This window comes from Melospiza melodia, chromosome 1 (genome assembly GCF_035770615.1).
Source record: "Melospiza melodia melodia isolate bMelMel2 chromosome 1, bMelMel2.pri, whole genome shotgun sequence".
Classification (NCBI taxonomy): Eukaryota; Metazoa; Chordata; class Aves; order Passeriformes; family Passerellidae; genus Melospiza; species Melospiza melodia.
In genome coordinates, this window is record NC_086194.1 from 4086889 (window position 1) to 4231067 (window position 144179).

A 144179-nucleotide genomic window follows, 5' to 3' on the forward strand; every position below is an offset into this window, starting at 1 on the left:
AAGTTTTCTTCAATTTGCTTGAACATCTGCAGCGATTTTCCAAAAAGAAATCAAGTGTTGCTTGTAGCTACAGAGCTTGAGTTCATGTCCCATCTGATTTTTCCTGAAATTCCTCAAGATGCTCCTGGACTTTTTTATGTTTTATCTTATTTCCCCCACTCCTTCCTTCATGTATAGCAAAGAGCCATGGGGATTCATTTCAGAGGGAATGGGGGCATCACTTTCTTTTTCCCTTGAACAAAGAGAGTGTTCCCAGTATCCCAGATGTGCATGGGGATGGCAGACCCAGGCCTCCCCCTAAAACATTGAGTTCCTCTTGCCTGAGTGTCCTTTTTGGATGGAGACAAATAGAATTTTTGGTTTAGGTTGATATCAGGAAAAAGTTCTTCCCCCAGAGCGTGTTGGGGCACTGAATGGATCCCCAGGGAAGGGGCACGGCTCCAAGTCTGCCTGGTTTCAGGAAGCATTTAGAAAACACTCTCAACCCCAGGGTAGAATTTTTTGGGTGTCCTGTGCAAGGCCAGGAGCTGGATTCCATGATCCTGGTGGGTCCCTTCCAACACAGAATATTTTATATTTCTATAAATAATGTATTTTTGCAACCAGCTCCAAATGCACCTGTATTTACTTAACTTCAAAACAAAGTCTGTGCTGGACATTGCTGGATAAAGTGTCATCCTCTATAACCTGGTTAAATTCTTTACTCTTCTCAGAAAAAAACCCTCTGAAATTGTTGAAGACAAGTGCTAAATTCATTTCAGGGCATGCAGAAGGTGATCTAAGTGGGTGGTTTACAGTTCAGTGAACTATCACACATCCACTGCTTAGCCTGGAAATATTTCCAAGATACGCAGACCAGCGAGGCAGGATGGAGCAAGGAGGCATCAAAGAGCCCAGAGGAGCTGGTCAGGGCCCAGAAAAGAGAGTGACCTGAGAGAGGAGCTCACATTGAAGTCAACAAGCTCCCATCAGAGACCAGCTATGAACAGCAGCTTCCAATCCCTGCTAGGAATGATGCCAATGTTTGGTGATGCCATTGGGAATCCAAAGACAGCCCTCAACTTCATCTTTCCCATGTAGATAACAACAGGACCTGTCTGTGAGTTGTCTTGAAGCTCAATGTCACAACGTTCATCCTGTTCAATTAGTCAGTAGAGGGCCATGACTCAAAAGAGACCAGAATTCAACAGGAAATCAGGGATATTAGGGATATTAAGGAAAAAGTTTTATCTGTTGGTCTGTTCCTGAAAGGAAAAGGTTACGGAAACTGTATTCTAAGCAAAGTGTGAGAAGAGGGAAAACTTATATTTTGCCTTTTTGTTTGTTTCCAAATATTAAAGGAAGAGAATTCTTCATTACCTTACACAGGGCTGCACAATTCTGAGCAGCAAAATCAAATTACATAAAATTTCAGTGGTCAGGAAGGAAAATGTTTCAAAATCTGGGAAAACTTTCCTTTAAAAATTCCTAAACAGTCTTAACATTTACCATGCACAATGTCAAGATCATCAGAATAAGAACCACAAACAACTCTCCCATGTAAAATCTATGAGGCAGAAGGAACATTTATATATGACTTGTACTCCCACCAGATATGGGAAGGACAAGCAGAATTCTTTTAAGGTAGATGAAATTTCCTTTTGGATAGAAGTCCACCTTCTATTAGTCACCACAATGGAAATCTGGTGGAATTTAGCCATAGACAGTTGAGTTCTGCATTTCTTTACTCTTTATGGTTTTCTTTTTTATGTTCATCCCCCTGTTTGTTTTACATCAAGACAACAATTTGCTGTCCTTTATTTCTTCATTATTCTTTTACTCAGGCATGGCTTTCTATTTGTTTATCTTTATCATATTTCATCCATCTTCTGAAATGCTAAATACGCAAAACTGATTTTTAAGTTTAAAAAATCTTTAGAAATGAAAGAATTATTAAAAAAATTAAATCAGGAAATATTTTCCTGGTGGTGTACATATGCATGACTTCTTAGCTCTGATATTTATTCATTTTTATAAAATCTTTGATTTGAAAACACCATTCATTATTATAGTTCTGACAGGTGATACTTGCTTGTTTTGTCTTTGGGATATTTTTTTTGAAAACGAATTTATAGATTATTTTAAAATGTAAATTTAAAAGATGTCTATTAAAACAGAAGATGAAAATGTAATATGAAATGTCCTGGTTCTGTGCACTGCTCTATTCTGGATGAAATATCAGACCTACCATTGAGTTTGTGTTTTTTTCCTCTGTGATAAGCGTGTCCACGCCATAAAACCACAAACTCCTAACAGATCAATAAAACATCCAGCTGAAGAAAGGCTTTCTGTTTGGTGGGGCAGCAAACACACAACCATTTCCACCACGAGCTGTAAATTTCCAGTGTCACAGGGATGGGCGCTTGCTTAGGAACAGTCCCCCCATTTATGCAGCCTCTCAAAGCCGTGTCCTGTTCCCAGCCTGTGTTTGCTGTGAGCAGTGAATGCCATCCCTGCGGGGTCAGTGTCTGATGGGCCAGACCCAAACACCCCTTGGCAGAACAATTCCTCCACGCTGAGACCTGTGCTGCCCTGGCTGCAGAGCTGGGCACCTCCACAACAAGAGCTGGCTTGGCTGAAGGTACCCGCTGAAAATAGGTGATAAATTCATGCCATGATACCAGATGTGTCTCATTTACACAGCAGGGAAAAACTTGGGAAAATTCCCATTTACTCATTGAAAACAAGGTTTTATAAATATAAGGAAGCTTTAAGTCATCAGTGTTTTGAGGCAAGCACTGAAGATCTACAGAACTGCAGCGTTAGAAAGGTGAGGTTTGGAATTTCTAGAACCTGAGGTTTGACCTACATGTAGAGAAAAGCAAAAGAATGGGAAAGAAGTTCATCATCCAAGCTGCCCAGGAACCATTTAAATATCAAATAAAGCCCTCTCCCTCTGTCCTCAAAGCTGTCAGGAGCTGCTATAAACCTTCCACCCAGCAGAGCCCCCGAAGCAGGTTTTTAGCATTTGTCATCCTCCCTCTCCTGCAAAACAAACCCTCCATCCATGTGTTCCACTGCAGAGCAACAAAACAGATAACGGATATGCCAAAAAAGGTCATTTTGTGTATTTCTTCTCCTTCCCGTTTCATGCAGCTTCTGTGGAAGATCCTGACAGGTGGTTTGAATAAAACATCCCACGTGCTTTCTTTTTTTCATCAAAGGCTGGCAAAGGATAATTTGTTTTGCTGCATCCCTCCTGCAATGCCTTTATTGGGAAAAGCTGCAGCAGAGGCATTTTTGGGTTCAACAGTGATCCTAAGCATTTCTGGGTGGCTGAAATGAGCAGCAGGTGTGGGCAGACAGATAGATCAGACTGCTTTGCTGCACTGCAGGCCAACAACACCTTCTCTCCAAGCCAACCAGGGCTACCAGGGATTCATTACAGCTGAGCCTTGGCCAGTGGGTGTCACTAAAATTAAGCTGCAAGGGAAATTAGGAATAAGAAAAAAAAAAAAAAAAAAGGCATGGGGGCAAGATAACCTGAATTTTAAAAGCATTCCAGACCTTACTTTTGGCCCCAAGCCTTGTTTTGAATCCTTCCTTTGGTCAAACAATGGCAATGAGATCAGAGCCAGGCATCCAGTGCCCGCTAATTACCGCGCGCGCTGACGCTCGCGGAGAATTGCTGGTAGGATGCCCGGATGGGATGGGAAATGGCTTTACTGAGGCATCCCTGGTGGTGGTGGCATGTTTCTTTATGGGTTTCCTACTGGCCTGTCCCTCCTGCAGTCAGCCAGGTGACTCACTGAGGTTCTGCCCCATGTTTACTGCAGCAAACCTCCCCGTAGGGAGTTGCTCACTGTGCGCAGCCTGATTTTCCCAAGAACACCTCAAAGGGCTAATTTTAAATGAACAAAAGCTTTGGAAGGCAGGGAGAAGGGAAGGGGGAGGAGGGTTTCTTGAGGGAGGAAAGAGATGGCAGAAATAGCCTCCTTCCTTTTTCCTCTCTCTTGTCCAAGATAAGGAAACATCACACGCTAAGGGCAATTTAAAAACAACTTAAAAGGCAGATAAATTTAGTCACAAGTATTTCACTGGGTGGACGGTCAAGATACAGAACAACTCTTCAGCCAGAAAGTTTTTAGGGAAAATTACCAGTGGTTAAGGCAAAGGGGCAAAAATCAAGGAAATGTGATCAGCATTAAAACTACTGTAGGATGGGGTAATAAACCCCCAGTTCATCCACTCACAGCAAAGGGAAACTGAGCTGGGATGTTTCAGTATGCTTTGATTAGAGGTGTCCTTCTGTTAAAAGGGTGGAATGGCCCATGATGAGCATAAATAGCCAATTTTCACATTAAAGAGTTCATGTTGCTGTTCTATCAGGATTCAGACTCTTTCAGAACTCTAAAAGGGTGAAAAAACTTACAATTCCAGGAGACAAAAAAGGAAGGTGCTGAATGGACATCACAGGCACTACTGTGGTCTGATGATCCTTCCATGAAAAGCTGAAGGGACTTGCAGCTCTGAGGCAGAGAAATGCCACCAGAAAACGACACTGGCAACTGCTCAGCAGTTGAGGTTTTGCATGGAACCAAACATGCTGGATTCACACTCCACAGATGAAATACAAGGATTACAATAAAGTCTCTTCCTTTTGTGTCTCCTTTCAACTGTCTTTGCTACTTTATTGACTGTCTTCTCAGTGGTCTTTGGTTTATATGGAATTTGAGCCGACTTCTGAAGTTGGACAGGCCAGCAAAGATATTCTATTCATCATTGTGGTGAGCATGTCTCAACCGCAGGTCAGCACTAGCTCGAGGACATCTGCACAATGCTCCATTGCACAAGGCAAACATGTCTTTAATCTCTTTGTACCATCTGGAAAATAATATTTCTTTTATTTTTCCCTTTTGATTTTCTTTTCTGTTGAGATTGCAAGTATTAAAAGGCAAGCCCTTTATCTGATTACAAAAGGATACACCAACACAAGCAGGACAAACAGTTCAGGACCTGTTCCTTGGCCCTGAAGGCAAGTGGTGTGATTCATCTTATGGACATATGGCTAAATTTTTGTCCATGTGAAAAAAAAAAGAGTGGCCTCACCCACACCTCTTCCTGGGAACAGACTCTGACCCATGGTAATATTTGAACCATCTCTGAGCATTTTCTGGGAAAGAGAAAAATGGCATGGAGTGAAAATGTTTCAGGGAGGAGATCACTATGGAAGATAGCAGGCCCAGCCCTGGTCATCTTTAACAGCATAAACCCAGCTTAAGTGTACAATGCCCAAGATAAAAAGACACAAGATTGTCTTGTCAAATCAATTAGGTTGATTTGGACCTGTAGGCATTACTAGAAAAGAAAGAAAGAAAAAATAGGATTTTTCCAATTTTGTTTTTGGTTTGGCTTCTGTTAACTCAAATCCCTGATCATGAGCACCTCCCAGCAGGAAAATACCAACTCGAAGGCAGCCCCTACACAATCCAGCACATGCTCTGGTGCACTCCCAGCCATTCTTTACTTGGTTTTCCAGCCCTGGAAATATGTGTTTCCAGCAGAATATTTTACAGCAGTTCATGAGGTGGAATTGCCATTAAAGAGTGTGACTCTCTTGACAGAGCAGTGCTGGTGTGCGTTGCTCGGCTTGGCTGTGGTGCACTTCCAAACACACAGCAAGGAAAGAATCACCTCTCAGATAATCCTTCCCAAGTGCAGCGAAAAGGAACCGCTGGTGCCACAGAGCAGAAAAGATTTCCAAAGCCTGGATTCTAATTTCCTGATCTTTAAAAAGAAATTGTTCATCTGCAGCTAATCATGCTTGCGCCTTTCGCCGTGTCCAAGAGCAACATTTTCCAAGGTGCCTTTAATGAACTCAACAGCCTCCTAAAGACTCAGGAGAGACAGAGAGGCTGTCAGAGACAAATCCCTTTATTTGATTAGGCTTCACAGGATCTTGGTACATTCCTAACAGAAAAAAACACAACAAAGATTGATCCTCCTCCCACCCAAATCAGTTAGGCTTTCTCTCCAAGGCGGGACCAAATCCAGCACATATTAATTAGAAATGGGTTTTGATGAAATGTTGTTCTGTTGTGTGAGGAGTGGAACCAGGAAAGCAGATGGGGTTGCAGCAGAGATATTGCTGAAGGTGACTTCCAAAGGGAAAAGGACAAGCAGAGGCCAAGGTGGAAGGTTTGACCACGAAAGACAACAGGGAACAAGAAGGGGCAACCACACAACAAACCTCACCTCTTGTGGGACTTGGCCCCTTCTGTGGGACACAGTGGTGTAACCCCACCTACATTCCCAACTCTGGGCCAATAGATAAAGGCATTTCTTCCTAATGAACTGCTTCATGTGCCTTGGCAGAGAAGCACATAGCTGGGAGCAGTTGGGAAAGCGTTTTGTCAGAGGCAGTCTGGCTGAAGGTTTGCTTGTAGCACTCTTTGCTGCAGTTCTGTTGGGATACATTTCTCATTTTCAATCTGTTCTGCTTTTGCTGCTTCGTTTTTCTTTAAGTATTATTTCTACTCTATCTAAAAGAGCATTTTTCCCCAAACCCAGATGGAATGCTCAGAATTGTTAATTTAGTCATTTTGTGAATTTAGTGGCAGATTCTTGCAATTACCTGCACATAACACGGTCTCATAAACACCTTTGACAGAAATCACAAGGCACATTCTGCACTTCTAGGCAGAGTCTGTGGTTTGTCTGTCAATTTATCTCCCACTTTTATGCTCTCTCTTTTTCTGGAAGCCAAATATTGCATAAAATTTGAGCACATAATTTGAACCAGCTCAACATAAACTGAAATGTTGTCAAAGGTTTATTCACAAGTTATACATTCAGCTCTAGAGAAAAACAGACTTTTCTTTCTGCTCTGTTCTTTTGATGATAATCTACCTTTGAACAAATGAAAACCCACTTCAGTTTTCATCTGTAGCTTTCCTGACATGTGAAAAAGTGACTAATTCCGTGAAATAACATTTTCTTACATGTTTTCCTTCTTTGGTACAACTGAGATTTGGCCAGGACAGAACACCAACCTGCCAGGATTATGCGGAAGGCGTAGGATTCGTGGTATTTCAGACCCAGTCAACACAATTAAGCCAGCTTTGTTCTATTTTAAATTCACAGAACGCGGCAATCACCTCAGAAGTAACTTCCAGAAAGTTTTGATTTGTTTTGTTTTGTCCTTAAATGCAAGTTCTGGGCTGATTTCCAGGACATTTAAGTTTCAAACCTGAATAATCAACTTCTGAGGGATCACCTGAGCTGAACCTGCAGGTCCTTGACAAGTAGTACCTGTTGGAAACAGAGAGATCTTCTCTGCACACAGAGTTCTGTTCAGCTTCAGGCCTCCCTGTAATATCTTCTGTAACTACCAAACCATATCTTTCCAGAAGTATCTAGTAAAATCTCTGACCAAACCTGTCAGGTAAATGAAAAATTAAATAATCTATAAAACCCTCCACTGTTCCAACAGTGCTGGTCTATATGCCGAAAAAAAACTCCAAAACTCTCAGATGCCTACATTAAAAAATATGATCCATATTCTAATTTTGTTTTTCTATTTGATTGCAAACTGATTTAAATACCAGGTTAAATCTAGCTCAGTCTTTTCAGAGCTATGATAACCCCAAAGCAAATTGCATTCTCAGCTTGCTGACAGGAGTATTAAGGGTCAGAACTCTAAATTCCACCACTTAGGTTGAGTGCCAAGTATTTTGGAAAGAGAAAAAAAGAATCAAGTAATCTTCATATGCATCTTAACAGATGCAAATAATTTTAATAAAACTAAAGTGTTGCCTGGGACTCTGCACTCTGGAGCCTCATTCAAGTTTTATTCTGACACGTAAAATAAAACCTAATGAGAAGTTACCATTGATTTATGGGAAGAGAAAGCGAAATATATTTTTTTCCTTTCCAAACTGTTGTGGAGCCAGTAAGGGATAAGAATGATTTGTGCTGGATAGCCTGGTATAGTTTAGATTGTGGTTACTGAGTTTTGGTTATGACATAAAATCAGCAGAGAGACATGGAAAAGAATGAATTTTAAGGCTTCTTCTGGGCTTGCTATACCCTTAGTTGCCAGAACATTTTTTTTGTATTTGGCATGAATTTCAACATTATTTACCAACTCCCTACTAAGTTGTTAGAAAAGAAAAATCTGGGAGATTGGGATTCAAAACATGGAAGACAAACACTCAGACCCCGCTATCTGTGAACAAGCTCTCGCTGTTTTTACATAATCACAGAAGAGTTTGGGTCAGAAGCAATCTGAAAGATGAACTTCTTTCAATCCTTCTTCCATGGGCAGGGACAACTTCCACTGTCCCAGGGTGCTCCAAGCTCCATCCAACCTGGCCTTGGACCCTTCCAGGGATCCAGCCTCTCTAGGTAATGTATTCCAGGGCCTCATCACCTTCACAAGGAAGAATTTATTTCTAATATCTCATTTAAACCTGCTCTCTGTCAGTTTGAAGCCATTTCCCCTTGTCTTGTCACTGCAGGCTCTTTCCATCTTTCCCGTAGCTCCCTTCAGGCACTGCAAGGCCACACTGAGGTCACATCTTCTCTTTTTCCGGCGGAACAATCCCAATTTTCCCAATCTTTCCTCCCAGGAGAGCTGCACCATCCCTCTGATCATCTTGGTGCCTCTTTCCAACACCTCCACATCCTCCCTGTGCTGGTCCCAGGGCTGGAGCAGCTCTGCAGGTGGGGTCTCACCTGAGGGGACAAAAGGGGAGAATCATACCCAGGGTTTGATTGGCTCAGCCTAATGATTCAGTCATTAGAGGGGAATGTGAATTCTGCATTGGTTTTTTGGAAATAAAATAGCTCTGGACATTATTGAAAGCTTAAGGCAGCTGTATCACAACTGAGATATCTCAAATAGAGATTAAAATGGAAATGGGTTCAACCTGCTCTGCTGTTTCCAAGCACAAAGTCAGAAAGCAAAGAAGTTCTGCCATTATATCAACAGTCCCTAAAGCTCCCCTCACCTTGACAGCTCTGAAATTGTGAAAACCAATTAAAAATGGGATTAAGTTTTCAGAAATATCTTTTAAAAGCAGGAAGCTGGGATGTCTTGGAGGTTCCAGTATTGAAGTATTCCACGTGCAATATGAATTCCTGCCTCTTCTCAGTCCTTTCTCTTACGGAATAAGCCTAAGGAGGCTGATTAAATACAGAAAATTATTCTTTTGGCTCCTTGGCAAGAGAAGGCTCTGGGATCATCCACTCCACACCGCTTCCCTAAAAAGGAGACGAGGAGCATGCAGTGTAAAAAGTGCTTCCCAGGGAATGTTGAGGGAGTGATTAGGCACTAATGATCCTCCTGGGCAGGGAAAGGTCCCATTTCCCCTGGCCCAGGCTGGTTTTTCAGCTCATTTGCCTTGCTAGCAGCTCTACTTTTTCACATCCCACTTTTTGTTGAATCAGTGATTTGGTTGTTTCAGTTCCAAGATTTCTTAATTTTTTTTTTTTTTTGCTGCTAACCTTGGTAAACAGTCCTTCAGTTGTCAGGTCCTGACTGATTATCTTCACCTGGCTAAAGACTCTGCATTTTTCCTTCTTTGGTAAAAACTTCATGGGTGTAGACATTTATTCCCTGATAGGGAACCCAAATTAACAGATAATAAACAAGATTTTGTGTAGTCAAATGGTTGTACTTTTTTTTTTTATATTAAGTGAACAGAATATTTCTGTTTAAGTCAAGGCTACATTTTGTCTGGGACTAATTGCACACCCAGTTAATTAATCTGAAAAAGGTCATATGATTACTTTTGTAAGGAACCATCCATCACAGACTTAGCACTGAAAGTGCACCATGGCCACAAAACTCCAGCTGAAATAGGCCAGCCCAATGGAATAACACACAGTCGGTTGGTTTAAGACTATTATATTTATTTATTTTGTGCTTTGGGAGCTACCAAACCAAGAACTTTTTCTCAATTATGGATTTTTATTTGATTCCAGATACCTCAAAGCCAATTTTTAGTGAAATCCTCTTCATTTTGAAATCAAATCATATTGATTTAAGTAGGAGTGGAGTTTCACTATTAAATTCTTTTAATCGGATGCATTATCTTTCACACTGAGTTTCCTTCAATCCAATGCTAAAACTTTTCTCCTCAAAGAAGTGATGGGTGGAGATCAGCCAGACTCATTAGCTGGGAATTAGGAATTAGGAGGGCAACGGGGCTGGAGAGGGGCTGGGAACACAAACCCTGTGAGGAGCCCCCGAGGGAGCTGGGGGTGCTCAGCCTGGAGAGAAAGAGACTCAGGGCTGCCCCCATCACTCTGTGCAGCTCCTGAAAGGTGCCTGTGCTCAGCTGGGGCTGGGCTCTGTCTGCAGCAGCACTGACACACCCAGAGCACACAGCCTCAAGCTGCACCAAGGGAAATACAGGTTGGATAGCAGGGAAAAGTTTTTTTACAGAAAGAGTGATAAAGTTCTGGAATGGCTGCCCGGGGAGGTGGTGCAGTCCCCATCCCTGGGTGTGTTTAACAAAGCCTGGATGTGGCACTGGGTGCCAGGGTTTGGTTGAGCTGTTGGGGCTGGGTTGGACTCCATGATCTTGAAGGCCTCTTCCAACCTGGCCATTCTTGGAATTCTGTGAATATCTAGGCCTGTAAGGGCCTGCTATGAATTACTCTAAACATCTTGTGCCAGTAGGGACAGAAGGCCCTTTAGACATGATACTGATGGATACTGAAAAGTATTAAAGGCAAGACAGAAGTTCCCTGATTAATTCTGAGAGAATCCCAAAATGTTTTGGGTTGGGAGAGATCTCAAAGATCATGCAGTTGCAATCCCCTGCCATGGCAGGGACACCTTCCACTATCCCAGGTTGCTTCAAGACCCACTCAGCCTGGCCTTGAAATGTTTAATTTCTAATTTTACAGCATCCACTCAAAATCACAGGGAAATTTTGTTTATTATTTTGCAATGGGATCCTGCATGAGTACAAAGATGCCAGTTTCATTCTCAAATGTTAAAAAATAAAAAAAATTGAAATAATTCAGATGATAAACTCAGTCAAGAAAGACTTCCCTGAATATCCTTAAGCATATTAGGACAGAAGTAAACAAAAGACAACTGGATAAGGGCACTTTATTTGAATTTATTTGAAGTTATTTTTTTTCTTCTCCCAATTTCCCTTCCCGTTACTGCAATCATGTATTGCTGTTGTCATTATAGCCTTTATTTCAATTTCAAATTAGAGAAGAGAGGACATTTTCAGTAGTCAATTTTAATTTAATAATAACTTGATGTCACTTACAACATGGGTGCTTTCAGAAGAATGTGCAGGCTAAGTTGATGCTGCCAAATGCTGCTAATTTTGGATAAAGCAGCACTTTTACACTCCAGCTCTGGAGGATGTTGGAGCATTCACCCTTCTCACTCCTAATTTACACAAAGGGCAACTTCACCATGGCTGAGTTTATTTGTTATAGCAGCAAACATCTTGGCACAGGTTGGCACCGGCGCAAAAAGCAGAGAAATGTCACCAGAGGCCGTTTCCTACACACAGCACTGGGATTGCTCAAAAATCCCCCCTGGAAAAGGGAATGCTGAGCCCTGAGTTCATAAAGGGCTCCTCGTGCGTAAATGACACCGACCCTGATGCTGAACCAAGCAGTGAAAGACTCTGCAAACTCAGAAAGAGCGCACAGAAAATGCCTCTGAAGTTATGATTCATCATGTGTGCTGGGCTCTGCTTTTGTGTATTCCCAAGGCAACTCCAAAAGCTGGGTCAGGATGGGTCATCCGTTCATCTGGCCCTAAAAGTTGTGTCTGGTGATGAGCTCCAATAAACCTCTCAAGGATAAAACTAAAATGGACAGGTTTTACTCAAAAGGAAAGCAGCATTTCACAAAATTCTGATATTCAGGTATCAATCAGTGTCTGATATTCAGGTATCAATTCAGGTGCTCAGACTCCTGACACAGATTGTCAGAGCAGCTCTTCAAACACATCCTCACAGCCCAAGAGAACTTGATGTTTGTCAGAGGGAATGGGAAGTAAAGCTCTTCCCCTCATTTTGCCCTGTTTTTGGTGTAAATTGGAAAGCAGACCCATGCTGCAGCAAACGAAATGCAACTTTGCTTCAGCTGGAAGGGACACCTGGTTTTGAACATAGAAGTGATTACAAGAAATAGGTAAGCTATGATTTTGACTGAAATCCAGATAAAATCTCCTGGCTAATCATCACTTCCCTGAGCTGAATAGTTTTTTTCTCCAGTTCTCTGTTTTCACACTTAAAATTTGTATATGATTTGCAGACTTCAATAGGATAATAGGCAGAATTAGCCATGAGTTTTCCCAGGAAACCCTCATTGAGATAAGTTAATCATCTTGTTCATTAAAAAAAGTCCTTTATTTTTTTAAATCCTTAGCAATAAACTGAAAAGCACAAACCACAGGTCATGCATGAAGAGCAGGTAAGCACATCTAAGCATAAAATATTTCTGAAGATAAAGAACAGAAGAAGAGAGTGGATCTGATTTTCTGTAAGGCTCTGGCAGTGGTTTGCCTTTGGATTTTCATCACAGATCAAAGTTATCCATAATATAAATTCTCTTTGCTTCTGTCTAGATGTTGGATATTTTTTGATAATGAGAATATTTTTACACTAATTGCCATTAAAACTCACAGCAAAGCAGAAGCTGGTGTTAAGGTTTCACTGGGGTACCGTGGAGTTAAAAATCAGTAACAAAATTCTGGTTCAGACACCTGGCATTTAATCTTGGATTTGTGATTGGATGTGATGTGATTGGGTTGGATGTGAGGCACAACACACTGGTTTGGCATTTCATAACTGTTCTCCATTATAATGGAAAAGACGAGAGGAAATATTAAATCAGAAACCCGCTGGCCATGGAATTACATAATCCCAGAACAGCTGGGTTGGAAGGGACCTTAAAGCCCATCCAGTTCCAACTTCTGCCATGGCAGGGACACCTTCCACCAGACCGGGTTGGTCCAAGCCCTGTCCAGCCTGGCCTGAAACATTTCCAGATCTGCAGAAACATGGGAGAAAAAAATAATCTGAATTGTTTGGCAAGCAAAAAGACAGAGATGATCTCATGGAAGAGGAAATCTGAAGCTTGCCCAGACCAAGAGTGGTAGTGATGTGACTTTGATATGTGTCTGCAGTGGAAATAAGGAGCAAAGGAGATTTCCCTGAGTTGCTGAAGTCAGCACACAATGTCCTACAAGTCCTTTCAGGAAGAGAATCAGAGAATCATGAGGTTGGAAGAGACCTCTGAAATCATCAAGTCCAACCTGTGCCCTAACACCTCAACTAGGCCATAGCACCCAGTGCCATGTCCAGTCTTTTTTTAAACACATCCAGAGATGGTGATTGTACCACCTCCCTGGGAAGAGCATTCCAGTACTTTATTATTTCATTTATTATTTATTTTTAATTTATTTTTGTTTATTTTATTTATTATATATTTATTAATGTTTGTTGATGGAGCAACAGGTTCTCATCCCAGAGATTCAGAGTACAGGGAGCCCCCAGGGGATTGCAGCTGTCCATTAGTGCTGTTAAAACCTCACAAAAGCATTAACATGAAATTTATTTCCCTTTTTTAAAATAGTAAGCTTGAAATAGGTACCCAAAAGCTTGGTCTCTCCCTTGGGGCTCACAGCATGACTGAAAGCAAATCACCACAAGCACCAAGGCTCCGTGAGGATGATGAGGGAGGACCATGGGTCAGGATGATGGATGTCCGAGGCATTTGGGATCCCAGTGGATGTGAGATGGCCACAGCTCACATCCCTCAGCCCTGCTTGCTGAGAGGCCCAGTGTGTGTCCCCACAGCTGTGCAAGCACCCCACAACCTCCCCAGAAGCTGATTGAGACCTTCAGACCCTCCAACAGCCACTTTGCCACCCTCTGGCCCCTCCAGTATCTGTCCCAGGGCCATAATCTCTGCCAGGCCCGGCTCAGAGAGCTCTCCTCTTGTCCCCAGCTGGGCTGAAGTTCTCTCAACAAACCAGGAACATCCATGTGTGCAGGAGAGCGGCTCTTCAGGTGTAGGAGTGAAGGGGCTAGGACAGTGGGGATGGATGGAGATGAGAGATCTCTGAAGCCAGGGCTTGGAACTTGGGGTTTATTTCCACGGGCCTGGGTGCAGGGCCCTGCTGGGAGCTGCCAGCCACAGCTCAGAGCAGATCTGAGAGAGGGAGAGAGAGGTAAAGTGTGCGGTAAAGATGATGAGAGAGCGAGGTTCTCATTGTGATACAATAAATCTTCTTCGGGTGGTGGAACTTGGGGTTTATTTCCAAGGGCCTGGATGCAGGGCCCTGCTTGGAGCTGCCAGCTGCAGCATAGAACAGGCCTGAGAGAAGTAAAGAGAGTGGTAAAGAGAGAGAAGGCAAGAGCATAGTAAAGAGGATGAGAGAGTAAAAGAGAGGATAAGAGAGAGAGTAAAAGAGGATAAGAGGGCTAGGTTCCCATTACAATACCATAAATCTTCTTCTGTGCTGAATATTCTAATTTTCACTAACCAATCTAGTACAAGATACAAATCCTATAGCATTTACATACAGCCTATAAGAATCATTACATTACCATACTGTGTTACATTTTAAACCCTAAAAACTCCCCTTTTGGCCCCTTCTGCCAAGCTGGCAGGGTCTGCTCTGACCCTTGGGCCTGTCTGCAAGCAGAGGGTGTTGTTTCATCAAAAGGGGATCACCTTCAGCTGGCCACACCATTGTTTTCCAGTTGTTCAGTAACTGAGGTATCTCAAAGCTTGCTTCCATTTCAATCTCGCTTATAGTTTCTATATTCTCAAAATATTTTGCCAGACAATCATATTTATAAAGCTTTCCTGTTTCATCTTCCCCAGCACTCAGGGAACACTCACATCCTGCTCTCTCCAGTTCCTGGGTCACACCAGCCCTGTGAGCCACGGCCCCTTCTCCAGCTGCTGGCCCTGAGACCCCACACAAACCTGTGGGGGCCCCTTGCCCAGGAAAATACCTGGAAATGGAGTTTAATAAGGAGACAGGGCAGATTGAGCAAGAGCAGAGTGTGGCCAGCCCAGGTTTTTTGCATGTTCTACAGCTTTTATCCCCTTATCTCTGTGTTTTCCCACACTTGCTCCTCCCCAAGCCACATTGATTGGTCCTTCTCTAAATATCCTACAATAACTTTCACACACTCTCACAGCTCCTGTAAAATCATCTCACTGTGAGTTTTATGTAATCTTCAAATGCTCCTCCCTTGCATCCCTGTTCCTGTGAGGGCAGTAAACCCCACAGCTCTCAAGCTAAGACATTCTTTGCCCAAGCCAAGACACCTCAGTGGGGACTCAGCTGCTCACCAGCCCGTGTGACTGAGACAGAAAATCCCATTGGCACCAATCACAATATTGGGGTTTCCTCCACCTAATTGTAGTTCCTCAGCTCCTTGATGAGCCTTTGGGTTTATGGTGATTAGCTGCTAATCACCAATGCTAATGGCTTAGGGAAATATTCTTCCTGGTTTATTGCTCTTTCTGGCCAACCCTTCAATGGCACCAAGCATGACTTGCACAACTGCTAATCAAAAAAGAAAAAAAAAGAAATTAAAAATTTCCCAAGGTCTGGGGAGCCCTCCCTGGTGAACATCTTGTGCTCTCTTCCTTTCAGCCACTCTATATCAATCAGCAGCTTCTCCTTGCCCACATCTGTGAAGATTTGAGATCCTATAAACCTCTTCCTGATAAACAGCTTCTGTGCCATTTGTTGGTGTGTGCTTTTCCCTGCAGCTCCCTCCCTCCAATTAAGCCACGAGTTTTATTTCTGAGTTTCCTTCTCATTCACTATGAGCCAAAGATGTGTGATGCTGACAGCTGTGCCCCATTCACATCCCTACTCAAAGCTGTGCCCCATTCACATCCCTACTCAAAGCTCCTTTTCCTGGGAAGGCTCACCAACAATTCACCTCTGCTGGTGAAACGTTTTCTCCACCCCACTGTGAGATAGAAGGGCAGGAACGGGGAGATTGGTGAAAAACAGAAGCAACTGCTTTATCAGAGAAATATTCTGGATCATTCAGACTGGTTTTAAAGCAAACAAATCAATTTTGAAGCAGGGTCCACATGAAATATTTTGCTTTTCCATAGCGAAGGGTATCCCTTCCAGACTCACCCCAGCTGCCACAGAACCACAGAAGGCAAAGAAGCTCCACCTGCCTGAGCTGCATATCAGAAAATTTAGCAGCACCCCAAAATGCAGCCTTGAGAACCCCAACAAGAACAGATTTTCTATTTTCCTTTACTTCACCAGCCACTCCAGGACACATTTTTTCCATCCTCTTTGATGCTTTACTGGATCAGGGACTCCGCTCTGAAGGTGTGGCCATGGCACAGCTCAGAGGATTTACGCAGCCTCAAGACCTGGCCCTGCATTTCACCTTGGCCTTTCCAAGGTTTAATTTAACCCAAGGCCAAGAATTAAAATATTAAAACAAACCAAAAAAAAACAACAAATAAACCCCAACAATTCATGCCTGGTTACATTTGTGCTTGTGACCTACGCCTGTCCGAACAGGAGTTGGACAGGACAAAGCACAATGCACTTCCTTGCTTTTATTGCTCTCATTCACTTCATGTCATGCCAAAGAAGGTTGATTTAGGAAGTTCTAGTAATTAACTGCTGATGTTTTTGACTGCTGTTCCCAAGGGACTCACAATGACTTGTAATTGTTGTTCTGTAGGAAATGCTTTCTGGAACGATTGTAGATAACATATATTCTCTCTATGGCTTTACTTTTACTTGATTATTTTTTTAAGCTATGAACATGATTTTTTTTTTTCCTTTAAGCAAAAGTCACCTGTTCCCTGCATCCTGGAAATCTCATAAATCAGCCTTCTCCTCGCAGACCGTGCTTACATTTCGCTGTCCACAAAATAAAGAAGCTTTTTATTCCAGTTACACATTAAACATAGAATATGTGACGTGGAAAAAAACAAGGACAGAGTAAAAATTAATGCTGTTTTTAAACTTCAAGTTACAAGGTGCCTTTCTTTGCTCTCAGCAGCTGAGAGAACTTGAAAGGAGGAGACACAGGGGCAATGTATATTTAGAGAGCACCAGTTGTTACAAGAATTTAAACCCAGGCTGGTGCTATTAGAGGTGGCTCTAACAGAATCATGGAATGGTTTGGATTTGAAAGGACCTTCAAAATTATTCAGTTCCACTCCACTGACATGGGCAGGGACACCTTCCACTGTCCCAGGCTGCTCCAAGCCCTGTCCAGCCTGGCCTTGGACACTTCCAGGGATCCAGGGACAGCCACAGCTTCTCTGGGCACCCTGTGCCAGGGTCTCCCCACCCTCACAGGAACAATTTCTTCCCAATATTCAGTTGAAACCTGCCCTCTTTCAGAGTGAAACCATTCTTCCTTGTCCTGTCACTCTACACCCTTGTAAATCCTTTCTCTCCATCTTTCTTGCAGGCTCCCTTCAGGTACTGGAAGGCTGCAATTAAGCCACTTCTCCAGGCTGAATAATCCCAATTCTTTTAGCCTTTCCTCATAGCTCTCAATATAGCCTCTCACTCACCATGACATTTCCCTGTGTTTTCACTCACTATTCTGTTAAAAATTAATTTGTGGGTGCCTAAGCACCATTGCTTTATTGAAAGCTTTTATAGATTCTACTCAAAATTTAAAATATATAAAAATTATAGTTTTAATTCCTCTTTTTGTGGCCCCTGCTACTCATGCACACAGGCATGTGGTGTGATTTTTGGGGCGTCCTGTTCAGGGCCAGGAGCTGGACTTGATCCTTGTGGGTCCCTTTTAGCTCAGGATATTCTGTGATTCTGTGATTCTGTGATTCTGTGATTTTATGCATTTCTCAAATGCATCTATTAAAAACCTACTTTCTCTCTCAGATGCCTCAACAGTTGGGTATCCAGAGCTATATTTCATAGTGAAAAAAAAATTCCAAAACCCTAATTTTCAGATTTTCACTTGTGCTACTGACCGAGAACCAACCCCAACAAACCCAGAGCAGATTCTACTGCTCATGCTGTGTTTGCCAGGTTTACAAACTGGAATAACAATCTGAGAAATGCTGGATTGTTTCACAGGAGTGACCTGAGCAAGGGAGACTCAGGAAGGATATGGTGATAGGAATTCAGCCCTGAGAAGGATGTCAGTCATAATAAAAGTGCTCTGCATTGAAGTGCTCGTAAAAGACCGACTTTCTTCACACGCCATGGCAGAGCACTCATTACTCATTTGTCACCCTGCCTGGGAGTGACATTTACCAGCTGCAATCTGCCATTGTGATAGTTTTCCCCTTTTGCTTCCATTGACCAAATGTAAACAATGCTTGACAGCAGGTCTCAGATGGCATCAACAGCGTGCTGCAGCCACTTCAAAACAGGAATGCGGCCATGTGCCACTGACAATACAACACAAAGGCATGGACCACGGAGGTTTTCCTCAGCCAAGATGTCACAGCATGCAAGGGAGTGATCTTCTTCCATCAGACAGAGAAAAATGTGGAGCCCACTGAAAAGGATGGGCCATCCGTTCATCTGGCCCTAAAAGTTGTGTCTGGTGATGAGCTCCAATAAACCTCTCAAGGATAAGACTAAAATGGACAGGTTTTGCCTCAAAAGGAAAGCAGCATTTCACAAAATTCTGATATTCAGGTATCAATCAGTGTCTGATATTCAGGTACCAATCAGTGTCTGATATTCAGGTATCAATTCAGATGCTCAGACTCCTGACACAGATTGTCAGAGCAGCTCTTCAAACACATCCTCACAGCCCAAGAGAACTTTATGTTTGTCAGAGGGGATGGAAAGTAAAGCTCTTCCCCTCATTTTGCCCTGTTTTTGGTGTAAAATGGAAAGCAGACCCATGCTGCAGCAAACAAAATGCAACTTTGCTTCAGCTGGAAGGGACACCTGGTTTTGAACATAGAAGTGATTACAAGAAATAGGTAAGCTATGATTTTGACTGAAATCCAGATAAAATCTCCTGGCTAATCATCACTTCCCTGAGCTGAATAGTTTTTTCCTCCAGTTCTCTGTTTTCACACTTAAAATTTGTGTATGATTTGCAGAGTTTAATAGGATAATAGGCAGAATTAGCCATGAGTTTTTCCAGGAAACCACTGAAGAGAGTATTTGGCTGATTTCAACAGAAGTGGGTCAGATTGGAAGGGAGCACAGTGAATCCAGCCTCCTGCTGCAGCACAGGATTGTGTCCCAGCAGTTCTGGAATATCTCCAGATCCACACTTGGAATGAGCTTGGTCCTCAGTAGGTTTTTCTCCTGACTTTAATGGTCAATAAGGCAAATGAAGCACAGGCCTAAAACTGCATCACAAATGAAAAATAATCTGAGTAACACAGAAGTCAGTGATTAGTGATGTCTTGTAGAGTAAAACAATTTGTTTTATCTTCCATGCTCAATGTTTAAGGTGGATTTTTATTTCTTACTTGAGATACTAAAATTAATTTACTGTTACACCTTCCACCCTCCACCCCATGACAATACTTTTATAATGTTTGGGATTTAATACCAACCAAAACTCCACTAGTGTGACCCATGACATGTTCACAGCTCATCCACAACCTATGGCTGCTCTTTTCCTGTGATATTCAGCTTGGATTTGTACATCTCTGGGGAAACAGCTTTGCAGAAACCCATCCATCCTCAGGGGACCTGCCCCCACAGCCCTGCACAGGTGGAGACCCTGCTCTGCTCCCTTTCCCCAGCCACAAGGGACATTTTTCCACTCTCCCTGCAGCAATGATTCAGCTCAGGGTCTGGAGACCTTGGCTGCCATCCACACCACTCACCAAACCAAGTACAGCTCAGCAAAAGGTATGTGAGTGGAATGTAACTTTTAACCTCCTATTCTTTGTGTATTTTACAGAGAGGAGCTGAACACTTTTATTCTTTTTTTGGTTCCACATTCTTCACCGGTGTTCTGTCAATTAATAAATATTTGCTGAATTCCAGTGCACGGAGTATTTTCACAAATGCCCAGAATATTTCTTGGATTAATTCAGAAGGCCTTGCCAAAAGATAAGATGATGATAAGGAAGCAAGCAGAACACCCACACAAGGTACAGTTATCTTGAGTGTTTTATCAGGATTTAGGGTTGTGACACAGCCCCAGTGCTGTTCTACACAGAATCTGTGCTTACAAATTCTCACGTCCAGGACACCTTCCAGGTCCCGCCTCTGACACGGCTCCTTTGTGCCCATGTGGGTAACCTGATTTATCAGCAACTCCTTTTCCAAAAGCTGCCAAATCCTGCTGCTCAGCCCTGTGCTTTCTTCCACAGAGGTGATTCTCTCTCACAGGTGAAAGCTGTGAGGTGGAAGCCAGAGGTGCAGGAGGAGTCTCTGACCCATCAGCTCCTTCCCTTTTTCTGCCAAGCTCCATAAACACAACTTCCTTCTTTTCAGGCTTTATCATTCACACACAGCGGGATTCACTTGAATCAGTCATCCTGGACTCCTCTAATAATCAATATAACCTGTGGAGATCCAGAGAGCAGCATGCAGGGAAGAGAAAAATGCGATTCCTTCTGTAGCACCTAAACCTGACCAGGTGGCTGAACTCCACCAGTGCCTGTTTCTCACCAGTGGCTTTCAAGATATTCCTGGGTCACTGGTGTAGATGGAGATATCCACCCTGTAAACACCTGTGAGGAGATATTTGGATGATGATGATGACATTTCCAGGGATGGGACAGCCACAGCTTCTCTGGATAACCTGTGCCAGGGCCTCACCACTCTCACAGGGAAGAATTTCTTCCCAATATCCCATCCATCCCTGCCCTCTGGCAGTGGGAAGCCATTCCCTGTGTCTTGTCATTCCATGCCTTGTCCCAAGTCCCTCTCCAGCTCTCTTGGAGCCCCTTAAGGCACTGGAAGGGGCTTTGAGGTCTCCCCTTCTCTTCTCCAGGCTGAACAACCCCAAATCTTTCAGCTTTTTCCTCAAAGGAGAAGTGTTTTATTCCTCTAACCATCCTCATGGACCTGCTCTGGACTCACTCCTGCTCAGCTGGAATCAGTTTCAGAGCCATATTAAAGTCACCCTGCAGATTTATCACCTCTGAGTATCTCTGCAAGACTCCATCTCAGCTCAGGCTGTCCACAGCCAACTCTTTGTGCTCTATTTTTTCACAAATTCCCTTGAAAAATCGAGGGACCCAGATCTAGGTGTTGCTATAGGACATTTTTAATCAGTGTTGAGCCAAAGATGTAGAATGCATGGGAGGTGCACAGTGCCATGGAAAACACAGAAACACCACCTGAAACTCACTGTGGGGCCAAGAGGCAGAGATCAGAGAAAGTGTTTTAATCTGAAGGTTTGGAAGAGTCTCGGGGCTATCATTGTATGGATATTTGAGTTGTGCCTTTAAAGTGGAACTACCCATAATTCCTTCAGGGAAAAAAAAAAAAAAGAAATTTGAGAAAAAAAAATTCACAGCAGATGAAACAAAAAATGTTGAATGATTTATCTTGGGAAAAAAAAAAAAAAAAAAAAAAACCAACTTTCTCCTTGTAAAACCTGTGCTTGATTCCTTGCTGATATAGTCAGCAACTGTTAGTGGGGGATGTCACAGAATCTGGTTGTTTTCCATTGTACCAACAATCCCTCCCCATCCTGTCTGAAATGACAAATACCTGATTAAGCCCTTTTTCCTTTTCTAGTTTTATAAACAAGGCTGCTAAGGAGGAACTGCTTCCTTATTTCAGAGCTGGTGTTGAATTTATTATTTGATAGCCAAAGAAAACAAATCAATGAAGAGTGTGAGTGTACACAAAGTGTCCTTCATGGAGTGACTTTTCCTCAGGAGGTGCAGCAGATGGGATCATGCAGAGATGCAGGAGCAACCATTCCATTAAAAAAAAATCTCTGTTTCCAACATGATCTTTTTGATGAAAAAATAAAATAAAACTATGCACATTAAGGCGTTGATGCTTGATTCTTAATTTTGTCATTTCTGAAAACACAAACTGAAGAGATAAATTATCACAGGACAAAGTTTGGTGAGGATTAAGTTTTTGTCATCTAAAACATAATTGTGCATACCCCACAAATTGACAATGTGAAATTCAGGGCAGTTCCCTTCATAGTAAAGGGACAGGAAAATAAAGCAGAGTTACCAAAAGAACTGAAATTCATATTTTTTAGTGAATTATGTTATTGCAATCATACCCCAAATCATTAAGGCCTTCTGAAAAATTACTATTTTATGGCTTCAAAAGATTGGTGCAAGTATTTTCAGGACAAAACCAGTGGTCTGATGTCTTTGGTTTTTTAATGCAGCTCCCATCCAGCACCAGAAAAAATCCTGTCTTCTCCCAGTACTTCACTTTCAGCAACTGAATCCTCAGAGCCCCTAAATCACTTTTCCCTAATGGAAAACTTGGCTTATGGTGGTGTCATTCTTCCAAGCTCTTCAGCTTTCCTTGATTACTGAAGTGACCATTTCCTGCCATTTCAAATTAGCCCATTAGATACACTGCAGACACAAACAAATCCAAATCTGCCCCAGGAAAGTGAAAACTTGAAAGCAAGAGACTCGAATTGTCATTTTTAGTTTACCTGGGAGCCAAACCCACAGTGACTGCAGGGATTCATTCATGGGATCAGCCATCATATCTTAAACTTCTCCCAGATTTAACCAGAATAAGGACAGGCAAGTAAAAAACAAACATCAGAAGCTCTATAAAATTGTGAATTTTTTACCTATAACCATCACTGTTTGCTTTCGCCATTATTTTTCCACTGAGCTGATGAGGCCCATGAAACATTCACAACTCAATGTCCCAGATTAATTTCCACTAGCAAATCAATTATTAAAAAATGAGGAGGAAATCTGGGCTTTAGCCTGACCATTGCTTTAAATGTTTAATTTGTGGGAGACACTCTGTACAAGACAAAGCTAAATAAACATTTTGTAAAAAGGTGGTAGATGTGACACTCTGCCAAAATAGTAACTCTGCTTCCATATTCATCTCCATAATCCATGTTTGTTATTAGTTAAGGGGTCGATTTTCAGCACAGGGTGAACTTGTTTATTCCACAGACGAAAAGGGAATGAAATGAAGACACCATGCAGACCTAAGTGCCAACACCACTGGTGCCTTTTAAAGCTCAATTATCAAATGATCGCTGCTTTGTTCAGCTCAGGAAGTCACATTATTTGGGAAATGAAAAAAAAAAGAAAAAAGAGAGAAACAAGGAAGAGGAAAATATAATTTAAAAAAATGGATGCATGCTGTGCACAGGATGTGTTTTTATACAGATCTGTACAAATGTTTTTGCACTGCCACACAACATTTTGCATTGCCTCATGTGATTGACACAAAAAGCCCCAAAAGTAATGAATTAGGGAAATAATTTCTGATGCTTTACATTGAATAAAAACATGCAAGTCTTGATGCAGGCAGCAACCAGGCAATGCTCTGGCACCTCAGCTTGAGCTTCAGTGTTTCTGGCAAGTCTCAAACAGCCAAAGGTCCAGATGTAAAACCACTTTCCCCTCTTTGAAATTTCTTTATTCTATAATGCACACTTTGTTTAATGAAAAAAGTAGTTTGATTTTTCCACTTGCCTAACAGGACATCCATAATATAAAATTTTGAGGGGTGCATTTGGACCCCTCATGGTGGAGATGAAAAATGTTGGACGATTTTTGGAACCAAAAAAATTCCTTTCTGGTTTTTCCAGCCTAGTAAACCCACACCATTTATTTCAAAGCCTTAAACTGTGTCAGGTTGGAGATAAGGCAGAGATAAGGGCAGGTCTGGGACAGGAGGAGCTGCTGTGGGACAGGTAGATCTGATCTGACTGAAATCTGGATGTCTGCAGTGCAGAGGTGTTCAGGGCATCTGTTCTCTGTCCAGAGGAGGGGAGATACCAGGGTGTGGTGGAGCGTTGTTTTAGGATGAGAGAGTTGTTCCTACACAGGGATCCCCACAGGATTGTCTCCAGTGCATCACACCCATGAAGATGTAAAGATGTTTAGGGTATGAGAAAGAAAATGTGTTTGGAAAATGTGGTTTTTGTGTTCTTGTGGAGGGTAAACAAAGATGAAGAGAGGCCCTGAACTGTTCTGGTTGCAGATTCCTTCCAAGGAGCCATTCCTCTTTGCCTGGTAAGGACACTGAGGTGCCCTGCCCAGCTGGGGCTTGGGGAGGTGGCTCAGGTTCATTTTTTCTCATTTGTGAGTGAGGGCCTGGGTGAATCTGGAGTTAATTCACTGTCAGGTGGGCAGTGGACTTTGCAAACAAATATACAAGGGTACAACGACAGATAACAGGTAAGAAAAATCTGTTTTAACAAAAAATATTCTCCATAACCAGTGATGAAGGAGGCTCAAAGCTCTTTGGAGTCTGCTTTAGACAGAGGGACAGAGTTCAGGGCCTCTCCTCATCTTTGTTTTCCCTCCACAAGAACACAAAAACCACATTTTCCAAACAGTCTATCCTCTTTCTCATACCTTAAAAATCTTTACATCTTCATGGGTGTGATGCACTGGAGACAATCCTCTGGGGATCCCTGTGTAGGAACAACTCTCTCATCCTAAAACAAAGCTCCACCACACCCTGGTATCTCCCCTCCTCTGGACAGAGAACAGATGCCCTGAACACCTCTGCACTGCAGACATCCAGATTTCAGTCAGATCAGATCTGCCTGTCCCACAGCAGCTCCTCCTGTCCCAGACCAGCCCTTATCTCTGCCTTATCTCCAACCTGACACAGTTTAAAGCTTTGAAATAAATGGTGTGGGTTTACTAGGCTGGAAAAACCAGAAAGGAATTTTTTTTTTTGTTCCAAAAATCTCCCAACATTTGGCATCTCAACAGTATCTTCTGTCCAAATGCACCTCTCAAAATTTTATATTATGGACGTCCTGTGAGGCAGGTGGGAAAATCAAACTCTATGTGTTTCATGAAGCAAAGTGTGGATTATAGAACATAGAAATTTCCAAGAAGGGAAAAAGGTTTTACATCTGGGATCTTTGGCTGTTTGGGACTTGCCAGAAACACTGAAGCTCAAGCTGAGGTATCTTAAAGGCATTATTGAATCCAGCTACAGCTGACAGCACAAACATCCCTAAGTACACAGGGATGGCAGAGGCAGCAGCCAGGAATGAGCATGGATCTGGTGCTGATGATGTCTCAGAGGCTGAATCTCTTTGGGAGATCTGGATCTCTCAAAGTTTTAAGTTTATATCTGTCTGATATAAACCAAACAGATTTTATTAGACTGAAATAAATAAAATTAAAATAACTGCAACCCTGAGATGCTTCACTGCATATAATGGCTTTAAACTGAAAGAGGGCAGGTTTAGATTGGATATTAGGAAAAAATTCTTCCCTGGCACAGGTTCCCAGAGAAGCTGTGGCTGCCCCTGGATCCCTGGCAGTGCCCAAGGCCAGGCTGGACAGGGCTTGGAGCAACCTGGGACAGTGGAAGGTGTCCCTGCCATGGTAGGGGGGTGGAACAAGATGATTTCTAATTTCCTTTCCCACCCAAACTATTCTGGGACAGTTTGATGTGAATGGGAAGCAAAGGGAGAGGCAGATCTTCATCCAAAGGCCATCTCAACCTTTCCTTTTCCTTATATTCAGGTTGATTTTCAAATCTAACTCCAGTGCTAATTCCCTGAGATCTCCATTTTCACAGTCAGTTTGCACCTACACCCAGAACAACAATGAATTTTTGCTGGAAATTGATTTTCCACCCATTTTTCAGGACCCAGAGGAGTTTCCACACTGACTAGGAAGAAGGTGCTACAATAAACATCAGGAAGTAAAAGTCCTTTATTGAACTTTCATGAAATATTCACTCTCAGGAGAGGAATACCTCCAGAAACACCATTTATCTGCCTTTTTCCCTGAGGCATTTTTTCCAACCTTCTGTACAGTTAACTTGCCCCAATTTTGGTAAAGTGTTGCTAAAGCAGAATTAGTCAGATTACACACTGTGGCTTGAGTACCTCAGTATCCATCTCCACAGCCCCTCATTCCAGCACATGCATTTTATTTAACCATGGAAACTGGTACCTATCACAGATAGGCACCATTTGAATTTCAAAACTAACAAATCTTCTGTTTTCTTGTAGTTATGACGAAGCAAATCCCAGCTCTGATCTGTCACCTGGGTGTGAATAAACCCTCATGTAGAAATAAGGGCATCAAGGTAAAGACACTGATACAGCTGCCTCTTAGCAGAAAGAAAAATGAGCTACATCAGCATGAGGCACTGTTACACACCAGCTGCACCTACGAACTATCAATGGGATTATTTTGGTAACACACAACCACAATCCTTACTGCAAATTGATGACACAACAAGAACTTGGTATAGGCCAGGCTTTCCCCAAAAAAGCCCAGAGGGTCACCAGCCTATTTAGGCTTGCCAACACCAGGTAACTAGCTGAATATATGTTCCTTGGATGATGTTTTCTAGTGGCACTGCAGCTTTTTCAAGGAAGAACAAGGCAGGACAGAGAAGGCTGTAAAGTCAGAGAAATCTGGGTTCAGCATCCCCCATCAGATGCTTCCAAACAATTGCAGGATACAGAGTGGATCCAGCAGGAGACCTCAAGGGGACGTTGATGACTTCAGAGCTTCATCTGTAACCTTGATTTGGTGGTGGGAACCCAGCCTGCCCTCAGGAGCTTTATGCTGAGGGCAGAGACAAGGAATTTACGTCAGTGTTGTTTATATTAAAAGCAAAATATCTGAAGCACGAGGTGACTGAGGTGAAACTCTGCCAGCCTGCAAACCTTGTCATTCTTCCTCATCTCCAACTGCCCTATTTCCTGCATTGGTGGGAATAGGAATGTGCTCATTCAGTCATTTCCTTTTGGTCTTCCCAAATAAAGTGCAGCTCAGATCAGTCACAAGATGGGTTCTGTGCCATTCCAGTCGATGACAGCTCCTTGCCACCTAGAAATGAAATCATTTACATCCATCAGTTTATCACCTGAAAGGCAAACCCACAGCCCTGAACCACCCAGGGAAGCTCAGAGAGATTAGGATGGGCTTGTTTGGGGTGACTGATCCTATCCCAAAGGGAATGGAGCAGAAATTAGGGAATTGTACCCTGATTTTAGGTGCCAAGGTTGGAGTTCTCTGTCTTGACTCTTTCTTCAGCCTCTCTGGGCAACAGAGCAGATTCACAACAGAGACTTTCACGTTGGACAGAATAATTAAGTAACAAATCCCATCCCAAAGGGAATGGAGCAGAAGTGAGGGAATTGTACCCCAATTTTAGGAGCCAAGGTTGGAGATCTCTGTCCTGACTCTTCCTCCAGCCTCTCTGGGAAACAGAGCAGCAGCTGATTCACAACAAAGACCTTCATGTTGGACACAATAATTAGGGAATGCCCAAGGTGGGTACAAGAATTAACCCTAAATAAATATTAACCCAAAATTCTCACTCTCAGCTGTCAGTAGGCAATTTGCTTATTTTGTTATTTTTTTGTTTAGCTCTGATTAGGAACTCTGTGACTGAGATCCTGTGGCTGGATGCCTTCACTGAGCTCCTTTCTTTGCTCCTGACCTTGGCTCCTCCAAGCACTCCATGGCTCACTTTAATGGTGATGTTTTGCTTTTCCTGTGCTGAGGTTCTGCTTTTCTCTGCCCTTTTTCCTCCTTCAGCATGACCCTGAATATGCACACTGAGAACAGAATGATTCTGGAACCTTCCAGGTTTCTCATTCCTGGCTCTGCACTGGCTGCCACAGCTCAGCTGCCCACCTCAGCATTGTGATGAATGCAAAGGAGGCATCAGTCCTGAATCTGCCACAAAATGTGTCTGCAACCCATGGCAAAAGACAGAGATCTGCCCCAAAACCTGGTGAAAGCAGGATGGTCACCTCCCTGAAGTGAGCCAGCTCACCCCTCATGGCATGGATCCACCCTTGGCTGTGGCTTTTCTCATCTGCAAGGTCATGCTCCACTTTTTCTAGGAACTAAACTGTTGCATTCTCAGTGCTGAGTATTTATATCTGTTCTGAAAATCTGTCTCAGGGTAGTAAGGCACTGGTGAGGGGGTGGAGGGAGCAGGGAGCTGCCAGTGCCACATTCCTTCTGTCACTGAGGACAGGATGTGTCAGCGAGGGTATGGCAGCTCAGTCCTTGAGCTGAGCAGGCCAATTAAGTGTAAAACAAAACCAAAAGCTGAATTCTTGCAGTCTTCAGGGCAATGTCTCAAAGGAAGTGACCATCTGAGGGCTGTCGTGAAATTTTTTCCTTCTGTTTTTTTACTTTGCTGAGAAAATTGTAATTGAGAATTGCAGAAAGATTGTCTCCATCCCAGGAATACAGAGCAGAGATGTTCCACATCTTAAATTAAAAGCAGAATTTGTTTCATCTGGGGTTATTCAACCTAAATCTGGCATTTGCCAGAGGTGAGAGCTGTCCCTGTCAGACAGTTCAGAATGTCACCCTTAAACCACCAAATGGAAAAAAACAACTGCCACCTTCTGTCCCCATTGGGTTTGTCAGGTTATGCCATCAAATCATCCCTTATCTTTGAGGACAATCTTCCCAAAGTGCAACTTTCTGTTTCACCAGGGTGATTACAGCTTTGAGAGGGATCCACAGAGTCCAAAAAATGAGTCTGCACTGTGCCCTGTGGGATTGCTCACCTTGCTGACACCATTTCTGCTGTTGGTAAAGTTGTTAATCACTGTGCAGTGATAACCTGGCTTTTATTAAAACTGGCTTTCCATAAAGAGCTTAAACAGAGCATAATTTCTGAAGTAGGACTGAAAGTTATTTTCAGAACAAGCCTTATCTCCTGGGTTTATTTCCAAACCATTTTTTAGACCAAAAAGAAGCTTTTGGCTGTTTGCTTCTATAAGACAGGTCTAAAACATTTTTCCCCCTCTTGCATCTGCACAAGAAAAGGTATCAAAGAGCGAGAAATCTCACTCACAGATGCTGAAATAGTATTATATTTACAAACAGATACAAAACTTCCTGGACAATGCAGCTGATCACTTCCCCAAACTATCCTGCCACAGTGTAATTGCAATGTGAGGCCTCTTCTAGCTGCTGATTCAATTACAATTTATCAGATCAGCAAAAGGAAAACTACATTTGACCCACCTGCCTCAAGCACAACCTCACCCAAGGTCATGCAGTTAACGGGAACTGGAGAGGAACAGGTCAGGCCCTGAACAATGCTCAGTCTGGAATAGCACTCAGTGAGCATCTCCCGGGCTGACAATTTGGTATTGTTCTGGAGCACATCAATAATTCAGGCTGAAATGCCCAGGCTCTCCTCTTCTCTCATCCACCAAATCCCATTTGGGTGTTTCACAGGTGAACTTATGTTCTGGAGCACATCAATAATTCAGGCTGAAATGCCCAGGCTCTCCTCTTCTCTCATCCACCAAATCCCATTTGGGTGTTTCACAGGTGAACTTATGTTCTGGAGCACATCAATAATTCAGGCTGAAATGCCCAGGCTCTCCTCTTCTCTCACCCACCAAATCCCATTTGGGTGTTTCACAGGTGAACTCACGGATCCCACAGCCACACCACCACAGAGGGTTAACAAAAAAATCCTGCTAAATTCAGGTTCTAAAAGCAGATGAGAGTTTGGTTCCCCTCGGGCTGAGCTAACAGATGTTATTTCCTCCAGTGCTGAGGATCAGCACTGTGATATAAGAGTATTCCTCAGGGAAGAACGGGATGAGTTGTCTGCACGGCATCTCCAAAACAAGCCAGGGATGCACATTCCAGACATCCCTGGGCAGAATCCTCTGCTGCCACAGATGTCTGGGGCTCAGAGCCACAAGAAAAGCACTTTTACTTGTCTTTTTTCTGGGGGCCTGCAGGTTACACTGGTACCTGGTGGTGACTGGTCATGCCAGAGGCAGCTGAAGGGTTCCCTGCTCTAAACTCAGAACTGAACTCTTCTGGTGTTTTATACAACAGGGATTTAAAACAAGGACCCCTCCTGTAGAAGCAAAACAACCCTTCTCTGACAATAATAATAATAATAATAATAATAATAATAATAATAATAATAATAATAATAATAATAATAATAATAATAATAATAATAGCAGAAGTATTATTATTATTAAAAACTAAATGTTATTATAATTAAAAACTAAATGCCACAAGCAAAGCACTTTTACTTGTCCTTTTTTTGGGGACCACCAGGTTACACTGGTACCTGGTGGTGACTGGTTATTCCAGAGCCAGCTGAAGAGTTCCCTGCTCTAAACTCAGAACTGAATTCTTCTGATGTTTTATAAAACAGGGACTGAAAACAGGAGCTTGCTCCTCCTGCTGCAAAGGCAAAATTACTCTTCTCTTCTGATAATAATAATAATAATAATAATAATAGTAGTTATTAATAATAATGATGATGAGTATCATTATTATAACTAAATGCAAAATAATAATAATAATAATAATAATAATAATAATAATAATTGTTGTTGTTGTTGTTGTTGTTGTTATCTAAATGCCACAAAAAACCACTTTTACTTGTCCTTTTTTTGGAGACGTGCAGGTTACACAGGTACCTGGTGGTGACTGTCATTTCAGAGGCAGCTGAAGGGTTCCCTGCTCTAAACTCAGAATTGAAGTATTATTATTATTATTAACTAAAAGCCAAACCTGTCTATTACCAGTGGAGTTTTCCCTTTAGGAGAAGGTAAGAGAACAAAGAGCAGGCAGATGTAATGCTCAGGTACTGGGGTAAGCAATGGGCTTAATTTAATTAATTTAATTAATCAATTTAATTTAATCCATTGTATGGATTAAACCCAAACTGAGGCATGTGAACAGAAGCAAAACTCTCAATTAACAATAAAACCGATTAATGATAGTTTATTGTCTCAGCTCTGATTGTCCAGACTGTGGAATTCTCCACTCTGCCTGAGAAATGATCCTGCATTTTTTGAAGAGAGAAGTCTTCATCATGAATTCTTCATCAAAAATAAATAACAGCTTTTTGCTTTATTAAAAATTAGTTTAGGGGAATTTTAAACATTTGTATAATAAAAAACATTCATTTTTTATGGCATAAATTGCTAAAAATGTGGTTATTTGGGTTCATTCTTACTTTTCTTTATATGGTGTTCTGTAGTAGGAAGAAAAAGTTCTTTAAACAAAAAGGAAAAAATTTAACATGAAAAACTTCTTGCAGCAAGGCCACGCTTAAATAAATACCCTCAAAGCAAAGGGAAAACACTGAAAACAAGGAGCCAGCCTGCCCAGGGTAAATCAGACTGAGAATGCTACAAACAAAATAAATTGACACTGGAATTTGCTGGTAATTTACCTCTCAAGCAGATGAAAGCAGGGAACTTAAAATAAACAAACAGCAGCAGCACCACCACTGTATAACTCTGACACAATGCCAGGAATGGAAGATATTCTAAGACTTTAAGTAGTTGCATGCATTATTCTCCCTGTGGGGCTTTCTGAGGTTATACATAATTTACTTTAGCTTGCAGTCATGCTGATGTGTCACTGGAAATGAGGAATCAATAAAATCTGTATGTGCAGGAAGGCTGGACTGATGTCACTACTGTCACCTTGCAGGATGCCTCTTCTACCTTTCAGTGATTTTCTGATCAACACACTGGCAGCCACTGTCCTTATTTATTTATTTTCTGCTGGGTTTTTTTTGGTTTTTGGGTTTTTTTTTTTTTTCAGAGCAAATTGTAGCAAGGACAGGAGGGAAACTGCAAGAGAAACCTGAAGCTGCCTGGCTGGCTAATTTAACAAATGTTATGGTCTTTGACAATGAGGCTTTTACTTCTTGCTCCAGAGATATTCAGATAGTAACTTCCAAAGCCTTGCTGGAATTGATATAAAGCTGAATTTTCTGCCCAGTTAAATTTCTCCATTTGGCTTCTTTCATGTCTCACTGAGCTGAAAATGTTCCCATTAACTTCAGTATGATTTGGATGAATTGCTTATATAGGCCTCAAAATGGCCATGAAAATCCCAACATGAGAGGAATTAGCCTTGTCTGTAAGGAGAGAATAGGAGCTAAGGGCTGTCAGGAATGACTGCACAAAACCTGACAAACTCTGTGCTCTCCACAGAAAACTGAGACTCTTCAAGGGGCTTTCATGCATTGAAAATAACACCCAGGTCCTCCCTTTTGTTCTTTAGAAAAGTCTGATGAAAATGGAATAAATTTATTATTAAACTTATCATACCCAAATTATACCTCTGCAATCAAGCACTTTTAGGAATTAGATTTAGATTTAAATTTAGATTAGATTTAGACTCTTTAGATTTAGATTTAGATTAGATTTAGATTAGATTTAGACTTTTTAGATTTAGATTTAGACTTTGACTTTTTAGATTTAGATTTAGACTTAGACTCTAAATTTAGGTTTAGATTGAGATTTAGACTTAAACTCTTTGATTTAATTTTAGATTTAGATTTAGACTTAGACTCTTTAGATTTAGATTTAGACTGAGACTTAGATTTAGATTTAGATTTAGTTGCAACCAAGCAGTGCTCTCAGACTGAATTTGGCTCAGTCAGTTCTTTGTGATGGAAGTGAAGGTTCCTCTAAGAATGAACACCTTGGACAGTTCAGTGTTAATTACAATAGCACACAATTAAATGTGTAAAATATATTAATACAGCCTGGCCCATTCAGATCCTTTCTGATTTTTAAGCATTAATTTTTCAGCTTTACTTGCTGAATTTTTTTTTGAGATTCCTCACACATTTTACTTGTGTCAACCACGGAACACATCTGTATGAAAAAATGGAATTTCACTTACTTTGTCCTAATACAGTGTTCAAGTGGAGGAGTAAGATCATTTTCTTTATTTTCAGGGCACACCTGAGTTGTATCTGCAGAGACAAAACAGACATTGTTAGTGCCTGGGGAACCTTTTCTTCCTACAGAACACCATAGTTTGAGTCCAACCACTGCCAATCCACCACTGACCACTGAGCCAGGTTAGATTGCTCATACAAAGATGTTTCAAAAAAAACCACAGATCAGAAAATGAAATCATGTGCTGCAGGGCTGTCACGAGGCCTTTATTTTGCAATTGATGTTGTAATTACTGAGTGATTTTAGTTACTCAAACGTGACAGTGGTGGTGCTACACTTGAACAGGAAACCCAGAATCCAGTTTGAACTGGGTTAGGACCATTCCACCCTGGAAAAGAAGATTTTACCTTTACTGCTCATCAAGCAGTGCACAGAAAGAAAAAGATGCTGTGTGGAACACTGCTGGGAAGATGAAACAGGAAAGCCCTATAAATATCATTGCCTGGCAAAAGATTTTGAGAATATAGAAACTATAAGTGAGATTGAGATGAAAGCAAGCTTTGAGATACCTCAGTTACTGAACAATGGGAAAACAATCGTGTGGCCATCTGAAGGTGATCCCCTTTTGATGAAACAACACCCTCTGCTTGCAGACAGGCCCAAGGGTCAGAGCAGACCCTGCAGCTTGGCAGAAGGGGCCCAAAGAGGAGTTTTTAGGGTTTAAAATGTAACACAGTATGGTAATGTAATGATTCTTATAGGATGTATGTAAATGCTATAGGATTTGTATCTTGTACTAGATTGGCTAGTGAGAATCAGAATATTCAACACAGAAGAAGATTTATGGTATTGCAACGGGAACCTAGCCCTCTTATCCTCTTATCCTCTCTCTCTTATCCTCTCTTTTACTCTCTCATCCTCTTTACCACACTCTTGCCTTCTCTCTCTTTACCACTCTCTTTACTTCTCTTGGGCCTGCTCTGAGCTGTGCCTGGCAGCTCCCAGCAGGGCCCTGCACCCAGGCCCTTGGAAATAAATCCCAAGTTCCATGGCCAGAAGAAGATTTATTGTATTGTAATGGGAACCTCACTCTCTCATCCTCTTTACCACTCTCTTTATCTCTCTCTCCCTCTCTCAGTCCTGCTCTGAGCTGTGGCTGGCAGCTCCCAGCAGGGCCCTGCACCCAGGCCCTTGGCAATAAACCCTAAATTCCAAGCCCTGGCTTCAGAGATCTCTCATCTCCATCCATCCCCACCATCCTAACCCGCCGTGGCTCCTACAGAACCCCAGGGAGCCTCCCCAGGCTGGGAGCATTCCCTGGGGAAGGAGAGGCCATCACAGTGCTCTGGGGAAAACAGAGAGGTCACTGTCTGAGCCACGGCATCTGTCAACAGTGAAAGTAGAGCTGAACTTCCCAGGGACAAAACATCCTGCCACCAGCTTGGATGTCAGTCTGCTCAGCTGTTTCCTGTTTTGGAATCAGACATTTAAACTGCAGCAGACCAAGGGGTTTGGTGGTGTTTTTTTCTCTTTCTCCTTTTCTCTCTGTCACCCAGCCAATGGAGCACGATGCCAAGGCAGGGTGCAGGATTTGGGTCTGCTTCAGTGAGACTGATGGAGACAGGATGGGAGGGGATTGTCCTGACCATTCACAGCTGCCAGTCTCAGATCTAGCTGGCTCTCTCGTGTCACAGACAGGACCTGGCTCTCCCTTGTGTGTTGATCTGATGGGTACAAACACATGCAGAAAACTCTGGAGGGAGACGGACAATATTTAAAAGTACATGAAGTACTGGTGGTTTTCCTTTAGATCTTCAGGAACTTAGAGGCACACAGGGATCTTTTAAGTTTAAAAGAGCTTTTTTTATCATAATTTTGAAGAGTCTGTAACAAAGAATTTTAGAATAATAGAAGCTGAACCCTCTAAGATCATCAAAACTAACCATACATCCAGCACCACCACCATGTTCACTATTAAACCATGTCCTCAAGTGCCACAACTACAGGTTTTTGAGCACTTCCAGGAATGGTGACTCCACCACTCCCCTGGGCAACCTGTTCCAGTGCTTGACAACCCCTTCTGTGAAGAAATTTTTCTCTAAACCTCTCCAGGTGCAACCTAAGCCACTGTCCTGACCATAGCCCTGATAGCAGGACAGGCACTTGGTGTGGCTGCTTTTCCCACTCATGGCCAACTCTGATGCAATTTTGTCATTTTTAGACTTGAATTCTTCCAATCAAACGGTTTGAATGGAGTGTTTCCATCCAAAGAAACGGGAAAAAAAGTATAAAGGTGTACCTAAGGGTCAAAGAAAAGGAATATATACATTCTACCCTTAATTAGTGAGAAACTGGGTGCCAGCACTGTTACAGCTCTTCCTTGCCTATCCAAAATTTCTACTCCAATGGAAAGAATTATTATTATTATTGCTATTATTATTATTATTATTATTATTATTATTATTATCATTATCATTATCATTATCATTATCATTATCATTATCATTATCATTATTATTATTTTCGTCTCTTTATAATCGTATGTTGATGTCATTAACCTGATTTTATGAAGCAACTTTATGTTTCTTGTCTACATTTTGGCAAATGGTTAAATATGAGAAGCAGAGCAAATTCTCAATATAAAGTAGCAACTGCTGGTACTCCCAAAATATAATTCTACTCTTCTGTCTTTTTTGCCTTTCTTGCTCAGTGCAATTTCTTTAATATTTCCTGAAATGTGGCCTTGATGGTAATTTTACCTAATTATAATCAAGATTCCCACTTTAGGAATTCAGCTTTTTGTCAAATAAAGCAAACAACTTTGCTAGCCAGCAGCAGGCAGGTGTGGCTGGGGCAGCACCCAGCTCCTCATGCTGCATCTCCAGGTGATGCTGCCTGAACATCACCTCTTGCTGGGATTTCCACAAGGGAAATACCAGCAATATTTAGCATTCTGATATTTCCATCTGCTCCTGTGTGCTGGGTTTAGATATTTGGCCAGTGTTACCTTTTTGAATGTAAAGTAATTACAGTTCTCTCCAGACCTAGCAAGGGATTACTGCACAGCCAGAACCAGGGCAGCGTTTTTGTGGAATGATGAAAGTATTTGCATTTTTACTGCCTTTTGCAGAATTTCATAGATAACAAAGGATTTACTGGGACACAACAAAGAGATAGCTACAACTCCATGCACATTTTGGCTTTGAGGAGAAACACAAAGGAATGCCATGACAGGTTGGACAGCAAAGGAAAAAAATTATATGAGCTCTGGGGAATTTCTCATCCAGGGATCTTTGGCAGCTCTTGATTTTGAGAACATTCCTGGTGATGGAAAGACACATTAGGGTACCTGTTTTGGACCAGATGTTATGTGGTACAACACAATAGAAAAAATGTCTCTAGTCCCGTGCTGAGCTGTGTCATCCATGTCACTTTTGTCTGAGATGTGGGAACCAGCTGGCAACCACAGTCCTGTGAAAATTGATGATTTTTGGAGCTAATATATCATGTTACCCCTGGAATAGAATTACAGGGATTTTCTTTAAAGTAAGAGGATAAATAACAGGCAGAAAGATGATTGAACTCACTAGCAAATCTTGTGAGGGGCTCAAACTCCCAGCACTCACAGCACAAAAACAACTTTGCCACATGGACTCAAGCAGAACATACAACGTCCAGCCTATGCAAAATGTGGATGTTGGTGCAAATAAGGAACAGAGACAACTTATTTCTAAAGAGCAGACTGCAGTAGAGTGGCTCCTTAAGATTGAGAAGGAATTTGGTTATCAAAGAATCACGGGCAAGATTGTATAAATGTACCAAAGGAAAGAAAACAAAAGGTGAGCAGGATATTATTAGCAAACAGTGGTGGGGAATGTATTGAAGTAGGTGCTTTCTAAGGATCAGAATACTCATCCAAATGCCTTCCAGTTGAAGAAGTATTTACTGTAAAAGCAGCTGTGTAATTTGGCATGGCTTCCTGAAAGAAGGAGTGTAACGAGTTGGAAGATCTTTTGCAGGCTTGCACTTCCAGGCAGGTAAGAGACTAAACGTTTTTAGCAGAGTTCTGGCATCTTCTTGCCCTGGAGGCAAGGATTTCATGTTTCCTCCTCTCTGCTCATTTTCCTACAGGCATTTAGGGTGAGGAACTGGACACCTGCACTTTCTGCTACAGTGAGATGATGTGAAGGAGAATGGGAGTAGAGAAATATATTTTGTAGTCCTGGGAGTATGAAAAGCCAGAGATCACAACCTGTTCCTTGGGAATCAGTGCCACTGGAATTTTTGCCAGTGTGTATAAAGTGACACATGCTCAGTGTTAACCCCTCCAAGAGCTTATCCTCAAAACTTCCTTGTGAAATGCAATTAATCACCAAAACTAATTATGGAAATTAGGCAACAGCACACAAATTCACGTTCACTGCCTGCACCCATCACTGTTTGTATTATTGGATCCTCCTTTCTGCCCCCCTAGAGGTGAAATACAGATTCAGGGAGCTGCTCATACCCACTGTCAGGCGAATCTCTTCATCCTGGTTGGCCAAGCCATCATAGTAATAGAGGTCAAACCTCCGTCCCGTTTTCCAGTCACTGAGCAAGTCCTTCTCCAAACAGAAAAGCACACTGAAGTGGCTTTCACTGCAGACCAGCCAAATTGGGTACTTGGGGGTCTTCAAGTAACAGCCGACCTGGAAGGAAAATACAAAATAGCAGAACGTCACTGGGGCTGGGGGGAGAAACAATTCATTGTGGAAAACATAAAATTTGGGAGATCATTTATTTATTCTAGGCTACAAACACCAATGAAGGCTCATTGGAGACTGTTGATGAAGCAGATTAGTACAGCTCTGGTAAATCATAGAGCATATAAAGGAAATATTAGGCCTGGAGTTGTGGCAGGTAATGAAATGCAGTTGTAGTGCTCTTACAGCTCCAAGATCAGATCCAAGAAGAGCTGAACCAACAGGAAATATGTCATTTGCAACAGCTGTAAAATTACAGGAATACAACATGGGATCAATGGGAGGCTGTGCTGTCATTCAGCACTGACTGGAAACCAGGTAAGAGACTCACAGCATCTCAAGTGCCCCGAGACATCCCTGCCTGGGCAACTCAACTGAGCCCAAAATCTTGTGTTGAGCAAAGAAAGCAATGTATTCTCTTCACTTTATCACCTCCTAGTTCATAGGAGGTAATACACAATACAAAACATGTATTTTCAGCCACAGAAGAAAGCAATAACAGAAGCATTTGTTTTGCTTCGTTATTCTTAAGAATGAAATATGCTCATGGGAAAATAAAACTTTAACCACAGCATTTTTTAGGCCTTTATCCTTCTTTTAAAAGTCTATTTATAAATAATCTGAATATTCTCTAAGAAAGTGCATAAAAACTTTCATATCTATACACAGATGTTTTAAACTAGAATACTCAAGAGATTTAATCTATAAGGGATGGAGGAAGGGGATACCAGCAGCACTGCAGCTGGGTTTTGTACCTTTGAGAAATTGCTTAGGGAAACTGAAATCTGAAATTAAACATTTTGCTTTCAGTGAGATCGTTTTGTTTTCAGTCATTTTGCTTTTCACTGAAAAAGCCCTAGTGGAAACTGAGGAAATTTACCAGGAAAAAAATCTCATACATGATTTCTAGATATAGATTTGTGGATGCAGCTCCTACAGTGCAGCCCTCAATTCTTCACCCTGGGCACAGGGGCAAATGGCAAAAGCCAAAAGACAGAAGCCAACATTATTTCTGTTGTAATAAAAACTGAGTGATGAGCAGTTTGTGTTTTCATCTTGATGGGCATTTAGAATTTATATCTGAAGTGTTACAAGTGCAAATTCAGCTGCCTTCCACAACGAGAATTTCTTCTGATGTTAGATAACAAGTCTCCAGCTAATTAAGTAACTGTTCCCTGACTCAGTACTTTGCTAATATCTATTTAAAACATCCTTTTATACAACAGTTTTGCTTTTTATGTGAATTCTTGGCTTAGAAGTAAAGAATTTTTTACAAGCTTCCAATAACACTCGTAACAGGAGTTATCATAAAAGAAAATACGCAGTTTCAACAAAAGATGGCAAATTAGAGGGACACAGATGAAAAGATTCAGTCTCACAAACATGCATATTTTAATATGCAGATAAGTCAAAGCCAAAAAGAACAGCCAGTCTCCTCCTAAAAATGTGTTCTTCCTACGTTTGTCTGCAAAAGCAACTTCCCAGCTTCATCAAACAACATTTGACAAAGATTAGAGAGATGCAGAACTTTCAAAGCCACATCCACTCCAGCTCTCACTCACATGAACCATCCCCCTGAAGCCAGGACAAACTGTTCAGCTGATTGAGGGCTGCAGGAACATTCTCCAAAAATGTGCAGTTTTCAATTACAATCTTTGCAGAAAGCAGCGAGGGCATGAACTTTGAGACAACTCAGAGAGTCTAAAAATATTTGTAGCTCAAATCCTCCTCTCCCAGAAGAAGGCAGAAGTCTTTGTTTTGGTCACATCAATTTAACCAGCTAGGATTAAATGCTGCCTTTGACACCAAGATGGCAGAACATATTTTGTAGAAAATACAATGTGGAACCGTGCTGATGACAAGGTGAGGACAACCCTCACTGTGAGGATTCCCTTGGCTGCTTCTTCAAGCATTAGTTGTGGTGTGGAACACAATCACTGAGTCATTTGGGTTGGAAAAGACCTCCAGGACCATCAAGCCCAGCCTCAGACTGAACATCACCTCAACAACCAGAGCAAAGCACTGAGAGCCACATCCAGTGGTTTCTTCAATACTCCAAGGAATGAGGACTCCACCACCTCCCTGGGCAGCCCATCCCAACATCTGACCACACTTCCAGTGAAGGAATTCCTGCTGATGTCCTGCCTCACCCTCCCCTGGTGCAGCCTGAGGCCATTTCCTCTTGTCCTTGTCCCACTTGTTGCCTGGGAGAAGAGGCTGACCCTCACCTCCCCATACCTCCTATCCAAACCAAGGGGTTTGGATAGCAATAAGGTCATCCCTGAGCCTCCTTTTCTCCAGGCTCACCATCCCCAGCCCCCTCAGCTGACTCTCTAGACCCTTCCCATACACAGAATTATGGCCTCAATTCACTGCTCGAGCCGGTGAGGCCTGAGTGCTTCCTCAGCTGCGTGACCAGCGTGCTTGGTGGCAGTAACACTGGATAAAACCTGGAATAAAACCTGGAATACAACCTGGAAACAGGACAGGGAAGAACACCCAGGGTTCTGACTCCTCAAAAACCCCTCAAACTCAGCAGTGTCTGTGCCATCCAACAAGGGCCTGGCAGAGAACGGAGCTGATTGAGATCCCTTCTTTCCAGAGTCTTCCCTACATATGTAGGGCTGAATTCCAAAGGCAAATAAGGCACATGTGACTTGCATCCTTTTTATGATTTTCTTTTAATAAGAGTTCAATGGCTGTGTTTTTATCACTGTTCAAGTATTGGTTTTCCAGCAGCCTCATTACTCATTTTCAGGCAAAAGGAAAATAAAAGGGGAACGACTGAGGTGTCCTTTCATGCTGCATTTCTTCAATTCTGATCTTCTACTTTACAAAGCCCTCAAGAATGCTCATAAATTTCAGGAACACCCTTCTGATCTTTGGGAAGCATCAACTTTTCAAAAGCAAGCAGCTTCAAAGGGCTCATTCTCCATCTGATATCTCTGTGTATTCACACAATGGTGAAATTCAACCTACAGACAAGTACTTATTGCTGGAGAATTATCCAAACAGATCAGCCAGAGTGAGTGGATGTTACCTCAACATTCTGCCCTAATTTGTCCCTTGAACAAGGCCAACTTTTGCCATGCTTATTCCAAAAAAAATCCCAAAAAACCAACAAAACAAAAAAGCAAATGTGATACTCAAACCAAGCAGGATAACTGGATATGGCAAATTTTTCTCCAGGAGTTTTATCACTTAATATAATTTCCACACCTTGCTTGTGGGACTTTACTGTTCATTTTCCAGTATAATCAGTCATTCCTTGCTTTATGTTTCTTTCCCTGAATACAGCTGCTAGAGATGTTTATTTGAGAAGTAATCACAGCGTGTCATGGTTCCACAGAGGGCTGGGTTCGGCCAAACTGAGGAATTTCTGGTAGGATTGACAGGCAAGAAGATAATTACACCAAGCTTTCAGAGTTACAGGCAACAGCCCATTGTTCTGTCAGGGTTTTATTCCCCACAGCTGCAGTGACCTTTTCTGAATGAATATTGAACAATGTTCCAGGGTGTTCAGAGTGAAGCGTCAGGGGTGTAAAATCTAAAATCAAACACCTTTTCAGCAGCCCTTGGGGGAGCAGTGACCCCATTGATGCAGGGCACCCCTGAAACACCAGCTCAGCCACATAAATGCAGACAATTAAGGGACACTGCGAGGGTGAATTATTGCCATTGCCAAATACTTGATTTCAATCAGACTGAGAAAAATAAAATTAACGCTTATGAGATCTGACAGGGTATGCATTATGCCAGGTGAGACAGAAATTTAAGAGTTTTTAGCCATATAAAATAATAGCAAACACTACTGCTACACTGGATAATTTCTCTGCAGCTTTGGATCCTTTTTTTTTTTTTTTTTTTTTTTTTTTTTTTTCTGTAGAAAAGGAAATCTTTCTGATAATGAACCAGAGGGGAAAAAAGGGACACGTCTGAAGAAGCACTGGCTTCTGATTAAATTTCCCTTATGCTGCCACGGTGTAAAAAGCAGCAGATGTAAAAAGGAAAAGAGACCTCAGAGTGCCAGGCAGATTCAAGATCTTTTCTTTATCCCTGTCCCACTCAGCTGCTCTTCTGCAATGCCTCAAAAAATGAAGAAATTTTTGAGGGAGATTCAGACCCTCCCTCAGATTTCAGCATTTTGCCATTTCCTCACTACACACAAAGTCTGTAACCCACTTCAGGGAGTTACATCACTGCAATGACAAGGACAGGGCAGGATTCAGCCCACAGAACACTTCTGCATTTATTTCTAGGCTCTCTAATGCAAGTTAGCCCTTGGGCTTTGGCTGTAAAATCAAATAAGCAAGAGATGGGTATTGTCAGAAATTCAGACTCTCCCATTCATCAGCGATGCAGGGAGTTGGCTGAACTCCTACCTAAAGAGTTTTCATCCTAAAAAGCACCTAAAATATGATGGGATAAATCCAGATCCAAATGCAGGTGTTTATAATCTAGAGAGACATGTGGGAAATATCTGCCTTACCATTATCTGCTTTACCTGTTTGCAAAGCACACAGAGCTCTTCTGAACATGTGGGCTTTGTTATCCTTATTGTCTTAAATAAAACCTCTGTGATTCTGTTTCATTTGGAAGGATGTTGGCAGGGAAGCAATGCCAATACCCCAGCAACAACAGTGACTGGCCTCTGGGAAAATAACTGGCCACAACTCAGAGGACAATAGGGCTTCATTAAAGAAAATTTCAGTTCCAGGCTAGAAAGGGAGATGTAAAAACAAGGAATGAAGAACAGATTTTCTCAAAGACTTTTTCAGCCTTGTTTCAGTCAAATTTGAATGTACTCCATGTTTTTGCCCACAGTGATGCTCACTGAAGTCTTATTACAGAAACAGCAGCTTCCTCTGCTGCACCTACAGGGCACAACATTTACCCCTATTCCTGACAAATAACTGGAAAATTGGAGCCAACCATCAGTTTCCATTTTGCACTTGTGTGTTTTTGTGGTTGGTTTCTCAGAGGAGGTGGTTAAAACCCTCTTTCCAAACTTTCCCCTCCACAACCCCACCAATGGCCTGGCTTGAATCCAGCCCATTTGATGGGGAAAAGGGATTTTTTAGGGGACACATTTCCCTGGGAAGGAGGTTATAGGAGGGCAAAAACACAGGTGAGGTGCCAGGAGACAGAGCATGTGTGCTGAATTTCATCATTCAGGCCTTGTCATAGCACAGAGTGGTTTCTTCAAAAGGACCAAAGATAATATTTCCCATCTGTGGAATTTTAATGAATAAATTCTGTTGCTTTGCTCTGTCTTTTTGAAAAGAAATAGGAAAAATGTGTGCAGCTTTTTTGTCTATGCCCTCCCCGTTTTCAGAGAAGCAAAAACTAAAAAGCACCAGGCCCCAAAAGTGCTGGGACAGCCAGGAATCAGAATGGGTGAATTTGGGAGGTCAGACAACAGGAGATTTAACTGACAGGACAGGACAGCTTAAAACAGGAGAGAATTGGTGAAAACAAATATAAATCAGAGAGAAGGCTCAAAAGTGATAAATAACTTGGAATATTTCAATTTCTTCACATACAACAGCACATACCTAAAGCAGTTTCAAAAGTCATTTCAGAAGGATGGTGAAATTCATCAGCCAGCACCACACTGCCTTTAAAATGAGAGATTCAGACCTGTACTCATCCCAGTTCAGCCAGGAGCTTACTTTGACTTTTATTCACCCATTACCCCTCTGTGTAAAGTGGAAATGACACTTGCCACTCTTGCAAAGCACAGATGTGCTAACAGGAAATGGCATATAAATGCTATTTATTATTGTTATTATTATCATTATTCATGTTAATTAGCACTGTGGTGTTTGTTAATTGGTTGCTAATATTATTAAAGAACTAGCAAGTTATGAATTAAAATAATGATAATAATCTGTTTAAATTTATTACCTGAGAATGCAAATTATTTTTACATTTTCCCTGTTATTTAATGACCTGGCATCAACACAAGGAGCCTCTTCTTCCATCTCTTCCTACTTTTAACATCTTAAAACATTTTGAAAGGAAGAATTTCATCATTCTTAGTCTTTTCACCTTCAATTTTAATGTGGCATTTAGGCCAAAGGCTCTGACTCAAACACAGGGATTTTCTCACCCAGGAGTGCTAAAATTGCTGCTGTGCCTCATCCCCTTCTCCAAGGTCTTCTCCCTGCTGAGAAACCACTCAGCTTCCCTGAGACTGAACTGCTGCAGCTCAGCAGTCAGAGCAAACCCTCAGCAATTTCATGTGGAAAAGTTCCTATTGCTTGACATGCTCTAAATAAATCCCAGGAAGCCTAAAAAAAAAAAAATCTCAATTTTCTAAGTTAAACGTGTAAGATAATGTGGAATTGATATTCCTTAGCACAAAGAAAAGAAACCCCAAGATGTGCAACTTGCCTACTGAAAAGCAGCAGAATTGCACTTTTAGCTTTTTTTTCCCCCCGTTAGAATCCAGAATCTCGCTGTGAAACTAAACATTTGCACATGGAACAGATGGAATGGATCCATCTGTCACTGTGAAACAATTTGCAGCAAGTAATTACACTGCAGAAACTCCACAGAGTTTGGTGATATGTCAGGACTGAGAGTGATGACTGAGCATGAACAATTGCAGACAAATTACTCGGGCCACACGTTTTTCTCATCAGCAAAGATAACACAGGATCCACTGGAGGAGGTGAATGGATGGGGAACAGAGGGATTCTCCAGGCTGGAAAAGAAGGGATGGATTATTTTCTTTGGATTTGCCACTGTTGGAGTTTGAGGATTAATTCAAGTGCCCTCACAATGTCTGCAAGTCAGAAGCCATGCCAAGGGAGGTGTGGATTACACACAAATGCTCCAAATATTAGAAAAATTAGATAAAATAGTAGAAAAGTCTTCTTCCATGTGGATTCACTGCATCTAGCCTGGAGTCTTGAATATCCTAAATGTGTTGGTAAGTTGGAACAAGTCTAGAGCAGGGGAATACAAACAAGCCTTGGACAGGATGTGCTGATAAAAAAGGGAGGCACTCTTACATCAGCTGCAAATGCCCAGCGGATGGGGATGAATTGTTCAGGGGGCAGCTTGGATTATGAGTGAAATTATAATTAGAGGAAACTAAGTAAATGAAGAGTCTGATTTATTAATAGTATTTCCAAACACTCCAAACACTGAAAAACTCCAAATTCAAAAGGACTTGCAAATCTTTATTTGCATTTATTCATGTTTTAGAGATGGATGAGAAGAACTGTAAGATCACAGTTATATGCGCTAAAATTAATGAAAAAATGGCCATCTAAACAAAAAGGCAGGAACTTTATGGATGAAGGTTTTTAAACAAACCCTGCTACATAACAGGACAAAAAAATATCCTGAGTTATCCCCTGAGAGATTGGCTGGATGTGACCTAAAGGGAGTTTTCTGACTCCGAGTGTCTATGATTCACCATATAGCACGCTCAGGATTTTCTTACTCCTGGAAACAAAAAATAAACCCAACCAAAACTGACAGTCCTTTTCCATGGCTGGCTTCAGCTACCAGCCCCAGAGCCACACTGTAATTGGATGCTGAGAGGAATAAGAGAGTCACTTTGAAAGACAAATTCTATTCTCAGTTCCACCCCTGCAAACTGCCACTGACATTTCTTTTTCCTGAACTGCTCTAAAGTTTACAACAGGAAGCAGAATCTGGCCCCTCCAGTGGAGACTCCCCAGTTTCGGGCCAAAATCCACCAGAATCTGACTTTTGTCCCAGTCCTAAGCAGACATTGCCTCTGAACTGAAATGCAGAGAACACCCAGATGTTCTTAATAAAAACCAGGACAATTTGCAGCAGATGCCCAGCTAGTGTAGACTTAAAAATAAAAAAAAGGAAACTATGTCTACTGGAGTTTCTGTAACTGATTAAGTCACTGGCTTGGAAAAACAGATCCCTGCTCATGAGTCCAGCTCCCATGCAAGAGCCCAGCAGTGGAAAGAGATCCCCTCTACCATATAATTTGCAGAATAGGTGGACAATGGTGTTGGAATCTCTGGGTAACTTATTTTATTTTTAGAGGCAGGTGGGTAAGAAATAGCTCTTACCTGCCCTGACCTCATTTACCATTTTGCTCCTCCAGAGTCATTTTCCTCACTGGAGAATGGAAAAAATGCTGGAGTGATGCATAACCATTTTTTGAGGGTTTAAATGTCACATTGTTTATAGAAAGAAAAAGAAGCGTGAACTAGACACAGAAGCTTATTTATTTTTAGTCTACTCTGTTCTGAATTAATCTGATTTGGGCACACTGATAAGATGCCTTGACTGAATTCAAGCCTTTTGTAATCCTGTGAATAATGTAAATGATTGTTTTAATTAAAAATAACAAAACTTGTAGTTTGCCAGTAGCAGGAGGATGCAGCTGATTTCAGCCACATGGGAAGGAGTTAAAATCAAGCTTTGTTTTGTCACACATTTATATCAGATCAGTAAAAACACATCCTTTGGTAGTCACTTTCTAACTTCTATAGGGATGCTGCTGCTGCAAATGCAGGTGGGACTGCTACAAGTATCCAACAAAAGCAAGAGAATTTCAAATAATATTCCTGGATCAAACACAAGATCGGTTGCTTAGGACAGAACTTGTCTTAGGAAAGTGTCCATCTTGCCATCCTGCATCTCCTGTTGATGGAGAACTAGAGAAATCATTACACAAGCTTTTCCTGAGGTAAATTAATACCTTCACTCCTTTGAAAGGTTTTATCAATCTTCTAATTTTCATGATGACTACAATTAAAATATGACTATCAAAAGCAATTAAATGGAACAATCCCATTGCATTAACAGCCATTTTATTTGTCTTTAATTTTTTTACTGTTAAAAGAACCACCACTACAGCACAGAAAAGATAAACTGAACCAAGCCAGTAATTTTTTGGCTGCTTTACCTACACAAAGCTGATTTTAAAAGAAACTATTTTCTTTTTAATGAAATTTTTATTGGAAAGCATACCTGACAGACATCATAGTGCTCAAACAGGGACAGCAAACCAATATCACTGCGACTCGTGATGCCTTTCAAAATGGTGATATTGCCATTCCCAGAGTCCAGCTCGATCACGTTGTTGAAAACATTGGACACAGCTCTGCCAGTCAAAAGCAAATTCACCAATTCCTGTTTGGGACATGTTTGAAATAAAGGAAAAAAAAAAAGAAAACAAAAATCAAACAGAGATTGATTAGCATAAGACTGATTCAGGATTGATGTGAAGTTACATATGTACATGACCCAAATTTATGGATTTGCTTTAGGTTTATTGTTCAAAATTGATTATAAAAAGATTCCAGATATTTTTGTCAAAGTCCCCCAAAGTAAAATGAGGAAATTATAAAATCACAGAATATTCTGTGTTGGAAGGGACCCACAAGGATCATCCAGTCCAGCTCCTGGCCCTGCACAGACACCCCAACAATCCCACCCTGTTCCTGAGAGCTTTGTTTAAATCCTCCTGGAGCTCTGGCAGCCTTGGGGCTGTGATCATTCCCTGGGGAGCCTGGGCAGTGCCAGCACCCTCTGGGGAAAAAATCCTTTTCCAGCTGTGAGTTGGACTTTTTTATCCAGAAAGATTGATAACACAGGTTTAGCTTTTATATTTTCAGATTCTGTGCTGCTTTAGTGTGTGGGTCTGGGCTCCACATCAGGGCATGGTGAGCTCTGTGCACAGAGCAGGGAGACAAAACAATTCCTGCTCCAGCTGGGCACCAAGGACAAATGACCCAAATCTCAGCCCCAGAGCACAAACACCGTGGGCTGGAGAGAGAAAAACAAGCAGGGTGGGACTGCAGGGCTAAAGCTGGAATGGGACAATGAACTGCAAGGTGCAAATGGAGCAGAGCTGATCCCAGGGAGAGACCCCGGGAGCGCTCGTGCATTTTGGGGCCATTTTGGTTCATCTTGGGTGCAGCCCTGGCTGGGCTCTGGTGCTGCCCAAGGTGCAGCCATGGAGGCCTTTGAATAAATCCCTGCTTTATTCTTTAGCTCTGTCCAGCCTCTGTTCTAGGTCAGCCTGCACAACGCATCAGGATTCTTTGACAAACAGTATTGAAAGCTTTGCTGAAGTCCAAATATTAGAGGAGTTTTTAATTTTCACCCTTCTGGAGGCAAACTGCTGATAATTTATGTTCTCTGACATCCAACACTCAAACATCTCATCTAAGTGTTGTTTTGGTTTTTTTTTTAAACGAAAACATTTTGGTGTCCCCTCTTCTGTACAATGAAAAGTACAGCATGAATGGTATAAACTCAAAGCCTGTCAGTACTACATGACATTTCTGTATGTGCTTAGTGATGTATTTTTTATGTTGGACAAGATTTGTTACATTATGATTCTTTCTCACTGATTATTTCTGGATGACATTAGATCTCCTTCAGTAAAACATTTACATATGGACTCTGATCACCAAGATCTTGATATTTCCTAGAGATGATTGCTGATTATTTCCCCTCCAGTTGAAGCAGGGGGATGTCAGAAGCTAAATACCTGTGAGAGGGTGGGTGGCATTTACACATGTGAGTGTGCCTGAAGTTCAAGAACAGAGATTTGGGATATTTTTCTCAGCTAACATCCCACCAGGGCCAGCTGGGGTGCATGGAAGCAGAGCTAACAGCAGACTTTGCTGCAGCAGTGAACCAGCTCACTATTAATAAATAACATATGGCTAAAACCAGGAGGGGAAATAACAAAGAGAAAGTTTCCAGAAAAAATACTGCAAATTACCATGCCCAAAGACATGAATAACTCTGGTATGGCCAGTTTGGAAATGGTTTTAAAAATACTGCACAAAATTACAGCTCTGTGTTTCTCCTGAAGGATTCCCCAGATTTTAGAGGCTTTTACTGATATTTTTAGCACTTTTATTCACCATCATTGATGTTCTACCACATTCTTGAGGAACCATTGTGTGGTCACAGTACAGAAGTCCTCTAGCAACAAGAGAGGAACATGAAGTTTGTGGCAGCCAGAAGGGCAATGGATGGGATCCTGGAATCCCTGAGGAGCTGTAGGGTCAGACATGGAAACTCAGGCATGTTTCTGAGAGGGAATGGAGGGAACACAGCAATATCTCAGCACTGAAATCAACCAAGGAGTCCCAAAGAGGAAGATGAGAGGAGTGTGAGGACATGGACACACAGCTACAGGCACATTCAAGCCAAAAAACCAGCCTGCAAAGCAGAACCTCTGAAAGCAAGGACAGCAATGTGCCAAAACACGAGGAAAAGCAATAAAGGATGAAGGTGCTTGAGGATATGGGAATAAGGGAAAAAAAAAAAAAAAGGGAATTGGTGGAGATTTTATAGCATAAATCTCCACCAATTTATTTTCATAAATCATTTTTTTCCATGCCTGAAGGGGCTGCAAAAGAGCTGGAGAGGGACTTTTCACAAGGGCATGGAGTGATGGGACAGGGGGGAATGGCCTTCAGCTGAAGGTTTAGCTGATATTAAGAAGAAATTCTTTACTGTGAGGGTGGTGAGGCCCTAGCACAGGTTGTCATGAGAGGATGTGGATTCCCATCCCTGGAGATGTTGAAGAATGGGATGGATGGGTCTTGGAGCAAGCTGGGACAGTGGAAGGTTGGAAGGGCTGGAACAAGATGAGATTTAGGGTCCCTTCCAAGCCAAACCATTCTGTGATTCCATGACTCTATGACTCAAAAATAAGAAATCCATCTCTTGCAGAGGTCAGTTCTCAGCAGAGGCACAGGACATCCCCAAAACTGGGCCTTTAGCTCACCTGGGTGCAGTAGCCGTGGCTGCCAATCAGGCGGTTTGTGAGCACATCAAAGTCATTGCGCACCCTGCAGAGGAAACACAAATTTAAAACCAATCAAATTTCAGTACAATTGCTTCTTTTCATCTCTAAATCTTACTGAAAACTGTTTCTCAACCATAAACATAGCCCTGTATTTTCTGAGTTCTTTCAAGACGATTTTAACATGGCAAAAAAAAAAAAAAAAATTAAAATCTGAAGTAAGCCTGTGGGAAGCAGAAGTTTGGTTTGTTGAAGGAAACAACTGTAGAGGAGAAAACAAGTCATTGTCACCACTAGTCAGAATTTTAGAAATTAGAATTATGGCGCTGTTTGTGTGACAGAATCACAGAATGGGTGAGGTTGGAAGGGACCTCTGGAGGTCCCTTTGTCCCCCCAACCTCTGATACCTGAAGCAAATTTCCCAGGTCCACACCTGGCTGGTTTCTGAATCTCTCTAAGAAGACAGACTTCACAAAGTACCTGGGCAACACATTCCAGTACTCAGGTAAGATTTGCTATTTGCTATTCCTATCATAAATACTTGTAATATATCCACGCGATCTATACACTACATTGTGCATGAAAAAAAGAAATTAAAAAAAAACAAAACCCAAAACCCTCTAGGTGTACACATTTATAATGGTGCTGTGTGGCCCCTAATTATATGTTGTGACATCAAAGAGAAAAGTCAGTGAAACTGCATGGCCCATAATTAAGGAGTAATGTGTCCCCAACCTAAGTTCACTACCATAACTCCTGGAATTACTGCATCAGTGATTGGTTGATGGCCTAAACAATAAAGGTTGTAACTGTGATCATTTTTTATCCTGTAGATAAAATGGAATTTCAAGCATTATTTTACACACGAATAAATGTTTAATCTAGGTTTGAGGAAAATCAATGTACTAAGTTGTGGGGGAGCTGTGCCAATAAAACCCCCTGATTAATTCTATGGGTCATAAAAAAGCTATTTTCCTTCAGTATAAAATATGCTGATCTCAATTGTTTTGACTCCATCCTTATTTTGATATTGCTACTGAGGTAGAGAGAATACTTGAATAATGATCAATTAAAACTTAGTTATTCTGTACACATCCTCATTCCCATTTGATTTGGCAAATCCATGCATACAAATATCCATGTTTCTTGACAACTGGCACAATTAATTTTGTTTTAAAATGAAAATATTTTGTTTCTGACAAAGCAGGAGTTGAATTGATGTGGTCAGGGTACAGCTAGCTGGAAATTTTCCCTTAACATTGATGCATATGTTCCATTAAAAATGTATCTATTAAGTAAAAAGCCAGGACGTTTCCTGCCTTCATCCCAAACTTTAGATAATTATTTTTCATAGGTTTTCTTTGAATGCCAAAATCAAAATGTAACATATAATTTCGAGGTTTACAGCCCTTAAAGTATTTAAAATAATTTTTAAAAAGTCACAGTCAGGGAATCACAATTCCAAAACTTTAGATAATTATTTTCTCACAGGATTTCTTTGGATGCCAAAATCAGAATGTAACATATAATTTCGAGGTTTATAGCCCTAAAAGTATTTAAAATAACTGAAAGAAAGGCAAAACTGTGGAATTACAATTCCCAAATGCTAGGTAATTATTTTCTCACAGGATTTCTTTGGATGCCAAAATCAGAATGCAACATATAATAATTTCGAGGTTTACAGCCCTAAAAGTATTTAAAGTAATTTGAAGAAAGTAAAAGTCGTGGAATCACAATTCCCAAACTTCAGGTAATTATCTTCTCATAAGATTTCTTTGAATGTAACATGTATTTTCAAGGTTTACAGCCCTAAAAGTATTTAAAATAATTATGAAAAATGTCATAGTCACGGAATCACAATTCCCATTTTGAAAAACGCATTTTATCCCTTTTATAAAAACGTATTTCACCCCTTTCAAAAACACTTATTTTAAAGACAATTCACAAGTCAGCGTCAGACATAACAAAGTGCCACTGACGTCTCTTGCCCGTGTGAAATCAAAGGAAAGGCTGGGGAAAGTGTGCCCGTGACACGGAAAACTCCCTCGTGCACCACTGCAAGGCATGGACGGGATGATAAAAATCTCTGGATTTTGGCCATTTTTCAGTTTTAGCAACGGCCCCATCTCGCCAGCGCCGCGGGCAGAGCGTCCAACATGCGTCAGTCGGGGACGAGGGGACATACGGCACACACAATGGCAGGAAGCTCTAATTCCATCTGAAGGCACAAACAACCTGGGGGTCTGGAGGTGGATCTCGGCTCCTGCAGAAGGAGGAACAACATCTGCCTTTGCAATCAGCCCCGCTGCCGAGGAAGCCGACGTCAGGCGCGCGGCCGCGGGATTTACACCTCGCTCAACGCGCTCAGGGCTCCTCTCCCCACCTGCCAAAGGCTGCCCAGCCTCTCTGCAGGTGTGCTTGGGGTGCTTCGGGTGCAAGTGCACCTCGTGCTTTGTAGAAATATCAGATGGTCACGATTCTGTGGGTGGTTTTTGCCAGGGCGTGGAGATGTTCACGGCGGACGGGCAAATCCGAAGAGTTTGTCCGTTCTGCTGTCCTGGCTGTCAGATGTCAATGCAGACATAATCTATAAATCATTATCATCAACATGACTCCCCCAGCATGGAAATTTCAATTTATAATTTTTAAATCACTTTAGAACAGAAAGAAAACCCATTAATTTGAAGCCAGGAGCCTTTTAATAATCCCAATGATCATCAGACAACGATTTAAGGCTTGACTCCCTGAATCCCTTTTTAATTTACAGCCCAACACAACACGTGCTGCTGCAACAGAATCACAGATCAGTAAAAAGACACTAAAAATCAACAGTGTTAATGTTAAATATTCCTTTCTTGTGCTGTATTATCACTATTTTCCAGTGCTGTGCTAGTTCATATCCCAGCTGAAGAGTGGGATAGGAGAATGCTGGCTGCTAGAGCAGAACAGTGGGGTTTGCCTCTCCTGGTAATACTATAAAATCTGTTAAAAAAATAAATTATCCAGGCAGAAAGCAAGATAATGATTTTTAAAATCTCCTGGATAAAGATTTTAAATCAAGCATGTGCTCCATGGGCTCCATTCTTTTTTCAGCAGAAGTCATTCCCTGTGCTGATACGAATCCAAAAGTTGACAATGAGAGTTTGCTAAATTTCAGGTCACTTGTAAGATCTCCCAGCTTGGTTTTTAGTTTTACTTGTAAGGTATGTGATGGGCTTTATGCCTGCCTGAAACCAGGGAAGACAGAGTTTGGATTCTAAAATATGTACAGAATGTGGATGTGTTTTAATATGCTCACAGAACTTAAATAACACAGCAAAATTCAGATCCACATGGTTTATTCACTCTGAGCTGTTTTTTAAAAAATATTTGTATTAAAGCCTTTTTTTTCCCCAAAAAAAAAAAAAAAGAGTAATTGTGAGCTGTTATCCTGAGGTTTAACTGTCCTTTCAGTCCTCATGCATGCAAACATTTTTTTTCTCACATTATTAGCACACAAAATGAACATCATTATGTGGTGAAAACCAAAAGATGTGTAAGGTGGCTTCAGAGTAAAAACTTAATTTATAGCAACTGGAGAAATCTCCTCATGACAGAAATCACCAAAACACAGCTGGTGTGAATTATACCTGTATATTCATGGTTTTTAATGCTGCTGGGTTTAAGGCAGGGATGCCTGAAAGTCTTTCCAGAATATATTTTATATATTATAAATTAATTTCCTCTCCATGCTCCTGTTGGTGAATCTGTGTTTATCTTCAGCCTGGTTGTAATTGTTGGTTTCAAGTTATAAATAATGTGTTTATAAAGGGTGTTAAGTACTGAAGGTGGGCAGATGTTCTGAGCCAAACCTTTAAATTCTCTGAATTGTCACAGCCACACTGACACCATTTGCTGACTTCCAGGCAGTTATTAGAAATCTGCCTAGAAATCAATCCATTCTGGGATATAAAAACAGCAAAAAACTAAAGAATCTAAAAGCTAAAGACATATGGACAAAACCCACCATTTGATAGTAGAAACTGTAATGTCTTTAAAAACCTTAGCACTGATGGTGCATTGATAAAATACACTTCAGTGATCTGCATGGACTCAACAAAGTTTTAAAAGTACATAAATACAAATCCAAAATATAAATTTTTTGAGCATTGGAATCTCCAGTACAACGTAACCTGCAATCAGATTAACTTTTCCTTAGCAAAAACTAAGTGAAATAAATTTTTTCACATGCTTCACATACATTTACTCTCAATTTACTTCCAAGAAAGTTTTTGACAAGTCTTCAATGGAGAATAATTAAATATTGAATACAAAAGTCCCATACAAACTGTAATAGGAATAATCCCAGGCTATCACAATGTGAGTCAGTTCATGCCATAGGTATGACTTGGCTTGATAACAGAACAAAATAAAATAATAGAAAACAAGAATATAAATATATAATATAAAATATTATATATAAATAATATAAATATTATAAAATAATATAAAACTATAAAATAATATAAACAATATAACTATAACTATAACTATAACTATAACTATAACTATAACTATAAATATAAATATAAATATAAATATAAATATAAATATAAATATAAATATAAATATAAATATAAATATAAAATAAATAAAGAATTAAATTAAAAATAATATAAAATAAATAAAATATAAAATACCAAAATAATATAAAAGAAAAAAGAGTACATTTCAGTAAGTGCTGGCTGGTTTACAGTCCTGAACTCTGAGGCAAAGCTGCCACAGAAAATTGGTGACCTCACTTTGTTCATGGCAACAGACAGTCACATTAACAACCACACAATTACAAGTCTACTCCCAAAATAGATTTGGGGCTGGCCGGGAGAAAAAACTCATCTTCAAGCATAAGGATTTCAAATAATTACAATGGGGATATGGAAAATGACAGGATGGGTGACTGCCTCATTGTGTAAATGTTCCAGAATATTTCTTTTTTTTTTTTAATACTGGCACATGGCAAAGGTTTCAAATGAATGTTCAAAGAAGAAGGAAAGAGCCTCTCTAACAAAACATAAAATATTGTTTGGGATTCAGACCAGGGGAAGTGGCTTCATTCTTTATTTATCACTTTTGCCACATACCTGCTAATTTCACAAAGTTCTTAAAATGATCTGAGGTACCCAGGCAGGTTAATTCATCAGCTCTGCTGCTCCACAGTGCTGACAAATTATGGGAAGTATTTAATTTCACAGGGATAGACCTGACGGGAAAATTACTAATCTATTGGCATGTTCAACCCACTACTTAATTTTTTTAAAGAAATTATCTTCCTGACTAAATGCAATGTCCTCCTGAGTGCAACAGAACAGGCAAAGATGTTAAATCTGTATTTATCTCACCACATTGATCCTTCAGCAAACAGGTGAATAATCTGAATGTGTGAAAGTAACCTGCTGAAATTTGGCCAAAATCTGACAATTTATTTGTTACTGCTGCATTTTGTAGTAGAATCACACTTATTCTTCCACACCTCTGCAGTCTTTTAATCAATATCCTTTATTTCCCTAAAATAAAAATAATTAATTTCTGAGATGCTTTGATTTGCTAGAGGACAGGAAAAAGGGAAAAAACAAGATTGGAAAGATGAAAAAGTTGATTAATCACTGCAGGGCAGGGTTCATGTAACTGATTTTTATATCTAAAGATGAACATATAAACAGACAATCCCTCTGAATTCTTTAAATTTGTGTACATGGAATAGAAACTGGTAGATCCTGAAGAGAATTTAGGTGACCTTGCTCAGGTAATTTGCAGAGCAGAGGAAGAAACTTCATGAAAATTCCTTTTCTCCATCTGATGAACACACATAAAAGCCACAACCTGGCCATGGCCATCAAATTTCTAAATACCAAGGACTGGAGGGATAAATCACAAATATTCCGGCACTGAAGACAGACTAAGCTTATTTTTTTTATTTTTATAGATTAAAACCTGAGAAGTCAGAAATAAGGTTGATCCAGGAATAAAAACACCCTGTAGCCATTCTTTGAAGAGGACTCCTCAACTGGACAAACCAATTGAAAGTTTAATTTCTTTTAACCAATTAAAAGCTGAATTTCTTTAAGTTAACTTACTACAGGTTTTAGCTCAACTAATGCTTACAATCTGAGCATTTAGATATTGCAGAGCCAGAGGAATTTCTGATGGTCAGAAGGAAAGAGGGTTAAAACCAGGAGCAGTTTTCCTGTGGGAAGAGGCTGCAGAGACCAGGACACAACTGGTGGACTCCAAGATAAGGAGATGATTAAGGAAAATTTCCTCACTACTTTTCAAAACACGAATTCCACATAACTTAAATTTCACTATAGGACACGAAATAATACAATGCAGACACATTGTTCTTTTTAAGGTAAAAAGAGACTTTTTAATTTCTGACTCCGACATTTAAAGATTTCCAAAAGTGACAGTGGACTGGAGGGTGACAGTGCCACCTCTCCAATGACACTGGACAAACCAACAGCCAATCAAATTTTTCTTCTTCCATAAGAGAATGCAAAACAACAATTATTTACAGAAAGTGTGTGAGAAAGTTCGTTACAAGAACATAAACATCAGAAAGTTTAGAAAACCTTAAAAAATTAGAACGACACTTAAACTTACTGGGCAATTCAAGGGGAAAAAAAAAAGGAAAAAACTCCTTCACAAAACACATTTCTGCAGTGGGGAGCTCATTGCCACAGGGGTTGTGGGGGCCAAAGGGATTGAAGGGTTCAGAGAAATTGATGGAGGACAGGTTTCATCAAGGGCTGATAAACTCAGTGACCTGGGCACCGCTGGCAGCTTGTGAAACCCTGGGATTACTGCTGGAAACACGGAGAATATTCCAGCAGAATGATCCTTCGCTGCATTTCTTAGTGAATTTCCTATCTTTTCCCTATCAAACACAGGCTGACAGGCTTGCAGAACCTCTCCTTGTTCCTGCAGGGGCAGTCCTATAGAAACAAGGGGCAGCTAAACCCACAAATCTCAGGTGTCACAGACGTATTTTATGAGAAATACTTTTGCTAGGATTTTTCTCCTGAGAAGCTGAGAAACTTCTGCTTCTCCATGTTTTGCTGCTTTGGAATGTGACCTGGAGAATTGTTTACCCAGCATGTGAAACTGTTTTTACTTGATGACCAGTGATAGCCACCTGTGTCGAGGCTGTGAGCAGTCACAGGATTTTATTATCCTTTCCTTTCCTTTCCTTTCCTTTCCTTTCCTTTCCTTTCCTTTCCTTTCCTTTCCTTTCCTTTCCTTTCCTTTCCTTTCCTTTCCTTTCCTTTCCTTTCCTTTCCTTTCCTTTCCTGCCTTCTGATGAAATCCTTTCTCCTATTATTTTAGTATAATTTTAATATATCATTTTCTCATAATATAATATAATATAATATAATATAATATAATATATATCATCAAATAATAAATCATCCTTCTGAAACATGGAGTCAAGATTCTCATCTCTTCCCTCCTCCTGGGACCCCTGTGAACACCCCCACACTCAGGTTGTCCCCAGAAGAATATTCCACGTTTACATCAGCCCTGGTGTGGATTACAGCCACATCCACACTGGGATAAAGCAGAATTGTGGAGAGGGAGAAGAGAAGATGATGCTCTCTGCATCTGGCAGGTACAACCCAGCCATTCCAGTTACTCTCTTTCACAGAAATTCACATTTCTTGGTTGTTTTCTCAGCTTTCCATACTTTTCTCAGAGGTAGGTCAGGAGCCTGCAATCTGCTCACACTCTGATGAGGTTTACTGATGCATTTTCTCTCTGTACTATCTCTGATCTTTAAATTAAATCCTTTTCTCTGCCTTTCTTGTTTATTTACAACCATCACCATCCCAGTTTTAAGGAAACACTTATGTCCCACCTCAAAATTTGCTTTTTTTAAGGCCAGAAAACATAAAAACTTTCATTCTTTTAGAATTCTTCTTTGACAAAACAGATTCCTTCTTCCCCTTCTCTGTGCTTTTCCTACACTTCCCCCAGATTCAACGTGCGAGCCCAGCCTGCCATGGTGTTTCTCTAAGGACACATCAGTGCCTTGCACAATCCATTAACATTTCCTCACCTCCTAAAGCCATTCTGACACACCCCCAGAGCAGATCCCAGGCTATTTTTTAATGCTGGCTCAGAGTCCCTGCGTGCTCTGCCGCTCCTCACGCTGCCATTTACAGCTGGTGAACCCCCAGCACAGGAGTGAGCAGGCTCTGCTTGCAAGACCTTGCACTTTCTGTAGTGAAAATAAATTCCTTTTTTATTGCCCTCATCAGGAGGCCGGGCCAACTCTTTTTTACAGCACAATTTGTTCTCTCTATTGACAGAGCCTTTCAGCTTTTCAGTCATCAGGTCACTCCATCAGCACACCACCACTCCCTTTTTCCATCTCAGCGTCCCACATGTTATTTAAAAAAAAAAAATCATAAAATTAGGGGGGAATATAGCTCCTCCAGAACTTTGCACTAATATTTACACTAAAATTTGCACTAATATTTACACTAAAAGTGATTTAGTTTGATTTTGGAATCAAATCAAATCACATTTGGCCCCTTACCTTCCTGAAACACCCTTGGAACCCCAAGAATTAGAGCTCCTGGGTTCTGTGAAATTGGATTTTTTTTTTTTAAATACACAGGAAGGAATCAGTCTAAAATTTTTAAGAATTTTCTTCCTATCACCCCTGTGTATAAGAATCAAACCTTTTGATGCAATTTTACTTCTGGCAGCCTTTCTAAATCCAGTAATGCCTCCCTCCTGCATCTGCCATAAGGAATATTTTTAATTTATAAAGATCAAGCCTGAGCCTTTTAATGGCTGGAGTTTTTTAACTAGAAGATTCTTTTTAAGATAGGTATGTAATAATTCTATTAATCATGATACCTTTCAATGTCTGCAGAGATTAATTAATAAGGCCATTAAAAGAGTGGTTTTGGTGGAAAGGAAAAGGGGGAGATGTTGGGGTACACAAAGCAGAGAGTACTTTAGACCTTATTAGCATAAGATTTAGTAACAGGATGCTTTGGCAAGAGCAAACAGAACTTTGAGGATTAAATCAAGATTGCAAGAAATCAAATCTGATGGATTTACCTGAAAAAAGAAAATTACATCAGACTTTTGTAAGCAAGAGATGTTTAAAATGTGTAAGTTTGCTGATGTGGATCTTTAAACCAATCATTGCAGTTAAACATCACCAGCCTTCCTAAAACAGTATAGAAGCATTTGTAGTCCACAATAAAATCAGATTCTTTGACCATCACAGTCCCCATGTCCCTCCTCATCACTGATATTATTATAGGGAATAAAACATTTTTAATCCCAGACTGATCATTAACAAATTCCATCAGCCACCTTGCCCATGCTAACAACACTTTCTGAGTCCTTTCTTCATCACTTTAGAATCCTTAAAAGATGTGCTATTTTCACATTAGTAAATGATTTTTCATTTGACATATCAAATAAAAATCTCTTACTAAGTCCCAATTAAAATATTTTATTATTTTTTTTTTAGTTTAACCACCAATTCTCCATTTGCTCCTACAACTGCAAGTCAAGTTACTCAATATTTAAATAAGGCAGGACAAAGGGAAGCTTTAGGATCAGATCCATTCATAAAGTCTGGCAAAGCAAGAGAAAAGCTTGAAAGTGCTGAATAAATTTAGCAATGAGGTGTAGGTACAAAGATCCTTGGTTTATTTTTTCCTTCCCATTGTGGAGCCATCACCACTTTTCCAGGTTAAATTCCACCTGCCACAGATTTGATGCAGTTATTATCCATGAACTCCAACCAGCCATGCCGGCTTTGCACTGTGTTGCTCTCCTTACTGAAAGGCAGAATATTCATTTAGACTTGGAGCATTCTCTACATTATTCCTGATATCAGCCACCTCCACTCCACAGAGAAACCTCACATCTTTTCCTGATATCTTGCTATCAATGTGATAAGGAAATCACTTGTTGTTTCATTTCCTCACGTGCGACCTCATCTGAACCAATTTTTTTCTCCAATTTCCAACACCAGGACTCAGACCACTGATGACAAAGATTGTTGCTCACCACACTTTTTTCATTCCTCTGCACTATTTTAAGAAGTCAGGAAACTCCCCAGAGAATGAGACAATAACCTTCCCTTCCTTCAGTTCCGCCGCTTTTTTGATTTATCCTGATCAGTTCCACGGGGAGCTGGATGCGTCAGGGGAGCAATCTGCTTTTATTCCCACACGTGACCTTCCTGCTGCACATCCACACCAAATCTGCTGTCCCTCAGCCTCCAGTCCTCCACTTCTGTGAATCCAGATGAAATTCCTGAATTTCCTTACCAGGGGACAAGAGTCACATGTCTCAGTTAATGGGCAAACTCCACAATTTCCCCCCATTTATTATTTTTGGCATTGTTTCCCAGTTCCCCAGTCCTTCACCTATCAAGATAACAAACAGAACCAGCATAAAAACATCTTTGTCTCCTTGATTCTGCCCTTTTTTCCTTAGTTGAGTCTCATTTACTCATTTTTCATTACCACTAGCCTTTGTTTCTTGTCCTCCAATACAGCAAACACCTCAAACCCAATCCAACATTTCCTCTTCTTTGCCTTTGTGGTCACATTTCCACTTGGGTCACATTTTTTATTTACAAAATTAAACAGCTTCCTTATATTCACATTTTATTTGGCAAATCCTACACATTTCTCTAGAGTGAGACCCTACTCTCCTTTCCTCTATTTTGTCATCCAAACCCCCTTTTGTTCCTGGGACCCTCTCTCCCAAGGATTAGAAAGTGACATTTCACACATCAATCCACTCCTCTTTTGAAAGCACAAAGCTTCAAATCTTGGTCTCACATCCTCCCACAAATATTGCTAAGGCTGTCGCTGATTATCTCTGTATTCTTGCTTTTTTTTTTTGAAGGAAAAAAATTAAATTCTTTCAATCAAACTCCCTTCTTTACTACCCTTTAGCAGCTGCATTCATTATCCTGCATTTATTAATTGATCAATGTTGCAAGCAGCTCTTGCCCAGTGAACATTTTGGCTACAAGGGCCTCTTCACAATTCCCACAATGGCAGGGAAGATACTGAAAATTAGGAATTGCACACAACCCATCGAGCAGGAGGCACAGAAGTTCACTTCACCCCAACAAAAATGGGCTCAATTCTTCCCCACCAAGGCCTGGATCCCACAAAATCTCTTCTAATTGTTCCTCCCCTTGTTCCTGGTAAATCCAACCTGCTTTCCTCATGTTGCAAAATCACAAATGGCTCTTGGGGAGCTCTGAGATTCTCAAATATATATATATATATTTTTTTTTTTCAGTTGTGTTCAGCTCCTTGTTTTTTAGCACTGTAACATAATTGACAGCTGTTTCCCCTCAAACCCAGCAGCTCCCCTGTGTTTCCCAAACACCAAAAGCTGTGAAAAACCACGATGACATCTATTTATATCACATAACTGCAAGCCCTGAGTGCAAAGTGCTCCCAGACACAACCTCCCCCTGCTGCTGCCCTCCCAGGCACTCTCAAGTTTGCCTCTAAAAAGGTTTTCCCAGAAAACTGGCTCACAGGAAAATCTACTTCCACCAAGAGCTGAGAGTGCCCCAAGTGATGGGAACCTCCATGAGCAGCCGGAATTGGAGTTTTCTCCCTGGCCCAGCCAAAAGGATATTTCACAAAAAAAAAAAACCTTTCTTCAGCATCAGGGGAGAAGGTGAATTTCAGGGGAACTCCAAATTAGAGATTGGCTCTGGCACAGGAAAAGGTGTCAGCAAAGGAAAGTGGATTGAGGGTGGGGGACCCTTTGTTCCACCCACAGCTCATCAGCCAGCAGAGCATCACTTTCCTTTTCAAATTCTGCACGACTGAGAGAGATTTAATGTCCAGTAATGTGTCAGAATTGGGGTTATTTTACAGTAAATGATACAGAAAGGATATAGGAAAAAAATTATTAACGCAGTAATGATCATTTCCTGCTACTAAAAATAATAAATAGGATAGAAATAGAATAAAAAAACTAATAGAATAAAACTTCTCTTGATGAGTAAAGGCAGAGAGAACTGTTAAAATTACAAAAAAAGAAAAAAGTAAAAATAGTTTGCCAATGGACCAGAAGAGGAAGGATTGCTTGCAATACATAAATGATTTCAGAAGAAAACACAAGATGATAAATAGATAAATTTCACCATGGTAAAGGGCATAATAATGGGCAGCATTTAACATGATTTGGTGCTTCTGCATGTTTTAATTTCAAAGATGGATTAGAATGGTAAATTAAGGAGATTTAACTTCTCCAGTTAGGTAAAATAGTACCACAGGAATGAAGAGTAAGTGCAGAGAATAACATAATTTTAATAATTTGATTCCCTCAAGTGAAAAACTGTTCATTAACATATTTCAGAGAAAAAGGTGAATTGGTAATAACCAAGGACAGAATTATTGGGTGTGAGAAATCCTACACTGATAAGGAGCCATAATGTGATTTGATTTAATACCAACTGGCTTTTGAAATAAATAAATTAAATAAAGAAATGCACCTCCAAACAACCAAAATTCCACAACACCAAAATGGGAACAGCACAAATAACTTTGAAACAGGTCTGAACACCCTTCTCTGGAGCAATAAGAACTACAGAAATGCAGTTAACAACCAAAATTCCACCACACCAAAATGGGAACAGCACAGATAACTTTGACACAGGTCTGAACCCTTCTCTGGAGCAGTAAGGGCTACAGAAATGCAGTTAATAGAGCTGTGGGATCACAGCAAGGAAGAAGATGTTGACATGTATTTTCCAAGGTTTATGAGCAGCCAACCTTAATGAAGTCCACAGCCTCCTCCTGACTTGCAAAATCAGTCTCCTTTTTTATTTTTCCCACAGCTAAAGCCATTGTTTTACTGATTCTCACAGCAACACCTCAGAGCAAGCAGGGAAAAGACACCCCCAGTGGCCAATCCTGACTGGAGAGTGACACATGACTGCTACCAGTAACTGACAAAATATCCCCAGGTCACAAAAGTGATGCAAACAGAGGAATTTTGATTTGTGAGCAGCACGATGAGCCTGCGTTTCAGATCAGGCTCTCTGCATTGTCTCCACTGCCTGAAAATGGCAATACCTTGGTTTCCCACCTGAGGAATTTTCTTGTCCCACATGTTCTTTGCTCTCCTGGGTTCTGGCAATGATGATTATATGTACTAAGTTATTGTGGAAGAGGTTTTATGTCACAGACATCTTTTAAGAAAAATCTTTTTTTTAAGATTTTTCCTCTTGAGAAGCTTCAAGAACAAAATGTAAACATTGGTTTGCTGCTGTGGAATGCAACAAATAGATTTTTGATTGGCCCAGGTTGGTTGTTTCTAATTAATGGCCAATCACAGTGAACTGGCTCAGACAGAGAGTCCTGGCCACAAACCCTTGTTATCATTCTTTCCTATTCTATTCTTAGCTAGCATTCTGAAAAAATCCTTTCTTCTATTCTTTTAGCATACTTTTAATATAATATATATAATAAAATAATAAATCAAACCTTCTGAAACATGGAGTCAGATCCTCGTCTCTTCCCTCGCCCAAGAACCCCTGTGAACACTGTCACAGTTTTAGAGTGACTTCAGTGAGCCAGAGACAAGCTGGATAAGAGGATCCATGTAAACCTCTGAAAGAATTTTCTACCAAGGTTGCTGACACAGAAACCAAGAAAGAAAGAAGGATAAATAAGGGAAACCTGCAACTGCCCGTTGCAATGAGCACTTTGTCTTTCATGACCAAAGAATAAAGTATATGAGTATATTATGAATTTGGTAAGAATGTATAAAAAGCATGCATGCCAGAATAAAACCAGTTTGAAGCCTTCTGAAAATGGAGGGTGTTGCTTTGTATTGTCTTAACAATAAAAACAAGTTATTGCAGTGATTAGGAAATGTGATGGTGTTCACAGGGGTTCTTGGATAAGGGAAGAGATGAGGATCTGACTCCATGTTTCAAAAAGCTTAATTTATTATTTTGTGATCTATATTACATTAAAACTATACTAAAAGAATAGAAGAAAAAGTTTCATCAAAAAGCTAGCTAAGAATAAAATAAGAAAAAAATATAACAAAGGTTTGTGGCTCGGGCTCTCTGTCCAAGCCAGCTGACTGTGATTGGCCATTAATTAGAAACAACCACATGAGACCAATCACAGATGCACCTGTTGCATTCCACAGCAGCAGATAATCAATGTTTACATTTTGTTCTTGAGGCCTCTCAGATTCTCAGGAGGAAAAATCCTAAAGAAAAGATTTTTCACGAAAGTTGTCTGCAACAAGGAAAAATCACAGAACAGGGTTGGCGAGGAGCTGGAATTTAAGGAAAGCTGAGGATCCAGTGGGTGCATCCAAAGGAGCCACATCCCACTGCAGGAATGGCTTTGCATGAGGGAGCACAGCAAGGAAGGGACCAGGGGCTGGGGAGGATGAGGCAGCAGCCAGCAGGGAAAGCTGGGTGGAAATTCAGTCATGTTGGAACCTGGATGCTGAGAATTTTAAACTTTCTGTGCTTAAAGGCACAGACCCACAAGAGAACACTGCATTGACCTGAGGCTGTGGAGAAGGCTTCAAAATTTGATTAACAGCACTAGGATTACAGGTGTGTAGTTGGTTAGAAGTGTGTGATATCACAGGGTGGAAAACTTAAGAGTTTGGGGTTTTAGAATATAGAAATAAATATGAAGCAAGATAGAAGTTTTAAGGCAGAGGCAAATTGTTCTTCTTTACCTTCTTCTTCTTTCTTCTTCATAGGTTTCAGCAATGTTTTGTAATTGGACAGAAAAGTCCACTTTGCAGGCTTTGAGGGATCAGTTATTGAGTTAAAAAATAAAATAATCAAAGTGTCATTTCTTAATTAGATAGTTAAGTCTTAAAAGACCTTATAACAAGAGATAGCCATTTTGTGCTCAAAAACCCACACAGTCAGACTGTGGGGATCACCTGAGTTGTCACTAAAACCACTCCTGAATATTCATATTTACACAGAAAATAAACAAATCATAGAATCCTGGAACGGTTTGGGCTGGGAGGGACCTTAAAGCCCATCCAGTGCCACCCCTGCCATGGCAGGGCCACCTTCCACTGTCCCAGGGTGTTCCAGCCTGGCCTTGGACACTTCCAGGGATGGGGAATCCACAAATTTCCTGCACTCAGTGGTGAAGCTCAGTGGGGGCTTGCAGCCCAAATTTTGAGCTCATTCTCTCTGCCATGCAAGGAAAATATCCCGCAGCTCTCATCAACGTGAAGATGCCAGCACACATCTTGCACACTCAGAAACATTAATCCCTTGAGCTGCTATAATATGGCTTTTTTTGAACATTTTTTTGCTGGTTTAAAAAAAAAAATAATTAAAATATAAAAAAAGCAGGTAACAATTGTTAGGAACCAGAATTCCTTCCTGTACCAGAAGCAACAACGCGTTCTCAGCAACTTCCTCAGGAATTCTCACTCCTCTCTGGCCATTTGTTATCAGCTCAGGCAGTGATGATCATTAGTGCCCGGAGCATGAAAAACTCATTACCCAAAATCTACAAAGCAGCACAAACTCCTGCATTTCCTGGCATGCGTCCCCCCTGAAATAAAAATGCTTCAGATTTGCCAGGGATCTCAGAAGAACTGCCCAGCAGACCTGGCTGAGCGCTGGAATTTCCATTTGCAGGGCAAGATCTGTAACAATGCAAAAATTATGGAGCTGGACACCAAAAAAACAGCAAAAGCAGCAGGAAACAACACAAAAATGGGGGGACATGGGGATAACATCAAGGCCAGGGGGTTTAGGGATGCTGGAGCTTGCACCTTCCATTAATTGCTCTAAATTTACTCCAATCTCTTGGCCTCCTCATCTCCCAGCACTGAAAGTTGTTTATGCTGTGGAAAAAAATTAGAATTATGCTTGTTTTAACATCAAAGCCTGAGTGCTACCCTGAGAGCACCCAGGATTTTGGATTTTGAGGAATAATATATTCATCCTTGCCATGAGTGCCTGAATTTTTATTATTTCCAAGTTATTCCTCTTTGTTGGTGAAGAAAAAAGATTTTTTTTAATCTGTTTATATTAAAAGGAAACTTTGTTTTTGTTGTTTCTGTCTTCCACTTTATTCCAGCACTAATGTGACTTTACTGGCCTGGGGAGACAGGACTACATGCAAGATAAAATATGGAAAATCATATATTTTTATGAAGCCATTAATGTGCTTTTATTCTGTTCTGAACTCTCAACACATGATTTATCTCTTGTCTATCACAGAAAACTGAACTGATGTGTTCAGATAATTAAATTTCTAGTGGTAGTGCCAGAATTTCTCTCCTTTTTTTTAATAACAGTCCATTTAAAGCCCATCACTAGGTGAGTACAGTTGTAAGAATGTTTTTGTCAGGTATAATGCTCTGCATTATTAACATTTAATCTCCCATTTTTCACTGACCTGTCACTAAAAAGCAGATTTCATTTCATGACTTAATATTTACAATGAAAATTTTCTTTATGAGTTGGTTATTTAGATTTTATCACTTTATAGGGGAGATAACCAAGCGCTTCAGGAGATTATTGATGTCATTCTAAGACAGATATTGAAAATAAGTCAAATTAATCATGGGGTTTTTTCTCTTTTTTTTTAATTTAAAGGCCTAAATGCAAATATTTACATAGAAAGTAAATAAATCATTGAATCCTGGAATGGTTTGGGCTGGGAGGGACCTTAAAGCCCATCCAGTGCCAGCCCTGCCATGGCAGGGACACCTTCCACTGTCCCAGGATGCTCCAACCTGGCCTTGGACACTTCCAGGGATGGGGAATCCACAACCTCTCTGGGTAATAAAGACCATTAAGATATATAATTACACTCAAATTAGGAAAAATCTAACTGCTGTCAACTCCTCAACTAAAATTAAATAATCTTTTTTTTTCTTTTCAGTGCAATGTGCACACAAAAGTCCAGACAACTGAAACTTCCATGGAGTTTTCTGCAGTAAAAATCTGCTGATTTTTCTGTAAAAAAAAGACAAAAACAAACAAACAAAAAAAAATAAATCCCAAAAACTGGGGCAGAACAATCCCAGGGAGATCTATTACTGGCTGAAAATTCCATTATCTAAAGCAACTCTTGTTTGTCTTCAGCTCTTCATCCAGAACTATGCCAGTTATGTAAATAATTGCTTACCATGCTGGTAACACTCTCTGAATGGTACATATTTCTTGAGGATATCAGCACTGAGTTGTTTGTCTTGATATTTTTTAATATCCTGAGAGGAGCAAGGTGACACAGGCAGCTAAATCGATTGCTGAAGATTACATCAACAAAATTCAGTTTGCATTTTAAAAAAAATTGTGCAAAGGTCTAAACTGCAAAGGTCTAGAACCACTTTCCATTGTATTTAAAACCAGAAGAATTCTCATTTATTGTAAGAAAAAAAAGGTACCAAAGCAGTGTCTTACACAGTACAAGCTAGAGGAGAAACAGCACTTTAAAATGAAGTTTTGTGAAAAAATCATGGCAATTCCTCAAAACAGAACTGCACTTCATGAACTGCTCTGACATTCTGGATCAGATCTGTAAAAATATTTAGATGGCTTAAAATGCAAACAGGCACCAAAAGGAATTGTCATGTTCACTTTAGACACAGCTCCCCCAAATAAAAACACAGATGATTGATTGGCCTTGTCATAATCCATCTGGTAGGAACTGGGAGGTGATGAGGGAGAATATATCCCTGCTCAAATGATTAAAGAATATTTATCAGTTTACAGCAAGCAAAGCAGTGCAGGCAGCAGCAATTATGAACCTACAGATCATTACTTGCACAAGTGACTTTACTCATCTGAACCTCTCTGTTGTAACCAGCTCACAAAAATGAGAATAAATGGCATGTGCCCTGAAATTATCAAATAATTTGTGTTAGAGTACAAAAGTGGAGTCGAGCCAAGGGCTGTAGTGTTACTATAAGCAAAAGAAAGGAAGAAATTACAATAAAACCAAAAAAACTCAATCTGCAAACCCTTGCTGGGATCCCAGCAGGTGAGCAACTGATTGTGGATCTCAAGTTTGGATTAAGTTGCTGTTTTTTTGTCGAGACAATGCAGAGCTGTAAGAAATGAAAACTTCCATAAATCAGCCTCCTCTAAGAAATAAAACTTCCATAAACCAGCCTCGTGCTGCTTTCAAGTGCAGCTGGCAATTGTTTTTGGCAAACTGGCAGGGAGCAGCTTCCCCCTGCTCCTGGGGCTTTGCACAGCAGTGAAAATTTGACTTTATATTCTGACCCACTGACACTCACAGCACCCCAGAAACACCTTCAGTCTGTGTAAAAGCTCAGTTAAATGCTACTGTATATAAAAATTAAATGCCACCGTGCCTGGGCAAGCCTCTGGGAGTTTTTAAAGAGGTTATGGTGACTTCCCATGAGTTAGAGTCACAATATTCATGACAGCAATAAACAGATTTGTCATGCATTCCTTACAGCTACCTAAAAATGAGCTGCCTCCCCCATTTTATTCTGGATTTTCCTTTTCATTATCACTGACAGAGAGACTGGGAAGTCATGACAGGTTATTCCCCCCTACCTAAGATACCTCAAGTATGTAAAATAAATAACCTTTTAAACGAGTCTTGCTTGAACTGTCAAGATAGAGAGAACAAAAAACAACCTCAGACATGACACCTAATGTTCAGATGGAGCAGATGTGGTGGAGTGACCACTACAATAGATATATATAGAGATCTATATAATTATATATAAATATATATATATTATATCTATCTTTATATTTATATATATTTATAAAGATATATATATATCTTTATATCTATTATATATTATATCTATTTTTCTTTCTATCTATCTGTGTGTATATATATATATGTATGTATATATACATATATGTATATATCTCTAACATATATATTAGATATATATAGATTATATATATAATTATAATTATATTATATTTATAATATATATATTATATATATTATAATACATTATATTATACTATATTATAATATTATATATACAATATATTATATACTATATTATATGAGTATATATAATTATATATTTAATTATACATTATACATACAATTATACATATTAACATGTTATATTACAATAAAATTATATATGTGATATAATTATAATTATACACACACAAGTGTGTGTATACAACAAGAAAAGCCAGGATTAGGTGGGTAAATCTGCACAACTCACCCATATTTATCAGAGCAGACACCAGGACAGATTAAAAAGGCCAGAGATTGAGGCACAACATGGATTTTTCTAATTTTCACAGCTAATTTTGCGGTTTATAAAACAAGGCCAGAGAGGCACTCACAGGTTGATGGATCTTGATAAGATGACAGACACAGTCAGGAGGATGCAGCCATAGGGACCAATTTCAAACTGAAAAAGAAAAGGTGTTATTTTGGTGTTATTCTGTTGTTTGCCTAGAATTTTGGTGCCTTTTTTTTTTTTGTGTATAAATTTTTTTGCCCAATTCTCCAGAAATGCAAATGGAACTGAAGGAATTGCTGTGATTTATGCTAAAGCTGAATTTGTTGCTGTGTTTGTCGAAATGGAAAACATGTCCATAGAGTGGCAGAAACAGTGTTCAGAGTGTGAAACTATTAGACACAAAGGCTGGCAGCTGAACCATAATTTGATTAATTAGTATATAATTAAACACAATACCTGGTGAATATTCTGCTGTAGAAGTACAATCAGGTCCTCATATCTTGTGGCACTGTGAAGTATTAGCTGGGAAGAAATACAAGAAGGAAAAAAGATGACTTAAAAAGCAGCAACTCAATTTTATAACCTGAAAGCTGAAATGAAGTAGCCAAAACTTTCAAACTGCCTGGAAAGATCTGAACTAACACAAAGAAATAAAGATCTAATGAAATTTACCTCTTACTGTTGTCATTTGGCATAGAATTACACCTCAAAACCTGATTTATTCTGAATTTTTCAATTTCAAATTTCAACATATATTGAAGTTTCTCCATTTCAATTGATGATTTTTAAGTTTCTTGAACAGACATTTTGATTCCATTGCAAGCATTGTCTATGCAATGCAAAACAGCGCCTAGGACAGAGGAATTCTGCAGGATGGGCAAGAGGCTCAGGGGTTTGTACTTATGTGGTGAGGCATTTACCACACTCAGAGAATATGAATATTCCTATTTAACATGAAATCCATGTTCAATTCCTATTTAACATGAAATCCCCATGCTCAGGGGTTTGTACCTATATGGTGAGGCATTTACCACACTCAGAGAACACATGAGTATTTGTATTTAAGATTAAATCCATGTTCAATTCCTATTTAACATGAAATCCCCATGCTCAGGGGTTTGTACCTATGTGGTGAGGCATTTACCACACTCAGACAATATATGAGTATTCCTATTTAACATGAAATCCAGCAGATCCAGGCCCTCACTTCAATATTCTTTGCCTGTTTTTCCATCTCCAGATTTTTTGAGACACCCATTCCCTCATTTAGGAGGCCAGAAACATTTCCTGCAACCACTAAAGCCTGGCTGAAGGCAGCACTGCTTGCAAAGCCATCAGAGAGCCTCAGATGGAAACAAGGCAGAACTGGAAAGTGTTCTGCCATTTGGAGCTTCTGGAGGGGGGAAAAAAGGCAAAGAATTCTCTGTTACGACAAGAAGAAAATAGAGCCTTTCCATGCTCATGGTCAATTGGAGAGGCCCACGTTGATTTTTACTGTGCGTCATTAAAAACAGGCAGAGTTTTTAGGTTTGGAAGGTAAATATTAAAAAAAAAAAAAAGGATTTCAGAGAGCCCAACTGCCCACAGCCACTGAGACAACTCAGAGCCAGGCAGGCTGTGGGATTTGAGCTCTTATTGGATTTTGGGTGATAACTAATCTGATTTTAAAATGTTAGGAGAGCAACAGAAATCAGATTCATTGAACAGAAATAGGGAAAGCAAAGAAAGAGGATGTGGAGCATGGGAGTCACACAGAGCCTTACAGTTTCCAGGATTCCATCTGCCTTGTATTTCCCTGTGGGAGTGAACTGCTGTCTTCCTGATGGCCTGAAGGGGATATTCAGACAAAACTCATGTTGAAAGGAAGAAAATGGCAGTCAATAGAAATCAACATGTTGTATGAGTTGAACAATGTGCCAAAGATTCACATTATTATTTTTAATGACTTTTTAAAAAAAGATTTCTTGTAAATAAGTTTATATCACAAACCAAACTTCTGTCAGTGAAACAAACACTATATCTGTGCTGTGCTCTCTCAGTCTAACATGAATTACAAGCTTCTCCATACAGAAAGAGGATAAATATAAGTTTAAGATGTTGATATTAAAAATATTTTCAGAGCAATGACATTCAAACAAGCAGAAGAACATATGTAAAATATCACAGAGGAAGCAGGTTTAAGATGTAAAATATGTGAAATATCATTTGAAATGTCTTTGAATTTGCTGCTTCTATTTCAGGTTTATGAAGGATTTCTGTGTCCCAAAGCCTCTCTGTTATTTTGCAGCTATTTTATGTCACATTCACATTTTCTGAAAAAATCCCTTCGCCCAGGATTTTTCTCCTGGGAAGCTGAAAAGCCTCAGAGAAAAGGAAAACAATTCTTATCTCATTTGCTTCTGCTGTGTTGTGCTCACATGTGGAATGTGTTTGGAGATTGTTTACCCACAGGTGATTGTTCCATTGGATTCTGGTGTGAGTTGTTTTCACTCTTTGGCCAATCAGGGCCAAGCTGTGTCGGGACTCTGGAGAGGGTCACAAGTTTTCATTATTATCTTTTTAGCCTTCTGTAAGTATCCTTTCTATATTCTTTAGTATAGTTTAGTATAGTATTCTTTAATATAATATATTATTATAAAATAATAAATTAGCCTTCTGAGAACATGGAGTCAGATTCATCATTCCTTCCTGCCACAGAGGTCCCTGCAAATACAATAATTGTAGTTGATCTAATAAAGAAAATTAATTATGGCCACAAAACCTGACTCACTTAAAAATGTCCTTTAGGTTCCAGAGCAGCCAAAGCTAGGGATCTAAAAGTTGGATGTTTTGTGTACAAGCAGCCTCATTGCATTGCATAAATCAAGCAAAAGTAGCTTAATTCCTGCCATAATGGAATATCCTGCAATACAGGAGCAGAATGCTGCATCTGGAAAAATAACTCTTAATATGAAGATTTCAGAGGATCCCTACAATCAATTAAATCTAATCCATCAATTTAATAAAGATCCAGGATCTTTCACAGCAACTTTAAAGTGTTTTGTCTATTTTGCTGTCCCAGCTACTGGGGCAGCAGAAATTACACTTTGCATTGCTCCTTAGGCTTCTTTAGGTGGCATAAATGCAGCTCACAAAGCATTTCTGTGGTATTTTCGGGATCCCCAGGATGAAGGAGGAATTGACAATCTGGCTCCACGTCCTCAGAAGGCTAATTTATTATTTTATGATATTATATTATATAAAAGAATGCTATACTAAACTATACTAAAGAATACAGAAAGGATACAGACAGAAGGTTACCAAGAACGATAATAAAATCTCGTGACTGCTTCGAGTCCTGACACAGCTGGACAGTGATTGGTAATTAAGTTAAAACAATTCACATGAAACCAATCAAACAACCACCTGCTGGATGAACAGTCTCCAACCACATTCTAAAGCAGCAAAACACAGGAGAAGCAAATGAGATAATGTTTTCATTTTTCTCTGAGCCTTCTCAGCTTCCCAGGAGAAGAAATTCTGGCGAAGGGATTTTTCAGAAAATAAGACAGTGACACATTTCTAGTGTAAATTATGCAGATTTAGGACAGATGGAGGTGCAAGGGCAGTGAACACTGACTAAAAGTGGTTTTTCTACTCACAGTGCCACCAGGGCTTTCTCGTGGCCCCCCGCACGCCACAGAATGTCAGCGAGAGCCAGGGAGAGGCACTTGGTCCTGTGAGCTTCTGAGGGCTGGAGACAACTGCAGGCCAGGAAATAAAGGAGAGAGAAAGCAGCAAAATGTGAGGGAAAACGGATTCAGGGCAGGTTTGACCTCAAAAGAACAAAAGCATCTTTAGAGAGAGTTTTATAACGATCAATAACAAGGCTCCGGTCGGACAATCATTATTTAGGTACTTCAGTTCTTCTACAGCTGAGAAGGAGACAACCTGGATGGCTAAAAATGCTATGAGTTGGAGAGGCAGCTGGTATTGTCACTGAGGAGATATTCCAGGGGTAAAGGTGGAGCTGAACCCCACTTTTCTCTGGGAATGAGGGACCATGAGAGCACCCACGGCACACCCTGTGCTGAGACTGCTCAGCACCTGCACGGGGAGAGGACACTGATGTCACCATGGGCTTTTTGGAACCATTCTCGGAGGAGAAACCTCATTTCAGGCATTTAAGAAGGTGCTTTGGACACTGAAGATCATCAGACCCAGTGAAGGGAGCTGTATGGAGAAAAAATTCTCTTTGGAATTGCTGCAGAACAAACTGGGCACACTGGGTGGGTTTCTTCTCAAGTCAGAAGGAAAACAGGCATTCATGGACATTTAAGAACATTAATCCCCCAAAGTCCAGTGTTAACAGCTCTGTGCTGCTTTTTGGGGGATCTCTATGAGTTTATATTGCTCCTAATGAGGGTTATCAGTAATTGTAAACTTGCCATGTCTCTGTGTTGTGTGACACTGCTCCTGTCACACAGGTGAATTTAAGTTATGAAATTCACAGTCTTCACTTCCAGGAGATCATTACTTAAGGTGGTGTCTGATTTATAAGGAATGATTAAAATAAAACTTGTTTTGTCATTAAAAGCAATGGATGAAAATCAGGAGAAGAGTAAATAAGGTATGATCAACAACAGGAACTGGTTAAGCACAGATCTGTTATCACACCCTGACCTTCTAAAAGTAAGAGTTCCTCCTCCACAGAACACATTTTTAATTGCTTGGACAAAAAAGCAGATAAATGCTTCAAGGAACAAAAATATATTGGCAAATAATGGACAAGAGAAGCCATTTCATCTTTAAATCTGTAATAAAGCTTTCAATATTCTCCAACAGGATTGTTTTATGTTTTAAACATGATTTTTAGTTTCTGAAGCCATTCATGCTTAATTTCTTTCTGAATTTTTTACTTCTTAACCCTTTTAAACAAATCTACACCATAATGTTTTTAACCACGACTAAACTTTCTCCAAAGTACAATCTGCAATAAATGCTGCTTACATTTTTTTAAAATAAGGTGTGCCCCAAAATCAGGACCTAAAGCATTTTAGGATCAGGAGACTGAAAGTCCCAAAGTGGCAGATTTGAGAATAAACCCAATATCCATGAGACTGAAGAAGTGGCCAAAAATCCCATGCCCTTTGGAAGAACATAACTGGAGTTTTCTCTAGTGGCTCCAAGAATGGCAGCCTTTGAAATTCAGATTTTATCAGTTTTAGAGTGTTACCAGCATGGGAGATGAGGACAAAACCTGTTCCCACTGTTTGAGTAAAAGATCTAATAATTCAAAAGACTAAACAAGAAACACCAAACATCAAAAAAATTAAACAGACTTTCAAGTTCAATGTCTGCCTTGAAAATAATGTTAATTTAGAGAATGTTTCCCTCTCTGAAGGATGTGAGATATGGGAAATAATTGGTAAGAGTTTTCAAGTGCAAAAAAATAATTATAATCACAACTTTCCCTTATCTCTCCCTGTGTTCTAATACAGACACCCAGAAATTCATGGGAATCACAAGTAATTTCTGTGTCTGAGAGAAGCAGCAGAGGAAGAAGGAGACATGATAATTATTTTTTGGATGTTGAAGAAGCCTGAAATCAAACACTTCCTGTGAAGTGGTTGATAATTTGAAAATCCAGGTTAGAGTTAGAAAGGAATATTTATCCTCTCATTTGAAGCTCTGAGGCTTCCCTTTCCTTCTGCTTGCTGAAAGTTTCTGCCCATAGAAAAACAGCGTAAGAAAAGTATGTTTATCTCATGAATAAAACCAAAAAAATTTTAAAACCATGTGGATAACAAGAGGGGGAAAGCAGGAGAGGCAAATTCTGCCAAATAAACAGAATTTGTTGGAGAAGGCACGAGTTGGGACACTCAGTTTAAAGAACTCGGCCTCCATCCACTTATTTGGGTGCCACATAATTTTATTTCATGTATGATCTCTGAACCATGCTGCAAGAGGGAAATTATCATCTCTGTTTTCACTAAGGATGACCTGACACACAAAGGGACCAAGGAGCAGCTGATCAAAGGATGTCCTCAGAGCTGAAAGAAATTCTTGCTTTTCACAGCCAGAAATAATTCTTCTGTGGAGATTCCTGGTCATAAAACCTAAGTATGCGCTGAGTTTCCTGCAAGAAAGTTTCTGAGGTTTTTCTTTTTTGTAGACAGGAACCTTGAAAAATCTGAATTAGAATCTTGAAGTTTTTCAGGATAATTTTTGTCTATTCCCATCCTGGATGCTGAAAACAAATAATGATGCTCTACAGGGACCTGTTTCTTTCAAAAATTGATGAAAAACAGCCTAAATAATGAATTTACATTAAGGGTAAAGCAGACAGCACTAAGGAATATCAACACAGACCACAGCATTTTCCTACACAGTTCCAAGCAGAAAAATGGGTATTTAAGGCCAAAATTTAATACAAGAGGAACATTTTTATATTGTAAGGTAATGAAGGATCTCAGCATGAAAGCTTCTCTTCAGACTAAATCCAACTCAGACTAATGGAGGTCACAAATAAAAGAAGGTGGTGGCAGCATAAACCAGTAAAATAATTTTCCCTCTTAAACATTTTGTTCCTTTAAGGCACAGGGAGGCTTTGTGGAATTTGTCTTTTGTAAAGGACTGAGAGTCTTATTGAAAACAAGAGGCAAATACATGAAAACTGGTAATAAGAGTAATTTTTGAGGCATTATTTCCCAGAATTTAATTCAGTAACTCATTTCCCTTTAGCAACGTGACAAGCACATCATTATTATAGCAGTCCAAGCAATTTCCCTGTCAGCAGCAACACCTAACAAAATTCCTTTAAAGCAAGTAGAAAACACACAGAATATAAATTCAAATTCCATTAAGGAGTTTAAACAGGAATAATCAAAAGCAGTTACAAGAAAAAAAAATCATTATAACTTTAATTTTTCAACCCTGTTGAAGTTCTTAGTGTCGAACACTGGATGAACTTCATAGTCTTTCAAACCTTGATTACTTTTTTGCTTGAAATCCAATTTCCATGAGGACCTCGAGGCTAAATAATTTTCATTGGCCTCAATTCAACCTGTTTGGTTTTTGTAGAGGTTCTTGGGTTAATCACAAGCAATTACACAAATAAGACACCAACTTGCACATTCCTACAGTTCCACTGGAAGCAAACACAACTAAATCAGATGCTGCTTTCTTTCTCTCTCTCTCTCTCTCTCTCTCTCTGAAACAAAAATAAGTTCAGTAAGTTCAAACTCAAAAGGCTCCTGGGTGGCTGCAGCAGAGAAATAAAATTAATAATAAAAAATTATTTTATATATATGTATAAAAGTATTATATATTATATATTTATTATATAATATATATTATTACACATAATATATTATATATATACATTTTATATACATATATATATTATTACACATAATATATTATATATATACATTTTATATACATATATATGTGTGTGTGCATATATATATGTATGTATGCATGTATATGTGTATATATATATATAATGTATGTAATTTTTTTTTTAATTCTGCAAGCAAAATTCCTGAAGTTTCAGTGCCTTACCGGGTGTCTTTGTTCCTGTTGGTGTCTGCAAAAATCAGCTGCTGCAGGACACAGGCTTGGACAGCAGCCAGAACCCCACATGGGCCACCCTGGGGGAAAATGGGACATTCCATGAGCAAAAAACTGCTGGATGCCGGGGAAAAAACCATCCTGGGAGCTCCCACCCAGCCCAAAGCCATCCTTTCATCCCTCTCTCTCCAGCCAGGACTTTACAGTGCTCTCTGTGGCTCTGGGGTCTTGTGCAAGACAAGGAAAATCAGAGTTTTGAAGTGTTTTTGTGGTTCCTGACTATTTTTCATGAAAAGACCAAGACATCTATAATGGCAAAAGAAATGTGGGGTTTTATTGAAATCTGGGATATATGAAATAAAAACCTCCTGATCCCCACTGAGCTGCAGTTTGATTTTCAGAGAGGAATCAAATCTAAGTGTTTTCCAAGGATTTAAAACAAGCCTTGTTCTTGTACCGCCCCTCAGCAACCTCGAGTTCCCACCTGCATCACTACACAACATTTCAGGTTTCAGTAAAGCCCTCTGCACCTCAGATCCTCCCTCTCTCCCTCTCACTGGGGAAGAGAAAGAAAACCAAGAAAGTTCGAATCTTTTAAATTATCAGTTTCAGAGGAAATAAATCACAATACCAAGAAATGCCGTATTAACTTTAAATTTTATGGATTTATAGCTGGTTTTGGGCTACATGCAGGACACAAGGCTGACATCACAGACACCACAATGCCACCCATCAAACTCCTCTCAAACCCTGCAGAAGAAAGAGAGAAAGGGGGAAGAAGGGAAAGGGCAGCCAGCCCTGCTGTTTTCACACAATCTGATTAAAAGATCAGTTTAATTCTCTGATTGTCCTAAGTGCAGCACCCAGAGAAGGTGACCTGCATGTAAATACAGTATGGAAATTAGAATAGTTTAAATATTGACACCTTCTCATATCTCATTTGTATGATACATACTCTGCCTCTCTAGGTTTATTTAAATAACTGATGAGTGAATAATCTGAAATATATCAAGGAAAACAGCAAGGTTTGTGTCAGTCTATCAGGGAGAGCCTCCCGGTCAAAAAAGAAATTATTCATTCTAAATATCTTCTTACAGCACCACAAAAGCTTAACATAAAAAAGAACTGAACAGTTGTTCAGCTGAATTGAATTTTGAAAGTGAAAAGGAAATATATTAACATGCTGAAACAGGCACAATCTAAGCAAAACACCATTCCTGCACCGAATTCATGGTGGGGAATTTATGGCCAGTGAGTGGCTGGAAGTGATGAGATATCCTTTCTGCAGGCTGGAAACAACAAAGTAACATTTACTGTGGGCCAGTGACCACTACTGCCACGGCTCCTTTTGGAGTTTAAATGAAGATTTAGTATCTCCTTTTTTCTGCTAGGCTTTGTGAGATAAAGCAGCTTTCTTCTGAGATCACCAGCCTAATGAAATGTTTAACTAGATGAGGTAAGTTAATTAAACATCTTAATGACATGTTTATTACCCATTGTCCTTGCCTCAAAGCCTCTCTTCCTCTCATTTCTGTATAATGGTTTATTGTGTTTGTATTCTCCCCAGATGAAGGAAGGAATGATGAATCTGACTCCATCTTATCAGAAGGCTAATTTATTATTTTATAACACTATATTATATTAAAGAATACTATACTATACTAAAGAATATAGGAAGGATACAGACAGAAGGCTAAAAAGATAATAATGAAAACTCCTGACTCTTTCCAGAGTCCTGACACAGCTTGGCCCTGATTGGCCAAAGAGTGAAAACAACTCCCAGCAGAATCCAATGGAACAATCACCTGTGGGTGAACAATCTCCAAACACATTCCACATGAGCACAACACAGGAGAAGCAAATGAGATAATTACTGTTTTCCTTTTCTCTGAGGCTTTGCAGCTTCCCAGGAGAAAAATCCTGGGCGATGGGATTTTTTCAGACCACGTGAATGCCACACTGGCCTAATTCTCTCAGGCCAGATAAAGATTCTCTGCATCAGCCCAGAGGCTTTAATGAGTGTTTTGGAAAGAGGAGCCTGCAAGTATTTACTGAATCCCTCAGATCCCTGCTCCTGAGGGGAGAGACCTTGTGTGCACATCTCAGGAGCAGATGCACAGCCCCAGGGCTGGCACAAAGGCTTCACAAAGCTGGGGAGGATCCATTCCTCCAAGGGACCTGGTGGATTTTTGTGGAAGAGGTTTTGCAGCAGCTTCTGTGAGCCAGGGAGAAGTTGGATGGGATGATCCATGTTTAACCACTGAAAGAGTTTCCTGCCAGGGTCACTGACATGGAAACCAGGAAAGAGACAAGGATAAATAAGAGAACCCTGCAATGAGCACTTGGTTCGTCTCTTCTGACCAATGAGTAAAGTGTTAACTTACGAGTTTTTTGAGAATGTATAAGGAGCACACATGCAATAATAAAAAGGGTTTGAAGCCTTCTGAAAATGAAGGGTTGTGTTGTATTGTCTCCATCTCAACCATGACCATCTCATCCAGGACAGATTTTGGGGGCAGCTCCACGACCCTGTGGCACAAGGGTGGTCCCTGGGATAAGCCTAATGAGGAACACAGAGCTGAGAGGGGTGAAGCACTGTCTGGGAGCCTGGTGTTCAGGCAGGGCTGAAAGGGAGAGCTCAGAGGAGTCACTGGATCAGAGAGCACCAAAAACCTCTCTGGATTGCTGTAGTGGTTTTGGTTCACCAATTTGAGATTTCCTGGCCAATGCACCAATGAGTCTGGTGGGTTCAGTGCTGGCCAAGCACTCACTTTAATGTGCTAGAATGTGCTTATATCCTGCTGTGAGGTAGCTTTAGGAGAAAGGCAAAGCAGGCTCAAAACTTTAAAAGAGTTTTTCATAAAGAAAAATTTATGAACAGTAACTAAGAGTAATAAGAATCAAAACAAAACTTTAGGACACTTCTCCTCTACCTACAACTTCTTCTTTTTTACTGACAGTGTAAAGAGACAAAACTTAAATTTTTCACTCAGTTTACCACCTCCAGAATAGTCTTTCTTTAGTTCACTTAGGGAGAGGAGTCTTTCTTGTTAATGCTCTGTGATGCAAAACAAGCACAACTGGGCACGTGCTGGCCCCAAATCATGGCTGGGTGGTTTTACCAGCTGTGGTCACCATGGGGACCAGCTGGACATTCCAGATGTGTCCCCCTGCTGGACATTCCAGATGTGTCCCTATGCTGGACATTCCAGATGTGTCCACCTGCTGGACATTCCAGATGTGTCCCTATGCTGGACATTCCAGATGTGTCCCCCTGCTGGATGTTGCTGCCAGGGAATTGATGAAAACCTCCTTGCAGGGATCTTGTGGCTGCAGGAGAGGGGAGCCCACCAGCAGTGCCAGTGTCCCAGGGTGCCTGCAAGGTGTTTGTCCCTTTTATTTCAGGAATGAGCCTCACCACCTGACCCCAGTATCTTCAGGAAGCAAAAAATCTCCATGTGATTTTCCAGGTAACTCTTGCTACATCTCATTTTGAGTCAGATCAAGCTGCATCTTTAATTTGTTTGGCCCCACATATCATTTTTCTCTTACACTCCAGCCTTGATTTATGGATTTATGCTCTTTTACCACCACTAGCTTTCAGCTGCAGTGGCTCCTCCTCCCTGTGAATAATTCCCCATCACACACACAAACATTTGCACACTTTTTGCAGCTTTTTCACATTTTCCTCCACCCATCTCAAGTCTCCCATCATGACTTGACAAGGTGACAGCATCCACTGGCAACCAGAGTTTAAAGAAAGAGAAAAGTCTTTAGAAAACTATTTTTTTTCACTGCTGAAACACACAGCCTTTGTCAAGTCAGTGTAAAAAGCAAAGATCAGTGTTAGGAAGGAATTTATAGTACCTTTTTCTGCACAATGCCATATTTTAGCTGAGGGATATTGCTAAATGTAAAACTCTGGATTTTCCATTCTTCACTGAAGCAACAAAGACTGGAGCCAAACAGAAGATTTTTTAATTCCTATAAAAGAAAGAAAAAAAAAAATTCTCATTTTAAAAACAAGCCCAAAACAGTGTAATTTGTAGAAAAGAAAGGAGGAGTGTGGAAGGGTAATGATTAACTGTTCAACCATCCTCTCCTGTTTTATCCATACTGTAAATAGCAACGCCCCAATGAAAAGGAGCAATATTTTCCTATTTTCCTTTTCCTGCCATATTCCTTCCACTCATAATGCTGGGAGCTGCTCAGCACTGGAAAATATTTATGTGTAATGTCTGGGGCACAGTTTCCCATGAAAGCATCCCAGTACATTGCCTGAAATTCAACAGCTGGAAGAGCAACCAATGGTGACATGAGAGAGAAAAGGACCCTGTACAAGATAAATGTCAATTAAATGGTTGATTTCTGTATTTCAGGTGGCACAAATCCAGAGCTTGGCCCTGAACAACTGCAGACCAGGGCCAGCAATAGCCACAATGAATAAGTTGCATTCATGCTAAAGCAGAGCTCAGGAAACAAAAAAAATTACTCAGGGCTGGTAGAGTTACTCGTTACTCCAAGCTCATTGATCTAGAAATTAAATTGGAAGTCACCCTCGTTTTTTGGTCTGGGTTTTTTTTTTTCCTCTGTCTGAATGGGAAGGAAAAGTATTTAATAATTTCATTTCTGCTCAAAATAGGGGAGATAAGAAAGGCAGAATCAGTGAGAGGGGAATAATAAACCACTGTCAGTGAAAGGACTGGAGAATAACCACAAGAATAACTGACATGGGGCATTAAAGAAATAATACAAGCTTAATTAATTAAAGCTACTATCTGTGCTTCAAGTGGGCTGATTGCATGAGGGTATTTTTCTGAATTTAGGCATCCCTAAATTACTCTGTCACAGGGACAAGGAATAGACTCGGGATTACAGCCCATGTTGAAAAGTGCAACTCAGAGCAACCCACTGCAACTTCAGCTAAGGAAACACAAACAACAACCTCACAAACCTTTTTATATTTACCATAATTACTCTTACTTTTGCAAGAGAAATATCAATTGCCTTTGATACTATTTGAAGCATATAGAGTGTTGAAAGATCGGGGGGCTTATTGACTTCTCCAGTTGTCTCTTCATCCTCAACATCAACTGAAAGGAAAAAAAAATCAAGTGTTGGATGAAAAGAATTGTTTTCCCCAGCACACTCAGTGCTAGGGGCTCATCAACATGAAAATCAACTTTTATTGTCTTTACAAAAAGAAAAATAGTTTTAGCCAGAATAGGCAGATAAAAAATGACGAGCCAGCCATTGTCTGATTATTTCTTAATAATTTCTTTGTCTATTTAGAAGTTTATAGCAAATTAAATTGCTCTAAATTAATTAAGAGTTACAAAGGAAGCCACTCCTATGTATTTATTTGGCCACAGCTGCTCTGAACAATACAAAAGATGGCAAAAGCCAAACTGAAACTTGACATAACTTACCCAATTCCAGGGCTTCTTTCATCTGGTCTTCTTTACAGCCAGTGGATGTTGGAGACCTCCTACATGAAAATTAATCAAGAAATTAATGACAAAATGTTCATTTTAAATGAGAAAAGGTGTTTGAATAAACAATAAGAAATAGGGTGCATTTTCACACAAGGAGATATATAACTTATACATGTGTGTGTGCATATATATCTATAAAATATATAAATATATCTATCCTCATTATATACATATATATACATATATATATATATATATATATATATATATATATATATATATATATATATATATATATAAAATACATCTATCTTTTATTTTCTGTAAAAACAAATATATGGTCTAAGAAATAAAAGGTCTTAGAGAAAAGTGTTTTTCAGTGGAAGAAAGCTGCACTCCAGGAGTTTATCAGGAAAAGCAGCCAGCACAGAGCAATACCCTGTGTTTGATTTGGGATTTCAGTCCTGTTCCAGCATCAATCTCATTTCATCTGTGTGATATGACAGATCAGATCATAAAATGAAATTTAAATCCCTGACAGGGATCAGGGTAGGATTCAAATTAGTCTTTAAACTACTAGAGATATCCAAATAATAAAAGTGGGAATAGGTCTTAAGCTGGCTCCTTTACAAGGGTATATTTTTAATCCATTAAGAGGGATCAGTTGTTCAACTCCTCTTGTGATTTATTGTATATTACACAATTAATAGCTTAAAATTCTTATGAATAACTGCTAAAAGGACTAAGTATTTAAACTTGGCTGTGAAGTCAGAGCTGAAATAAAACATTTGGTTTTTGGAAATGAAATGGGTTTTATTCTTCCTGTTGAAATCACACCAAAACGAATTCAGAATCAAGGAAAACTTTTGAATAACCATTTCTAAAAATGGCAAAAATTGACCCTTTTTTTCCTTTTTTTCCCCAAAAAAGCAATACTGTATCACTGGCTTTTGCTTTGGAAAAAAAGGAATTGCACTGACAATCCTTTCAAAAATAGAATGGAATAGTTTCCTCAGCAACATTCTTTGTAGGCACGATATTACAGCAACAACTGCTGTCATGTCACATACTTTCCATGAGCTTAATTTCCTTTACAGAGAATGAAATAATAAAACCAGAATACAGACATATCACACTCAGGATTTGCCCAGTTTAAAGGCATTTTGGCAGCTTTCTCACAGATAGTATTTGATACTATAAGAACAAAAACACTTCTCTTTTTTAGCTATAAATAAGTTAAAGGACGGAGGCAATGAAACGTGGGTGGCCCTGATTCAGGCCAGACAGAATGGAAATGAATCACCCACATTCTAGGAATTTCAGGTAAAAATAAATGGGAGGCCCAGCAGGTCAATAAAAATACGAGGACTGAGAGCAAATTTGTGTAGTGGCAAAAGCAGCCCTGAGCTCCCACCGAGCATTACTGTATTTTTATGTGATACAGAATTAAATAGAGTTGATTGTGGTATATTTTACACCACAGCCAGATCTCCCCTTGGTGTTTCCTGACATGAATTTCAGCTGAGATTCCCTTCCCATAACTGCTTGCTACTACTTTCCTCTCTCCTGCTTCAAGGAAAGGGTCTTAATGACAATAAATTCAGCAATGAAATACTTTTCAGCCAAGTCATGTCACTCAGGCATAACCAAAAGCCAGATTTTTGTTTTGCCCGAGATTGCAAACTATTCTGTCTTATTTTCTAGTGCTTCTTCACGGTCAATCAATTTCTATCTAATTTTGCAAGAGTTTTTTAGCACCTTCCAAGGCCAGGTTGGACAAGGCTTGCAGCAAGCTGGTCTAGTGGGAAGAGGATGGTCTTTAAGGTAGGAAGATCTTTAAGGTCCTTTCCAACAAAACCATTCTGTGATTCTGTGATTCTGTTATTCTCTGATTTGTGATTCTGTGATTCTGCGATTCTCTGATTTTGTGATTCTGTGATTCTGCGATTCTCTGAGATTCTGTGATTCAGTGATTTTGCGATTATGTGATTCTCTGATTCTCTGATTCTGTGATTCTCTGATTCTCTGATTCTCTGATTCTGTGATTCTGTGATTTTGCGATTTTGTGATTTTGTGATTCTGTGATTCTGTGATTTTGTGATTTTGTGATTCTGTGATTTTGTGATTCTGTGATTCTGTAATTCTGTGATTCTGCAATTCTGTGATTTTGTTATTCTGTGATTTTGTGATTCTCTGATTCTGTGATTTTGTGATTCTGTAATTCTCTGATTCTGTGATTCTGTGATTTTGTGATTCTGTGATTCTCTAATTCTGTGATTTTGCGATTCTGTGATTTTGTAATTCTCTGATTCTGTGATTCTGCGATTCTGTGATTCTGTGATTTTGTGATTCTGTGATTTTGTGATTCTGTAATTCTCTGATTCTGCGATTCTGTGATTTTGTGATTCTGTGATTCTGTGATTCTGACAATGCAGCACTACAGTTTCCATTTATAAATGAAAATCCAGCCCCCCATGGTACAATTCACATGTAGCTCTCCTGGCACCAGTTTTTGTAGTGTTAATTCTCTCTGGAAAGTCTAAAAGATGTTGGTTCTACACCCATTCCAGGAAGAACCAAGCCTGGGATGCAAAGTGCTCGGAATTCTCAAGGCTGAGCATTCCCATCAAGCTGAGGAAAGCACTGACATCCAAGATTAATGCTGGGTGTTTTCTGCTTAAGTAGGGTATTTTTGCAGGTGGAGGTTCCCCTCCTTGAGGGGAACTTTTGTTTCTCAAAACAGCCAGGACATTTATTGCAATTTCCATTTCAGCACAGGGCTGCTGTTCCAGGAAAATTTATTGTAGGTGTAAAACCAATTGGTTGGAACACTTAGGGAAGGGGGAAGTCATCCATCATGGCAGGAAAATGGGACAGGAAGAAAATATATTTCATTCTAAACATACTATACAGAACTTTCTCTAAATATTTGAACATTCCTCTCTGGCCTCCAAGCATTGTAGGAAAATGGATTTACAGAGAAGAGTGAACTCGCAGAGAGGGAGCTCCTTGGCACAATAATGGATGTGCATTCCACCATTTCCTATTTACACCAACACTCACAAGAGGTTAAATAAACAAAGAGGCCTAAAAACTAAACACTGGTGGCTTTAAGGTGGTGGTAAAACCCATTTTCATTGCCAGATTACAACAGCCTTTCTACTGGACGTAGAATAGGCAGACATATCTGATATTCTTGGAATAGTGAGTAAAATCTGCAGACTAGATAATTAAAAAATAACTTCTATTGTTGTTTGCAAAAGGGTAAAAAAGGCCATTCTGTGTGGTGCAGCTTGTCACTGCTTTGGGACACAATTATAAAATCAGAATTATTAAAATAAATTGTAAAGATACAAACGACGTGATCACAATCAATGCCAGGCAATATTCTTCTACAGGAAAAAGGTCCTGTCATGAGAATTTAATATAAATTCTATCATGTTGGCAAGGCTGATTGACAAAGGTAACAGAGGCTCATGCACCTAATTTCCTCTAATTTCTTTTTCAATGAAGACCTGCATCTGATTTGATTTGAACATTTGCAATATGAAAAATTGACTGGTGAACAGATGACAGATAGATTTGTGAACACTGACAGATACAAAACAGGTAAATGAGAAACTTGGCATTGAAAGGGTAATTTCTAATAGAAGTGGCCACACTGAGAGAAATAGATTCCCTCACACATGAATCTGCATTTGTCCTGCTGAATTTTACTAGATGTGACAATGTGAAATCTTTGTTCAGAAAGTTCGTATATAAAAAAATAATTACTACAATCACAGGTTGAGTTACAAGGTGGTTTGAAGTGCCTGAGAAGTTGAGCTCCCCTGAACACAAAGCTCATCCATAGGCTATGAATAAATATTTATCTCCAGCTACAAAATCAGAATTATAATAAAAATGGAGCCGCTTTGTTCCTACTGTTCTCCACCAGAGATTTTGGAGTGTGAAATTCCCACTGGAACTTCCAAGGAGCTCAGTGTGAACTCACCATTATGTTCAGCAGCTCTAAACTGCTGTCAGCAAAATTAACAAGAATCAGTATTTTTTTTTAAAAGGAGATAAAATTCCCCTAAATAAAACTGCACAGCACCCACAAGACACTACATAAAGCACAGAAAATGGTTCCCAGGTTTTGGCACTCAACCAATTCACATCACTGGAGATGAATCCAAACCTCTGCTCTGTTCACCATCCATAAAGTGCCCACCCTGTCTGCTTTGGGCCTTCAACTCTTAGGCCATTTAATTTTTAATGATGTGGAATATTTGTGGTCCTCCATTTCCTGTCAGAAACCTCAGTTTTTTAACAGTCCAAACCATTGTAACATTATAAATTACCTTCCTGAAAACTAATACCAACTGTTAAACTGGGAGCTTACACAGAGGATGGGGCATTCTCTTATCTTATTATAAAATAAAGTGAATTCAAAAAACAGGTTACTGGTGAGCCCACAGAGATTTTACCTCCTGGTAAAGTAATCTTAGGGGTAAAAAGGGGTAAAAAAACTTCCTTGTGCTACCTGCACACAAATGATTTTTTTTAAGGAGCAAATAATTCCACAGAGTCATGGAATAATTTGAATTGGAACACACCTCCATGATCCTCTAATGCAAATTCTCAACTGACTGACTGCATTTCAGGCAATAGGCTGGACCTCTCCAGATTTACCTCCTTTCCAAAAATAAAGAAATGATACAGCAGCCATTTGTCATTTCCAGTAATTGCAAAGTGCCTCTTCCTATGGAGTGCTGGAAAAATACTAAAAGGGCAAATGGCAGCCCCACAGATGTTACACCGTGGGTTTTGCTGCCATAAATCCATTGGCACCACACAAAAGTCACAATAGTTTATAAATTTATTTTAGGCCCTTTTTTCCGGTCCAAGCATTATGTTATAAAAGGCGTTACACAACTCCGGGCTCTTGAAGGTTTTCACTCCTGATTTGGCAACCACAACCTCTCTGTTCATCCACGGGTGAGTTAAATCCATATTCCCCATGGATGAGCCAGTTCTGTGTGACAGACATTCCTGTGCTGCCAGTTGGATGAGTCAAATCCAGGCTGAGCCCTGGAGCAAGGGATCAGAGCCCCTCCAGGAGGGTTTGGTTCCTCTCTCCAGGAAGGTGTGGCTGCACTGTTCTCACCATATTTCCTGCCTCCAAACCCACTCCAAACTACTGAAGATGAGGCAAAGTGGGGCTGAAGAACAATGCAGAGACCCCAGATAAAGGTGGAAGGAAATGTGCCACACTAATTTACTCCAAGACTGCTCCAGCACTGTTCTCACTGTGTTTCCTGCCTCCAAACCCACCCCAGAGCACTGGAGATGATGCAAAGTGGGGCTGAAGAACAATACAAGAGACCCCAGACAAAGGTAGAAGGTACTGTGACATCATAATTTACTCCTGGGCTGCTCCACTACTGTTCTCATTGTTTCCTGCCTCCAAACCCACTCCAAAGTACTGGAGATGATGCAAAGTATGGCTAAAGGATAACACAGAGACCCCAAACAAAGGTGGAAGGAAATGCACCAACGTAATTTACTCCTAGGCTGCTCCAGCAGTGTTCTCACCACATTTTCTGCCTCTAAAACCATTCCAAAGCACTGGAGATGATGTAAAGTGTGGCTGAAGGACAATGCAGAGACCCCAGACAAAGGCAAAAGGAAATGTGCCAATGTAATTTACTCCTAAGCTGCTCCAGCACTGCTCTCACCATATTTCCTGCCTCCAAATCCACTCCAAACTACTGAAGATGAGGCAAAGTGGGGCTGAAGGACAATGCAGAGACCCCAGATAAAGGTGGAAGGAAATGTGCCACACTAATTTACTCCTGGGCTGTTCTCACTGTGTTTCCTGCCTCCAAAACCACTCAAAACACTGGAGATGATGCAAAGTGGGGCTGAAGACCCCAGACAAAGGTGGAAGAAAATGTGCCAATGTGATTTACTCCTGTGTGGCATTCACATTCTCTGAAAAAATCCCTTCACCCAGGATTTTTCTCCTGGGAAGCTGAAAAGCCTCAGAGAAAAGGAAAACAATTGCTATCCCATTTGCTTCTCCTGTGTTTTGCTCATGTGGAATGTGTTGGGAGATTGTTTACCCACAGGTGATTGTTCCATTGGATTCTGCTGTGAGTTGTTTTCACTCTTTGGCCAATCAGGGCCAAGCTGTGTCAGGACTCTGGAAAGAGTCACAATTTTCATTATTATCTTTTTAGCATTCTGTAAGTATCCTTCATGTATTCTTTAGTATAGTTTAGTATAGTTTAGTATAGTATTCTTTAATATAATATAGTATCATAAAGTAATAAATTGGCCTTCTGAGAACCTGGAGTCAGATTCATCATTCCTGCCATCGTTGAAGCATTCCCAGCAAATACAATACTCCTGGGCTGCTCCAGCACTGTTCTCACCATGTTTCCTCCCTCCTAAATCACTCCAAACACTGGAGATGATGCAAAGTGTGGCTGAAGGACAACACAGAGACCCCAGACAAAGGTGGAAGGAAATGCACCTACGTAATTTACTCCTGGGCTGCTCCAGCCAGACTCTGACTCAACTCCAATTTCTAGAAACGCCACCCCAGCCTATTGCATCCTCTTCCTCTGATAGTGGGAAAAACTGAATTGATTCCTCAGGCATTGCTCACACATACACTGAGAATCCTGGAATAACCTGGGGCTTTCTGGCTGGTTTTAAATGAGATCACATCCAAAATGACCTGGCTGTGGGAGCTCATTCCACAGAACTGGTTATCCAGGTGGTGAGGACTTTTAGGAACTGCTCAACAACTCCCAGGATCAAAATTTCATTAGTCACCAAATTGCCAGGTATTACTTTAGACAGTGCCAGCCCATCCCACACACCGATTTTGTGAGTAACACTGAAATATTGCAGCCCACCAGGCAAATAGAAAATATTCCTAGAAAACCTACTTTTACACCAAAATGCACAGTAGGAAAGACTGAAGGCAAGCAAATATGCTGGGTAAATAATATACATTATATAAACAATATACATAACTCTTATGGAACTATTTTTCCTTTCAGTTGGAAATTCAATTTTATTTTTTAAAAATAGCATTAAAGCTGGAATGTTAATTAGTATTCTTTATGAAATGAGACATTCACATATTAACCTTCAACAGGCATTTAATTTTTCTGTTTCACTGAGTCAAGAAATTATCAGTTCAGTGCAGAAACCTCCTGGGTTGCTTTTGCTCTGCTTTTTTTGCTTACACTGACTGAGGGAACACCAAATCCTGCTCAGGACTTGCTCAGAAACTCATGGCCAATGTTCTCTGCCAATCTCCTAATGCAGATCAGCCCAGATTGTGGCTGGGGATGATGCAGGATAAAAAGATAGGAGAGGATATTTACAGTTTTAGGCACTCAACCATCCATAATTGACAGGTATTGGCTCAGTCCTCACATGGAAAATAAGCTTTTTTATTCCTGTTAATAACAAAGAGCATGAATATCAATCCTCTAAGAACCATAACACTTTCAAAATAATATTTTGAAAGCATTATGGTCCTTATAATATTTATACAATAATATTTTGAAAGTGTCAGATATCTAAGAGAATAAAAAACGAAAGCAGCTAAACAACCCTGAATATATTTTTAAAGGATTTAAGGAATTTGTTTAAATATCTGTAATTTTTTTCCTCTAGGGATTTCATATTTCTATAAATAAGTTTTCAGGGTCTTTTTTTGTGGAATATATGAAAGAGAAAAAGCAGAATTGTCACTAACACAATGGGTTCACCTGTACTGTGATTTTACAATGCTGAGGACAGGGCCAGCAGCAGAAGGTGGCAGTTCTTGCCATTATCTGAGAGTCACAGAGTGACAATGCCAAAGACACCCCTAAATACGTGGGGGAGATATAAAACAAATCAGTAAAACCTAAGAAAAAAACAACAGCAAAAATTCAGAGCAGTAAAGGTAAAAATATTTAGCAGACAGTACAAGCTTCAAACCAAAAATGCCTAAAGTAACATGAAAAATATTTAGAGTATTTTAACAGAGGTGAATATGTAGCAAGGAAAAGAAACAGCAGTCCAAAAATCAACTTCAGCTATGGATAACAGGGCAAAACACAGCAAATGGAAGGTTAATACAACAAAAAAAATTGCTTTTAATAAGAACTGCTAGAAAGTGAATGTATTACCAGGGGAGAGGTGTCACCTGAGTCACTTAAGACTGGAGCAGACAAAACCTGGAAAAAGTATTTCAGCAAATATAAATATCCACAGCAGTGATTGATCTGCCTTAGAAAGAAATGACCCTAAAAGTTCTTTTCCACCCATAATTTCTAAGACTCTATGAAATATGAGTGATGTTCCCCTTGGTGTCTGTGGCAATTCCCCAACCCAACCCTATCCGTGCCAGAACACAGGGCAGTGCCAGAAAAAGGCTTCTTACCAAACAAGGAGGGATATTTTGGGAATGGGAAGCACTGAACAGTGCCCAGCTGTGGTGAACTCAGCAGAGAGGCCCTGGCAGGAGGAGAAACCCTGGCTCTGAGCTCACTGACACTTCCCTGGAGCCACAATGCACGGGAGAGGCTCAGCTTTGGGTTGGAAATGATGCCTTGAGAGGGCTGACCTAGGACAGAGGCTGGACAGAGCTAAAGAATAAAGCAGGGATTTATTCAAAGGATCTCCTCCATGGATGCACCTTGGGCAGCACCAGAGCCCAGCCAGGGCTGCACCCAAGATGAACCAAAATGGCCCCAAAATGCACGAGCGCTGCCGGGGTCTCTCCCTGGGATCAGTTCTGCTCCATTTGCACCTTGCAGTTCATTGTCCCATTCCAGCTTTAGCCCAGGCACTCCCACCCTGCTTGTTTTTCTCTCTCCAGCCCACGGTGTTTGTGCTCTGGGGCTGAGATTTGGATCATTTGTCCTTGGTGCCCAGCTGGAGCAGGAATTGTTTTGTCTCCCTGCTCTGTGCACAGAGCTCACCATGCCCTGATGTGGAGCTCAGACCCACACACTAAAGCAGCACAGAACCTGAAAATATAAAAGCTCAGAAAAGGCACCTGAATCCAAACTTGCAGAGCCATAAAGCAGTGCCTGGAATCCCCCTCTGCCCTGGCAGAATGCTGCAGCAGAGCAGCAGCACAGCCAGGCTGCAGCCAGCACTGGTGGCCAGGCACAATCAGGTAATTGAATCCAGGGGATTGCTCACAATGGAAGGATGAGTGCAGAATCAATTATCCTCCCTGCTCCTGGAGCTGCACACATCCCTGCCTCTGGACAATGGGATTCACTGCTGCATCCCTCTGCTCACTAATGGCAAAAGGAAATTTTCACTTTGACGTCACGATACTCCCAGTTCTTTGCGCCTCTCTGATTCTGAGCCATTCCCTTGGAGTTCCTAGGAAATATCCTTAACTTCAGGTCCTTTTGTTCCCTTGGCCCAGTTTTACCCTTTTCTTCTGATTTCAGTGCTCTGATTTTAATTTCATGCTGTTTTTCCTGGAACTGGGGAAGTTGGTTGGCTTTATGTGAAAACCAGAATTTCAAGCATCACATGTTCTTCTTTGTAACTACCAGGAGAGAAATGGAGCTCTACAGACCAAACCTGCCCCTCTAACTCAGCAAAAGGTGGTTGCACCCCACTGCAGAACTGCCAGCTCAGATTTACTCATCCAAAAATTATTCAGCTGACAACTAGAGGGTTTCCACAGAACCACCCCACTTTGCACTGATAGACTTAATGGAAAATTAGGAAAACACTTCAGGGGTTGCAGGAGCAACAACTGCAGCATGCCTCTGTAGTCACCACAAAAGAAGTGTTTCTCAACAGTTCTGAAGTGGGTTTTTCTTGCCTTTCCCCAATTTTGTTTGCTCAAGCTGTGAAATGGGGAAATCTTGACCTTCTAACCCCATGTAACCTTCCCAAAAAAGTCATTATTCATCGTGGCTTTATTTCTGGAAAAGCAATAGAAAGACTTTAATGCAAGGACAGTCATCAACTTCAACACCCATCTATTTCTTTACAATTTCTAAAGATCATGAATTCCATTCCACTCATTCTTTATTCTGTCTGCTGAGGTTAATGATAAATATTCCCCTCCATTAGGGGATTCAGCACCAAGGAGAATCACAGGATGATTTAGAGGTCACCTCAAGATATTAAGGGGAGCAGAGAACCTTTCCTTGCTGCCATTCCACGCTGTACCCAGGATAAAAGACTCAGGAAAGTCTTTATTAATTTGCTCCCTGTGACCTGAGTTATGTTCCCTCAACATCGTCTCTCCCAAGTCCTTACAAATGTTAAGAAACCACAGACACAGCAATTTTTAGGTGGAATCTTGAACTGGCTACTTTGAAATTTAGGTTTTTATTCCCTTCAAAATCTCTTAAAAAAAAAAAAGGTAGTGAATAATTCACGTTTTATTTGGCCTTTCACACAAATAAGAGGAGCAGAGACTAGACAAAAAAGGGGAATACTCCTTTGAAGATGAGCAATAAACAGCAGCATTAAAATAACCTGAAGAGGGTTTCAAATTCTCCACTGAAGTGGCACTGAGACATAAATGTCATTTTTAATTTGTTAAGTTAAATAAAACTGCTGAGAAGGAGCATGGAGGAATTACTGACATATTCCTGTATAAATGTGAGTGCACTGCTTGCACAACATCACCACATTAAAGCCTGGCTCCAAATAAGATGGAAACTCCCTTTTTTCCAAGGAATCACACGGAAAATACAAGAGGCCATGGGTACAAATCACTCCTGGGGACATTCCAATTGGACCCAAGAGGAAAATTTTTCAAGAGAACAATCAGCCATTGGAACCATCCCCCAGGGAAAAGTTTTGAATTCCCAAACCCTGGGCACTTTTAAGATTTGGCACAAAGGGTGCTGGGTCACCTTGTCCAGACTGTGCCTTTGCCAAGGAAGGTTGGACCAGGTGATCCTTGAGGTCCCTTCCAACCTGGTGCTGTGGGATTCTGTGAATTGAGAAATTCAACTGGCTGCTGGCTGCTTGCAGCTGAGGATAAACGAGGATTTGCTGCCACCTATATGTTGCTTTTCTCATAGATTAATGAAAAACAAAAATCCTAAAATAAAACCCACCTGTAGAATCTGGGTAGGTATGCAAACTATACAGCATAACATATTTTTTTTATGAAATAACCCTTCATGACTTTGCAAAAAATATAAACATGGCAATGAAGAGCCATCATTGACCCCTGTAATATCTTTCAATAAAGGGTGTGAGTTCAAAATTCTGTGCATCTGCATTTCCCTAGGATATTTTATGGCCAGGTATTCTTTTAAAGGTTGGCAATAGTTTTACTTCCAATTTTTTCTCATATGTTTGCACAGGGTGCCTTCAGCTTACATGCCGTTACAGCACTTTTGTCATGGGAGAAAAGAGAATCAAAAAGTAAAGCAAATGGAAGGAAAAATAAGATTTGTCTTTAGTTTTCTATGGGAAACAAAAACAGAACTGCAGATGCTGTGAATGAGCCAGCTGTGGTTAATCCTACAGAGGTTTTCAGCTGCTCATCTAAATAGTTAGATTGGGATTTAGTAACAGGGAATGCAAGAGGGTCCAGAAAAATACTTGCTGTATTTAGACTGCAATTTTCCACTGTATTACCACTGTAATCCAGTGTTTATTACCACTGTAATACACTGTATTACCACTGCAATTTTTCATTCTTTAAAATGCTCAATCCCTTTGACCAAAACCAGCAGGATTTGGCTGAATGGAAATAAAAGTTTTGCAAGAGCCAGGCCTGATATTATGGGAGGTTTTTGGAGTCTGCATTTCTCCCTCTGACCTCCTGGCGTCCCAGCAGCCCTGCTGGGTTCTGTGGGTGCTTCCAGGAGCTCAGAGCTCAGCAGAGACCAAATGCTCTGCTGTGGTGTTGTGAGGGTCCCCAGGATGAGGTGAGAGATGAGAATTTGACTCCAAGTTCTCAGAATAATATATAAATAATTATAATATAATATATTATAACATATAATTATAATATCATATTATATTATGCAATAATATTTAATTATACAATATAATATATAATATATAATACATCATATGTAATGTAATTTAATGTAATATAATGTAATATAATGTAATGTAATGTAATGTAATGTAATATAATATAATATAATATAAATATTTATTATATATTGTAGATTATATATATTATATATAATATGTCATTATATATATTATTACATATAATATATTATTACATATATAATATTTATATTATATTATATTATATTATATTATATTATATTATATTATATTATATTATATTATATTATATTATATTATATTATATTATATTATATTACATTACATTATATTACATTACATTACATTATATTACATTACATTACATTATATTACATTATATTACTAAAACTATACTAAAGAAAGAGAAATGATACAGCAGAAGTCTAAACCAAGAATGATAATGAAAGCTCGTGACTGACTCCTCAGAGTCAGACACAGATGATGGTGATTGGTCATTAATTAAAAGCAATTCACATGTTTGGATAAATAGTTCTCCAAATCACATCCCAGAGGAGGAAAACACGGAGTAGCTGAGGCTTCTCATCTTCCCAGGAGGAGAAATCCTGGCAAAGGGATTTTTCAGAAAATATCACAGTGACACTCTGCTGGCTGCAGCTCCCACTGCCCGGTAGGAATGAATAAGGAAAGGGCTCTGCTTAGGAAAGGGCTCCCTCTCCTGCTCCTGCTGAGACCAAAGCAGCTCTGTGAGGGAGGGAATTGTTCCCAATCCCTCCCTGCCTGCAGGGATGGAGCACAGACAGGACGGCAGCACATCCTGTGGGTCACATCCTGTCCCCCTTCCAGCCCAGCTTCTCCAAAGGTTGGGAAGTGCCAGTGTCCAAACACATCAGAGTGAGCCACTGAACTACAGAGCTGTTTACGTTGGAAAAGACCTTCAAGATCATCAAGTCCAACCAGCATTGCCCTGTCCACCACCAAACCCTGTCCCCAAGTGCCACATCCACACAGCTCTGGAGCACTTCCAGACGTGGTGATTCCATCACTGCCCTTGGCAGCCTGTTCCAATGCCTGACCAGCCTTTCAGGGAAGAAATCTTCCCTAATATCCAAACTAAAACTCCCCTGACACAACTTGAGCCCATTCCCGCTCCTCCTGTCCCTGTTCCCTTGGAGAAGGCCTGATCCCCCTGGCTGTCCCCTCCTGTCAGGGGCTGTGCAGAGCCACAGGGTCCCCTCTGATCCCCCTTTTCTCCAGGCTGAGCCCTTTCCCAGCTCCCTCAGCCCCTCCTGGTGCTCCAGCTCCTTCCCCAGCTCTGTTCCCTTCTCTGGACTCACTCCAGCCCCTCAAAGCCTTTCTTGTCACGAGGGGCCCAAAAGTGCCTGCAGGATGTGAGGTGTGGCCTCAGCAGTGCTGAGCAGAGGGGACAATCCCTGCCCTGGCCCAGGCCAGGTGCCCTTGGCCTTCTTGGCCACCTGGGCACTCCAGTTCAGCCACTGTCACCAGCACCCCCAGGTCCCTTCCCACTTTTCCAACTTTTCCAGCCACTCTTCCCAAAGCTGTGGTGCTGGCTGGGATTGTTGTGACCCCCTTGTAGGACCCAGCTGCCAACAAGGGAGGTTTGTATCAGACTTTTCACTGGTTTTTAGCAAGTCTTTCCAGGGAATTCCACACAGAGAATTCCACCACATCTCTGAGGCTCATCCATAATGAACTGTCCATTCATTGATTAGCCAGTATCAGGAATAATACACTCAATATTCTCAGCTTTGGAGCTGCCAAAGGCCACTGAATTCTCTTCTCTACCTCAATCAATGCTGAGTGTGAGGAAAAATTCATCCTGAGAGTGGAAAGGATGAAGGGATGGGGCAGCACTACCTTATAGGGTCAGCACTACCTTATAGGACCAGCACTACCTTATAGGACCAGCCAAGCTGTATGAAACCAGAGTTTTAAGACTTTAGACTGCGGCACTTTGGCCTATTACACATTAATCTTTTACAAACTAAATGAATGTGGAATGCTGGCCCTGTGGAATGCTCTCTTCAGCAAATTTTTGGTTCCAAATAGGAAGCAAGTGCCACTCCTGGCCCATCTGCAGCTCCAGCATACCCCCAGTTTGATAATTCCTACAGCCTTAACTTATAAATGCACTTATACCTAACGTATAACTGCTTCCTTCTCAATAGGGTCTCCACATAACAGTATCTCAATAAACAATTAAACTAGAAAATAAAGTAGCAAAATTAATTTAAAGAAATCAGTGTTAGCGTATAAATTTAAAAAATGCTACGCCTCCCACTCTTACATTTTATCCAGAAAAAAAATTTAAAATATAAATTAAGAACATAAGATAGAGAAAAGCAAAAATATAGTTCTCTGAGGGAGACACTTCTAAAACTTCTATACCATGAAATAGTGCAGAAAAATAATAAAAACTCAGTTTTAGCATAATATCCCCAGAAACACTCTCACCTGTGGCCTGACAACCGACTCTCAGCTTTCCTGAGGGATCTTTCCTTCTTTTCTCTCCCAGCCCCTGAATGCCTGTGAGGGACACTCACTTTAAGGCTTTTCTCACTGCTGTCTGCACCAGAGCTTGCAAGAGATTTCCTTTCCTTCTCTCTCTCAGACAGCAGCTTGGACAAAAAGTCCTCTGCATCTCTGGGGCTGTTCCTTGGTTTTTCAGAGGCAGAGCTGGTGTGTGAGCTTAGCACGGTCCTGGATGCAAATTCCAGGTGGGATTTTGTTGGAGATGCTTTGCTTTCCTGCAGATCAGGGCTTGGGACACTCAGGTCGTGCTCTTCGTGCTCCTCGCCCCTGGGCTGGGCTGTGCTGCTGGTGCTCGTGGATCTTTTGGAAATCCTCCTTTTCTGGGGATCCTGGAAGAAAGGGCCATGAAAACCACATATTAAAATTTCATCTTTATCTTTAAATTTTACCTTTATCTTTAAATAAACACAAAAAAGCAAAGGAAAGCTCTAGCACTGATTTCTGACCTGACCTATTCATTCATTTTTATGAGTCAGCTTAGAGAGTAAATCAGATTTTTTTAAAAAATCAGTAATAAAATAAAGACAAACACTTTCACTTAAAATTTGACCAGTATTAAAGATGCTGCCTACCATTGAAACGTGTTTCCATATTTTTACCAGGAACAACAATAAATTACCTCCTAAGAGCTAATTTTAGGATTGTATCTAGCTCAGAAAAGCAACACATAAAGGATATTTTACTGGTACCTAGCCTATAGGTATCTAGTCTTTACTTCTAAATAGAAAATATTTACAAATATCCAACTAATTAATTCAATTTCCACATCCTCTTCAGTACTACCTAAATGTCATAGTTCAATATTTTAATTTCTCATTATCACAAGCTTAATTTTACACTGGAAAAGTCCCTGTCATTATATAAAAGAAGCATAAAGAAAAAAAAATAGGCAAGAATTTTTTAACTGTGCTTGGAAAGCACTTCTTGATTCGATCAATTCAGAAACATATTTTCAACTGGAAGCAATTTTCAGTTCCAAACTGCTGCTGATTAAAGGTGGGGTCTTGGAAAAACCACAGTAAAACAGATACTGTGAAGGTAACAAAGCAATTTTCATGGGAAACATGGAAAACCAAATCTGTCAAGAGGTTTCAAGAATGGGAAAGAATTATAGAGGAATTCAGCGACCTGAGATCACAGACATGCAGGGGGTGATTGCCTGCAGTGGTTTTATCTGAAATTCTGAATGAAGCACAACAACTTCCCTAACTTACCCCTTCTTTTCAGCCTGCAGATTTAATAATGCATTAACATGCAGAAGCCATTTGAACATTATTTGCAAGTGACTTTTTTTAGCCCAGCAAGCTGGATATAAAATCCATTGGCAACTCAAACATTTTGTAAATTGCTGGGAATCACCTCTGGTGGACTTGCCACTGGTCCAGCCATCATTCCTCTGGCAATGAGACCAGCCCTGGGCCTGGACTTCTCCTTCCCTGTGGATTTCAGCTCCTCAGAAATCACAGCTGCTTTTAAATCCTCTTGACTGTCTTTGAACTTCTTGTCCCAAGCACAGGGTGAGCTACTGCTGTGGGTTGTCCCCGTGTGGCATTTCTCACTTCTGTGTTGATGTTTTCTGGGTGCAGGGATTTTATCCAGGGGATTCTCAGCATCATGCCTAGAAGGAGAAAGAGGAAAAGCTTAAAACAGCAAAGTTATGCACAAGTAAATTAATAAAACCAGCTAATTAGAGCACTGCTGTCAAATTAAGTTGCATTTTACCTTGAAATGGTAATCAAATGCAGTTACTTTTCATCTAAACATTTGGAAGTAGGACTTCAGGATATTATGTCATCATTATTATGTGTCACAATTGGTTATAATATGGGTAACAGCATCCCATGATTACTTATTTTGCTGTAAAAAGTGTTCAAACTGAGAGAAGGGAAATTTACATTAGATATTGAGAAGAAATTCTTTCCTGTGAGGGTGCTGAGCCCTGGCACAGGGTGCCCAGAGAAGCTGTGGCTGCCCCTGGATCCCTGGCAGTGTCCAAGGCCAGGCTGGACAGGGCTTGGAGCAACCTGGGACAGTGGGAGGTGTCCCTGCCCAACCAGGGGGGGGAATGGGATGAGCTTTTAGCTCCCTTCCAGCCCAATCCATTCTATGATTGTATATCACAGCAGAAAGTAAAACTTATTTGTTATATCAGACAGGTCCTAAGCTACACTCAGCAGTTCCTGTTCCTTCTCCATGTTTGAAAATGTAACACTTTTGCTCACATCCTCTGATCTCCTGTAACTTAGACTGACTCTACTGACCCCTCTCACTCTTTGTTCAGCTGTAGAACACTTTCTTTAGTCCAAAAACAAAAACACTTTTGTGATGGAAATTATTTTACTGAGTAGTTCCCAGTTCCGTGTCCGTTTAAAAATTTATAAATTCTGTGTAACTCAAAACCACTAGCCTTTCTTAACACAAGGAAACAAGTCCATGAATTTGTTATTCCCTCTGGGATGTTTTCCTCCATCCTAATTCACTGTAAAGCAAGTCCATAAGTTGAAACATCTTGCACCACAAACATGTTCCTTTTATTTAACCCATTTTTCCAGAAGTGTGTCTCGTGTGGTGGGGACACACTGTGTGTGATGTGTATGATGTCTTGAGAAGGCTGACCTAGAACAGAGGCTGGACAGAGCTAAAGAATAAAGCAGGGATTTATTTAAAGGATCTCCTCCATGGATGCACCTTGGGCAGCACCAGAGCCCAGCCAGGGCTGCACCCAAGATGAACCAAAATGGCCCCAAAATGCACGAGCGCTGCCGGGGTCTCTCCCTGGGATCAGTTCTGCTCCATTTGCACCTTGCAGTTCATTGTCCCATTCCAGCTTTAGCCCAGGCAGTCCCACCCTGCTTGTTTTTCTCTCTCCAGCCCACGGTGTTTGTGCTCCTGGGCTGAGATTTGGATCATTTGTCCTTGGTGCCCAGCTGGAGCAGGAATTGTTTTGTCTCCCTGCTCTGTGCACAGAGCTCACCATCCCCTCATGTGAAGAACAACATAACTACAAACAAAAGCAGCACAGAATCTGAAAATACAAAAGCTAAAACCTGAGGCATCATGTATGTAAACTGAAGGGAGCCTGATCTGCCTCTGGAATCATCAGGAAAAGCAAGGACTGCTACTCCCAACCCAGCTCCACATAACCCCTCACTGCCAAGGGGCGCTGGCTCAGAGGCTGTTTTAAGTTACAGACACTCACAGCAACCTCCCAGAGCAAAGTTAAAAGCAAATCAGACTCATTAATAATGAACCAATGCAGAGTCATGTCTGATTAAACTTTCCAGCCCTGACAGCATGGTTAAAAGCTACACAGGTGGTTGAAATTAAAACTGATTTCAGGCACTGCCTGGCTGACCTTGGCAATCCCTGGTTTTCCCTTGTCCAAAGGGAATGGCAAGGGTGAGAATGAGCCTCAGGGCAGAAGGCAGGGTTAGATGGGATATTGGGAAGAAATTCTTCATTTGTGAGGATGGTGAGGCTGGCATAGGGGTCCCAGAGCAGCTGTGGCTGCCTCTGGATCCTTGAAGTGTCCAAGGCCAGGCTGGAAGGGGCTTGGAGCAGCCTGGGATAGAGGAATAGGATGGAATGAGATGCTCTTGAAAGCCCCTTCCAACATTAACACCACTTAGCACTGCTGTGTCCTCCCAGAGCAGCGTCAGGCACTCCCCTGTGGGACAGATCCATGAAAGGGAAAGAAAAATGGATTAAAAAAAATAAAAAGAGGAAGAAAAACAAGAAAAGGGAAAAAAAGCCTTTGCTCTGCGTCCTTTTCAAGTGTTACTTCTGAGTTCAACTTAAAACATCTTGGCTTTCTTCCCCTATAAGAAATGACTTCATGGGTTTTTTTCAGGCACTGATGCTCAGACTTGGCTGCTTTGAGCATGTTGCATTTAGGATGAAGAACAAAACCTGATTAATTCCCTGAGGGTGGAGGCTGGGAAGCTGAATTACATTTCTGTGCCCATTTTACAAGCTCCCTATGGAAGTACAAGGCTGTTAATCCTCTTTGAGGCACCAATAAATGAAAAACTTGGTTACATGCTATTTTCAGGTATTCTGCAAGGTCTGAACCTGCACTATTTTAACAACACTGAATTTAAGAACATTAAAACTTGCTTTTGCCTATGTAAGGCATGAATATATTCATAGTTTGAGCACAGGTGGTTTGTTTTACCTCCAAACCTGCTTCAATTTGAGTATTTCCAATGTGAAAGGCATGAAATTACCTATTTCAATGTGCTTCAGTGACTGAGAGCTGCAATTGAGGTTATCAGTCTTCATAATTGGCAGGGAACATAAAATATCATTTTTGAAGGGTGGCTTGCACAGGAAATTTTAATAATCTAGAAAATTAAGTTTGTGTTATGAGGATAACTAACAAAACAAAGTTGAGCTCAAGATATAAATGATAAAACATTTAAAACTCTTTCCCTTCATTAAGAAAAAACAAGTGAATACACAGAGATAAGAGAAATAAATCAGAGAGTACCTGGAGGGCTGAGTTTTGCCCTCATCCAGAGCATTGGCATTGCCATGGTCCTCATCCAGGGGGTCAGGGGGGTGGGATGCTGAGCTCTTACTCTGAGGAGCTGCCAGAGCAGAGCTGGAACCAGAGCTCCTGGAAGTGCCACGGTGCTCCAGGAAATAATTGGTAATAATTTCCAGCAGTGTCTTCAGTGGGTTCTCCTTTGCCTGGCCAAATAGAGAGATAAAATGTGGGAAATTAATTTGTAGGGAATTCTCCAGGCCTGACAGAAGGCTCACAGAGTGTGTGCATCTGTGTGCAAACCTTGAGATGAGAAATGCTGACTGGGAAATGCCATGGAATAGCACAGACATTGCTGAGAGAGAAATGGAACCAGAAAGAAGTTTAAAAAATGGCCTTACAAATAAGACTGGATACTTTGGAGAAATAGAACAGGAAAGATGCATTGTAGTAAGACCCATGAGGGGTAATTTTAAATTATTGGCTTTGAGGCATTTTCAGCATAGTGTGGCTAAGGCTGATAGGCCAAGAAACAATTTATAATCTATTGTAATTAGGAAATAGTTGGGTTCTGATTGTGATGGCATGAATTATAACATCTGTATTGTCTCACCCTTCACATGAGACTGAAAATGGAATAAAATTTTTTAAAACATCTCTCAGTTGCCCCAGCTCTGGGTCAGAAAAGGGAATAATCCAACAATAAAGTTCTTGGTGGCTACTGAAATGCTGTGTTAGTCTGGCTGCAGGGCCTGACTCTTACAATGTAAAGCTACTGAACATTTTAATTGTTTCCCAGAGTTACCTGAGGGTGCATTCCAGGAGGGACTGTACAAACAATCCAGGGAAATGGAAGATGGCACCTAGAGAATGTCAAGAGCTCAAAGGTGCTGCTGTGTTAAGTGAAGGAAGCAGGACACAAAAAAACAACCTGTCACAGTGATTTCTTACCCTCATTTTAGCTAAATATTCCAAAATGTGGAAACTGTGCCAGAATGCAACTTTTCTACACTGGGAGAGGGTTTTTTGAAGTGGCATTTATAGACTTTATATGAAGATACCAAAAGCACTGTGGTGCCTCAAGTTATGAGTGACGTATTCATATTGCATTTCCAAGGATAATAAATACCAGAAGTGTAATTTCCATCTGCTGTGCCACATATAAATGGAAATGCAGATGGAAATGGGCATGCAAGGACACTTGCACGTGGTGCCAGGTGTTCCCTCACCTTGTTCTGTTTGTACAGGGAGTGCAGGTGCAGGACATTCCTGAGCTCATTCCTGTTGTTGATGCTGAGTGCAGAGCGGGGAAGCTCCCGGTCCATGGTGCTGATGGTTTTCTTCAAACCCTGAGGAGGAAAAGTGTCAGAGGCCAAAGCTTTTACTCTGGGTTTTTGGTGGGTGTGACATGAAACTTGTGGATGGCAGCAATCAGGAAATCCTCAGAACCTGTGCTGTAATGGTACAAAACTGAATTATAGCAGCCCATGGGTGTGAGAATAATTGAGGTGGCTACATGAGATGGAAACTGCTGAACAGAGAAAAACAAAAACCTCTATGGAGGTGACTTCAGCTGCTAAACAGCCTCCTAAGACTGATGGTCTGTATGAAAGGCCCTGAGCTGAAGTTATTCCAGCCAGCCTCAGGCTGCAAATTGTGGGAACACAGAACATCCCTCTGGCTGTCCAGAATGGCCAAGACCCCTGCCAGGGGGCTCAGAGACCCTGGCACAGAGCCCAAAACACCTGTGGGTTTGATTATGACCCGTGGAGCAAATTACCAACCTTAGATGAAGACCAGCAAGCCACAACAGTTTAGGTAGAATGATAGTGAAGTTATCACAGGGTGGAAAAGTAGATTTTGGGGTTTTTAGGATGGGGGTTCAGTGGGCAAGATGGAGGGATCTGGGCATGTCCAGCCTTTCTCCTTCTTCTTCCTGGCCTCCATCTTCTGCTGTGATGTTGGCACTTTTAGATTGGTTTAGAGTAGAAGCTCACTGTCTAACATAGGTGATGGGTATTGGAAAGTTATGGTAAATATTGTATATGTAGTTTTTAGTATAAAGACATAACACTGCCCCTGGGGGCAGGCAGAGTGCCTGGAACTGTCCTGCTGGATGGACCTGGGCAGGGCAGGAGAAAGAATTTTATAGATAAGAAACAATAAACAACCTTGAGAGCGAGAAATGAAGAGCTCTGACTCCTTCTTCAAGCGCTGGCTTGGGAAAAGAGACTTTTAACATTCCTGGGGTCACAGTGACCAAAAGATCCCGAGAGGAAATCAGTCAGATCTCCATGGCATCAGCAGGTTTGTGATCTTCAACTTTCACTCTGTGGTCAGCACCCATGGGCACCTCAAAGATAAAACCCATGGGCATCTCACTTTCTGGGGAGAGACACTGATTTATTGTGAGTCAGATCCCAAAATAATTTAAGTGGTACAAGACCAGGCTACTATTTTGAGAGAGAAAGCCCTGATTCCTTCTGTGGAGGGTTATTGTCACAACAAAGGATTTCTTTTTCTGCTGACAGAGCGTCTGTCTCGGATTTATGAAATTGAGGGCAAGTTGTGGTAAATAAAGGATCATCATCCCTGTAGGCTATGATGTGTATGAAAGATCTGGAGGGAGCAGAAGCACAAAGGACTATCAGTGCCCCTTGTTTTGAAAATGTGAATTTGGACACAGGATGCAAAACATGAGACTGAGGTTTGTGTAACACTTAATGGGACAGCGGCTGCTTAATTTCTGATATAACTCATTCCTGACACAGGGGGTCCAACATCAGCAATATTTCCTAAGGATTGAACATAAATAAAAAGTAATAGGTGCTGCTACATGGAAATGTGAAGGTGATTTCCAGTCTGCTCAATCCCACACTCCCCACATGCCTGTGTAGTCCAAAATTTGCTTTATAGTATTACATTTGTGACAGGTACAATGGCTTCGTTCCTCCCCTTATCTCAAATCCTTTCCCAACCACCAAAAAATGGGGTTCTGCTGAGTTATTACTGAAAACTGGGGGGGGGAATGCATGTTAGCAGTTTCCCTAAAACTGTGACCTTTTGCCTTTAAAAAAACAAATTAAAATACGATTAAGATTGTATAAAATATAAATATATATTTATATAAAAATATAAATATATTGTTATGTTATTTATATATTAAATATTTTTATATAAAATATTATTAAGATTATATAAAATATAAATATATAAATATGTATAAATAATATATTATTATTTTTATATATATAAATATATACATTCCTATATTATAAATATATATATTTTATGTATTATAAATATATGTGTATTCTTATATGATGGCTATAATAGATACATATGATCTATTTACATATAGATATATTGTACAAAATAATTATAATTAATATAATATGGTATAATATAATATAATATAATATAATATAATATAATAGAATAGAATAGAATAGAATAGAATATGGTATAATATAATATAATATAATATAATATAATATAATATAATATAATATAATATAATATAATATAATATAATATAATATAATATAATATAAATATTCTATTTATTTATATAAAAATATATTCTATACTTATACCATATTATATTATATTATATTATATTATATTATATTATATTATATTATATTATATTATATTAATAATTGTATTAAATATTTTATATTTTTAAATAAAATTATATAAAAATAATTTTAAATATTTTTTTTTAATTAGGCTTTGTATGCCTCTTGCAAACACAAGGACAACAGCAAAACAGTCAATTAATGAAGGAAAAAAAGAAAAGAAAATTTAATTTTTTTTTTTAAACCCAAATCCTGCAAACAACACGAAAAACCAAACTGAAAGTGCGTTTCTCGATTTAATTCCCAGTCTCGCAGGCGTGCGTGGGTAAGGATGGGCTTCCCCCGAGCAGGAGGAAGCAGCTCCATCCCCGGCAACAAAAGGGCACTGTGGGAGATGTAGTCCAGCCGCTCACCCCGGAGCCTCCCCCCTTCCCACCCGGCTGATTTCGGTCCGGAGAAACCCCCGAGCATCCCTGAATTCTCCTTTTCCCGGAGCATCCCTGAATTCCCCTTTTCCCGGAGCATCACCGAATCCTCCTTCTCCCCCTTTATCCATCCCCAGCGGGGCTCAGCGGGCAGGAAAAGCACACGAGTTTTACCTTTCTACTGAGAAACTCTCTCACCAGTGATGCGGCCACTTCTTGCACCAGGGCGTTGTCCATGTTTTGAGGCGGAAAAGGCGGATTTTGGGTGCGGGACGGAGCCCGCGGGGAGGCGGCGCTGGGGAGAGCGGCATGGGAGACGCGGAGCGCTCCTCCCACGGCACACGGGGAGGGATGGAGGCGGGGGAATTGGGGATGCGGGGAAGTTGGGGAGAGCGGGGGAAAAAACCCAAACCGAACCAAGCCAAAAACCCACCAAAAAAAAAAAAAAAAAGACCAAACAACGACAACAACAAAGAAACTCACACAAAAAAACCCACAAAAAAAAAAAAAAACACACCACCAACCCCCCCCAAAAAAAAACCACAAAAAAAAATCTCCCAAAAAAAACACACACAAAAAAATCCCAAAACCAAAATAAAACCAACCAAAAACCACACGAAAAACCGAACAAAAACTCCCCAAAAACAAAACAAAAATGCAAACAAACAAACAAACAAAAAACCCACACAAAACCCCCACAAAAACACAAAAAAACCCCAAAACCCCCCAAAACAAAACACAAAAAAATCCCAAAAGCACACCAAAAAAAACCACCAAAAAAACCCCACAAACAAACCCAAAAATCAAAACAAAGCAAAAAGAAACAAAAATAAACACACCACCAACCCCCCCCCAAAAAAACCCACAAAAAAATCTCCCCAAAAAAAACCACAAAAAAAACACCCCAAAACCAAAACAAAACCAACCAGAAACCACACGAAAAAACGCACAAAACCCCCCCAAAAACGAAACAAAAATCCAAACAAACAAACAAAAAACCCACGCAAAACCCCCACAAAAACACAAAAAACCCAACCCCCCCAAAAAAAACCACAAAAAAATCCCAAAAACACACCAAAAAACAAACAAAAAAAAAATAAATCAACACCAAAAAACCCCACAAACAAAGCCAAAAATCAAAACAAAGCAAAAAGAAACAAAAATAAACACACCACCAACCCCCCCAAAAAAACCACAAAAAAATCTCCCCCCATAAAACACCAAAAAAACCCACAAAAACCAAAACAAAACCAACCAAAAACCACACGAAAAAACGCACAAAAACCTCCCAAAACCAAAACAAAAATCCAACCAACCAAACAAACAAAAAACCCACGCAAAACCCCACCAAAAACACAAAAAACCCAAAACCCCCCCAAAAAAACCATAAAAAAATCCCAAAAACACAGCAAAAAACAAAAAAAAAAAAAAAAACACCAAAAACCCCACAAACAAACCCAAAAATCAAAACAAAGCAAAAAGAAACAAAAATAAGCACACCACCAACCCCCCCCCAAAAAAACCACAAAAAAATCTCCCCCCAAAAAAAAAAAAAACCACCCCAAAAAAAAACAAAACCAAGCAAAACCACACGAAAAAACGCACAAAAACCCCCAAAAACAAAACAAAAATCCAACCAAACAAACAAACAAAAAATCCACACAAAACCCCCACAAAAACAAAAAAAAACCCAAATCCACCCCAAAAAAACCACAAAAAAATCCCAAAAACACACCAAAAAACAAACAAAAAAAAAATAAACACCAAAAAACCCCAAAAAACCCCACAAACAAAGCCAAAAATCAAAACAAAGCAAAAAGAAACAAAAATAAACACACCACCAACCCCCCAAAAAAAACACAAAAAAATCTCCCCCAAAAAACACAAAAAAAACCCCACAAAAACCAAAACAAAACCAACCAAAAACCACACGAAAAAACGCACAAAAACCCCCCAAAAACAAAACAAAAATCCAACCAACCAAGCAAACAAAAAACCCACGCAAAACCCCACCAAAAACACAAAAAACCCAAAACCCCCCCAAAAAAACCATAAAAAAATCCCAAAAACACAGCAAAAAACAAAAAAAAAAAAACACCAAAAACCCCACAAACAAACCCAAAAATCAAAACAAAGCAAAAAGAAACAAAAATAAGCACACCACCAACCCCCCCCAAAAAAAACCCAAAAAAATCTCCCCCCCCAAAAAAAAAAAACCACCCCAAAAAAAAACAAAACCAAGCAAAACCACACGAAAAAACGCACAAAAACCCCCAAAAACAAAACAAAAATCCAACCAAACAAACAAACAAAAAATCCACACAAAACCCCCACAAAAACACAAAAAAACCCAACCCCCCCAAAAAAACCACAAAAAAATCCCAAAAACACACCAAAAACAAACAAACAAACAAAAAAAAACACCAAAAAACCCCACAAACAAACCCAAAATTCAAAACAAAGCAAAAAGAAACAAAAATAAGCAACGAAAATAAAAGAAATCCACACAAAAAGCCCACAAAAAACTCACAAAAACCCCCAAAAACCCAACAAAAAAACCTCAAAAAAAACATCTAGAAAAAAAACCACAAGAAAACCCCCAACAAACCCCATCAAAAATACCAAAAACCCCCCTAAACCAACAAAAAAACAAACAAAGCTAAAATTTGAAATAAAATAATTAAATTATAAATTATGTTGTAAATGACAAATATAGTTATTTGTTTTCATATTTATGTAGTAATTTTTGTTCTGCAAGGTTTAATTGTGGAAAGCAATTCACTGCTTAGGGTTTCAAAAGTTTAACAACAACAACAACAACAATAATAATAATAATAATTATAATTATTAAAATTATTATTATTATTATTGGAATTTTCTATGGCAGACTCTCTCTGCACAACATAATAACAACAACAACAACAATAATAATAATAATAATAATAATAATAATAATAATAATAATAATAATAATAATAATAATAATAATAATAATAATAATAATAATAATAATAATAATTTTATAATAGTTTAAATAATTATATTAGATTATTAATATAAATAGAAATAATATAAAAGAAAATATGAAATGTTATAAATATATATTTATATATAAAAAATATATATTGTAATTATATAATATAATGATAATAATATAGTTTTAATAATTATTACAAATAATAACTTGCAATTACTGCTTTTCATTATAGTTACATATTATAATATCGGCTTTTTTGCAAATATTAAAATGGATTTCATATTTGTAGTGTTAAGGTAACTTTGCTATAAACATACAGCTTTTATTTCTCTTGTTTATTAATGTTAGACATAGGTAAATATCTGATATAAGTTTGTGTTATAGATATATATTATAATGTTTTTTTGCAAATATTATAATATAATTATAATAATTATTACAAATAATAATTTGTAGTTACTGCTTTGCCTTATAGATACATATTATAAATTTGGCTTTTTTGCAAATATTAAAATGGATCTCATATGTGTAATGTTAAAGTAACTTTTTTATGAAGATATAGTTTTTATTTCTCTTGTTTATTAAAGTTGGACATAGTACTCAAGTAGCTGATATAAGTATGCATTATAGATATATATTATAATATTGGCTTTTTACAAATATTGTAATATAATTATAATAATATAATTATAATAATTATTACAAATAATAATGTGTAATTATTGCTTTTCATTATAGATACATATTAAATTATTGGCTTTTTGTAAATATTAAAATAGATTTTATATGTGTAATGTTAAAGTAACTTTGTTATACAGTTTTCATTTCTGTTGTTTAACTTTTAACCATGTGTGTGCCTTTAGTAAAGTGGTGCTCTATGAGTAAAGCTGTATAAAACAAAAGAGAAAGAAAAGAAAAACAAAATTGCAGCTGCTAAGTAAAGCTGAGTTTCTCACACTGGCACTGTCTGGGGTGGGAGATTCATCAGCTGAGCCTTTCCTTTTAGGTTATACCTGCATCAGGCAGTGATTAAAATGTGATCAGGGCTGAGATTGTGGTGCCACTTTGGGGCCAGGGGAGCTGATTAAAGTACCCCGTGCCCCTGGGGGTTTAGGTTCCACAGCCTGGCCACCCTCTTCCAAAATCTGACCCCTCTTGTGTGGGTCATTTTCCCTGTCTGTTCCAAACTCCCCCTGCTGTGGCTCCTGCTGTTCTGACACACCCCTTGAACTGAGCCCTCCAATGGATTTTACTTCCCCAACATTCAATAGTTGCACACAGCCTGTGAAATAAAAGACTTCCCAAGTCTTTTATTTCACTTTTTTTTTTTTTTCAATAAATCGTGCGCAGACTCCATCCAAATCCCTTTGATGAACAGGAGATCAGGCAGAGTTTGAGGTTTTATAGTGGATGCTGCTCCAGCATCATGTCAGGCTCAGGTTCTCTCTGCAGTGTACCTGATCTGGCTTGCTGTGTCCCTTCAGAGCTCCCCAAATAATTCCAGTTGTGTTGTTAAGCTCAATTCCTTTTCTTAGTTACTATTTTGGAATATAGTAAGTGTTCCCAGTGTTGTTTCATTTATCTCAGGGCTGTGGCCCACTTCCTACAGCCTCCAGCCCTGCAGGCTGCATCCCTGCCCTGGGAAGGACCTCCTGGAGGCCAAATTGTGCAGATTTTCATCAAAACTTAGTCTGCTGCCAATTAAGCTGAGCCTGAGGTGTTCAGTTTTCTCAGAGCTGCTGTGGTGGATTATAGGCTTGATGTTAACCACCTGCATGACCTTTTGGAGATGAGATTCACATTCTCTGACATTCCCTTTCCTCCAAGGCCTTCAGAGTGATTTTTGGATGCATTGGGTAGCAGCATCTGCCGAGGTGTGATGCTCTTGAGGCACAGAGGTGCCTGCCCACCTCATCCCTGTGGTGCTAAGATTTGATTATTCTCCTCCATGTCAGGGACAGCAAGACAAATTTGGGAGTACAATGCTCTGTGTGATGCTGTTCACAGGGGTTTTTGGATGAGGGAAGAGATGAGGATCTGACTCCATGTTTCAGAATGTTTGATTTATTATTTTATTTTATATATATTATATTAAAACTATACTAAAAGAATAGAAGAAAGGATTTAATCAGAAGGCTGGCTAAGAATAGAATAAGAAAGAATGATAACAAAGGCTTCTGTCTCAGACAGAGAGTCCGAGCCAGCTGGGCTGTGATTGGCCATTAATTACAAAGATCCACATGAGACCAATCCCAGATGCACCTGTTGCATCCCACAGCACCAGATAATCATTGTTTACATTTTGCTCCTGAGGCCTCTCAGCTTCTCAGGAGAAAAAGTCCTAAGGAAAGGATTTTTTAGAAAATATCATGGCTACAGCTCAGTAATTCACAGACAAGAAACCAGCTTACAATGGTTCCACTGAGAAAAAAAATCATTTTTTTCTTAACTCACCAGCTGCATCCCACCTGCTCCAATTTCCCAGGTGCTGCAGAGGGATTCCTGAGGCATTTCCCACATTTCCCTAATCTCTGGCTGAGCAAAGGGCTGAGCAGCCACACGCTGGGGACGTGGCACTGCTGTCTGTGCAGGTCTGATAATCAACAGGAACTGGGGCTGCCTTGTGGGTTTCTGGTATTAACCAGTCCTGGAGGTCACAAGCGTCCCTGTCCCTGCTCCAAGGTGGTGGCAGTCATTATTGGCCTGTGGCTGTCATTATGGCAGGCACATGGACCTCACCTCCTGTCACTCACCAGCTGCAGCTGCAGGACAATCTAGTTGCTTCAGCATCACCAGCTGCTGATCATATAGTTTTGTCTTGGTTTGGAAAGACAGGAGTCTGCTAAGGAAGGCAGGAGCCTCCCCTGAAATGGAGAATGTAAACCCTCCCCATTTTTTTTAATTGCTATAAATTTTAAATTAAGGGGCTCTCAGGCAAAAAATATGGGAGCAGGAAATAACAGTTCTTTAATAGGGAAAAAAATAAAGGATAAAATAAACAATGCAGTACACTAGAACAACACTGACAGAGTCAGAACCCAGCCTGACACCCTGTGGGTCAGGGTGTTGGCAGCAGTCCCATTGGAATTGTGGCTCAGCCCTCCTGCAGTGTCAGGGCTGGTTCTGCTGGAGCAGGAGGGATCCTGTAGAGAAGGATGGATTCTTCCTCTGAAGATCCAGTGGAAGGAGAGGCAGCTGCTGTTCCTCTGGGGAATCCAGTGGAGAAGCCGTGCTGGTGTCTCAAAACCTCTGGATTATATCTGGGTAGGAATGCTTGGCTCCTCCCTCTGGGCTCACATCTCCCAATGGGATGCTGTAGTTCTTATCAGCCATGCAGTGACATTCAATAGCTGTTATCAGCAATGTCCCCTCCCGAGGGAGGAGTGATTGTGGTCACTCAGAGAGAGAGATAAGGCAAACTGCCCACTTGACAAAAGACAACTGCCATAGAGATGGTAATTGAAAACATCTTGCCTTGCAATCTGGAACAGGTCTAAAACATTCTTCTGGTTAGGGGATAAGGGAGGTGCTTCCAGAAATTTGACAGTTCCAGCAATCCAGCAAATGGGAGGACTGGAATGACTCCTTAAAGTTTTCTTCGAGCATTGTGGTATCTATAAATACCATTATTTTCCAGAATTTGTAACACTCAATGAGTGTAATGGCTCTGACTTTTAAGGTGCACCTGTAGTTGGCTGAAAACATTTTGGTAGAGAATTTAGAATACAATAAAGCCTGATACTAATGCAAAGTAATTAGAACAAAAGTAATTATGTATAGCTTGTGTAATTGTACACAGCTAAATGCGTGCTGCAGTTTGTTCACTCCTTTGTTCTCTGCTCTGTGCTTTGGAGAATATAATTGCACTTAAGCTTGATGTTTTATGCTCTGTTTAAGGTGATCTTTATTTGCCTAGTTAATGTTCCTGTGGGTTTTTGTTGAAATGCAGAACATTTCATTGTATGTAACTGCAGAAAGTGAAATGCATTAGAAGAAATTTAAATGTCAAACCCAGCAACTTTTTGTGAACAAAAGGCATTTTTGTAAACAGTGGGGTTGGAGAATGGCTGATTTGTACAGGAAAGAAATTGGCTGGTATTTGTGGTGATGAACAAGAAAATTGGTTGATCATCCTGTGTTGGAATTCTGGCTGCTGAGAATTTCAGATTTCTGTGCTGCCAGGCACTGACCCCCAAGAGAACACTGCATTGACCTGAGGCTGTGGAGAAGCTTCCAGAATGGAATGACAGAACTGGGATTGTGGGTGTGGAGTTTGGATAGAAGTGTGTGATATCACAGGCTGGGAAACTCAGTTTAAGGGTTTAGATTATAGTAATAGATATAAAGCAAGATGGAGGTTTTGGGGTGGAGGCTGGTCCTTCTTCACCTTCTTCTTCATTGGTTTGGGTGGTATTTTTGTGTAACCTTGTTGCCAAAACATTTTTTTTTGGTCCACTTGTTTCTTTTTCTATTACCTGTCTTTTTTTTCACTCCTTAGCTTGCTCAGAGGAGTTGGAGGGGAAAGGAGTTAAAGGCATGAGAAAGAGGCAGATGGGTCAGACCTCTGAATATACACAGGGGCACAGAACAGAGAGTAACTTACCTGGGACAGTAGTTGGAAATAAAGCTTTATAAAGCACAGAACAGACAGCACTGACCTGGGGCACAAAGACAAACAGCCCTGGCTGCACAGAGCCAGCCCCTTCTAACTCCTGACCTTTCTCTTTTCCTTGTACCAGGGTACCAGAAATGTGACATTTCCCCATCACAGACCATGGAGATATGACCTGATGTGATCTAAACCCCTCAGAGCCAAGGGGGTGAATGATTCCCCTCAGCATTTCTCCTCCATTCACAGGCCATGCTCCTTTTGGATGCTGCCAGGACCCATCACTTGCTGACTGCTAAGACCTCCACATCCTTTCTCACAGACTATTCCCAATCACCACCATTTCCTTCATGCAGAAATCTGTTCTGGCATGACTCATTTCATCATTTCCCCACAAACTGAAGGGAAGCTGAGCACTTTGTGGGGTCCTGGATAGAACTTTTGGCCTCTTTTTGAAGCAGCTGAAACATTTATCTTTTATCAGTGGCTGAGGACTTCCTTGGATGCCCACAACTGGACAGCAGCCTTGCCATGACCCCAGTCATGGGTGTGAGAGAAGCAGCACTTCTCTGAGCCCTTAAAATCTTCTACAAATATGAACTGTGGGTTCTCTGGCTTGTCTGACACCATCTCCACCTGCCTTGGCAGCGTTTCTAAATTCCTCCATTGCACCCTGCAATCTGTCATGGAGCTCCAGTCATTCAGGCCTCTTGTGTTGATATTCTCATGGTGCACCTTGACTGATTGGACCAGAATCTGTGGTGAACCAGATTCTTTGCTTCTTAAAAAAAAAAATTACTGTATGTAGCTATAATTTCACCCTCCATTTAAATTTTCTTCCTTTGTGTCACCTCCTATACAGGACTGACCTTTGCATGTCTGCATTTTATAGATACAATTTTCTTTCCTCTATGATTCATGTTCTTTATTCACATGAAGAATTTTCTCCTGAGTTTTAAAGGTCCCTTCTAACCCAAACCATTCCATGATTCTATGATGCTCGTGTTCCCTGGAACTGGGACTGACCTTCCTCTGTCTAATTGTCACAGAGGTGGGTTCTCCTGTGGAACCTGGAAGTGTTTGTGAGCTTGTGAGTGCTCTTTGTGTGTGTTCTTGGTCATTTGAGGTCTTTGGAAGGAAGAATTGGGAGCTGGGCTTCCATAGCCTTCGTGGGTACCCTGCAGCTCAGGGATTCTGTGATTCTCAGTGTATTGACAGTAATGATACTCCTGAGTGGATTTACAGAGGTTTTCTGGATGGCTTGGAAGCACCTTGACTGACTGGACCAGAATCTGTGGTGAACCAGACTCTTTGCTGCTTAAAAAAAAAAAAAATAAATTACTCTATGTAGCTATAGTTTCACCCTCAATTTAAATTTCCTTCCTTTATATCACCTCATATACAGGATTGATCTTTGCATGTTTGCATTTTATAGATACAAATTTCTCTCCTCTGTGATTCATGTTCTTTATTCACATGAAGAATTTTCTCCTTGTTCTTTATTATTTAATGCAACAGTACCTGAAATGCTCCATTTCAAGCCTTTAATTAACCTTGGATGTGAGACATAGATTGGCAACATTGTACTAGTGAAGAATCTTTGTTCAATAATTGACAGAGTCTTTTAAAGTGGCGCTTAAGCTCCTGAAGGCTGTGACACCCCCTTCACTTTATAGAATTTGGGTTTGAGCAAAATGATGCATTTAGCTTGAACTTGGCTCATTAGTGCTGGTATTGATTAGAAAAAAAATCCATTTCAGTTTTGCAATTGTACATTTTATTTAAAAATGTACAGTAGGTTGTGAGCAGGGATACAGAGAATGCTGCTGATGCAGTGAAAAAAAAAAAAGAATTAAAAGAGGGAAGGTGTTTTTGGGGGTGGGGAGGTGACCTGCCCTTGGCAGCAGCTTGTCTGGTTCACATTGCAGAGAAGGAGAATCGGTTCTGGGGGTTTATTGACACCTTTGGTTTGCTCCAATAGTTTTAATTTAATTTAATTCAATTCAAATTTTTATTTTTTTCCAATATTTTTAATTTGATTTGATTTAGGTTTAGTTAAAGTATGTCAGAGATGTGGGAATCTCCTCAAAGTCTGTGTCATAAAAGCCCAGTAAAGGATGTTTTGGATACATTTCTTCATCAAGCATTCCTGGTGATTCCTTAGCTGACCTCCTGCTTTAATGCTTTTCAAGAACTTCTCACCATGCAGTTGAGTCTCCACCTAAAATGCTGTTCAAATTAATTTCCATCCTCTTAATTTCTTGCTTAGCTTTGACCTGCCATATTTTATGTTTTTCTGCTCTCTGCATGTGGGTAAGTTTTAAACTTCTTTAAATTCTGACCTTTTCCTTCAGCCTCCTGAACTCCCTGTTGAGCCAAGCAAAAATTAATTGGATTTTCTTTCTTCTTTTTTTCCCCTTTGGTCTGTGTTTTATCTGGCCTTCTAACCCAGTATTCTGTGTAGTCTTTAGCCTGTTTGTAGGTGCGACAGTTCCTGCTTCAGGAGCTGTTCTTCTCATTATTTTCCTGTCTAATAGGCTTATTTCTACATTGTTACATTTCTTCACATTTTTTATCTTGTGCTTTTTTCCAGCTCTTTTCTACAGCAACCCAATTTTGTTGTGAGCACCACTAGAAAACTGCTTTTCCAGTGATTCCACTTGAACTGCTTTCCAAGCACCACTTGAGTTCTAAATCCAAAGCAGCATCTTTCCTGTGGATTCCTGTATAGTTTCTTTGAGAAGTTTTGGGTTTGCATCTCATCCTGAAGAGCTGATGACCCAATTTGGGTTTAGGTGATTTAACTGCTCTCATTCCAAACTTTGCCTTTTCTGTGCTCAGCACTTCCTGATCACTGTCATTGACAGTGGGGATCCAGTTCCAGTGTTAAACTGAAATTAGATTATGGGATTCCTTGCCTCAAGGGTTCTTCCACACTTTTCCTGTAATATTTTCACACTGTTACACTGCAAACATACATAATTCTCCAGGAATTCAAGCAGAGCACAATTTGCCTGTTGGAGGCTGCTGCAGCCCCAGCCCTGGGAGCCTGCTCTGGCACCTCCCTCCAGAGAATTTGTCATTTAATTTCCAAAATTTTCCAAGAGTCATCTTGTTGCCTGTGTTTATCAGAGCTACCTTCATTTAAGCGTTGGAAATCAAAGGTAGAAATGACTGGAGGAGTAAAACAACAATGGCAAAAAACTTCATAAATCTTTCCAAGGATGAGATGCTTGAAAGCTGTTACACTGCTTTCCTGCTCAGGACTGCTGCTGTGAATCAGTGCTGCAAAAATTAACCTGCCACAATGAGATGTGAAGAATGCACTCTTAAGGAAAAAAAAAAAAAACCACTAAAATACCTGCCACTCTCTGAACACTTCAATATCAAGGTAATTTGCTGCTGCTGTGCTGACTGAAACCAGCAGGATTTGAAATGTTTGACATGGATTTAGTTTATCTTGTTGTGTATTGTTTGGTCAGCGTTGAATCATGGAATGGATTGGGTAGAAGGGACCTTAAAGCCCATCCAGTGCCACTCCTGCCATGGGGACACCTTCCACTGTCCCAGGCTGCTCCAAGCCCTGTCCAACCTGGCCTTGGACACTTCCAGGGATGCAGGGACATTCCCAACAAAACACCTGATGAAGCCTCACTGTCTGGAGTGGCTGGAATTCCATTGCCCTGCTGACTGTAATTGTCTCCAGACACTGAGCATCTTCTCTTGGATGTGATGGATTGAGGTTCCCTTCTCCCAGTCACTTTAGTTTCAAGCCATTATTATTATGTTTTATTATTATTTTTATTATTGTTAATGGCCCTGATATTTTAGACCCAATTATTAAAACAAATCAAAAGACCTGTTTTGATAACTGCCATGCTGGTTTGGATTCCTCCAGTGTGCTTTGGCTAATATTTCCTTAAGAACTTTTTGATGCTGGATTTAAAAGCTGTTTCATTCTGTAAAAAAAGAAAAGACATGGCATCAGGCTTTTTATTTTCCCCACCATTCTTCCCTCCCCATCAGTTAAGGAGGATTGGGAACAAAGGCCTTCAAAACCCTTCACTTTTACACTGCTAGCCTCGGCTGCATCTTTGTGCAGTTCTGAGTATTTCAAAATAACAAACAGCAAACAAGTAATCACAGAAGTGCCAACCACAGTTTGAAACACAGCATCCCCATCCTTTGTATAACTCATAAACTGTGAGCTGTAGCACTGTTTCAATCTGAAACTTCATCCATCTTTTTGTCTCACTCCTCTGGTGAAGGAGGACTGGTTTAATGGAAATTTCAGCTTTCTATTACAGAAAAGTTATGAAACACATCTAAAAATTAAATTTCTTAGAAGAAATGAAAGCCAACAATATGTACTTGCCCACCACTGAGTTTTATAATTGCATCCAAGGCCTTGAGAGGAAGCAGCTGTGTAATTTATAATATAGTTGTAGTATTCCAGGTAGGAATATGATGGATGCCTTGTTCTTCCTGAGCCCTGTTGTTAAGGAACTGCTGGAATCCTGAATCATTGTTAAATGTAGCATGTGTGTAATGACAAGTGTGTCTTTTGGGTACAATGCTGTTATTAGTTTCCTAATATCAGGTTGTCATATCCCCATGAATATTGCATTTTAAATAGTTAAAAGCTAATTTGGTCAAAATCTCTGGGACTATTTGCTAATACAAGGTGTTAGAGAGCAGGAAGCAGAGATCATTGTCTCACCTTAATGCCTGGAAAATAGTTATGAACAAATGTTGGCCATAATTCTGTTGGAAATGTGGAATCAATGCACATTTCCCACAGTGGGGCTGTGCTTGGAGCATTCCCACAGCATCTGCTAGCAGCAGGATTTGCTGCTGTTTCTTTGTGCAGCCCTTCCATGGTAGCTGACAGCCTGATTTTCTTGTATTCTCCCTGTTTTTATTCTATCCTGTCTTATGGGTGACTGTCCTGATGTCTGCTGAGGGTCTCATGTGTGACGGTGTTCATGGGGGTCTCAGGCTGAGGGAAGAGACAAGGATTTGAATCAATGTTTTGGAAAGCTTAATTAATTATTTTATGATGTATATTACATTAAAGCTATACTAAAAGAATAGAAGAAAAAAATTCATCAGAAATCTAGCTAAGAATAGAATAGGAAAGAATGATAACAAAAGCAGCTGTCTTGGACTCTCTGTCCAAGCCAGCTGACTGTGATTGGCCATTAATTAAAAACAACTAACATGAGCCAATCACAGATGCACCTGTTGCATTCCACAGCAGCAGATAATGAATGTTTACATTTTGTTCTTGAAGCCTCTCAACTTGCCAAGAAGAAAAATCCTAAAAAAAAGATTTTTCATCAAAGATGTCTGTGACACTCATGGAAATCCAGCCATCCCTCACAGAGCTATTTATCCACTTTTCCACTGTTATTTTTATTCAGCAGTTTCTAATGTTGTGTCCAATAGTTTTTCATGGCCTGTTCATCTGGCTAAACCTCATCCCAGTGCCCCAGCTTCTTACAGACCTCAGCAGAAGCACTCTGAGTTTGGTGGCTCACATAATTTTCTTTTTTTATAACATTCTGCCCCACAAAGACCCACAGAAACTTTGTGGGAAGATTTCACTGCTCCTGAATTATCCCCAGTACCAGCCAACGTGGCTGCATGGAAAATCAAGAATGTATTTTGGTATTTAAATAGGAACTGGTGCTGTTGTCAGGAAAATAATTAACTCCAATCCAGCAGTGAACAATAACATCTTTTGGCACATACACTGAGAAATAAACAAAATGCAGAATAAATTAGAGGGACAGAACACCCTCTCTGGCTGTCAAGTCAGATTTCAAATGTCCTTTTTCTCTTTTAAGGTTTTTTCCCTCAAGATACAAGATATGTTTAATACAAGACTGTGAATCAGAAGAATACAGGAGATGTTTTCTTTTTCTGTGCTTATCATTGTCAGCAGAATAAGATGTTTCCTTGTCCCCATCGTGCTTTTGTTGGCTTTGATGGGATCTGCCAAGCCCCCACTTTTGACTAGCCTTGCTCTTACATCTCCTCTGTAAATCTTTATTCTTCTTACAGGTTCAGTTGTTCTGACTGAGATAAAAATAAGAGATTTTGATCTGAGATTTAGATTCCTTTTTTTTTTTTTTTTGCCTTTCAAAGGGGTTTCTAAGAAGAAATTTAGATGAAACAACCACCTACCTTAGTCACGGGTCATGCATGAATTGAGACTTTCTTATAAATCCTTCAGACTTTTAGCTGTTGCTTTTCTTCCCCTTCCTTTCTTCTCTCTTGTGTCTTAAGCTACAGAGTAAAATCCTCATTAACAATTTGCTGAAGATTGTCCATGATAAATGCTGCTGTCCTCAGAACCTGCAAAATAAACAGTAATTTACTGATTTGATATTAATTAATTGACGCCAAAATGTGCATCAAAGTACTGTTAAGAATGAACCAAAAACCTTTACTTCTCAAAGTTTTGCCCTCAAATTTCTGAGTCCATCTCAAGCTTTTCCTCCTCCTGTGGGTTTTGAATTCAGGTAGGAATTATTATCATTATGCCAAGTTGTTCAGTCTGGTTTATACACAGTAACAACGAGGCATTGGCACACTGAGTGTTTTTCTTCCTGGTACCATCCCGTTGTCCCTTTTCTAAGGGAAAGAACAAATTTCCTGCATCTTTGGAGCAGTTTTGTCTCAGGTAAATGCCAATGTTCCCCCACCATCCCTGCAGGGTGGCTGCTCAGTGCTCTGCATGCTGCAAGAATTCTTTTCTTCCCCTAAAATAGTCCAACCACTTTCTGACCATTAAGGAATTCACCTGCTGTGGTGAATTGCCTTTTTTTTTTCTCTCAGCAATGAGCAAACTGCAGAAGATTTTACATCTGCCCCTAAAAAGCTGTCGTTTTCAAGTTCTTGACCTTCCATCTTTTCCTTTTCTCTCCAAATTTGCAGCCCAGTGCAAACTTCTGTTGGAATTGAAGTGCTTGCTGTCCCACTCCTCCTGGTACTTCTCCCTGAAGAAGGTCACTTTGCCAATTTACAGGGGACAGGTTGTGTAAAAACCATGGGTCTATTTTTTATTTTAATTTTTTCCCCTCTAGGCTGGTCTGTGTGATCATGGAGTCCCAGAATGACAGAATGGGCTGGGTTGGGACGAGTTAGTTTGGGTTGGGTTGGGTTGGATTGGGTTCGGTTGGGTTGAGTTGAGTTGGGTTGGGTCAGATTGGGCTGAGTGGGTTGGGTGGAGTTGGGGTTGGGCTGGGATTAGTTGAATGGGGTTGGGTTGGGTGTGATTGGGTTGGGATGGGTTGGGTTGGGTTAGGTTGGGTTAGGTTGGGTTAAGTTGGGTTGGGTTGGATTGGGTCAGGTTAGGTTGGGTTAAGTTCGATTGGGTTGAATTGGGTTGAGTCAGATTGGGTTGAGTTGGGTTGGTTGGGTTGGGATGAGTTGGGTTGGGTTGGATTGGGTTGAGTTGGGTTGGATTGGGTTGAGTTGGCTTGGTTGGGTTGGGATGAGTTGGGTTGGGTTGGGTTGGATTGGGTTGAGTTGGGTTGGTTGGGTTGGATTCAGGTGGGTTGGGTTGGGATGAGTTGGGTTGGGATAAGTTGGGGTGAGTTGGGTTGGGTTGGGATGAGTTGGGTGTGATTGGGTTGGGGTGAGCTGGGTTGGGTTGGGATGAGTTGGCTTGGCTTGGCTTGGAAGAAACTTTAAAGATCATCCAGTCCCACCCCTGCCATGGCAGGGACACCTTCCACTGTCCCAGGCTGCTCCAAGCCCTGTCCAACCCAGCCTTGGACACTTCCAGGGATCCAGGGGCAGCCACAGCTTCTCTGGGCACCTTGTGCCAGGGCCTGCCCGCCCTCACAGGGAACAATTTCTCCCTAATATCTCATTTAACCCTGCCCTCCTTCAGCTTAAAGTCATTCCCCCTTTTTAAGGAGATTGACTTTCTCCCTACGTGCCCTGGCATTGACCTGTCGGCCTAAAATATGTTATTTTATTAGGAATTAAAATTTAAAAGGCACAGAGAGGAAGAAAAATTAGAAAGACAGCTGCATGTAGGCTGTATTTATGTAAATGGACTCATTTCTAAAAACCAGGTCATGAATTAATTGAGAATTTTGTATAAATTCCACACGAAATGCTTCAGATTTTTAGCTGTTGCTTTTCCCCCCTCTCCTTTCTTCTGTGTTGTGTCTTAGAGTAAAATCCTCACTGTCAATTTGCTAAGAATTGTCCACGGTAAATACTGCTGTCCTTGGAGCCTACAAAATAAACCATAATTCACTGATTTGATATTAATTAATTGACACCAAAATGTGCATCAAAACACTGCAGTATGTCCATTTTTTAGTAAAATAGGAGAGCCAGATGAGGAAGCTTTTGTTAAATACTAATGGAAAGAAATCAGAGCTTAGGCAAGGAATTTTTTGGCTTTTATACAGACAAGGTGCACAGCTAAAATGACTTATGAAATCACCATGTAAAATATGAAGGATTTTTTAGCTCCTCACTGCAGTCTGATATTAAGACACTAGGGAGAGCTCCTGATTCATGGTTTCATTTTCCAGAGGCTTTTTTGGAGAGCTGAGACTCCTCATGTTCTCCTAACTGTAAATAAAAGAGAAACTTTCAACAGAATATTGCCTTTTACTCCATATCACAACAAATTTGTGGTTAGTTAAAGTTGAAATGTAATTTAATACAATAATTAAACAATTTTCTGGTGAATTAACAAAATGCTGATTTTACGATCTTCACAGATCTTCATCTGCTGTTTATCCGATTATTTTTTTTCTTACCAGTAACAGTTGCAGGTGTTGGGAACCCACTTAACACAACATTTTTGTTTTATTTCACTCTGAAAACAGCATAGGAGTTTTACTGCAATATTAGAATTTTGATCATGCATTTTTGGAATATCTTCTCTGTCGCAGTGGTCCCAACTATTCTAAATTTCCTTTGTGGTATTTGGGAGCATTTGGGTAAATGAACCACAAGCAGTAGCAGCATTTCCGTTCCTTGATTGGATGAGCAGCTCTGGCATGAACCACATTCTTGTGTGTGCACAGATCCTCTCTGGAGCCTCAAATATGCACCCCTGAGAACTCCAAACTAATTTCTTATGAGTGCTTCTGCTAAAAAAAGGAATGCCTGGATGTTTGCTGAGAGCCAAGCTAAAGTCTCTCTGTCCCAGGCTCCTGCAGGAATCCCAGCCTTTTGTTACACAGTAATTTGAATGATTTCCAGCCCAGCAGCTTACAAACAAATTTACAAACTTGTTTGGGTTTGGTACCCAGGCTGTGTGATTTCAGTTTATTGAGAGCTGCAGAACTACAAAATAATTGATGATGGTTAATGTTTGGATTGAGAAATAAGGCTGACGTCAGACATAAATGTGCGGGCCTTGTGTATGTGATCATGTGTATGTAGATGTTTTTAAGAAAAACTTTTTGTGGTTGTTGTCCTGGCCATTTTTTCAGCCCTCAGCATTGCTACCATCAAAAACAAGGCAATTTTACTCTATATTTGCACCCCAACCCTGGAGAATGGCAAGTTCCCACAGGGTGTTCTAAAATGGGTTTGACTCAGAATTATATTAACTGACCCAGACCTTACTGCAGGTTTGAAGTTCAACTTTTGGACTTAAATCCATGTTTTGGAGTACCAAGAGGGTAAAATCTTGGGGTTTAGACTAGATCTACCCAGGTCTGGTCTAGTGGGTGTCCCTGCTCTGGAGAGTGGAATTGGAACTAGGTTATTTTTAATGTCCCTTCCAACCTAAACCATTCTGTGATTCTGTGTTTCTATGGTACTGGATATTTCAAAAGAAGGAGCAAGAAAATCTGCAGTGCACATGCCTGGCTAAACATTGCTTCTGAAATTTTAATGGCACCCAAAACTCCTCATTTCCATTGGATGCTCTCTTCTTAACAACAGTTCTGGTGGTGAGGACCTCCATCCATGCCTTAAAAACAAAGACTCAGAGAATTTTAGTAAGAAATGAGTTTAATGAGACCCATGAAGGGCACGTTATTTGAGCTGGAGTAGAATTTACATCTCATCCCCATCTCTCCTGCACCAGCCTGGGTCAGGCAGGTTTTGCTGCACAGGTGAGCCTCAAGAAGAGGCACCTGGTTTGGATGTTACCATGTCACCAGTCACTTTCCCCACATTTTAAGTGGGACAAATCCTCATTGAGCTGAAGTTCTCAGTGACAGAGCCTTCCCAGGAGCTGGAGAACAATGCTGCTCATGAGCTTCCAAAGAGGCGCCAGTGGCCTCTTTGTCTTCTCCTATTGTTTGTGGGTGTTCTCAAAGTTTATTCCTTTATTGAGGCACGTTTCCCTCCTAATGTTTATGCATGAGCAAATTTCTATTTACTCCAGCATGACTGTAAGGTCACAGTTGTTGCTAGCATGAGTGTCACTTGTTTTGATTGCTCTGTTTCCCGGGGTGTTTATTTCCCTCTAACAATGCTCTTCCTTTTTTTTGAACAACTGCTCTCATTAGTGTGATGTTGTTTAATGATAATGTCTAATTGTTAGAGCCTCTGCTTCCCCCTTCCAGATGTGTGGGGAGGTTTCGTTTGTGGTACAGGATTGTTCAGTGGAAACATTCAGGGGAGTGGTTTTGGGTCGGGAAATGGAGCAGGGCTTGATTGCAACAGGAACATTCAATTGAAATTGATACAGTGAAATTGCAGGGGAAAGTAAAAATTATTTTTAATGGAGATTCTAGAGAAGAAGCAAGGCCAAATGTTTCCCCTACAGTTAACCTACAATTAAAATGTTAATTGGATTAGAGCATTAATCCTCCATGATATCAAACTTGTGTTGTCTCCAATGTCAGTTTTGTTCTTCCCCTCTGTAACAGACTGTCCCTGGACTTTGAATCTCTTTCAAAATTCAGAGGTATTTAAAATTTGGATTTAAAATGTATTGTGCCTGAGGGCTGTTCCTTACTTCACATGTTCATCTCATTTGAATGGAGACCTTAAGGTCTGCCCAGCCATCAAAGGTATTGGAATTTGCTCTTCTGGAGAAACATTAAAATTTTTCACTGGGGGGAATGGAAAGGTAAAATTCCAATGGAAATTGTGTCCTGCCTTCCCAGCAGCCCTAGCAAACATTTCTCATCCTGTTTCCCTTCCTAATGAAGGCATGCCTTCCATATTAGGAGCCTGCTCTAAATTACAAACGTCCAGAAGGAAGCTTTGAAACATTTGTGGCTCTACAATATTCCTGTGCTGTCTTTAGGATCATCACTCAAGCTTTATCAAAAATATCTACGGTCTTATGTTCATGTTTTTTTTTTTTTTTTTGAGGGAAGCTAATTATAGATACTTGAACTAGCTGAAGTGGAGGAGGTTTTTTCCTTTTTTTTCTTATTTTTTCCTTTTTTTTTTTTTTTTGGTGGAGGCAGAAGGCCAAGCTCCTCATACAAGGCTGCACAGTTTGTTGCCTGTGTGGGCTTGGGGAGCAGATGGAGGGAGGTATAGGGACTCTCTCAAGTAGAGCTGGCTGGGAATCTGTGCATCTGCTTCGTGAAAAATAGGGATGCTTTGGAATACGTGTGGCTGCCAGCATGGAGCTGTAGGGCTGGTGCTGCCCTGATGGATGGGTGAAAAGGCAGATTCCTGCAGCAGCAGCAGCTTTGCTGTCAAAGCCAAGCTCTCAGTGATGTCAGGTGCTGGTTTTGCAGCAAGATTTGAGCCCAGGAGTTGTTGGGGGAGGAATAAGGAGAAGGGTGATTGCATGTGCAAGTTGCTCTAAAATGTTTGTAGCTATTTTTCCTTATTTTCCAGTTATTTTAAAGCATGGTACTAAAGCCTAAAATTTTACAGGGGCATGTAGGGACAGTACAAGGGGGAATGGCTTTAAGCTGAAGGAGTGCAGGTTAGATGAGGATATTATGAAGAGATATTAGGAAGATATTAGGAAGAGATATTAGGAATAACTATTAGGAAGAAATTCTTCCCTGTCAGGGTGGTGAAGCCCTGGCATGGGTTGCCCAGAGAAGCTGTGACTGCCCCATCCCTGGACGTGTCCAAGAGCAGGTTGGAGCACCTGGGATGGTGGGAGGTGTCCCTGCCCATGGCAGGGGATGGAACAAGATCATCTTTCAAGTCCCTTCCAACCCAAACCATTCTGTGATTCTCTGAAAATGTCACTGAAGACCTGCTCTGTCTATGGCTTTGATAAATTCTGGTTCAATGTCAACTTCAGATGCTGAAGGATTTCCACAGTCCCAGCACGAGAGCTCCTCTTCCTGTGGTTTCAGCTTGACACGGTGAAGGGTCTTGCTTGGATCAACCTTGCCTCTGCTTCACGAGGCTGTGAGAAGTTCAGAATTACAGAATTGCAGAATTAATTACAGAATTACAGAATTGCAGAGCTGTGTCTCTACTTGTTAGAATGACAAAGCCTTTTAGGCTGGAAGGGATCTCTGGAGCTCCCTGGTCCAGCCTTGACTTCCAGCAGGATACACTCCCCAGTCAGATCATGTGGCCTGAGGATTTTATTAGCTGAGCGCTGAAAATCCTCAAGGACAGGGATTCCACAGCCATTCCAGGCACCTGTCCCTGTGCTGCCCCAGCCTCACATTGAGAAAAACTGCTGCTTATTCCTCCCCAAATTCCCCTTGGTGCAGTTTGTGTCCATTGCCTCTTGTCTTTCAGTCTGGTTTTGTCTTCCCCACAACCTTTGTCTAGACAGCTGAAGGCAGGAATTTGATTCCTTGCAATAATCTTTCTAATTTGGTGCAATTGGGACAGGAAAGGAGGGTGACTGCAGCCAAAGGATCACTCATTTCAAGTTGGCCACATATTCATGAATATTTCCCTGCTGACCCAACTCACCCCATAGAACAGATTTCATCAGCCCATCCCTGTCCCTCAGGTTAATTCCTCTAAGCAACACACCCCAGAGAGCAGAATTTTCCTGCCTTTTTTATTTTAACTGCTCTAAATTAGATAATTACTTAGAGCCCTGACAGATTTACAAGATTAATTGCCTGATTTCATGATGCAACACTACCAAAACCAAAGATTTCTTGATTTAAATCAGGTCTTGAAAAGGAAAGTCTTGCTGGAAGTGTTTGAATAATTTCTGAAAAATACAGTTTAGCTGAAATACAGTTCCCTGAAGTTCAGATGGGCACTGGGGAAGAATCAGTTCAGATTCTGGCCAGGCCAGCTCCAGGGAAGCAGCACAGGGAACTGGAGATGCTTGGAACATAAAACCCCTCAGGATACAGAGAAGTGTAGGGCAAGTGGGAGGACACAAGTAAGGAGATCCACAATAATGATTTAAAGACCTTGATGAGCCCTTTATCAGCAAGCTGAGTTCAATTTCCAACCAACTTCTTGGGTTGTTTTTCTATTTTTCTCTCCACTTCCAGTCATTCAAAACAACTTCTTCTTCCAGCAGTATCAACCCTGGGTTGAATTTGATCCACTCTGTCCTCTTTCATTTTGACTGGCAGCATTTTTGGGCTCTATAAACAGTAGGTCACTCTAGAATAATTGCATTTATTGGAAAACAAAATAGTAAAACACAAAATTATAGGAAATTGTTGCTTGCCATTGTTGCATTCTGCTCAAGCATTTTTCTGACTCTCCTCCCAAGTGTAAAATGTCAAAATGGCTGCTGTAAATCAAACAGCAGGGTTTTGGCTTCTCTGTCCTATCCTGATGTGCAAGTGAGGGGTCCCAGTTACTCCCTACACGTAGCATTTTGTTCCCCTGGCAATGAAATCAGCCCCCAGCTAAATTTCTCACTGTCTTTAGTATTTCTTTGAACACACCAAAAGGGATCCCGGAGCCAGGTGGGTTCATCAGAGCTATAATTTTATTGTGTTCAATTACTTCAGAATCCCTTTTCCATGGGCATGCTGGGAGAACTAATAATGGGATTTTCTGCATGTCCACAAGATCTGTACCAAAACCAAATCAAGAGGGCTTTTATTCCAAGAGACCCTGAAGGCAAGATCTAAGAACTGGTGCTGTGTGGTGGGGTTTGTGGTGGGTCCCCAGGACAAGGGGAGAGATGAGAATCTTGACTCCATGTTTCGGAAGGCTGATTTATTATTTTATTATATATATTATATTAAGATAAAATTATATGTTAAAACTATACTAAAGAAAGAGAAAGGAAACATCAGAAGACTAGAAAAGCAAGAAATGATAATAAAAACTTGTGACTGCTCATAGGCTCAACACAGCTGGACCTGTGATTGGTCATTAATTGAAAACAACCACAGGCCAATCAAAGATGCACCTGTTGGTAAACCAGCTCTAGACCATCAGATAATTATAAACCATTAGATAATTATAAACCATCAGATAATTATAAACCATCAGATAATTATTGTTTGCATTTCCTTTCTGAGGCTTCTCAGCTCCTCAGGAGAAAAATCCTAGCGAAAGGATTTTCATAAAATACGTCTGTGACATGCAGGTGGCTGCATTCTCCCTGCAAAGTGAATCCAGTGGGTTGAGGGCATCACAAAATTCCTCAGGTGACTTTGGGAGCTGGGTGGGTTTCTTCCTGCAGCAGGAATCATCTGCCTTGGAACAAGGCGCTGAATTTCTGGGTGGCTGAGCTAGGTTGCCTTGCCAGTGCAGGAGGAAGGTGGGATCTGGTGAGGGATTTGTGCCATCTCTTTCAGGGTAGGACCTCAAAAATTTGGGATGAGGCACCACCTGGAGGTGCCAGTCTCCCCATTTCCTGGAAATGGAAGCCTGGAAGAATAGTTGGGATCCAATGAGATGGACTGTGCTAAGTGAGCAGCTGGAGCTTACTGTCCTGCTCAAGAGGAGTGAAAATCAATGAAATCGAACCTTCATGGCTCACATTTGAATTTTCTTACCCATCTTTGGTCAGATCAAATAATTAAACAACTATAGAGGATATTCCAGTGAAAGCTGAAGGAATCCCAGAATGGTTTGGGTTGGAAGGACCATGAAGAGCATCTCCTTCCTCCCTCTGCCATGGGCAGGGACACCTTCCACTAGACCACACCTGGATGGATCTAGTCTAAAAAAACATCAAGATTTTATCCTCTTGGCTCTCCAAATCATGGATTTACCTCCAAAAGTTGAACTCCAAATGGCTTTTTCTGCTTTCTGAGCATAAAGGCCCAGATGCAAATATTTCCACAGCAAGTAAAATAAATTACAGAATCCTGGGATGGTTTGAGTTGCAAGGGATTGGAAAGATCACAATTCCAACCTCTTTCCATGGGCAGGGACACCTTCCACTATCCCAGGGTGCTCCAAGCCCCATCCAACCTGGCCTTGGACACTTCCAGGGAACCAGGGGCAGCCACAGCTTCTCTGGAGACTCTAAAGGAAGACCCTAAGCCTGTTGAAAAAGTAAGGATCACAAAATAAACTGAATTGGAAGGGATCCATCGAGTCTAACTCCTGTCCCTGACAGACACCCCAACAATCCCAGCCTGTTCCTGAGAGCATTTCCCAAACACTCCTTGAACTCTCTCAGGCTGTGCCCACTTTGATACAAGGTGCTGATTTTTTTTTTTTTTTTTTTTTTTACTTTTAGATACTGACATTGCAGCTCTTTTATTGCCATTTCATGTGGTGGCTCCTCTGCTGAGCCAGAGTTTTTTTCAGTACCAACCATCCCACTGCAAATTGCTATGGCAATAGAAATCAAGCACAAAAACAGTGCTGCCCAAACATGTAAAGATTTATTTACCCACATTATTGGACTGCATACTTTCTCAGGAATATTTTTGGGGTATCAGACTCAGAACAGAACGAACTGAAAAATTGTGTTTAGTATGAATTATATGGATGGCAAAATGACAGGTCCTAGATGCCCACTTATCCCAGGAGGATTGACTTGCAGAAAATAGGTATTGAACATATTTCATAAAACAAGAATCCTTCCTGTTACAACAGGGCCACTCAATTCCTGATGGTCTTATTTACTTTTTTCGTGGAAAAAAAAAAAATCACTCCAGAGTCTGCCACACTAATGAAGGACAAGTCTGCCCTGTTAACCAGCTTGGCTCCCTGCTTTCTCTGATCTGTTATTGACCATGCTGGGTAACTCCCAGGCCCTCCAGCAGAGGCAAAAATCAGCTCCTTTGGGCGTGAAGGCTGAGTTTGGTTCATTCCAGGATTTCTGTGATCATTAGAGACAGGTCTCTGTATCGTGTGTCCTCCAATTTACATCTCAGAATGAATCCAGGAGAAAAGCTACTCTGGCCATATGTGCCAAGGGCTGTCAAGTGCTTGAGAGAATTATGATTATTTTAGTGGAAAAGTAACAATTTCTCGTGGAAAGCTGTGCCAGGGGAGGTTTAGATGGAACAGGAGGAAGCATTTCTCTACTGAGACGGTTTTCAGCTGCCCATTCACCAGGAGCTTCTCTGAGAGCCTGGGGTTGCTCTCTGGTGTGCCTGCATTTAGCACAGAAGGAGGATTAGGATTAAAGGGAAAAGATCCAAAAAAAACCCACCAAAAACACCTCTTGGTGTTTTCAGACTTCCTAAAGGCCAAATGTTTAAACAGAAGAGTTGCCTTTTGGAAATTCTGTGCCATTGCTAAAGTAACAATCCTTCAGAACACGCTGCTGTATTTTAGTTGTTCTTCCCCAGCCCCACTTTTCCTGTAAATCACCCCATATTGTGTGAGTGCCACTGATGAGACACAGACAGAGACTTCTCCTTCCTTAAATCATACCAGAGTTACCTTTAAGATGCTTTCAGTGCATACATTTATGTGAAAATAAAGAGAGCTGAATTAAGTGTGGCAGAGCTCTTTCTTTCCAATTAAACCGTCATGTAATTTATCACTGAATTTTATTCACAAACTCATATTTCAACAAGTGATTTTTCATATCATATTTTAATTAAAACTGATTTACATCCCTGTGGAGGCTCTTAAAATGAACTACCATTATCATAAGTCCATAATCAATCACTTGTAGAGTGTTAACAGACCAGTAACTGCAGATATTTTTCCCCCAACTATTTATTAAGAAGCATTTGTTAAATTTCCTTATTTACAAGCATCTCTCTGTTTTGGCAATCAATCTCGGAATCAAACTGAGTCTAAACATTTGTAGTTTACATCAGTGATGGTGCCCTCTGTGTTTACTGGGAAGTGAATTTATACCATACTGAAGCACGCTTTGGAACCAGGAGTGGAATAATTTTGTGACTCAATTTTCTGCTATGAAAATATCTTCTGGGAGGAGCAGAGGAAGCTTTCCATGAAGACTTGAGTATGGCATTCACATTCTCTGAAAAAATTCCTTCACTCAGGATTTTTCTCCTGGGAAGCTGAGAAGCCTCAGAGAAAAGGAAAACAATTCTTATCTCATTTGCTTCTCCTGTGTTGTGCTCACATGTGGAATGTGTTTGCAGATTGTTTACCCACAGGTGATTGTTCCATTGGATTCTGCTGTGAGTTGTTTTCACTCTTTGGCCAATCAGGGCCAAGCTGTATCAGGACTCTGGAAAGAGTCAGGAGTTTTCATTATTATCTTTTTAGCATTCGGTAAGTATCCTGTCTGTATTCTTTAGTATAGCATAGTATTCTTTAATACAATACAGTATTATAAAGTAATAAATTAGCCTTGTGATAACACAGAGTCAGATTCATCATTCTCTCCCCTCGTCGGTGGACCAGCATTTGCTGTACTTGAGTATGTGAAAAGTGGGAGAAGCAGCTGTAAAATATAAAATAAGAGGGCCTGCACTTGCCTGGATGAATATGCAAAAAGAGGGAAAGGTGAAGCTGATGAACAGCCGAAATGGTGGAGAGGTGTAAAAAGCTATTACACAATGTGTGGGATCTTTTGTAATTTCTATTTCCTAGGTCACAAATCAGGTGTCAGCTGGGGTTGCTCCCTAAAACATGAAAATATGTCATTTTGATATTTGTAATATCACCAAGCTGGTGAAAGGTTTAGCCATAGAATCTTCAAGTGTGGCCAAATTCTGGTTGTATCTCCTCTAACCTCACCACTGCCTGGGCTCTTGGATTGTATCGTGTTTGTAGGTAAGATGCAGCCAGGTGCCACCTTCTCCTTCACTGTGCTGCAGAAATAAAATATTTCTGGCTCAGACTCATTTTTAGGATGCTTTATGTATCACACTGCCATCGACTGAATTTCTTTCCATTGCCTTCTTTTCATCACCACAATAAATTGACAGCAAAGTGAAGATGGAGGAATGAGTCTGAATCCAGGAGAAAAGCTGATCTGGCCTTGTGTGCCAGGGGCTGTCAAGTGCTTGAGAGAATTATGATTCCTTTAGTGAAAAAGTAACAATTTCTCATGGAAAGCTGTGCCAGGGGAGGCTTAGATGGAACAGGAGGAAGAATTTCTTTACTGAGAGGGTTGTCAAACACTGGATCAGGCTTCCTGGAAAGGTTGTTGGTGCTCCAAGACTGTCAGGGTTTAAGAAGCATTTGGCCAATGACCTTAACATGATTTTTGGTCAGGCAGTGGGATTAGATTATAATTGTAAATCACTTTCGTCTGAAATGATTCTATTCTGTTCTATTCTGTTCTATTCTATTCTACTCTAATTTATACAACAATATCTTTAATATAATTTGAGAAAGGTAATGTTTTCTTAATCACAGAATGGCTTGGGTTGAAAAAGACCTTAAATTCACCCAGTTCCACCCCCCCTCTCATAGCAGGAACACCTTCCACTATCCCAGGGTGCTCCAAGCCCCTTCCATCCTGGCCTTGGACACTTCCAGGGATTGGGCAGCCGCAGCTTCTCTGTGCCAGGGCCTTCCCACCCTGACAGGGAAGAATTTCTTCTCAAAATCTAAACCTGTCTACTTCAGTTTAAAGCCATTTTTCCATGCTGTTTTTAAAAGTCCTTCTCCATCTGTCTTGTTAATGTTTTTTGTGGTGTTGGCTTTTTTTTTCCATTTCCTATCTGTTAATCATTGATATCCTTATTAGGATGACATGATTTGGAAGATGATGCAGGAAAGAGACCTGAAATCTTTAGCATTCCTCTAGGTTCTGTGAAAATCTGTGAGAAGTGCTGTCCCCAGTGTGGGTGCAGAAGACCAGCTCCATTTCCAACCTCAGGAGATTGATCCTGTGTGGGAGAGGAACCCACAGAGGCCCTGACAGCAGAGCTCTGCCAGGGCTGAGAGAGCTGAGCCTTGCTTGGAGCAGGGCAACATGGATGGAAGGTGTAAAAATCACAATCAATATTTTTATTTATTTTTTTTAAATAACCTTGTAAACTACTTCTGTTTATTCTTTCGGATGAAGTCAACACAACATGTTGAGAGGAATCCACAAAGGCCCTGACAGCAGAGCTCTGCCAGAGCTGAAGAGGCTCAAAGCTGAGCCTCTCAGGACAACATGGATGGAAGATTTAAAAATCACAATGAGTATTTGTATTTATTTTTCAAATTTTTAATAATCTTGCAAAAACTATTTCTGTTTCTCCCTTCGGATGAAGTCAACACAGCATGTTGAGAGTGGGCAGGAACCTCCTCTTCTCATCTCAAAACATCAAAAAAACCCACACCATAAAAATGAAGAAAGCATCTACCCAGAGGCTGATACTTGCATTTTCTCAGCTGTAGTAGAAGTGTGCCAAAAAGATGCTGTGCAGCCTAATTGAGGGCAATTCATTTAAAATGAGTAAAGAGTCCTGCTCCTCCAGTCAGCTGGATGTGCTTGGAAACCAGAAACCAGAGCCTGTGTTTGCAGCCTGCCTTGGCTGCTTTCATCATTTAATGAATGAAATAATGCAGTCAAGGGCTGTGATTGTGAGCTGCTGAGTGATGCCTTGCCAAGCATTCTGTAATAGTGATTAAGACACAAAAGGTGGTAAAAATGTGTATAATTACATCATGTGCAACATGGCTTAATTGTTCTCTGCAAGAGCCAGAGGAAATTCCCCCTGTGAAGTGTTATTTCCTTGCATTGGAGATCCACTCTGATTGTCTTCTTAGTAGCATATTCTGATCCCTTCAAGAAGGGATGTCAGAGAACAATGGGAAAATCACATTTTTGGGAAGCATTTCTGTGCCCTGATACACCCATAAAACAATCAGTGGCATTTGTCCTGAAGCCTGTGGGATGAAACATCCATTTCCCAATATTTTAATAAGGTCAGTCATTAGCAGGTCTTGCTTTTCTTGCGGGTGAAAACACCACAATTTTGTTTTCCCTCCTGAACCATGCCCTTCCATGATTTATTTCCTGTCACTGCCTTGTGTTGATCTTGGCAGCTTGAAAGCCAACAGCAGCTTTGTTTTGCTGCTGCAAGTCCTGTAGTTGCTCTTGTCACTAAAAGCCAGTGAGTAGTTGGTTTATTACCCACATAACACAATAAAAGAATTGCTAATAGAGACTCCCAGGAGTTAAACACTTATGGCCACAGGCAGGAATCAGAGGAAGGTGCTTTATAACTTGTAGCTGCTTCCTGAGTTGCTGTGCAGAACATGGATGTCTAATTCCTGGGTGAGATCTGATCCTGTGGATTTCTTTTTTGTCAAGGTTGGGATTAAATGTGTGAGACTGTTACATTTGTGAGGTTCCCAGATGAAGAAAGGAATGATGGATCTGACTCCATGTTCTTAGAAGGTTAATTTATTATTTTATGCTACTATATTGTATTAAAGAATGCTATACTAAACTATACTAAAGAATACAGAACGGATACAGACAGAAAGCTAAAAAGATAATAATGAAAACTTGTAACTCCTAGAGTCCTGACACAGCTTGACAGTGACTGGTCATTAAGTTAAAACAATTCACATTAAACCAATGAAACAACCACCCGTTGGTACACAATGTCCAACAATATTCCAAAGGAGCAAAACACAGGAGAAGCAAATCAGATAATTATTGCTTTCCTTTTTTTCTGAGGCTTCCCAGCTTCCCAGGAGCAAAATCCCTAGCAAAGGGATTTTTCCAGAATATATGATTGCCACATGAGACAGTATTTCTTGTTTGGATTTAGATATTTATTGGTTTTTCTTTATATTACAGTCTCACAAACTGTGAGTCTACAGTACTTCACACTAATAAATTTAAAATGGAATTGTATTTCTTTCTTTACATTTTAAGGATAAACTAATTAAGAAATTACACAAATCACTTTTTCTTTTAATTTACTATTCATGACTCATAATGTGGATTTTTTAAATTTAATTACACAATACTACTTAAACTCGTGAAGAAGAAGGTGAAGAAGGACGACTAGCTTCTGCTCTAAAACTTTTATCTTGTTTTTTATATATTACTATATTCTAAACCCTTAAACTCTGAGTTTCCCACCCTGTGATATCACACACTTCTATCCAAACTCCACACCCACAATCCCAGTTCTGTCATTCCATTTTGGAAGCTTCTCCACAGCCTCAGGTCAGTGCAGTGTTCTCTTGGGGGTCAGTGCCTGGCAGCACAGAAATCTGAAATTCTCAGCAGCCAGGGCTCCAACATGATCCCATTGAATGCAGGAGAGAGGAATTCTTGGCTTTTAAAGCCCTTTGCAGAGCAGCACTCGTTTACAAATGAGATGATGTGATTCTGTGTGAAGTTGTGTGTCATTGTGATATTTTCTGAAAAATCTTCTTTGCCCAGGATTTTTCTCCTGAGAAGATGGAAGCCTCAGAAAAGAAATGCAAACAATAATTATCTGATTGCTTTGGAATGTGGTCAGGAGGTTGCTTGCCAACAGGTGCATCTTTGATTGGTTCCATGTGAGTTGTTTCTAATTAATGATCAATCACAGCCAGCTGTGTCAGAACTCTGGTCTGTCATGGGTTTTTATTATCATTCTTGTCTAGCCTTCTGATGTTTCCTTTTCTCTTTCTTTAGTATAGATAATATGATATGATATGATATGATATGATATGATATGATATGATATAATATAATGTAATGTAATGTAATGTAATGTAATGTAATATAATATAATATAATATAATATAATATAATATAATATAATATAATATAATATAATATAATATAATATAATATAATATAATATAATATAATATAATATAATATAATATAATATAATATAATATAATATAATATAAATCAGCCTTCTGAGAAACATGGAGTCAAATTCTCATCTCTCCCCTCATCCTAGGGACCTCACAACACCACAGTTGTGTGTGAAGTGCAGCAGCAGTTTCCTGAGTGCTGCTTCTCCCAGGCAATCTGACCTCAGCTGGGGGCACAGGGAGAGCAAAAGGATGCTCAGGACTGTAATTCCATCTTTCTTTGCTCCAGCCCATTTGCCAGCTCAGGGTGTTCTGGTTTAACCCTGGCTGCATCAGGAGCAGAGCTTACAGTGTTTGATTTGATGGTCGCTGTTCCAGCAGGATTTAACTGGAACTTGGAACCACAAGTGATCAACTCAGATGAGATAATTGTTTTTAATTAGCTGTAATTGAATTTGGGAAGGATTACATCAGTGGTCTGAGATGATGAATCGCTCAGAGCAGCTAATTTTTCTGCTCTCCTGACTGTTATCAGAATTTGCTTTCTCTCTACTACTTTTTTATAATAATTGGGACTGGGACAATGGAGAATTTCCAATCTGTGCCCTGGTGAGAAGCTGCAGGAGCTGCCTGACACAAAAACCAGTGTGAGTCTCAGGAACTGTGTTCTCATTCTTGATGTGTGGTTATTTGGTGGTAAAACTGCCCAGACTGGGATTGCCTGACCCATGCAGCTGAGCACAGAGAGTACAAGGGGAGCTGGACGAGGTGGAAAGTGAGTCAATTGAAAATAAAAAATAAAAATAAAGATAAACTAGCCTCTGATGCACTAACTGAAACACAAAATATATGTCCTTGAGATCTTCACTTCTTTATCACCCTCTCAAAGTGTGGCATGGCACAGTGGACTAGCAATTGTGAGATTTGGGTTCCTGATGGAACAGCTCTCAAGGCTGCATGAACACCATTCTGTGGATAACCCTCCCTTGCCCTTGTGATAACTTCTCAGTGAGAGCAAAGAGGGAAAGGCAGGTGCAGAAAGAGAAATCTATTAAATTAAGTTTCTGCAGCTTGCTGGAGCAGAATGGAATGGACACTGCACCATTTCACTCCCTGGAGCCTGGGCAGGATGCAGGAGGATCAGCTCTGCTGAGGAGCTGCAGGCATCACAGGCTACCCCAGCACAGCCTGTTGGCCTCTTTCCCCCTTTGTTTGCCATCCTGCCCTAGCATGGGGATTTTTGAGCTCTTCCACCCTGCTGTGCTTTCACCCAGGCAGCACCTTGGAAAGGAAATGTGGGTGCCTCCATTTCCCCAAACCCATCAGTTTCCTGCACTCTCCAGTCTCTGGGAGCCTGGGCAGGCTTCACAAAAGAGCTGATCCCCTCCAGTGGCAGCATGAGGTTGTTTTTCACACTAACAGGAGTGTGAATGCACCCATGTGCAGGTGTGGGACAAGAATTAATCACCTGAGCTGGCATCTGTGTGCTCAAAATAACCCATCTCCATCTGCCCTTGTCACTGGTGGCCTGTGGGGCCTGGAGAAATTGTCCCTCTGGGTTACGCCCTTTGGGGTGTGCCTGCCAGGAGGGAATTGTCCCTCTGGGTTGTGCCCTTTAGGATGTACCTTCCAGTGCCATGAGGGAATTGTTCCTGTGGGTTATGCCCTCTGGGATGTTCCTGCCAGCAGGGAATTGTCCCTGTGGGTTATGCCCTTTGGGAATTCTTGGGCGGGCTGTAACAAGCTGGATGTGGTGCCAAGGCTGAGCTGCACCCCTGGGGAGGGTGGGTGGTCTCTGGGGTGGGTGGTTGTGCCCCACAGTGCCCTGGCAGAGGTGTTTGGGGGGCTGTGATGCCTTGGAGGGTGTACCTGGAACAGAGGCTAGACAAGATTACGAGAATAAAAGTGAATAAAAGTGAACCTTCAATAAGTTCACCTTGGGCACTCCCAAGAGGGGCTACACCCAGGATGGAAATGGTCACAAATTTTCCACATAATTATAAGTTTGGTCCATTTACATAATTGGAAGGGTTAATCCTCCAATTACAGCTTCAGGTAATGAAGTCATTTACTGTTGGAATCTGAAATGCAGAGAACTGTCAGAATTTTGGGCCTGTAAGCCAAAGCTTAGAATTGAACTAAGGATTTGATCTGAGACCTTGGAAAAGGCTTCCAAACTCAGGTGCTAGAAGTGAGAATGGGGATTTATCATTTAAAGCACAGACACGTTAAGCTAAGTAGAGGAAAGTTTAGAGTTTTAGAGTTTAGGATATAGAAAAAAATAAAAGTAGTTATAAAGGTAAACAAAGAGTTTAGAATGCAATACTGTAAGTTTGTGTGTTATAACATGATTAGCTTATACCATAGCATAAGTCCATAAGGCAAAATTTTTAAGGATTGGGTCAAAACCACAAATATCTTTGTTGGCAGTGTCTTATTGGGGAATAAATCCTTTAAAGGTCTTGTAACTAAGGGTCTTGTGCCCTTCTGAACCATGGGGTAAAGATGTGACCAAATTCATCCTTCCTGTCTATGTAGAAGATAGGAAAAATAAATCACATTATCAAAAACAACTCAGAGGTCCCGTCTCTAATTCATTTAAAACTCCTTCAAAAATCGTCATAATTTATTCCAAATTTTCTCTCCACAATTCACAGTCGTTTACATCTCTCAGGGCCTGAGACAGTCCTTGAGTTTCAGGCCCAGAGAGGAATTGTTTTATCTGAATAAAACAAGAGAAGAGCAGCTGATAGGCTGTGGAGTTTTAGAGATATACCCTAAAGCAGTACAGGACCTGAAAAATACAAAAAAAAAAGCCCAAAAATACAATACAATGAAAAAAAATTTAAAAACTCAAAAAATTCCTAAGGCATCAGCTGTAGTGCCCTCCCGCTGTTCCCCCTGCAAAAAAACCCATTGTGCATCCCAGCCTCTCAACAAAAAGAACAGCAGTGTCACTGTCATATTTTCTGAAAAATCCCTTCACCAGGATTTCATCTCCTGGGAAGCTGAGAAGCCTCAGAGAAAGATGAAAACAATATAATCTCATTTGCTTTTTGTGTTTTGCTGCTTTGGAATGTGGTTTGGAGGTTGTTTATCCATCATGTGAATTGTTTTTACTTAATGATCAATCACAGTCCAGCTGTGTCAAGGCTCTGGAAGAACTCACAAGTTTTTAATTAATATCTTGTTAAGCCTTCTGTAAGTATCCTTTCTGTATTCTTTAGTATAGTTTTAGTATAGCATAATAATGTAATGTAATGTAATGCAATATAATATAATATAATATAATATAATATAATATAATATAATATAATATAATATAATATAATATAATATAATATAATATAATATAATATAATATAATATAATATAATATAATATATATTCTATAATGAAATGTAAAATATAATACAAACTATAATATAGAATATAAAATATAAAATATAAAATATAAAATATAAAATATAAAATATAAAATATAAAATATATATAATATAATATAATATAATATAATATAATATAATATAATATAATATAATATAATATAATATAATATAATATAATATAATATAATATAATATAATATAATATAATAATAATATAATGATAAATTAGCCTTCTAAGAACACGGAGTCAGATTCATCATTTCCTTCCTGCCACGGGGGACCCCGAAGATCCCACACAGCAGCACCTCAACCCACCCACAGGGAAAGCAGTGGGAATGCTGCTGTGGAGTGTGGAAAGCCTCACTCAGAATGTCATGTTTTCATTCCATTATTGGCAATGGAGTTTTTAACAGCAAACAACCCCTTGGATGCTCTCCCATCACTGTGCAATAATTTTGCTGCTTTGTCTCGATGGATCTCGTTTTGTTTTCAAGCACTGCACTGACAGCAGCCACTTGGAGTGGAACCATTCCATCCTCTCAATTATTTCTTTTGTGTGAGGCACGACTGCCATCAGTTTTGTCATCAACGTAAAAAGCTTGTACCTGGGAACTCAGGAATTAGGGAAATCATGGTTTTTTTATGTTTTGAAACATCAGGCTTCATCACTCTTGCTGCAATTTTCTTTGGCTGCGATGTTTTTCTTTCAATGCTTTTTATGGCCAACATTGTTTGAGAGGGAGGAATTACTTTTTTTAAAAAATTGAGGGCTTTTTTGGGGTTAGGTTCTGTGAAAAATGCATATTATATGATTGGCTCTTCACAAATATTAAAATGAATACTATATATGTTATGTTAAAAAGTTATGCTGTATTAATCTCTTTTAAGTAGTGTGGTGAATATAGTTTTTAGGCCATAGGTTTTTCTTTCAATGCTATTTATGCTCAACATTGTTTTGAGAGGGAGGAATGACTTTTTTAAAAAAAAAATTGAGGATTTTTTGGTGTTAGGCTCTGTAAAAAATGCATATTACATGATTGGCTCTTCACAAATATTAAAATGAATTCCATATGTGTTATGTTGGAAAATTATGCTGTATTAAACTCTTTTAAGTAGTGCGGTAAATACAGTTTTTAGGCTATAGCATAATATTAAAATAGAAACTATGTGATGTAAGATACCTTTTGTAACTAGATTAAGGAATGGATAAGAAAATCAAGAAATTCTTCACATAGAGATAACAGCAACAAGACACCAAGATCTCAAGAGAAGAATTATTGGGAAAATAATTCTTATTGGGTAAACACAGATTTTGTGGGTTGGTTGATTTACAAGATATGATGGGAAAGTTGACAATAAACAGAAAAATCCCTAGTTTGAAAGGAATATTTGCATAGTGTATGAGATATATGAATATGCAACAGGCTACTGCTTTTAAGGGTTAACCCTTTGTTAGCAAAATGTGTTTCTGTGGCAGAATGTCCAGCACCCAGACATCTTTAATTCTTTGCTTTTATTGTCCTTTATTATCCTAACTCTGATTGTCCAAATTCTTATTGCTCTAATTTTCATTCCTATTTTTATAACTATTTCATTACAATTAAACTTTAAAAATTTTAAAACAAGTGATTGGCATTTTTCACAGGCTCCTTAACATATCTCATTTCTTCAATTCCTTCAACTGTTTCATCCCCAAGTCTGACATTTCTGTTTGAGCAAGGTGTGTTTCCTGAATATTTTATATCTTGGTTTGAGTATTATCATGGCCACATAATAAATAGGAACTACTTGTGGTATCACTTTAAAGCAATCCTGTTTATGGTGGAATGTGGTCAAGTGAGATGTTAATTTGGCCAAACATGGTTTTCTTGATGCCACATGAGCCCTCATTCTGCTCTAGGGCTGCTGTGTCACTTTTGAGTAGATATAGAAAATTAATGCCTGGGTTTGCATTGAGGTATTTTTCTGAATATAGGCGCTCAAACCATTCTGATGAGGGAGAAATAATCAGATTTTTAGTACAGTTCTGAGGAAATTGGTTGTTATAACTCAAATTTCAGCATACAATTTTGCTGCTGTGAGATGAGATAACTCTCAGGTTGCATTAAAAGAAAAAAAAAAGAAAAAAAGGAGGAAGGGGGAACCCAGTAGTTTTTTCAAGTATGAATTGGTGGCCAATTTCTGATTGAATTTGGAAGATCAAATTCCAGGCTGCATGGAGAACAATGACTGCAAAGAGGAGAGGAAATCACCAGCACTAATTCAATTGCAGCTCCCATTTAAGGGTGGGATTAGCACCAAATCAGCTACAAACCCTTCCTCTGCTATTCCAGGGCTCTTAAAAACTCAGAGGGTCACAGGGTGGGTGCAAAGCTGATTTTTCCTGCAGAGGACTTTGGGATGAGGCTGTGGCTGGAGTGGGAAGCAGCACTGGGGTGATGATGGGGAGCAGTCTGTGTGTTGTGGCTGCTGTCACACACTTCCACCTATTATATGGAGGCTTCAGGCTGTAAAAGAGGGAATTTTCTGTCTGACTTGAGCAAAAATAGAGTAAAAAATGCTTTACCAGGTTGGTGGCAAGGACAAACAGCCTGTAGCTGTGCTCTGAAGAGACCAAAGACGTCTGGACTCTGTTCTCAGCCTGAAAAATTTTTTTTTTAAAGACTTTTAATCATTTTGCCCCTTCAGTCTCCCAGTATAAAACAAGAATAAGTGTCCCTGTCTTGCTCTCCTTCACTCTTTTCTTTTGGCACCATCTCCAAAGGATGCTACAGCAACCCCAGCAGCAAAGCCCATCCCAGCAGGACCCCTGATGCTGACATAATTAGGAGAATTAATGGATATTTTCATCCTTCCCTGGAAGTGTTTAATTTTGCAGCACACTTTGGAAGGGACCTTCAGCCAGCAGTGGTTGTTATTTTTTTGTATATTTTTAAATATTTCAGTTGTTACCAACTTTTTTTTGCTTCAAAAGAGGTTTTGCCAGGTAACTCAGGGCAGGAGTGCTGGCTGGAAAACTGACCAGCATGGGTGGAAAACCTTCAGGCTGAATGAGCATGGAAAAGATGAGGCTTTTGCTTTCAGGGAAAATGTGCTATTTATTGCCCAGAAATTTCTAAGTAGCTCTAAGAGCAGCTGTTGAAGCACTTATTGAAGGGCCAGTGTTACCTTTTGGTGCTGAAAAATCAGTCCTACCACAAATTGTACAGGACAAAGAAATGATGCAAATTCCAGGTATCATCCTCTCAGCAAGGCAGGTTAAATAGCTGCTAAATACCTAGAAAATGGAAAAAGAATCAATGCAATGGCTTTGTCTTCAGCAGATGTGTATAATTCTGCCTTAGTGTCAATATACTTGTGATAATGAGCTTCTCTGAATTTCACTTCTATCCTCTCCTAAGTAGCAACCTAAATATGTCTTTTTAAAATTGCTTATTCTTGGGGAGTGAGTGCTTTCATGGCTCTAACAACGTGTGGGGTCAGTCTAATTTCTTGTCCTTGTTTTAAAATTACTCAGGAAAATGGAATATTGGCTCCACTTTTCTATAAGGACAGGCTGAGAGAGTTGGGGGGATTCAGCCTGAGGAAGGGAAGGGTCCAGGGAGACCTTGGAGCTCTTTTCAGTGACTCAAGGGGCTACAGGAGAGCTAGAGAGGGACTTGGGACAAGGGCATGGAGTGATGGGGGAATGGATTTGCACTAAGGGGAGAGGTTTAGATGAGGTGTTAGGAAGAAATTCATCAGTGTGAAGGTGGTGGGACCCTGGCACAGGTGCCCAGAGAAGCTGTGGCTGCCCCTGGATCCCTGGAAGTGTCAAAGACCAGGTTGGAAGGGGCTTGGAGCAACGTGGGACAGTGGAAGGTGTCCCTGCCCATGGCAGGAGGTGGAACAAATGAGTCTTTAAGCTTCCAACCCAAACTGTTCTGGGGGGAAGCTGTCAATAACTCAAGGACTGGCTCTGTCAGTGTTTCCAGGGAAATGCCCTGGTACTGACACAAACAAGACAGCCCTGGGCCACCTGAGCCACTCTTCAAGAGCAGCTGGCAGCAGGGACAAAATTAATAGCTTTTAAGTAGCAGTTAAGCTTTTTCATGGTTCAGACTCACCATGATCTGTGGCGGTGTTCACAGGGGTCCCAGGACGAGGGAAGAGATGAGAATCTTGACTCCATGTTTCAGAAGGCTGATTTATTATTTTATGATATATATTATATTAAAAGAAAATTATATATTAAAGCTTACTAAAAGAATAGAAGAAAGGATTTCATCAGAAGGCTTGAAAGGAGTAGAAAGGAATGGAATAAAACTTGTGACTGACCAGAGAGTCTGAGCCAGCTGACTGTGATTGGCCATTAATTAAAAACAACCACATGAGACCAATCCCAGATGCACCTGTTGCATTCCACAGCAGCAGATAATCATTGTTTTTCTTTTCCTCTGAGGCCTCTCAGCTTCTTAGGAGAAAAAAGCTAATGAAAGGATTTTTCATAAAATATATCTGTGGCAACAATCTTTCCAAGCAATCCCATTTTACAGTGGTTTTGGGTCATGGTGGGTCCAAATCCAGATGTTCACCCAGCCTTACCCTGGTTAGATGCACAAATTCAAGGTCATGTTCCCCTCCAGGTGGTTCCTCACGGTGGGACACGCGTCAGATGCAGGACTCCAGCTGTCTGCTCTGCATTATTCTTTTATTTTGCACATGTTTCTCATCCATTTCTGGTTTAAAAAAAATAATACTGTGCACTTATGGCTGAAAGGCACATGGGAAGTCGGAGTTCATGAACCTAAGTTGATACTAAAAGTGGGATGGAAACTTGAGAATCAAGGTGATGATGGGGAAGTTGCTGGAGTGAAATTTGGGAAACTGAGCTAATTCTTGATCTGTTGCTGCCAGGAATGAGTGTAGAGGAACCCCTAACTCTGCATTTTGTGGTTTTTCAGAGCAATAAAAATAGCCTTATTTAATTTTAGCTGGAGTCTGTCTTATCTAATGGATTTCTCAATTGATAAAACTGGAGCCTTGACACATCTGCGGTCATCATTTGGAAAATCATGAAACCCTTTGGGTTGGAAGTGACCCTTAGAGTGTCTGTTCCCAAAATCTTGCCCAGAGCAATGCTGGTTTCTATCCCAGACCAGGCTGCTCACGGTTTCAGTGCAGTCATGAAAGTCTCCAGTGATGGATTGCTGGTTGAACATTGTGGTTGAACATTGGAATACATTGGCTCAGGAGGTTGTGGAGCCCCTTTCTTTGGAAATATTCAAAACTCATTTGGACATGGTCCTGGGCAACCTGTTAAAAAAAAAAGGGGTTGGGCTAGAAGGTCTTGAGAAATCCTTGCTGATCCCAGCCAATCCATGATTCTGTGGCGTTTCACAGCCTCTCAGAGGCTCTGTTCCCATGCTCCACCACTGTCATGGCAAAACCAGTTTTCATTTTTCAGCTGGGAGTTTGCCTCCCTTCACCCTGTAGCTGCTGTTTTGTGTCCATCTGCTGTGCCCTGCTCAGCAGTCTGGCTCCTCATCTCTATTTTCTCCAATGTGAGAGCTAAAGGAAGTCATTTACATCCCCCTTGCCCTTCTCCAAGCTGAAAAAAATCTTCCAGGCTCGCCTCATCCATCACATCCCCCAGGCTGGTAAACCCCAAACCACTTTCATGTCCTTCACTCAAATTTCTCAATATCTTCTTTGTGCAGGAGGAATGTTCCAGAAGCTGTGTGCCACGTGAAAAGGAATAACTTTGCACAGCCTTCCCAAAGCAGGCAGCATTTTACCTGAGCATCATTTGCTGTCCCTGTACCTGTCAAATCCTGAGATGTGAATGTGGTGCTTGTGAGGGTCCCCAGGATGAGGGAAGAGATGAGAATTTTACTCCATGTTCTCAGAAGGCTGATATTATATTATATTATATTATATTATATTATATTATATTATATTATATTATATTATATTATATTATATTATATTATATTATATTATATTATATTATATTATATTATATTATATTATATTATATTATATTATATTATATCTATACTAAAACTACACTAAAGAAAGAGAAAGGATACATCAGAAGGCTTCACAAGAATGAATAATAAAAACTCCTGATTGACTCCTCAGAGTCGGACACAGCTGATGGTGATTGGTCATTAATTAAGAACAATTCACACGCAACCAATCAAACATTCACCTGTTGGTAAACAATGTCCAGAGCACATTCCAAAGCAGCAATCAGATAATTATTATTGTTTTCATTCCTCTCTGAGGCTTCTCAACTTCTCAGGAGAAAATCCTGGGCAAAGAGGATTTTTCAGAAAACATCATGGTGACATGTGAGTTCAAAGATGGCTGAAGTGAGGTGAAATCAATCTCCATCTCCAAAGGAATAATTGATGCTGGGCTGGGTCCAGCTTCTCCTCCATCACTCTGGCATCTCTCTGGGTGTGCAGGGTTTACCTAACACACATGTGTAGCCCAAGGCAAAATCCTGATGCTGTCCTGTGACAGATGGTAGAAAATCCAATATATCCGGAAAACCAGGATGTAATGTTGGCATGAGGAATCGGAGATAGAGGGAAATTGCTTCCAGCTACAGGCAAGCTCATTTGTAAAACATCTGGAGAAGGAAGAGTAATTTATTTCA

At 40.3% G+C, this 144179-nt stretch overlaps 1 protein-coding gene across 3 annotated transcripts; it reads right to left on the reverse strand.

Annotated features, from left to right (window-relative positions):
* Window positions 1-25791: 25791 nt before the first annotated feature.
* On the reverse strand, window positions 25792-104917 carry MINDY4 (MINDY lysine 48 deubiquitinase 4). Of its 3 annotated transcripts, XR_010030413.1 has the most exons (19): window positions 104770-104917; window positions 101819-101938; window positions 100593-100795; window positions 97463-97721; window positions 96026-96432; window positions 81530-81588; window positions 81084-81193; window positions 79968-80084; window positions 76092-76180; window positions 72188-72289; window positions 70310-70373; window positions 69003-69068; window positions 68647-68714; window positions 49269-49332; window positions 46487-46648; window positions 37279-37459; window positions 32773-32845; window positions 26778-26940; window positions 25792-26676 (listed from the first exon to the last, which is right to left on the reverse strand). XR_010030413.1 is itself a non-coding variant. In XM_063175368.1 (18 exons), exons 1-18 carry the CDS (start codon window positions 104830-104832, stop codon window positions 26892-26894), a joined length of 2232 nt encoding a protein of 743 aa, XP_063031438.1. In that variant the 5' UTR covers window positions 104833-104917; the 3' UTR covers window positions 25792-26891. The 3 variants fall into 3 exon arrangements, 2 of the variants coding, with proteins under 2 accessions (XP_063031438.1, XP_063031317.1); XM_063175368.1 differs by having other exon boundaries at window positions 25792-26940; window positions 104794-104917; XM_063175247.1 differs by having other exon boundaries at window positions 25792-26940.
* Window positions 104918-144179: the final 39262 nt, after the last annotated feature.

Excerpts from the sequence above, each read along its gene's own strand:
- MINDY4 (XM_063175247.1), bottom strand. The coding sequence starts at position 104,832 with ATGGACAACGCCCTGGTGCAAGAAGTGGCCGCATCACTGGTGAGAGAG. Across the intron at positions 70,374-72,187 it reads GAGAAAGCCCTGGTGGCACT|GCCATCAGGAAGACAGCAGT; the intron begins GTGAGTAGAAAA and ends TATCCCCTTCAG. Across the intron at positions 46,649-49,268 it reads GCCACGGCTACTGCACCCAG|GAATTGGTGAATTTGCTTTT; the intron begins GTGAGCTAAAGG and ends TGTCCCAAACAG.